Source organism: Labrus bergylta, chromosome 13 (assembly GCF_963930695.1).
Source record: "Labrus bergylta chromosome 13, fLabBer1.1, whole genome shotgun sequence".
In the NCBI taxonomy this organism is placed as follows: Eukaryota; Metazoa; Chordata; class Actinopteri; order Labriformes; family Labridae; genus Labrus; species Labrus bergylta.
The window spans coordinates 17575062-17719240 of NC_089207.1; the positions used below are offsets into that span (position 1 = coordinate 17575062).

At 40.9% G+C, this 144179-nt stretch overlaps 4 protein-coding genes across 10 annotated transcripts; 2 read left to right on the forward strand and 2 right to left on the reverse strand.

The window, feature by feature from the left end:
* Window positions 1–642: 642 nt before the first annotated feature.
* On the forward strand, window positions 643–64504 carry LOC109986042 (anion exchange protein 3-like). 5 transcript variants are annotated; one of them, XM_065962036.1, is made up of 24 exons: window positions 643–774; window positions 8937–9326; window positions 19378–19555; window positions 21557–21810; window positions 22039–22226; window positions 24400–24629; window positions 34708–34853; window positions 36367–36547; window positions 36811–36946; window positions 42284–42343; window positions 44845–45031; window positions 45820–45925; window positions 47073–47257; window positions 48204–48423; window positions 49185–49400; window positions 49496–49644; window positions 49785–49979; window positions 50148–50339; window positions 51631–51720; window positions 51806–51972; window positions 52074–52327; window positions 54682–54851; window positions 57503–57676; window positions 58274–64504. In XM_065962036.1, exons 2-24 carry the CDS (start codon window positions 9273–9275, stop codon window positions 58349–58351), a joined length of 3810 nt encoding a protein of 1269 aa, XP_065818108.1. In that variant the 5' UTR covers window positions 643–774; window positions 8937–9272; the 3' UTR covers window positions 58352–64504. The 5 variants fall into 5 exon arrangements, with proteins under 5 accessions (XP_065818108.1, XP_020492214.1, XP_065818109.1 ...); XM_065962037.1 differs by lacking the exon at window positions 643–774 and adding an exon at window positions 4623–4734; XM_020636558.3 differs by lacking the exon at window positions 42284–42343.
* A 1028-nt stretch (window positions 64505–65532) lies between these two features.
* On the reverse strand, window positions 65533–75682 carry LOC136181255 (receptor activity-modifying protein 1-like). Of its 2 annotated transcripts, none has more exons than XM_065962040.1 (4): window positions 75485–75682; window positions 74497–74542; window positions 70394–70532; window positions 65533–67584 (listed from the first exon to the last, which is right to left on the reverse strand). In XM_065962040.1, exons 2-4 carry the CDS (start codon window positions 74540–74542, stop codon window positions 67332–67334), a joined length of 438 nt encoding a protein of 145 aa, XP_065818112.1. In that variant the 5' UTR covers window positions 75485–75682; the 3' UTR covers window positions 65533–67331. The 2 variants fall into 2 exon arrangements, with proteins under 2 accessions (XP_065818112.1, XP_065818113.1); XM_065962041.1 differs by having other exon boundaries at window positions 74497–74545.
* A 4662-nt stretch (window positions 75683–80344) lies between these two features.
* On the forward strand, window positions 80345–105385 carry LOC109986053 (insulin-like growth factor-binding protein 2-B). Of its 2 annotated transcripts, XM_065962495.1 has the most exons (5): window positions 80345–80790; window positions 93964–94115; window positions 94617–94667; window positions 97433–97573; window positions 103029–105385. In XM_065962495.1, the coding sequence occupies exons 1-5, from the start codon at window positions 80436–80438 to the stop codon at window positions 103185–103187; spliced, it is 858 nt and encodes a 285-aa protein (XP_065818567.1). In that variant the 5' UTR covers window positions 80345–80435; the 3' UTR covers window positions 103188–105385. The 2 variants fall into 2 exon arrangements, with proteins under 2 accessions (XP_065818567.1, XP_020492243.2); XM_020636587.3 differs by lacking the exon at window positions 94617–94667 and having other exon boundaries at window positions 80348–80790.
* Window positions 105386–112247: 6862 nt separating this feature from the next.
* igfbp5b (insulin-like growth factor binding protein 5b) lies at window positions 112248–126707 on the reverse strand. The gene is made up of 4 exons (XM_020636551.3): window positions 126000–126707; window positions 116582–116796; window positions 116336–116455; window positions 112248–115616 (listed from the first exon to the last, which is right to left on the reverse strand). Exons 1-4 carry the CDS (start codon window positions 126331–126333, stop codon window positions 115479–115481), a joined length of 807 nt encoding a protein of 268 aa, XP_020492207.1. The 5' UTR covers window positions 126334–126707; the 3' UTR covers window positions 112248–115478.
* Window positions 126708–144179: the final 17472 nt, after the last annotated feature.

Genomic DNA, 144179 nt, shown 5'->3' on the forward strand with positions numbered 1-144179 from the left:
TCACTTAGAGTACAAAAACAAGCTGGCAGTCTGTGTAGAGTGAGTCTACATATATAAGCTTACTCTGGTCTGAGTCATTGCAATTACACAGGCTTGTTTATTGTAAACGTTTAACTTGATTGCTTCATTTCCTAGGCTACAACCGCTAACACTGCATTTTATATAAATACACACTTATTATTACTCCATTCAGAGAAACGCATACGAGCTAGAAAGATCTTCAGGAGGAATTTATTTTGTTTTATTGATTTTGCAATTCAGTAAAAAAAAAGTAAAAGTGTTTAGAACTGAGACAAACTGAGTTTTAGAGGTACATTTTTAAAAAGTAGCAAGTATGTATTTGTTATGCCTTGCAGGTATTTAGGACTAAAAGTTAGACTTCATCATCAATATTTTGACTTATTAAAAAACATGTTTTTTTTTACTCCATTTGCCTGACCCAAAAACTGTTACGCACACTCAAATTAAATCAAATGTCGCGATGAAGCTTGTGAAAATGATAATAGCTTTATATTTTCGCTTCGCACCGTCCGTAAACAAAGCACTCACAGCATGTTGTTATTGTCCATCTTTTCAGTGACTTCAGATTGGCAGGTTTGTCCTCCAGAGTCACGTGGTCGTGCTGAGCATCCTTTGCAGATCCAGCAGGCTGCGTGGCGTGTCTTCACTAGGTTACGGTATGGACCATTACGCTGCTGCTGCTGCTGCCTTGTGGAGTCGCAACATTTCTTGCTCGTAGTTTTCTCCGTTCTGGACTGCTCTCTGAAATCACAGGTAGGGCGACAACATACGCACGTTGAAAGTGAGAATGTTCCAGCATTGACTTGACTGTGCGAAATCGCTCTGACATCCAGATGATGCTGAGTCGCTGTCTGGGTACTTGCTATTCAACAAAGATATGCATGTGCGTGCACGAGCAAAAGAAATGGCATGCTGACGATGTGGAATATATGATTTTGCACAAACCGAGATATGCAACATTTTAAATAAATGCCAAAGAGTCTGTCCTTGCAGGTTTAGTGTTGCCTTTCGGTGCAGGTCTTGCACAGTGAGGAAGAGACGTCTTCATCGTGAGTGCAGGTAAAGCAGCTCTGCTCCGGAGGCGGTGGCTTTACTGGTTACTCGTATTATTGTTATTAGTTGTTCTGCAGTGTTTTCACCCGTGCATTCAACATTGCATTGCCAAAGACCAGAAACATTAGTAGGTCATCTGTGCGCAGAGTAAATTAGCCTGCGATTCAAGTTCAAACAGAAGCAGGGGGTTGATAGGTCACATAGTAATGACTCAGCAACAATCATATGCTGAGAGATAACTAAATATAGCTAGAATTATTTCTAAAAAAAATAAAAAAAATGTGCTGTTTGTTCACTAGATGGCTGTGGTAACTTGACTCCTTTTAGCCTCAATGTTTTATAAATAAGGAATTTTAGAATTGAGTGCAAGTATTGATTATTGTACCACTTATGTCGAAGCAAGAGGAAGCAGAGAGCGAAAGATGCCAGCTACAGCTTGTACTCCATCAGTGTTATGTTCAGACAACGCAATCACATTTGGATAAGTAGGCCTGTAGGATAAACAAAATGCTTAATCTAATAAGAATACATTTTAGGATACATGATGCCATATGTGTTTCCCCATACAAGGAATTTCTAATCTAAAAGAAAAAATGTGCCCAGTTATCTAAGAGGCAAAACTTGATTGACTTAAGGTAAGAGTCAAGACACAAGATAACAGCCATGCTTTAAACTCTGTGTTGAACTTTATTCCACTGTTAACATATTACCATGCTCACAGATACAGTGCTGTCATGCTGCTATTGTGTGCAAAAAAAAATCATATTATTCAATAAATAAATTACTACTCCGCAACAGAAGAACTAGTTACATGACTCATTTATTTTCCTGACTGTGTGCAGTCTTCAGATAGGCTAGATGAATATCTATGATTTTTTGCACGTAGATTTTTTCGAGTAGAAAAAGAAAACATAGCCTATGGTTTAATTAACCTGTCATACAGTTTACAATATCAATAACTTGCGCAACGCAAAGAAGCTGCAAATGTAGGCTATCTGCTAGCATTTGCAAAACTGCTAAGAACTCAAGAGATATAACGTAGACATCTTTGCAAGTAAGCATTTGTTGTAGTTTTGCACCTTTGACCTCTGGCCACTTGGCTAAGCTAGCAAGAGCTGCTCCAGACAACACATTGGACACAAAACTGATGTCAGTCCTCCAAAAATCTTGGTAAAAACTCAACAATACAAGATGCAAAAGTTACAGAGCAACACAGGGGTTAGTTACTGTCATCCTATTTCTCAATTTCAAATGTTAAACCTTTGAAAAAAAGTACTCCTAGGGGAAGGCTACTGTCCAACACGTGTTAGCATGCTAACATTAGCCACAAACAGCAGTAGCCTAGCCTATTTGTTCATAAATTAAATAATAAATATATCAATAACAGAACTTCAAATAACTTGGGTTGACTAGTAAGAGACCATCAAGCACATAGAAGATAATATTGTAGACTTGTAACTCTTTTCTGTAGCCTATAGGATAAAATCTTTGACTGATTATAAATGTTGTTTGGTGATGTATTTGAGTAGAACAAGGTGAAGTAGAAACTTGAAAAAGCTTAGTCATTTGTAGTTCATTTCCTTCATACTTCTGCTTTGGCCTTGAAGCTTATTTTACTGTCGCACTTGTCCTTAGTATCACAGTGTTGAAGTGTGAAGCCTTCGTTGAACTGTCAGCCACCTTGTCTCTGAGTTTGCTGCCCACTTGCATCTAAATATAGCTTGATAGATGAAGAAATAGCTCATGGCTGTGTCTGGAGTGGATTGATGTGGTTGCAGAAGGGCAAAGACCTGTAAATATCCACTCTTCTGCTGGCTCCTGGTCAGTCTCTCTGGCCAACAGGAGAGCAGAATACTATGACAGTAGTTTGATTCAGACGACTGCAGCGGCCTGTCGCTAGGTTAGCTGTTAGCTGTTAAAAGCTGTTCATATTTGTAATACAAGTGCGTCTATGCAAAGCTACATCAAGGATAACACAGTGTTGGTACTGCAACATCCTTCACAGGGAAATTGTGAGCTGCTAGCTTTTTCTCACTCTTACACTCTCCCTTTGTGAGTGAGGTTGTGTCCATGTTGTCAGTGTGAACTGTGAAACTCTGCAAGATGTCCTTGTACTAATGCCAGCACACATTCTTGTTAAGTTTTTAATCAAACTTCATCACTCTCTGGTTTCTGCTGTGCTGTAATAGTTCCAAGATGAAGATAAAGAGAGTCAGACTTTTTGCAAAGTCACACGTGTTAGAGCCGTGTAGTAGATATCTTTGTGTTGTGTTCTTCAGTGTTTGATCTGCTCAGGTCAGGGCAGCATGCTTAATTGAAGGTAAGTAAGACTGCAGTCAATCCTGGCTGCTGATCGGTTGAAGCTCATAGCATTCTGCCAGTGCTGGCTTAATTCTTCTTTTGGAAGTGGTGGAGCTACTGGAGCACACAGGTCTTCAATCATGCCTAACATTTAGTCTATTTGTACTTTTGTATACATTTTCGATGTGTAATGACAATACAATATTTTAGTAAAGTATTGTATATAATGTATAATTGTGAAGTTTATAATGAAGAATCTGGAGTAGAGTTTTTTTATGGTCAGCCATGTGTTTCCAGCTCTGCAGTCTGTGTGTACATTTTTTGGAATACTTTGAAATCAAAGTATTTGTTGTTCCATCGCATGTGGAATAACTAAGTTCTACTTAAGAGTTTACAGCAGTAATATCTGTAAGTACACATAACGAGCCAGATATTTATTATACTTGTAAATATTTGTTATTTATTACTACTTTAGGCTGCGTGGAAGTCCTGTCTAAAGACGAGAGGCCTGATATGAGTTTCCTAATTTGTAAAGTGTTGCACTAAAGCACAGTGCCTTTAGGTAGAATAATTCATTCTGGTTAACTTCATGTAATGATGTGCAACAAACACCTGCTGCCAACCCTGTAAACATTTGTACCGTGCGCAGCAGTGTGTTTGAGAGGGTGGTGCAAATTTAACGTTCCCCCTCCTCTTCGTCTCATGTACACATTCCCTTTCTGTTTCTGTCTCGGGGGTCCGAGCTTTGTTTCCAGGATGTCTGGAAAAACAGCATCCAATTCCTAAAATGCATTTGAGAATCAGCCACAGTGCTATTAATTAGAAATGATGACTGGAAGTCATTTTGCCCAGTCGAGATTGTGAGATATAACTAATTTGAATCTAATCAGAAGCAACCTCATTAACCACCAAAGACGAAAATACAAATAGAGAGCTATAACTGAGTCTATTAACACCAAGCTCCAAGCTGGGATGGCTTGCCTTGCCCCCCTCAGTATTTATTTTCCTTAAAGACACATGACGTTGGTTATTTTAGGGGGTCATCCTCATCATTTGTACAGCCCTGTCATCCACCTGAGCTTCTTGTTTTCCTTTGTTTATGTCTGCTGGCATTCCTAAACTGCTCCTGTGCAGCCCCCCCCCATCAGTGTCTGTCACTTGTGTATGTCAGCGTCCCCTTCACACATTCAAAGGGTGAGCCATTCAGAGTTCTCCGATTACACAGCTGGTATGATGGGGGCGGGACACTTGATATTACTGCTGTTGTGGTGAGTTAGCCTGTGGTGGTGGACCGGCCAGCTACTCACTCCACTGGTGGCCCATCAGGATGACACAGTGGCCCTTCAGACACAATAAAAGGTAAGAAGCAACATGCAAGAGCTGTTTTCAAATAGCACATTTATATTACTGTTGCTATTGAAAAGGTGTGGGATGGATGGAGTGAACCTGTGTCTCAGTTGGTAGAGCTGGCCATCTCTCACCTGGATGGTTGGAGGTTCGATCCCCAGCTCCAGCAGTAACATTTCTGATGTTTCCTTAGGAAGGAAACTTAACCCCAAATTGCTCTCGCTTTTTCGTCAGCTGTGTATGCATGTGTATGAATGGGATCAGTTACTTCTAATGGACACTTTACAGAGCAGCCTGTGCCACCAGTGTGTGAATGTGTAGGTTTGACCTGCGGTGTAAAAGCGCTTTGAGTAGTCAGAAGACTAGACAAGTGCTCTATGATGATCAAGTCTAGTCCATTTACCATGTCTGATCAAGGTTAAGTACATGTGCAGGCTCTTTATTGGGCTGTCAATGCACAGATCATTTGATTTATGATATTAATCATGACGCTATAGTCATTTTTCACTATTTTAATCTTCACATGCTGAATTTAAACTACAAATGAGATTTGGATGCACGGTGCATTGCAGAAGCTAAGGGCGATTCACTTTGGAACAGGTATGCCTTTGCATGCTATAGGTTAGACAATATGCAGAACGAAAGGTTTTAGATACCCTGGATTTTGCACAAGTTAACAGAATAAAGAACAAACCTGCTTATTTTTTAAAGAGTAGCCTATTAAAAAAAAGTTTGAGTGCTGTGATAATTAAATTTCCAGTGGAGGTTTTTCTTGCAGATGCATCACTGGGTAATAACGCCATACTGCGCACAAAAGCTCTCCAGAGATAAAGCCAAATTGTTCCGCACACTCAGCTCAACATCATACTCTTATTTGTGCAGCATCTTGTGCATAATGTGTGCTATGAGCCAGCTGTAACTGTCTCACAGGGAGAAAATGAGTCAGCGGAATAAAACAGAGGCAGATGTAGGGCGTCTTATTGTGACAGTGAGAAAACAGAATGGGCCCTCTGGGATTTATCTGCTATATTCCAGCAATTTCTGTGTTTTTTTTTCTTTGCCCACAGTATCTAATATTCACATAATGTGTCCTCAATACAGTCCTACTTTTTTGTATCCTTAATGCACTGTTCTTATCAGCCTTCTAAACACTTCTCAAAAAATCCAGAGCCTTGTTTGCCTCATTTTGACACACGTACTTCCAAAAATACCTTCCACACACTGAGCACTTGGCTTTGTGTTTTTAACCACAAGCTGTGTAATGAACAGACTAATACAACAATACTAATATTACTGCCCTTAATGCCTGCTCTTCAGACAGAAATCACATAAGCAGCACGTTTGAGTGTTTTTTCTGCTCATGTAGAAAAGAAAAACTGCATATTGACTAAAATCCACAAGACTAACACTGAGTGATCAGATCTATACTCCAGTAAAAGTCAATTGTCTGGCCTCGCCTTCTCCCACACGGCCCAAAAATAATTACAGACCAACAATCCCTGGCATGTTTACATGAGAGGATGAGAGGCACCTGTTTTCCTACACGTTAAAACCAAAATAATCAGCTGTGTCTATTTTGGCATCATCAGGATGATTAAGCGGTCCCAAGGTGCCTTCTCTTGTTCTCTTGTTTGTTTATGTGTGTGTGTCAGGCCGCTAAGTGAGGATTAAGACGAGTCAAGTGATGGGTTTAGAGGGATATGTTACTGGGAAACAAAAGGATATCTATCTTTATCATCAGGGAAACACCAGGAACAGCAATAAACCAGATAATCTGAAGCTAGTTAGTGTAGAAGGGTATGCATTCACTATAAATAGTGACAATAATGAGACAAGCTCTGATTTTCTGAATCATCCAGATAATTATCTCGGAATAAAGATTTACAGGATGCTAGCGTTTCTCGGCAAAACAGCTGATCCTGACCATTCAGAGTGGGGTTTGTGTCTGAACTACAAAAAGCTGACAGACCAATAACATTACCATCTATGTCACCCAAAGATAACAAGAACCTCCCCGTAGTGCTCTAAATAAAATATAAATGATCTAAATAAGAGCTGCTGTTGAGATTTTGTTAATTCAGTTATTATCATGTGAACGCAACACACTTCCATAAGTTGGTTGCTAATTGCCATCAAATTAATTTTTTGTTTAGTTTAAATTTACGCTTATTTGCGCAATTTCTGGTTCCGATTGGTCTTTTGACTGGACTGAAAATCAACAGGGTAACTTAACAAAAATAAAACCAACACCACATTTGTTTATTTGTTTCTATCCAGTTGTTGAGGCTATTTTTTTTTTGTTTTAGCTCATTTTGTAGTTCCAAAGCATCAAATCAGTGTTTTTGTTTTCACTTGAACGACTTGTTGACCTTGTTGTTCCACTTCAGAGAAAGCAGCTTCAGAGAAAAGGCTTCATTCATCAGTTTACCACTTTAAATGATCTGCTTAAAACACCCAGAAAGACACATTAAGCAACTGTAATGACCTTTTCCTGAAGAGTTGAAAAACACCAAAACAGAGCTAATATAGTGATTATTTGGCTAACATGTGACACTATAGTAGGTGTGCTAGGAATGCTAACATTGATTACTACACAGTACAAGCTGAGCTATGCTGTGCTAACATGCTTTTCATTACAACTAAATAATGTGAGAATACATCTTCTGTTTACATCTGGGTTTACCTGCTAGGTTGCTGCGAGTCAGCTCAAAATAATGATTCCATTCTCATATCTATATGGTTAATATGAAGCTGCCAACCAGCAGTATTTCATAGTCAGTAGTCTGGAAAAAAGGTGAAACCGCTAGCCTGATTTAACCGCTGTATCGAGGTAATTTGCCTACTGGTACCTATAATATGTAACTTCTTCAGTTACCAGACAAGAGGAGACTGAAAAGAGAAAGAGAAATCATTTTAACATCATAGTATTGTGGTGAATGACTTTTTATGTGACCCAGCTGAGGTCTACAGCTGACTCAGAAATGTGTCACTTGAATCAGATTTGGCAGATTTTCACGCCAGCGTCACATTTAAACACCTTCATAAGCCTGCATGATGAAGGTCATACTATACAAGGCCAGACGGTGTAACATTTCAATTGGACTTCTTTGCTAGTGTTTATGTAACATCACTGTTGTTTATCGCTTCATCATTTAACTAAAGAAGGACTTTTTTCAGTTTGTGAGCTGAAGTCGATGACAGCTCTTCTCACATGTCCTGCTTTTACTAGGTGAAATAACTGGCTCTGTTTGTTGTGAAGAGGAGAAGGCTCATTCTGCTCCTGGTAGAAACCTTGAGAACAGTAAACACTGAGGGGTTATTTTGAGACTCTGTTCAGTTTACAGTCTGCTATGATGTTGCTCCTGCAGTGTGTAGTGTACAACGCTGCTATAAATACTGATGTTGTTTAACAAAATGAAGGTCAGCTTCAGGGCTGAGAGATGTGTTTATCTAAATCGATCTAAGAAAGATATCGGCCTGTTGATCTGTATCATAATTTTAGTCTTCCTAATATTGATTTTGGGTTGTTGACGCAACAAAGACTGCGTCTATATAACAATATTGTCTTACACTATGTTTTGTTTGAAAATGTATCAATATATCTTAAAACTTGATTCAATGCCCATCGCTAGTCAGCTTGATATCTTCTCTACTGATCATTCAAATCATGTACAGTATAGCCCCGAACACTTGACCCTAATATAGGAAGTATCTGGGCTAAAGGTCACACAAGAGACCCAGCAGAAGAAGTGCAGTTCTGAGCAGAGAACAGAAAGCCCCATGAATTAGTTAATAAAGATAGCAGGGGTGACAGAGGTGTGACCACACCACCCTTGCTCTGACTCCAGACAGGGGCTCTCGTCGCTCGTCGACGCCCTCTCTGTCGCCATGGCAGCTGTTAAGACACCACTGAGAGCACAATGATGGCACGATAGCAAATGTGTTCATTAAAAACACCATCATGTGGAAGGAGAGCAGTAATTAATTGATGTGTTGGATCAGAGGTTGGTGTTAAAAAGTGTGAAATATATTATAGACATTTTAGAATTTGTTAAATAAATGAGATGACATTTGCTCGAAAATGCTTGTTTTCTATTTGTGAGTATGTGCGTATGGTGGTTTATATTACAGTGCTCTCATTACATTATCTGACTGTCCATCAGATGCCCATGTATTCCTCAGTTAAGTTCTTTCTCCTGTCGAATGTCTTGCAGGTTATGCCACCCCAAAGGCTTCCTGGATCCCCAGCCCTGAAAGAGAAAGGCTGATCGCCGTCCTCCCCCCCAGGTTCCTGCTGCTCTGCACCCAGTCTCTATCCCTGCCCCTCATCCAACTGTACATACATCACCCAACCCCGCCGCCCCCCGTCCGTCATCCTTTACCTCTGGGGCTGTTCACCCTGTCACATCCCTCTCCCACAGAACCTTCCTCACAGCCGCTCCATCTCCTCCAGTCTCTTTTTATTCCAGCCACACAAGCCTCCTTCCCTGCAGGCCCCCCTGTCCTCACCACAGAGCTATTCTTCACCCTCTGGCTGCACGCCGGGACCCATGGCTACAGGAGGTCATGCCCCAGAGATAGATGTGTTAGTCAATCTACAAGAGGTAAGAGTTATTTCAAGGGGTTAATTCCATTTGAAAATGTTTTACTGTATGAGGGAGATGGAACATGTGGAATATGTGAAGTGCCCCTGTAGAGCTCGGCCCAAGATTATTTCACCTCACATTTTGGAAGCAAAGACAAACCTGAGCTCTATTGTGAGATGGAGAACTGGTTGTTTGCACAGTGGGTAGATTCTGTTGCATTTTGGCCAGCAGCCTTTTCAGGAGGTTAACCATCCAGGGAAGTAGTTTGAGTGGCCCAATTACGTGAAAAACGCAAGCAGCTTTCAGGTTGATTTGAACTGACCCTATCAGAGCGTGGAGCCCTTTCAGGAAATTGTTGTACTTGTGTAGGTGCTGTTTTTCAAAATATTTATTTTAGGGTCTTAATAAAGAGACAGGACAGTAGATAGAGACAGCAGTCAGGGAGAGAGAGAGAGAGAGAGAGAGAGAGAGAGAGTGGGGAATGTCATTCAGGAAAAGAGCTGCAGGTAATATATCAAGTGGTTAATTACCTGTCAATAAGAGAGAACCAAGTTAAGTGTTATCCCTGCATTATGTCATAATTCTAATATGAGCTAATCCACTTAAAGGCAGGGCTGGTAATTTTTGAAAACTAGCATGATTTTGAAAGTAGCATTCCCCCAGTGCCATGTTCGCACCCCCTCCCCCTGCGCCCTCAAAAACCACGCCCCTCACTTACATGCACGAGCGCCATTGGTCCAGAAGCGGAGCTCAGCTCATGCTTTGAGTGTGGGCTAGTGCACAAAAGGGGTAGAGAACGAGCAGGGAGACAGGGGGGCGTGATTGGTTCATCAGATTGGTACCTCGTGGCAGATATTGGTCGACGTTTTTCCAGGATTAAAGCTGCTGCAGATGATGGATTTTCTTTGATCCTTTTTCAGAGCACGAGTTATTAATTTCTGTCAGGACCTAAAGACAATTTCAAATAAAAATCTTAAGAAGTGTATCTGGAGAAAATTACCAACCCTGTCTTTAAAGGGCTACTTCACCTGTTGAAACATGAATCTGTATTGACTTTGGGTCATATATGTAGTAGAAATGTGAAATACATTTTGAAGTTAGTGCCTTCTTGGCTGAGAAAAGGCCAAAAGTCTCTTTTTGGCTCATGTGGATGAGAGACACCAAATCCCAGAATGCACAGCACCGCAAGCCAATCCCACTAAGGTCAGGTTTACAGACATGTTTACTTTAACACATAAAGCCGTTTCCTCAACTGATTCCGAGATGTCTTCCAGAAGGAATTGGCATCTTGAGTTACTTCTAATTCCTGGAAAATTCCTGTCAGAAAACAGACTCTATGTCTGTGTCCATAGGCAAACAGTGAGAGCACAGACACTACCAGTCCGCCCCAGCTCGAGCCGGCCCGGGCTCCTCGTCCTCACAGCCGCGGACAGGCAGGCAGACAGCAATATAGCAATATAGCCCCGAGATGATTGCTGCCGACAGGCTGGTTTTGTTTCTCGGCTGCTGCGGATAGCGGCGGCCCTGGCGGCCAGCGGCTAAAGCAGCCAAAGCACAAGACCGGCCTCTTGCTATATTTATATTTTTCCGCCATTAGCAGCCTGTTAGCATATCAGGCCTTATGTCTCTGCTGCTGAGTTGGCAGCAGCCGGCGACGGCCAGCAATACAGCATTTTCGCCATTATCAGTTTTCTCCATAGAGCCTGTTAGCATAGCTTCCAAGCAATATGGTGGATGTTAAGTTTCGATTCTGGGAGTGAGTTCCCAACCACTGATCTGTGATTGGTCTGTAGCTTCAGTGGTCGAACATATGAGGAACTAGCGTTGTAGTTTCACCCCGCTAACCGCAACAGCTTCCAGTGATGCAAAAAACGTCATTTTGCGTCACTGGAAGCTCCTTTTCAGACTTAGAAATACAAAGATTTCCCATCTCAGGGGAAAATGAGGGCGGGATGCACGAAAATACTACCAGGTTTCTAATGATACAAAGCTAAATGCAAATGGGTGAATAATCCATTTAAGTTCCAGACGTAATGAAACTAAAATATGATTTATTACTTTTTCTGCTTGATGTGCATTGTTGCATTGTTAAAAACCAAGCGATCGCCTCCTTTGTTGAAAAATGATGCACATTCATAAGTGCAAAAATCTGCAGTCCCTCGTGTGTCCACTTGAGACTTGCTGCAAAAGCTCCAGAAGTCATATTAACTTCCAGATTAAAATGCCAATTTTGACAGCAGAAATAAATAACTCATGTCTTTATCTGTACACACTCTACAGGGGTGAGTTAAAAAAAAAAAATCATAATTCATGTGGCTCAGCGTTGTAGGTGTTAGCGAGGAGGATTAAGGCCCACCACTGGGTGTTGTCACATAGACGATGTACATGTTTTCTACAGTCCATGTTGAGAATGTTCAGGAGGTGAAGGAAACAGATGAGACGGGACAGTGAATACCATCAAGGACAGAAAAACTTCAAACGCAAATGCAGACTGCTGAGAAGGAGAGTTGAACTTTGCATGAGGTAACCAGTATGCAAAACACCTGCTGCACATTGATCATCAATGGAGAGTCCTTTATAGAAAGACAGATTTATACTTGGGGGGTTAATGTTGTCATTGTGGTTGAACGCTTGAGTGTGAGAAGGGGGAGTCAGAAAAAAAAAAATAGTTCAAGAGCTTGTTTGACGGACAGCCACAACAAAATGCTTTGTGTCTATGTGAACTCATTCCCAGCAGCTTCAAAACCACTGAGCTGCCAAGTAGCTGGTTCATATCAGACCAGGGAGCAATGTCAGTGGATGCACTTGAGATGTTTTATTCTGAAACAAAATATCTGTTGGATGTGGCATTTCCCATTTCTTAAATTGTGTATTTTCTCTGCTGGATCTGGGATTTCAGAAAGAAGAATTTGGCTTCATCCATTTTATTTTCCTTCCCCTCAGGCCAGAGCTGCCCTTTGAAACAGCTCTTGTATTAGAAATGTGAAGAACAAAAGGGCTTGTTATATTCTTTCAAATGGCACCTTCAGTATTACAGAATAAAGACGCTCAGGTTAATGTAAATGTGTTTTAGAAGAAGAAGATATCCTTTATTCATCCCGCGAGGGGAAATTCAATTTTACACTCTGATATTGTACATCCTTCACACACACAAACATGCACAAACAGGGTCAAAAGAGCAAAATATATTTTGCAGAGATTCAATTTCAAATGAAAATATGAAATGACCAGGAAAGATTTCCTAAACAAGGATACCATTTTAACTGTGCTTTGGCAACACTGATACATTTGTATTCATTTAAAGCCTGTTAAATAAACTGAAATCTACAAGGATAGTAATACAACACTAGAGTGCTGTAATGAAGCACATCATTCATTTGCAGACAGCCAGGTCAGCCTAGTGAAAGAGATCTTGATTGCAATGGTTTTTTAATTAACTGGTTTAACTTTTCTCTCTGATGTCCCAATAAAAGGATGAGTCACTCATCTGTCTGCAGAATATCTGTTGTTGAAGTGAAATACTGTAGAACAGGTTGTGCCAACTAGGTAGGTGATGTGTTATTATGCACAGTGGGGCACATGCCATCAACAGTGTGCAAAGCAGACTGTGACATGATTGATGGAAACAATAATGTCAATGTTAATCTTTGGCTATCTGAATAATACTCTGCCCTCAATAATAGATGCAATCTCTAGTAAACTCACACATACACAACGTTAGGATTAACGTTTGGGTACTTCACTTCAGTTTAAAAATCTGTGGTGTTTTCCTAATTACATCTTCATTATCAAAATGTTCTTTAGAGATGAATAATATGCTCAGAGTTGAGATTCAGATGTTCAGACGTTCACTCTGCTGCTTGATATTTGCGGATTAGAAATATAGAGCAAGTCACAGAAACACTGTTGCCATTTTATATTTTGCTCATGCATTCATTTAACAGAACAGAAGGAAAAGTTGCTCGGCTTTAATTTTAAACATAAAATGCGTTAATAATGCCAGCATTTTGAAGTAATTGCTCATAAACATCAGCTGTGCAGTGAAAAGCAAAGCTAAACAGTGCAGCTGATATTTATGTTAGTGGTGTTTGTTGGTCTGGGAAGTGGGCCAGCTGCCTCTATCAAAGGGGAGAGATGAAGCGAGTGGGAAGCAGCTTTTAAACACAGCGAAATAAAAAGAGCATGAGGCAACAGAAAGCAGCCTAATCAGAGGCAGAGGCAAACAAACATATTGTATTTTCATCAGCCTCGATTGTAATAAGTGAGATAATTAGTGTAAGAATACGTTTCACATTTTAAATCGATTCTCTTTAGCACGGCCGAACAAACTGTAAGCTGCTCTCTGCCTGGCACTGGACTTTATAGTCTAAATGATAAATCTGCTGTGACATATTGTTACATGCTGTAACATAATGTAGCCTGAAGGCATCATCTCAGCTACAGGGCTCAGCACAGAGACAGGGACAGCTCTGTGATTTAAAGGGAGCATTCATCAAGTCATTTATCGGGATGGCAGAGCATTTAGCTCTAATATCATCGGATAGTGTCCAGATTTATTTAGAATAAAGAGTATCTTTCTTACCTTTATAAAGATAATGTTGTTCCGCTTTATATCCATTGCATATTGGCATGACTATATCTACCGGGGCCGACAGGTGCAAATACTCGGCAAAAGCTGAAACAACTCATATTAAGAGAAGAAAATACAGAATCGTGGATTTAGAATAAGAAACTTCACAGACATGTTTTGGGGAGTTCTGTGACTTATTTAAACTGGTTGAAAAGATGAATAATATGTGACCTTTAACGTCAAATACAGTCGAAAAATATAAAGGATATAAAGTCAAACAGACATGTTCAGAAGAAAACTGCTTAACAAACGCTAAAATCAAAACTTTTTCTACACAAGTGCTCCAGGTCTGTAGGGGGCGCTCACTGTAGGACAGTTTACTATTGATAGGAGAGAGAGAGAGACACCAGGCACTGAATGTGTTTTTTCTAGATAGGAAAGTCGTGTTGTTGAACGACACAGAATAACATCAGTATTACAGCAGCAAGCCGGCCTGAATGAACTCGATATTAAAACAGTATTTCTAACCCTAACACCCTGTCTACTCCAAATAAAACAGAAACACATTGAAGGTTGTCCTGATCACCAAGGGCATACCAGGCAAACACATGAAACACACACAGCCTCTTTCATATTAGTCAGCAGCTGATAAATATTTGAATGGCTCTCTCTGGCTCAGCATTCCGTCAGATATGAAATATTAATGTCGCAGTAGAAGTTGGGCAGATCACAGGAAAAGGTGAGGCAGCAGGGTTTTTTTTTTTCATCTGAACACTGACTCAGCTCAGGGGAAAAAAAAGGCTTATTAATGGTAGCTTTACTCTCCCGTAATTGATTGGAGGCTTTGAAGCAACCACATATTTGAAACAACATGAATCAAATATCACTGTGTTTGAGGTAAATGGACACCGCCACTTCAGTGCTCACTGTAAACAGACAAGCTTTCATCCTGCCTTCATTAAGGCGATATTTGTATTAGCAGATGAACATCCCAATGGCAGGACACAGTTGAGTGGAATTATTTCACTCCTTTGTGCCCGAGCTTTTACACAATACATCAAAGGTTCCACAACAGTGACTGCAGGTCATTTGTTTTTTTTTTACTTTCCTTCCCAAACAATCACAGAAAGTAGTGAAAAATGTCCGCACACTTAGCCCGAAGTTTCAAATGTGACATCATTAAAGTTGACCTATTATGCTGATATTCGATTTTAAAACTGGCATATAGTGTTACAATGCCTGATCGGATGACCATACTAAACATGGACAAAGTTTCAGATCATGAGGTAAACATATGTTGGTAGTAATCCCAGGATGAATCTGCTGAGTGCTTAATGACACAATTGTTTGCCGATATGAAACCAAAAAGAAGTTCACAAGACCACTTACGCTGTCTATGTAAGCCGTTGAAACCTCTTACAAAGGCTCTCCTCTCTATGCACTGGAGGGCAGCCCTGCCCTGGCAGCCCTACAGCGTTCTGACTGTTTGTCCTTTTTGGTGCTCGTAGTAGAGAACGCTATCTTTTCCTTTGAATGGTTTGTTGACATGTATTAAAAGATTGTTAGCCAGACTGTAAGGTGGCACATTCATTTATTCAATGTTGTCTGCTGTGGTAGTTTCAGAGGGTGGTATTAAAGGATTGACGCACAGAGGGACATGACCTTCTGTCTTTTAAATGAAGCTAACTCAAAGAGACAACTCAAACAATGGCAGTACTCACCTCTTCCTGGTTGTTTTCTCAGTAGGTGGGGGTGGGGTCTCAAGAGGGTGGGGGGGGGGGGGGGGGGGGCATAAGGACCTGTTTTAAAGCTTTTGGAGCAAACCATTAAGATGAGGGAGGTGGAAGAGGCACAAACAAAGCAGACTGAAGTGATTATATTATTCATATTTTAATCAGTGTTGTCATTTTAAATGTTCACTTGAGTATTTATGTCAATATTTATTTGTTGTATTCTATTTTTGAATTGTATTAGTTTTATATGAATATTCATTGTTTCATAGGGTCTTGTTTCCACCTTAGTGGTTTGTCTCACCTGAAGCAGTGAGAGTATATAAGGCAGCTGCTCTCTTTCAGTGTAAGCTTGGTGTTGGTGTCTAACGGTGTTTGTGTTGACTTTCTCTACATGAAATCTCGAGACATTATCCTGAGAAACAGATCCAGACTTGCTCTTTCATGCATGTAGCACAAAGCTGAGGATTTTCTGTATGAGACTTGTTCATAACTACCGGAAATACTCAGTTTGTGTAAGGCATGGGTGGCTCAAGGAGTAGAGCGTGCACGAGGAGGACTTTTCTGTAATGTCTGTTGCTGCGTTGATATCACTTCAACATGTATTTGTACAGATACTCAAGAAAAGAATTAAACATAATATACAGGTGAGCAAATAATCAATTTTTATCAACCAGTCTTTATTTGAATAGAGCCAATTGATACCAAATGTTATCTCAGGAAGCTTTACATAAAGAGCAGGTAGAGACTGTGCTCTTTGTGATATTATTCACTCAGAGCCAACATTAACCCTCCATTAGCATAGCATCTGACAACATTTAGCAAAGTTACAGTGGCTAAGAATTATCTTCCTTCAAACAGGCAGAAATCTTGAGCAGAACCAGACTCATGATGAACAGACATCTGCTGCAGCTGTTTTGAGTATGAAACAGATACAGTGCATATAGAGTCAACCTTGTCAGGTTCAGGTTTCTATATTTGTACCTGTAGGTAAATTTGGTTTCAGGGAGAGTCACATTAACGTAATAAAACACATACGATACATGGAACATACAAAGTCCAAATGCATGGTACATGGGTGAAAGTGTGGAAATGTAAAAAGTGTGCAGGTTCTAATTGACAATTGATAGACAAGCTGATCTTTTACAGACAGTAGAAAATTACAATAGAAAATAAAAAAAATAAATGTCTTCAATGAGGTCACCTGTTTGCTTTGTAGCCTTTTACCTGCTCTCTTCAAACTTCAGATAATTTAGACATTAAATGGAGTGGCCATGTTGAAGACCATCCAATGTCCAGTGAAAATGATTTAGAGTCTTGAGCTCTCACATACACAGAGCTGTAAAAAAAGGCTAATAGATTATGAATAATGCAGCACTTGAGCTTTGCATTCAACCTCTGCTTTGATTCTCTCTGCAGGACGGAAGTTTTAGCTGTCATTCAGATATATGAATTAGCTTCTTTGTTCACGACAGATTTTCAGGTGTGAATAATTTATGAAGTAATTATTGGGGTCTGTTCACAAAACAGCTACACTGGTGATTCTCAAGGTGTGGCCTGTGACCCCTTGGTAGGCCCCAGAGGACCTACAGATGGGCCACTCGAGGTTATCCCCAAAAATATGTATTCTTTGAAATTTCCATTTTACAATTTACTTTCTGCACAAAAAATGTTACACATATGTGGCTAGATCAGACATTTGCATTGCATTACCATAGGCCCACTTTACCATAGAATCTGCATGTTCTCCCCATCAGACATGAGCCTTTCTGTGTGTGTGTAGTTTGGCTGTTCTCCCTGTGCTTGAGTGGGTTCCCTCTAGATACTCCGGCTTCCTCCCACAATCCAAAGACATGCTCGTTAGGTTAATTGGTGACTCTAAATGATCTATAGGTGTGAATGTGAGTGTGGCTGTTTGTCTGTCTCTACATGTCAGCTCTGTGATTGACTAGCTAACAGTCCAGGGTGTTACTCTGCCTCTCGCCCAATGACAGCTGGGATCGGCTATTTGTATTCGTCAATAATTAAGAAAGCTATTGCTCTCAGTGAAACGTACGGTGGGTAAAACTGGAAATCCATGTCCTCCCCTTTCTGCTATCCAATTCCTGTTCACATCCTGGCTCCGCCACCTGGGCTGGGGTCGCCCTCCTCCTGTGTCCCTCCACCCAAACTGACTTCAAAGCTCACATGAAAGACTTTAGAGTCATTGGCACAAATGGAGCTGCAGCGAGGCATCACCAGGTTCAGCAGAAATCCCTTCATTGTAATATTTCTCTCAGCTCGCAGTATTATTCCCTCATGCATCACATTAGGAGTATTCAAGTCTGGGTCTTACACTGTGCTTACCAGAGCAAGGGGAGGCCAGGGAAGATGTAAGAGGTAGAAATTAAACTCGAGTTGGTTTGCAGGAATATAGGACACCTTAAATAATGAACAAAATTGAGCTGCTTTTTACTGCTCGCCCAATTTAAAACTCCTTTCATATTCTGTCTGGCTTTATCTGCCTCGGCTCTGTGTAGATAGGTAGCTGAGATCATTAAACCCATCCTGTCCCTTCATCCCACTGGTAATTAGGGAGTAATGGAGCCTTGGCACAGAGAAATCAGAGACCACAGAGCGGCGGCCAGAGTGCTTATCGTGCCAGCAGCATTCTGAGGTGGAAGAAGCGGCCTGTCGCGGTGATTTGACCTATCAGAGGCACCTAACAGCTCCAGCAGGACACTCCCATCAGCTCTGACTCCCCCCCAGGGCCGTCTAGTGCATTAGTTCTCTGCTGCTTAGCACTTTGTTGTATTGATTTCATGTCCTCTATACATAAGGTGGAGAATGTACAGACACCTGGTGCCTTTTGTACTCTATAGGAGGTATTCTAAAACTCATATTGTAGTTGTTCTATGAAGATACAAAGCGGAAACGGGGTTTGAAACCAGATTGAATTTGTTTTGGCTTAAAATGTTCCAAACGAATCAAATCCAGCTTTTTTTGGAGAGCATATTTTTAAAACCCCAGTGCTCACCATAGTGCTTTACAGTCCACAAAAACAATATTACAGTGAAATAAGTAAGGGACAATGCCAGATGAAGTGTTCAACATCAGGAATTAATAGACCATGTGGAGGCTTGAACCTTTTGACGTGTAGTTTATGGGATATAGCTGAAAAAACAAAGGTCTCCTCCTGTGGTCTTCAGCCTGTCTTTGGCTAAAAACAACGGGTCAAGATTTTCTTTTCCATGCACGTTTAATGCTTTTTTGAACTTCCTGCGTTAAAGATGTGTTAAAGAAGTTTCACAGTAACCTACTGTATATGTATATGAAGTTGGTGATGAAGCTCTTTCCATTTTTGCTCTTTTGTCACCCATGATTATTATTATTATGAAGTTCTTTTAACTTAGACTCAATCTGCCCCCCTGTGTGTCTCTTATTTCTGATGTCAAGCTGTGTCATGCTAACAGAAAGCCTTCTTGCATTTCCAACTATATAGCACTATATGCTAATGCTACAATAGAGCAATCAAACGAGCACAAGTCATGTAATCATCATGTCCACATTCAGCAGTAATGGCTGCTTTCTGCTTTTACAGATTTCCTCATTCAGCACGCATAGACGAGCTTAAAGATTGCTCAACACATTGAAGCCGTTCATTTTTCACTGATATTGGGAACATATACCCTCTCTTATATTTCCTTATTGCTCTCACTTAGTTGACTTTCTCTCCCTGTGCTTTTGAAAGTGTGGTGTAAAAGCTCTCTTGTTCTCTCCCTTCTTCCAGGTGAAGGTGGAGGATGATGATGAGGAAGGAGCAGTGGAGGAACATGAAGAGGAAGAGGAGGAGGAGGAGAACTGGGAGAAGGCCCTGTCTGTGGAGCGCTTTGGAGACATCATCAGTGACTCTGCTTGCAGCATTGGAGACAAGATGGGTCGCCACTACACCGAGAAAGACTTTGAGTGTGAGCAAAACCACCATGAACACATTTGACCTTCAATGACACAATAAGGGCTTCTAAAAAAAAATGTTTTCATGAAGTTTTTTTTATCTTTTATTACCAGAGTTTACCACCAAAGTGGTAAACTGACTGACTCTTGAGGAGCGTGTCCACAGTAAAACTACAGTGTTGCTCCGCCGTCACTCGACACAATACACTTCACTTCCTGTAACTTGATCATGACCACAAATCTTCAAAATAATATAGGAATAATCACATTTAATATTCAGCAATATTACCAAGCTAAACACAAATATATACTCTAGAAAATTATTGAATTCAAACAATAATAACCAAACTTATTACTGTAAAGTTGCGGTAACAACAGTGTTTACAGTCTTCAGTTAGCTTATTTATTTTAGCATGTAGCTCGTAGCACCACTGTGCCTCAATACAGCTGGCATCACCGTCAATGTTTTGGCTTGCTTTAAATGCATTCACATAGTTGTGTGTTTATATTGTACACAGTCTTATGTAATATCATAATCCAGTTGCAAATGTATGTCTTTATCTGTAGATAAACACAGCCCTATATCATCTTCTGACCTTCTCTGTCACACTTCTCTGACTTAGGCTGAGAATGGCACATCAGTGGATTAGTTTGAGGCAGATCAGGGGATGAAGACCACATGCTCTGGTAGGAGATAATAGAGGCTATTATTGGAGAGAGCCGCTTTCTATTTGATGTTTATTAAACAGTGCATCTCTCTATCATTGTATGTTAATTAAACTCTAAAGCCTTTGTTTGTGTTGTGTCTTTCAAGTATTTAATAGGGAATTAAGGGAGGGGGTAGGGGGGAGATTGCACATCTCCTCTGGGAATAGCCCCCTGTTTAGTTTAATGGAATCGAAAGGCTGCAGCCAAGAAAACTGTGTTTGTTCGCCTAAGTCAGTATTTGTGGAAAACTCTAGAAAAAATGTTATTTAACTGTTTAATATATGTTCGAATACTCATTAAGAGGTGGGTTTTGGTACTGGGACTTCACCCATTGGTTTAGGACTACCACTATAAGCCTTGAGATTTATAATTTAATAGTCAACATTTTGGATGAAAATATGAATACTAAGTTATAGGCTGTTGGTAATGCTATTTTCGGCTACGTCATTAGATAGGATAGCTGTGAGAGAAACAGGAAGTATTGGGAGGAGAGAGTGAGGTCAAAGGGCCGGGGTCGGAATTCGAACCAACGGGCACTGCAATGAGGACTACAGCCTCTGTACATGGCACACTCTACATAACCGCTAGTCTATCGGCGCCTCAGTAATGTTAGTTTTATAAGAATCTGAAGTTCACAGAGCTGACTGTGATAATAATTGGTATGCTCATGTTGGCTGTCAAAAGAAAAACAGACTTCCAACATTAATGTGCTCGTCCCCCAAAAAATCCTCAGCAGACTCCTAAAAGAATACTGAAAACACATGTTCTTATATATAAGAATATATATATATACTCTAAATCAGACAATAATCAACACAAGAGGCGTTTTCGGACCGCCGGAACTTCTTCACAGTTCTAAAAAATGTTGGAACCCTGCTCCTTTTTTACTGTTTCCACACCGCAGGATCTGTGAACTATTTAAGTTCCCAGAACCCCGTTTAGAGGAACCTTTTAAGCTCCTGCTTCAGAGTAGGTACCGTATGGCTGTGCGAATGTAGACAGAAAAAAAAGTCCCCATGGTGTGTAGTTCTCAGGAAAATCTGTAGTGGATAGCTCCTCTTCAAAAAGGTTCCCAGGACTGTTTGGTTTGAAAACACCTAAAGTCTGAGTCGACTTAAAGCTAGTGGTTAAGACCATGAAGTTGTTAGTGAATGGAGTGAGGGGTACGCTCATTTTCTGCAGACTTTTTGCAACCATGAAGTCGCCCTCTGCTGCTCAGTCCATCCTCTCATATACAGTCAATGCTCATGTGCTAACTCCAGCATTCCAGGTCATGGTGGTCTCTGATTGTATTCTTGTTTGTTTAGATCACCGACACACGTTTCATCATACGCACCACCCCTTATCCACCCACCTGCCCCTGCCCCAGCGTTTACGGAAACGGGTGCACAGCTCGGACAGAAGGCGGAAAAAGAAACGGAAGAAAAAAAAGACCTCCCTGCCCCCGTCTGATGTTACACCCACCATCCACGAGGTAGACGAGGAGGAGGCGGAGTCTGAGACCGACAGACAGGGGGCGGCAGCTGCGCGGAGCACGGAGCCACCTGACCTCCAACCGCAGGTAAAATCAGACAGGAAAACAGTCTGTGTTGAAAAGGTGGCGAGATAGAGTTGTGCAATTACCTCCGGCTTTCTTATATTGTTGTTGGCAACATGTGAGCATGTCTAACTGTGATGGTGCAAGATGGCAAGGCTAGCTATTACAACTAGCTCTGGTTTGGAAACCTTCCAGGTAGAACCACCTTAAAGCATATCCCTCCCCTCTCACTGCTTTTCCTCTTCCTCTCAGTTTAGTTTGGGGAGCCAAGAAGACTTGGAGGAACCCCTCCCGCTCTCTGCCTTCCACATGGAAAATGAAGAACATCCATTGTCAAAGGAAGGCACACCCACTGTGATAAATGGAGAGGCTTGTAATGGGGGAATTGCTGTTCTTGAGCAGGATGAGGAGGTGGATGGTGAGGAAGCCTCCTGCAGCAGGTAGGTTATTGTGGTTTCTCAGGTGGCTCTGTTTGCGAGCGTTGAATTACAATAGAAACAGTGCTGCACGAAGAAACCGACACTGATGCACTTAAAATGGATGATTTAGGACTTGATGCAACAATGTATCATCAATATTTTAATCAAAATGAATCAAATGCCCGATGTTTTTTTACGTGAAAGGTGTCACTTAGAGCCATGAACCTACAGCGATGTCTGTGTGACCTATAATGAGCGCTAAGCCTGCCAACCTGCCCTGCTGAGCATCCTTTAGCTAATTGCTTTGATTTCTAGCCAGCGAATGTAATATTAGGCCCCCTTTTCCCAGCAGCAGCAGTAGATTTCAGGGAGAAATACTGTAAGCTCTTATTAACTATGGTATGCTACAGGCCGAGGACCGAACAGCAGACTGTGCTGGGGCAGCAGTTGATCAGTCTGTGGGGACCTGGGATGAGAACCGGAGGGTCGCAGGTTCAAGTCCCGGTGCGGACGTCTGGAAGTTGGTCTTCTAGAGAACAACATTAAATCACAAGTTGGCTTAAAAAAACAGTGAATATTGTAATGTTCCTCCTCAGGTCACTAGAAACAGAAGTCAGGATGAATGCTAATGTTGCTGAAAGTTTCAAACAAATCAAACAAAAAGATACTATATAGTAACATGTTTGCCAAAACAACTTTATGAGACAATAATGGGGCAACATTTGTTTTTCTGCTGCCCCCATGAGGCTAGAGACAAAACTTGAATTTAATATGAGAACCTGTGTTTGTGCTGCAGAAGCAAGAAGAAATGTCTGCTGTGAATAAAGCCTTTGTCACAGGTGGATAAATGCACTGTTGACTGTTGACAAAAACAACATTGATACGTTATCATTCTATGAAATTGCAATATCTGTTCTGTGAGCAAACAGTTTGTTTCTTGTTTACTTCATTATTTGAAGTAGTTGGGAATATTTACTCTTTATTTCAGCCCCTTAAGGTTTGACCTCCATAAACTTTTGTAACTGTCAAACATCTGTCTCTTAAAAGTGCTCATTGGATCTCATCAGCTAGCTGCTAACTGTGTCTCTTTTCTGTCAGTTGATAAAGCAAAGCTGTGGTTCCATACAAGTAAAGACGATCAACCTGAAGATGCTTAAAATGCTCCGTAGAGCTGACAGAGTTGGGTGATAATTCTGGCAGAGTTCATCACAATGAGCAGCTCTCTTCACACCACCTTTGGTGCTCGGCTCAGGCCGATATTAAAAATATCGATCAAGCAGCTTTGCGTGTTGTTTGTGAACTGTTTTTTTTCCTCCTTTGTATTACTCTTAAGTCCTTTTTACCAAGGAGTGTTTACTGTTACTGTGAAGCTAGATAACACAGAAATTCGTTGCTATGGTTACGCCTTAAGAACTAATTTAATGTTTTATTTAATATGGTTACACTGACACAAGAACAATGTTTATGGTGTTTTTCAGCTGCATGCCAGACAGGGCTGAGTGTTTTAGTCAGATGTGTTATGATGGACTCGGGAGACGGACACCAAAGCTGGATTAGAAATGATTAAATTCATATTTAAAGGTTATTTTGCTTTCTAAATTTAGAGTTGACCCTCTGCGTCGAATGTATCTGTTAAATAACACTTAATGCATGCATATAATCACATACGATATGCAAGTTAGCGCTACATTAGCATCCTTAATTGTGTCATCAGGAATATGAACGTCAAGCAGATCCGCCCCAAAGACCCAAGTCCCGTGCATACAGTACAGCTCCTTAGGCTGTAATGATTCATCGATGGTTCCAGCTGCTGTATTTTACATAATTATGAAATTGAGCAAGGTTTTGAGGTTAGAGGCGCCACAATGATTCAGGTGTTTGTGTATGCAAATAACAGCACAAGAAACAGCATGTAGCCTGTGCCATGTCGGATTACGTCGCTGTGATTGACTGAACACAGCAGTGGATGACTCAGAGGGTTTATGAGGAGGTCCTGGTTTGGTGCTGTGTTGTGCTGTGAAGCCCTCTGCTGGTGAAGCGACAGCATGTCAACCAGAAGGGAAAGCACAGATTTTCCACCAGCAGCTTCAATTTAGTTCTTTTTTTAAACACTTTCTGGATTTCAGCAGGTAATGACACTTTTTTCTGAAAGGCGTGTACGCTCCCGTATAAGTGTCTGTTCTCTTGTTGTCAGTGCCAGTACAGAAGAATCAGATCCCTCAAGTTCAACTTCGACCCGCAGCTGGTTCCGCAAGAAGCCCGTCCACCATCGGCCTGCAGCCACCCAGCGGAGCAACTATGACCTACGAGAGCGAATCTGCATCGGCAGCATGACCGCTCATGAGACGGCCGTCTACCAACAGGTCCCCACCGACGAGGCCGAGGCCCAGATGTTGGCCAGCGCCGATCTGGATGACATGAAAAGTAAGGAACAAATGTATTTCAGGGCTTTTAGGTGATTGGAAGATTTTGTCGTTTGGGTGACAAAGGTCTTGTAATATTCCGAATTTTAATAATAATATTTAAGAAGCTGAAACTTAACTAATATGTCATTGGTTCTTTATGTTTGAGGGATTTTTAACTAAAGAATCTCTAATACAGAGTTATCTCTCCTGCAAACATGATTTGAAGTTGACAGGGAAGTTGTGTTTTGTGTGTAAACGGGGCAGTTGTCTCAATATTTTCACAAGCTATGATAAAATATCCAGACTCCAAAGGTGCACAGCTGTGATATTCATGAACTGACTTATGTAAGCTTGTGCATCTGCATTAATGTCACCATCCTTCTGTCATTATAATGTCTGCATGTGGCACAAGAAGGGGATCATCTGCGTTCTCAGTTTTGACCTCTATACCTCGGCTGGCTCAGCCTTTTTTTTTCCATCAAGGGAGCATTAGTTATAAGCAAAGCCCAAGATTTTTATAAACACTGAAAGAAGCCTTCATGTAGTCTGCCCAAGCCCTCTCTAACCTTAATGTATACTGCTCCTGCACCACATGTTGCTGTTTCCTTGGGCAAGACACTCCAAGTACACATTGCAGCGTAAAAAATGTGTATGAATGGACTAGTTAACACTGATGGACACTTTACATAGCAGCCTATGTCATTAGTGTGTGAATGTGTAGTTGTGACCTGCGGTGGTAAAGCACTTTGAATGGTCACAAGACTAGAAAATAAATATACAAGCTCAAATCCATTTACCATTTTAAAGGCTGATATACTTGTCAAGCTACAGTATCATCCAGTGAAGTGAAAGTAAAGCTGCTTTGCTGTGCTCGGACAAAATGATCCATATTGGCAGCAACAACGTCTGACAAGATAACACGACACATTACAGCCAATCTGTGGGAAATTTGAGGCCGATATCGATATCCAAAATATCAGATAACTAATATGGCAGCTGATAAGAGTGGAATAGTATATGAACCTTAATCAAATGGATGAAAATAGACCATGATTTAGTTTCTACGTTCTGTTGTATTTTGACCCTAAAGTGACGACATCTCTGGACCCCTTCACTGACTGAATAACATTTATATGTCCTCACTGCTACTGAGAAATAAAAGCTGTAGAGCAGGGTGATAGGAGATGATTTCATCTGTTGCTAAAAGTACCTTCACAGATGACTCAGGTTTACTTTTCACCCACGCTACAACGCAGTAGAGGGATCATTGTGAGGTGTCTTTTTTCCAGCGCGGTTGGACTGCTATACTAGAACTCCTTTACAGCAATCTGAAAGCATTGCTGTTGCTCTGGTATTTATGATAAGAGTGAAAACAGCAGGTCTATTAAAAAGACTCTGTGGGGGGAACAAGAAAAAGGCAGAAAGTGCATCAGCTCTCTGATGTGAACATGATTTCAGACTCTTAAGCTCTGAGCATCATCAGGATCCATTGCCAGAGAGGAGCACACTGTTCTGTTGGTTGTTTTGTTGACAGCTTGTCAGTGTTATTCTTATTTTCTTTCTCAATGGCAGATTTCTCTGTCAATGTAAAACCACCTGGAAGTCTCTGGATGTCTAAAAAAAAAAAATCAATTTAAACTGCAAATTGTACCTTGGGTTGATTTTTGTTTGTAAAAACAACAGCTGTAAATTGTGTCTAGAAAAAAACATGTTGTCATCAGAGGCTTCATTTTGGTTTCAGCAGCCTCTAGTGGCAGTTTAAAGTAATACAACTCAGTCATTAGAGGTGGCCAGACAACATGTTAGTAACACAAATAAATGATGGCGATTTAAAATGTTATAATTGAATTGTTATCTGTTTCTTCAGAATTTCTAGAGTGTAACGCAACATTTTTTTTCTGTCTCACATGAACCCTTCAAAAGAAAATCAATGGCTTTTTGTATGAATTAAGAAGCACTTATCATTTCCCTGAAACGAGTGTGAGTCAGCATCAACTCTTAACGTTAAATATAGAAACTGGCTTTAACTGTCACTCACTTTTTTTGCATTGTGTTTAAAATCTGCTAATCTGACAGAACAAGAATAATATTACTGTTTGATGTTTGCAGAGTAAGAAACAATGGTTGTCAAACAACACGTACTGACTTACTCCTGCACTATCAGAACACCTCCCATAGAAATATATGCAACAGTAAAAATCATAAAGGTAATGCAACAGATCTGAAGTAGAGCAGATTCATGATTTTTATTTAAGTATTTCCCTGATATGTCAGATTCAAATGAAAGCAATCACCTGTTGTTTATAAATCATCCTTCAAATGTTCAATTATCAGAAACATCATTTGTTGCTTCATTTGTACCTCGATAAAAGAAACATCAGAAATTCTGTTTTACTGAATGTACTTGTTTAAAAGATCTGTAAACGTTGTAAACTTTTAGGCTGTTACAGTGTTCATTGTCAGTCTGGCGGCTCTGATGTTGACACTTGACAAGCTTTCTTATTGCTGCTGAACAGTTGGCTCCACTGTGGGCGTCCAACATTGTGTCTCATGAAACGAGCCTACACAGCTCCTGGCCCACTCAAACACACAAACCCACACACACACACACACACACACACACACACACACACACACACATTAAAAATAAGCTCCTAACACAATAGCTGGAAGGATGAGGACCTGCAGTATCTACACACCGTTTCTTTGATGTCACATTGACAGAATACTTTTGTGATGAGCTCGAACGCATCAACACTATGTAATACTACTGTTTTCAATGCTGGGCTTGTTGGTGTATTTACATGAATGGGTGAATTAGTTGTACTATCATGGTGATATTTAACATTATAATCGGAAAGATGCAATAGTTCTACCAACATCAGGCCTTAGACTTAAAGCTTAAAGCTAAATGTTTGGAAAGAAGGCAATAATTAAAAAAGCATTTCTTTGAGAAGCGCTGTAAAGGCTTCAGCCCCCTCTGCTGGCCAGAATGAAACATGTAAAATATTGAAAAATTGAATTCATCAGGTTCTGTTCAGTTCATTTTTTTCTGTTGGAAAGTTAAAAACATGTTAAATGTGGAGAATAAGATAGAAATAGTTTCCTAGTTAAGGCAGTTAAAGCCTTTATTTGATAGGGCACTGGATAGAGTGGTTAATCGGGAGAGAGAGTAGGGAATCACACGCAGGAAAGGAGCCACAGGTTGGATTTTTTATTTTTTTTACCTGGGCTGCCTGCTTGGAGGAGGATAACCTCCCTACATGGGGTGCACCTAACTGCTAGGCCATCTGCGGCCCCACCTTAACTAAAAGTAAAGGTGTTTAATAACACTGATCAAAGCAAATGGATGGAAAATCATACAATTACATCAATCATCACCTCAAATAATCCAAAGAACTACAAAACTGTAAAAAAGATTTTATGGAAATATTGGGCACAACAAGAGGAAACAGCAACCTTTGCAGAGAGATTACTGACACGAGTTGCTATGAACATCTGGAAATCCCGGACAGGGATCATGATTCATCAAGACACATCATAACACATCATGAAGTTAGTGGCTTTCAGTGTTAACATGTTAATCCTGTATGTTTTGGCAAAGTCAACAGCAGCTGAGATTGTTTCGGCTGTCCTTTATCTTATGAGGTCATGTTTTTCTTCCTCCCATTCATGTTTAAAAATCAGGTATAGATTCTTTATTAAACAGCCTACATATATCTTTGTCAGAAGAATACAAATCTAAGATAGAAAAAAAGGACAAACAAGTGAAGATGAGGCAGACAGAGGGAGGTGAGCCCTCATGGTAACAGAGAAAAAAGTCTCTCACAGGCTCCAGAGGCTTTAATTAACAGGGGCTGCAGTCGATTCCCCTTTAGCAGCGACCCTGCCTCTGGCTTTTCCTGATTCACCAGAGCAGAGTAATCATTGACTGTTTGGGAACCACAGGGCACCTACAGTCCATCACATCAAGCTATCGGATTTGTAGGAGGTGATGGGTGAAATTGACGGGCTACATACAGTAAATCCCCACAGTAGATCCCTCTGTTTCACTTTAGTCAACGGACTTCATAGACTCAGAATTCTGCCCAATTTCAAAATCAAATAAGCTGCCAATTAAAGCCAAGTTTTAGCCGCTGAACTCTACAGAGTGACATGTTAACAGCCAAAGAAAACTGAAATTCTTCACTTTCAAGCTCTATGAAAATAAACGGACTTTGTGCTGAGTCTCTCAATCTCTCATCTATCTCAGTCACACATGATTCCTGTTTAGAGAAAGTATACTCAGAGTGATTTAACGTTAAAGCCAATGCTTATATTCCTTCTTAGACTGAAAAGAAATACAGGATTTCCTTGAACACACCAACACAATATTCAAGCATGTCGAAAGCAGTCCTTTGAGTGTCTAAGAGTGGCACACTTGATCTAGACAAGTCAGACCATTACACCTCAGGGGTTTCCATGGTGACCAAGGGACAGAAATTGTGAAGCATGCTCTGATAATTATCAGCAGCATGATATCTCACTAAGATTAGTCCCGTCAGTTACTGTTGGTTTCTCTGGTGTAGTTTACATACTAAAGGTTCTCAGTTTTTATCTGTGCTCGAGTCTTTTTGTTCAGTGCTTCTTTTAGTTGAATGTAATTCAGGGATGACTGCAACCATCAGAACTTGACTTTTACCCTTCTTCAAATCACATGATGGGGATGTGATAGTGGACTCTATGGAAATGAGGGGCATGAACTCCTCTTGCCTGATTCACTTAGTGTTGGATTTCCAACGGCCACAAAGATCAATTGGCTGGGGACATCGTTAGAAAAGGGCGGAACAACCATTCAGCTGACAGGCAGGTCTCACAAAGTAGACCATTCCTGTCAATACCCGTTTTTGAAGTTGTGGATAAAGTGTTATTTGCTACCATTTTGCAGCTCCCTGATTGTGGATCTAGCAGGGTGTGGCATCAACGTTTGGATTTTGTTTGGATTTTGTTTGGATTTAAGGCTTATTTTGCATCATATAACTATTTCACTTATTGGACTCCTACAACACAAGAAGTGTCTTTGGATACCAGAGGCACAAGACTTTTTAAAGGTCGGATGTTGACTCTTGTTTTTGAGGTTTTGACAACGGTTTTTTTTGCCAAGATCCAGTCTCATTAGAACAGTGATCCAGGAGAACTATCGTTCATGAGTTGGAGCCCTGGATGAGCAGTGTGTCCACTTGGAGGAGGATAGGAGGAAGTACCAGCAGCGGAGATGACAGACGTTGAGGGACAGGAAAACCAGGGACAGGGCACCTCTGATAAGAGGCTCAGCATTGAACATCATGGACAAGAACGTCGGTGCAGTACCCAGAAAGGAACCCCCAAGAAGCACCAACATGAGCCCCACAGCTCATCGTCCAATGCTGAGGGATTGGAGGATTTTGAAGAGTTTGTTTTGGATTTTGACGACTATGACTTGCTTGAGTCAATCCAAACTCAAGTGGAGTCATCGATCGAGCCTATCCGTAAGTGTTATAAAGTTGTGCTTCTGTTTTTGAAGGGTAGAATTCCAATGTTGTCCATTCAGTGAAGAGCTTAAACCATGGACATTTGACAGTAGTAAATGTTATGTCAAGCTGTTGATGACTAAGGTTGTTATGTAATCAAAAAGCACCCAGAACTCCAAATGGACGTGCATTATATTCAGGTTTTACATGGATAATCAATAATGGGGGGCTGCTAGCTTAATTAACCGCAATACAACTCATTCATGGCCACACACAGAACAAGTTGGTCAAAAGTATTGAGTGAATTGACATGATGCCCAACTGCTGCTATTTCCTGCTTTCCTATTGATCCAGTTGCCCTCATTTGGCAGGTCCATTTGTGATCAGCCACTGTTTGAGTGGAAAGACATTTCATTGACCAGCTAAGTGTGGTTTGACATATTTAAAATAAATTAAGTTAATCAACCTACAATACTAATGAGTACTTTTAGAGTGTAGTTGAAAGTCTGTCAAGAAACATGAGCATTTATTCCTTTTAATAACTATGTCTGCTAAACCTCAATAATGACATCACTTTGTATGATATGGTTTGATATCCTTGTCTGGGTGAAACTGAATTCTGATTGGCTGCAAGAAATACATTGATTCCCAACAAAGGACATCCAAACTTTTAAAAAACCTGCGACGGCTACCAATCGACATCTACATAAGTCTTAATTGGTCTTGAAATGTGGTCATCAGAATTCTGACTAGTATTTGTCGTTCCTCTGATCACTGTGTCTGTTAAGCCCCATTAACAGTTATTATACCATGGCCTGGGTGAATCCTCATTTCTCATTAGCTGCAGGGTGTCCATCTGGTCCTGAAAAGGGAACCCTACTTATCAATTTCACTTAAACTTACAGTTCCCTGTTTTTATTATTGCAATAAATACATAGTATCAGCCACTATCGAAACATTATAGGAAAACAGTCACCAGTAAAAGCCTCAATACATGATGTATTTCATCTGGTTAATTCTTTAATCCACATGGCATTGCATCATTTGTTTTTGATCATTCTTAACATAAATTGGAAAAATGATTTGGCTTGATAGCTTGCTAGTTTTGTTTTACCGAACACCTAAATTATGTTTAGTGTGTGTGAAATGTATGCAACGTGGCTGACGTTGATACTTGCTTGTATCCCTTGAAGTGTCCAGTTGATAGCTGAGCCAAAGTGCTATATGAGCTGAGGGGAATCTCCCATTGTCCCCTGCCTCAGATCAGTTCAATGTAAGAGCAATAAACTGTGGTTAACATTAGCTTTGCTAGCTCTTGAATCTGATTTTGAGACTTGAAGTACTCGTCTTAATTTTTTACTTTTTTGCAAGTGACAATGATGAAAGTAACTAACACATTGTTCTTTGCGGTGTCCTTGATAAAGGCATGGAGCCAGCACTTTACCCTATACTGAGAGTAGAAGGGTTACCTCAAGGGGGTCCACCTATTCCCAATGCTGGACAACTTATAATTTGCCTTTTAATTTGAATGGTGCAAAGAGCTTGTTTCATCCTGTCTTTGACTTGCTCAGAGCTTTTAACAACCATACAATATCAGGTCCCCTGCTGGTCTCATATTATATGTCAAGAACTTTTTGATAGATTACCAAAAATTGATGACATCTGACCTTTAGGCCCAATCTTAAGGCCAACCCCTGAGCCCTAACCTTAGTTTTGAGGTCCCTTGATCTGGTAGCAGTCCTTTAGAAGAGACATTTAAGGCATTGGAGTTGAATCCTTATTCTTCAAAATCCCTGGTCATTTGGATCCCAAATGACCCAAATTACACCATTTAGAGCTTGAAGACCACTACCCCTCGAACTTCAAAAGAGACGGGACAAACAAGCCTCCCAAGAGCATAAAAGGGTTAGGGCCTAATTGAAAGCCAAGTGAGATGTAACCCTGGTGGCCAAAGCTAATAGCAGATCCCATGAAAGTAAACCATTTTGGACCAGGTCAGTTAGCACAGCAGGAAATAAGCATTAGCCTGTTTTAAAGAGGTGACACAATTTGAATCGTACAAACTACTTACTAGGAAATAAACATTTTAGAGGCAGATTGGCATAGACAAAATTAATTCACAGCTGTTTCTCAAGAGCTTTAGTGTCATTACGATTAACATTGTTACTCGTGTTCCATATGCTATGTGACTTATGAGATATTTAACATAAATTCACGTCTAATACATGCTGCCATTCCTGTCATGCATTTCCCTTTAAACTCAGGGGTAACTCACAGGTCTTCACTCTGTGTCTATGTCTCTTTGTCTTTTTAAGTTGCCAGAATCCTTTTTATTTGGTTAACATACCAAGTTTTTTTTACATCAGATTCTTTGTATTACAAATGACCATGAGTTTAGTATTGCAGTAACAGAAACTTTTGTTTTCTCCTCAAATTTAATTAGCAAATGAAACTTGTACAATGATTGGATTTGACTCTGATAAAGAGCCAAAAGAAACAGAATTTGTGGACAACATGATACCTGGCACACAAATACATGTCCTTGTGGGACTTTAATTATGGAATGATTTTTTTTTTTAGTGTGGGGGTCATTGTTGGGATATATTTAACTTCTCAAATCCACATAAATCAGTGTTATTAAAATGGGATGGTTGGTTACACAGGGATTGTTTAGTTCTTCTAGAGTGTAATTATTCTAAAGAAAACAAGTGGCTTGTCATTGACCCAGTTTAACTATCAACTTGCCCAATTATGTCCCATCACAGAGAAGCAAAAGGATGTGTTGTCCGGTTTGCTGTCCAGAAATAATTAACGTTCCACCAATGTCCCAATTAATGCCTGGAAACCTTGAGCTGGTGATCAAATGAATGTTATTTTTTAAATTTGTTTTTGGGCTTTTATGCCTTGATTTCAGAGGGCAGTGGATAGAGTAGGACTTGAAATGTATAATCAAAGGTCAAAGAACAGTTCAATGGGAGAAAAGGGAGTACAATTGAGTCCCTTTCAGCTACATTTTATTTACCTAGTTCATGCCCTTTCTCTGTGGTGAGAAAAATGTGCTCATCAGATCAGCTGGAGCAGTTCACCAAAGGACAGCTTTTAGAGTTTTCCCCTTGGGAGGGTCTGCAAACTGAAATACAGCCTAACTTCATCTTGATTTCCATTTCTCTCTGTTTCCCTGAGGAAGGCATGACGCAGCAGGACGGAACACTTTCTGCAGCTATTGCGCACACACACACACACACACACACACACACACACACACACACACACACACACACACACACACACACACACACACACACACACACACACACAACACACACACACACACACACACACACACACACAGAGACACACACACACACACACACACACACACACACACTTACTCACTCTGTCACCTCCTGTAGGCCCGGCCGCTCATGTAGAAGATTAAAAAAGACAGTGTTTATTTAGTCAGAAAATTAATTCAGCGTTTGGCTGCTCTGCTGGGTCAAGGGCAGTTCTTTCAGTTCAGAGTGAAATGTCAGTTTCAAAACCTGCCAACAGATCGTTTACAGTGACCTTAAACACACCAACCCAAAACTACAACTTAACCTCACATAACCTTTTACATACCCTGACTTCTAACCTGAAGTCTTAACACTTGTTCCAGGGATTTCATTCATTACAATTCAATAAGCAGACATAGAACAATTATCTGCATGTGATGACTTCAGTCATGCTCTTTATAGATCTGACAAAACGAATAAAAGCAACACGATGGTTACTACATTGGTTAATCATTCATGTAAATGCAAGAAAATCTAAGATTAAATCAGATTAGAATACTTCAAATGCTGCCTAGAAAGTGGAGAGTCAATCAAAACACTCAGGAGAATCTTTGAAAAGTAGCCGACAGGAATGTAAACACACCTGAGATGCATTTAAAAAGAAGCCCATTGACAGGTGTTTACTGCCCTTCAATGTTGCCTGAGCTACAACGGATTGCCTAAAATCTTCCACTTGACCAACTCTGAATGAAAACACACCGGCTCTCAAAGTGGTTTGTAACAATTTGACTAAATTATAACCATTTCCTCAAATCATATAAAACATCCTTTGCCACCCCTGAAACACATTTCCACACAGGTGGTTAACCTTTTCTCCGTTTCCTGGTTAATTTATCTAAATCAAACGACTTCCTGAGCTACCCACACTTAAACAGCAGAAATGGCGAGGTACTTTCTGTAATTTAGAGACCTCCTCGTTACGCTAAACTCAATAAAATATGATTTGTGGTAAAGGAAATTGAAAATGAAATTACTCTTTTTGAACTGACAAATGTCTGCGAGAAAAAGCAGCTCTTCTGTAACAGTTTCCCATGGCGAACCTACGGCAGACTCTCACTCACCCGTGGAGCTTTCACCTTCGGTTAGTGGATATTCCTCTTGTCAGCTGGAAATTAGATTCCTGATTTTCCAGTATGGAGCACATATCCTGAGTTAGAAAGCATGTTTATTATCTGGTTTATTTACTAAGAAGTTCCTTTTATTTTTTTTCCGGTCACACTGACCCAGCAGTGTTGACCTTTTGATTTTGACTTAAATACCTCTTGTTTTTCAGGTCACAGATTTGAGGACAACCCCGGGTTGAGACGCCACCTGGTGAAGAAGTCATCCCGGTGTCAGATGAACCGTAGTAGCAACAGTTCTACACCACTTTGCAGCCTGAAGAGGAAGAAGAGGGCAGCAGATAAGAAAACTCATGAGGTTTGCTGCACTCTTTTGTTCCCCCAAAATAAATGAATCAGCATCTAGACGGCTAGGTGAACCATCACTTAGCAGACAACATAACAACATACAATTTCCACAGTTTAGGACATAAATCTTATCATCTTTAAAGCAGTATTATGGGCAAATTATCAACGATTAACACATTGAGGTTAAAGATCCCGTATTCTCCCCACCTTCACCTTTCATGTTGTCAATGTGTAAAACCTTCAGAGTATCTTTGCATGATTTCCAGCTCAAACAAACTCCTTATTTATCTTCCACTGGTGTCAGTAAAAAGCCTAATTTTAGCCTCTGCCTGAAAAAGGTTTGTACAGCTACTCAGGCCTCCCCTCACCTCGTGCCCACTGTCTTCTGATTGGCCAGCTACTAGGAGAGGGCTGCTCTCCAGCTGGTAGAATAAAGAGGTTTCAACGGCTTACGTAGAGGCTTGAAGCAGTCTGCTAAAATTTTGGTTTCATATCAGGGAATTATCCCGTGATTTGCAGAACAAGCCGTTTAGCGCCCTCCGCAGACTTATCCTGGGATTACTCCAACATACATTTACCTCATGATTTAAAACTATCAGAAAAATAGGTCAACTTTAAAAGCCTTTGATTTCAGTTGTATTTATGTTTACCCAACAAATATAAGCCCAATGATTGTTCTTCTCAAAGCTCTTGGCCTTCTCCTGAAGGGAAGTATTTTTGTCTTTAGCAGCAAACGTGCTTACTTGCTGTTTTGCTAATTTTATCAGCTGTTTTGTTGCTAGGCACTTTATACAGTGATCTCAATAGTTTTAAGATTTAAAACAAAAAAGCTTCTTCGCCCACGGGCTTGCTAAAAACAAGAGTGAGCAGAGTCTTGACAGTTAATCATAAAGATGCAAGCAGAACAACCAAAAAAAGGGCTAAAAGAGGCTAAAAAAAACTCTGGAGAGCTGATACTGAGTTGATGATTATTCTGCTGTGTTAAACACTTGAGGTAAACACAGTTGACATCATTTCTGGAACATTAATAGCTTCAAAAATAATGATCAGTCCATACTTGTGAATAAATTAAAATTCATTAGTCTTATAAAACACAATTCTCCTTTAGTGTAGTCTATTTTAGAAACATTCTTCTCTGTTGATCTGAAGAAAATAAAACCTAAAAATCCTTCCTCATGTTTGAACCAACGACACAAATCACATTACGCTTTGTTGCTCTTCGGACACTTTGCTGGACATGAGTTAAATGTTGAACGTCGACAAATGTCTCTCCAGACCATTCTCTTATCCTGCGAGTCCACACCACTTTATACTGGATCCAAACCACTTAGTTTAGTCAGTCCCCATAAACATGTGTGGACTGTGTCATTGGATTAGCTTCCTTTGAACTCGATTTGCCATCAGTTAAAGATCGTGTTCTGCTTGTTACAGTTATTTTTCTTAACTACGGATTGATGCAGTTTTCCTGTTTTATTTCAACAAGCTGTATTTTTAAAAAATACCCTGTTCCTCTTCATCCTCAGTTGTTTGTGGAGCTGAACGAGCTGATTGTGGAGAAGGACCATGAAATGCGTTGGAAGGAGCGCGCTCGCTGGATCAAGTTTGAAGAGGATGTGGAGGAGGAGACGGACCGCTGGGGAAAACCTCATGTGGCCTCACTCTCTTTTCGCAGCTTGTTGGAGCTTCGGCGCACCATCACACATGGTAAAAAGCTCCAGAATGCACGCAGAGGGAAACTAAAACTCACAACAACATTGTTTAATAGCTCTATTTCCATTTGAAGCTGAAATATAATCTACAATAATAAACATGGCATCAAACAGACATTGTAAACTAACAAACCAGTGTGTTTTTGGCTGAATTTCTCAAATATCTGTACTGTGTAGATTGAAATCTTTCTCTCCCTGATTGCATCTGGTATAAGCAGTGAGGTTAGCCCTTTATCTTCCTCTGTCTTCTTTCATTAGGTGCCATCCTTCTTGACCTGGAGCAGAACTCACTGCCAGGCATCGCCCATCTGGTGGTGGAGACAATGATCATCTCTGATCAGATCAGGGCTGAGGACAGACCCAGTGTTCTCCGGGCGCTGCTTCTCAAACACAGGTCAGGACCTGGCTAACTATCACTTTAATATTCTAAAATCAAATTTGATGTACCCACCTCACAGAGAGCATTTTTATCATCCGTTTTGAGTGGAAAGTTATCAAGTTATGCTACTAAGAAAACTAGGGGGAGAATTGAAGGCCTCATATGTCAATTTTGGACAAAAATGTTTATGAATATTTACTCAGAGTACATCAAAATGGAAAATCAAAACATACTAACAAATCAGATAACCCCTTGTACGACTCAAGTCCAAAAGCAAACGGTTTAAAGGTCATATATTATCCTCCTTTTAAGCCAGTTTAAATACCGTAAAATCCGGTGTATAAGACACACTTTTAATACCTAGTTTTTCGTCTTAAAAGTTGGCTGCGTCTGATACACCGGTGTGACCAATATACCAGTATAAAATACTGAAACATCATTACAGCGGGTGCAGCAGCCCCTATCACTGCGACCTGACGTCATTAAAAAGCCATCCCCATTCATTGTGTATTGAAAGCTGAGTGCACGCTGTGCTGGGAAAGACGGCGACACAGACCAGTCTGACTGCGCGACTTTTTTCACATCTTTTCTCCCTCACAAGGTGATAATCATGTATTTACAGAAAACAGTAGTATATTTTTTCCGTAAATAAACCTTGTGGAGTGCTTTTTTGATTTAAAGAGTCCTATATTAAAGTTAAAGAGTGACCAGCGGAGTCGGGCAGCGCGACTCGCAAGCTAGGAGTCTGTACCTCACAACTTTCACTGCAGGCTGAGAGCTCAACTACCGTACTGTAGCTAGTAGGAGTGCAAACTCCCGAACGTGAAAACAGACGGGACTTTTAAGAGCGACACAGCTGCATAGAAACTGCACGTTGTAGACATCGCTGAACACAATATAAATTGTCACGCAGGAAAACAGTTTAAACTTTTTTTCAAAACAGGGTGCGTCTTATATACCGGTGTGACTTATATTCCAGATTTTGCAGTAAGTCTCAGAGCTCCTCAAAACATGTGTGTGAAGTTTCTTTTTCTAAATCCGCTCTGATCCTGTATTTGATCATGTCTATAAACCCCTCTATTTCAGCCCTGCCCAGAACAGGCTGTTTCTGTGTCTGTACCTTTAAATGTAAATGAGCGGTATCTGACCACGCCCCCTCTATGGAAGGGCTTTGGTGGCTCAGGCTTTCTTGCTCCATGCCCTATTGTTTACGGTGAGAAGGCAGACTGAGAGGGCAGAACAAACACCTAGCTGTGGGAGTGTCACCCACCTGGGGGAGGAGTTACTGCCCTTCGTGATGTCATGAAAGGAAAATCTCCAAACTTCCTGTTTGAGCATTCACATCTTCTGAAAAGTGGAGCAGGCAAAAGACGGAGAGGATGGACTTTTCTAATAATTGGGGGGTTTGTAGACAGACTAGAGACACATGTTAGTGTCAGGAAAATATGGTGAAGAGTATTTTGTTTATGTTTATTTATGTGACCTTTAAGAAGTACTGCAGAGGTATGAAATGTATTGATAGAGTCACAGAGGAGATGGACGTGTTTCAGGAATCACTCCAAAAAGGTACATTCATGTAAAATGAGCATTTCAAAGAAGCCTAACTGATCCTGTTACTGACAGAACTGCTGTGAAGGAATTTGATTTACTGCTTATACTGGCAACTTTATCTGCCATTAAAGTCCATTAAATTAGATTATGCAGACTATTCTATCCTGCAGCCGCCCGTGGGAGAAGCTTTTTCATTGGTTTTGTGCGTGCCAAGGTTGATTTTCAGGACATTATTCTTAAATGATATGTTTGGTGGAGGAACTCCTTGTGGTTTCGGTCTGTGGGATTGTAACCATGTGAGCAGATCTTGATTAATCCACAAAAAATCCCAATCCCATTTAATACCAACGTTAGAGACATGTCCCTGAAAACATTTTCATCTTCGATTCAGCTTGTTTCTGTTTCATGTATTAACAAACCAGTCAGTGTATTGTATTAGGGATGCAGCCTTGTTTACATTACGCACATAGATTTCAGGTATTGAAGCATGAAGAAAAATTACCACATCTCTCCTCTTCCTCCGCATTAATCATTGTTCTGCTGTGGAGTTTGTTACAAACGGCAAACTCTGGGGAACTGAGAGGGGAATTTCCAAATTGTGACATTTAACAACACTTGGCTCTTCATGTGGTGTACTTCCCCGGGGTTGACTAAGATTCAGATGGCAAGACCGTGTTAAAGCTGCACTGGGTCCTAAATCCTACACCTTTTGATTTAGAGTTTGTTGACATGAAATTGTGTAAACCACCTCGTAAGTTTGATCTCTGTCTGTCGGTCTGATTCTCATAACTACAGAAGAAGAATGAGATACGATGTTTGAGGCTCTATGAAGATATCCTTTATTAATCCCATGAGGGGGAAATTACTTTTACACTCTGTAACTGAAACATGCCACACACACACAGGCTGAAATACACACACATGCACAGACAGGATCCGATTGACATGCATTAATGGAGAGATGTCAGAGTGAGGGGGTGCAAATGAAATTGCCGAGCAGTTAAGGGTTCAGTGCCTTGCTTAAGGGCACCTCGTCAGTGCTCAAGAAGGGAAGTGGTTTCTCTCGAGCTACCAGACCATCTTCCAGACTTGGTCCACACCGAGACGTAAACTGGCGACACTCCAGTTCCCAACTCGAGCTCCTACAGACTGAGTTACTGCCACCCCACATTAATGTATAATCTTTCTATGTTAAGCTATTTTTTTTTTTTTAATTCTAAATCCAGATTCATTGTATTTCAAATGTTTTCAAAGAAGATGAAAGAAGAGTGACTAAACATCCAACTATAGTGTATATTTATTCAGAAGGTTTATTGCTGCAGGCTCACAAGGACAGTTGTTCTTGTAGAGTTTTTGGTTCTTTAAGGTTTTAGCATAAGCCGACTCTTTCCAGTCGATGCAATGTTTGTAAACCAGCGAAGCGGATAGTTATCAATGGATACCACCACTAACTCACAGGTGTCTGGATCTCCCATCAGGCAATTGTCTACTACAGAACATTAAAAGATTTAAATCTGTCATCCATGCTCTCAAAACCCCAGAGGGCATGGTTACATCAGATCCTGCACACTCGGCTACTCTGTAATCAAATAAAGCATGTGGATGTAAAACATGTGACATGGCATCCCCCCTCTCTCTACGCCTGTCCCCTCTTATTGATTGGCAGCTGCATTGACATGCCAGCTAAACTGACCCAACCCACACAGCCAATGGAATAGTGTGCTCCATGTAGTGCATTATAGATCTGTCAGTGTTATATAAGGAAGAAAAAGGTGAACTAAATGTCGACTGTCAAGTTGAATTACCAAAAGGAAAGATAAGTCATGCCTGCCAGACGCAGATGTTGTCACCATGCTCACTCGTTCTCCAGCTTGTTTTATACGACATTACTGTTAAATGGATTGAGAAAACATTTAAGGTCACTGGTTGACGACTTCTGACTTAAATGCAAACCAAGTTTTGCTTGATAGTTAAACCTCTATTGGTTATTTCTTTGAAAAAGTGGTGGTTACAGTCACTGTGTCCAGCAGATATCATAATAATTTTGCACAAACACAGGTACCCTTTTCTAGCACCACCAGATTTTTGAAGGTGGTGGATTGTTGTTATAATTGGTTAGTGACTTATATGTATATGAATGTAAGGTTGAATTGTAGCAGGTGGTTGCTTTACATCCTGCCCCACGATGAGCTCATAGTTTTGAGATGTCGAGTACTAAGGGGGGGGTTGTGGCTCAGTTGGTAGAGTCGATCGTCTAGTTCGATCCCCAGCTCCTGCAGCCACATGTCTGGTGTGTTGGCCAAGACACTTAACAGCTGCTTTGGCGGTGGCGTATGAATGTGTATGAATGGAATAAGTTAATACTGATGGACACTTTACATGGCAACATCCACCATCAGTGTGTGAATGTGTAGGTGTGACCTGCGCTGTAAAAGCACTTTGAGTAGTCAGAAGACTAGAAAAAGCGCTTTACAAGCTCAAGTCCATTTACCATCTATTATAGCCTCTGATGAACCTTCCAATCTAATGTCCCAATGTCAGAATGCAAAAACGCAACAAGTCAATGACTTTACTCGTTATAATACCTGCTAAGTGTCAAATTGTTCCTCTTTGAACACACTTAAAGAGTTACTAAAGTCAGCACACTGATATTAGCTTTTACAACTTAGCGTAATGAGTAGAGCTGTAGACCAGGGTTTCTCAACTTATAGCTCGATGGGTAGCAACATGATAACATTCAATAAACTGGCTCATTGTTTTTAAGCAACATAAGTAACATAATTGAAGTTCAAGATGGTCAAAAAATGAAAATACATGCAGCAAAGATCGGAAAGACCCTCCCTACTCCGCCCAGTGGTTAGCTAATGCTATCCAATGTTGAAAATAAGTCAAACCTCTTGTTATTGGGTTAACTTAATACAGAAGTAGACGAGGCTCAGACACAATTCTCTTCTGACCAAGACATAATCTGATAACTCAGTTGGAGTGGAAAGTGGTGCTTCACCAGTTGATTATTAAGAGTACTAAGCGTAAATTTTAAAAAATGTTCCGAACATATAAAAAGGCAGCACATCTCAAATTCCAAGTTAAGGAAGACAAAACAGGAATATTCCCCCAGTTTACTCCACTCACATCACAATAAATTGAATGTAAAATAAACTAGTGGAGTGTTTCGTCCTCCTTAACTTGGAATTTGAGATGTGCTGATAACTATTTTTGATTACAGAAATTCTCTACCAAACCTCAAACATGCCAATGGCATGCAAAAGGATTCCTACAAATGACCCCGAGCTGCGCTGTATGTTTAATGTCACTAACAGTCTATACATCAATGGAAGTCTATTGACAATAGGACCATATTTTACCTACTCTGTTCAGAACGAAAGGTGTTGGCTGAGTCTAGATTAGCTTGCCTTTTGGTCCAGGTGTGGACTGATGTTTTTCCTTTGAGTTGAGAGTTAGTGTCACTGGAGGACATTATGTTTAAACCACAATTATTGATTAAAGGTCTCTTTATTGAGTTGAGTTCAGGAGCTTTTGATTATTCAACACTCTCTGAAGGTTTAAGTTGTCACAGTTGACAAACAATTGTTCCAATTGAACACTTTCGGGGCTTCTTCATTAATCTTGGCTTTACATTTTTTAAAGTGTTGTAATTTGATTTAATCAAGACAACTCCTGAATGGACCCAGCAGTAAAACTGTGTCGACTTTGTCAAAGTCAATAATAAATGTTCACTCACACATGTAGAAGTTTAATTTTTTAGAAACATTCATTTTATCCTCATGTCTGTGTGTTCAGCTCTCCTGTGCTACTGGTGCAGCATTCTCTGCCTGGCTCTCCCTCTGTTAGACCAGAATGGTACAGCTCGATCAGTGACAGTAATGAATAAATGCATGGATGATACTTTTGGTGTGATGATACTTGGTAATTTTTTTCACGGATGAACTTTGCAGTGTCACTAATGTGCATGGGATGGATTCTGCACACTCAAAGCGACACAACAGATGAGCGTAAAATAATCCAGCCATCAGACGTTCTTAGTTGCAGGCCTTTATGAATTAGTACCAGCTCTAACAGCCTTTTCACATAAAATTCCCAGCATGTCACTGGCTGCTTCCAAAGGGGGAAAAAAACCCTCTCTCTGTCATCATCGGAGTCATCACCAGTGTGAGATATCCGATTTACGACGTGGAAAGAAACACACTGAGGCGCTGCTCAAATTTAGCTCATCGCTTACTCGGAACACTTTAAAGATCCTTTGGAAACGTCTCGAACACAATTCATTTCAGAGTCACACCTCGTTCTTTTGTCTCGAGCACTGTCACGTCCAATTTCGGGCGCTGTCTTATTGGACCATGTGGGCCTAATGAGGGAGGTGATGTCACCATTGGCCTAAAGAGGAATAAAGCAGTGTTAAAAAGAAGAGAAACTTGGCTACAGTGACACAATAAATACTTCTCTTGGAGTGGAAATGTGCTTACTCTTAAAGTCACATGCATAAAGTAGAGAAAATAAGCCTTCACAGATTAGTGTCTGGCTGTTTTATTGCTGCTCTGATGCAAATATCCCATTAGGAAAAATTAGCGTTTTCACTCAGGCTTTGTCGTAAGTGCTTTATAATGAGCTTGTTTTGAAAAGTGGATTAATTTAACAGGCATTTTGCTGATAACTTCCCGAAATGTATGACTTGCATTACAAGTACATGAGGTAAAGCTCGGAAACATGTAGAATTAATGGAAGGTAGATTATAGGAACAAGACGCACAGCTGTGCTTGTCAACAACTCTGTAGTCCAGATTTCTTGCAGCCACATTAATTCAAATGATTTTAATAGGAACTTTGCCTTTATTTGAAAAGACAGTGGACAGAGTAGGAAATCTGAAGAGAGAGAGAGAGAGAGGGAGAGTGGGGAATGACATGCAAGAAAGGAGCCGCAGGTCGGACTTGAATCAGGGCTGCCTGATTGGAGGACTATAGGCTCAGTACATGTGGCACAGCCTAACTACTGGGCCATCAGCACCCCAACTTTTTCTATTTTTACTGATGAAAGTAAAAGGCTGGAGTGATAATTATTTGATATGCATTTATCTTAAGGTTTCTGAAAAAGAGAAAATAGTATAGTAGCTGATCTCCATGACATCTAAACCAACTAAACAGTTATTGCCGAAGGCTGTGAGTGGACCTACTGTATCCCCATTGGAGTTCTTCAGAAGCGCTTTACACGGTGCGATTCCATAACAGAGTTCTACTGCCACTACACCTTGCATTTGTAATGGTGTAACGTTGGTGTCCAAGTGCGCGTTTTCACATTACCTCACAGCGTCCGAAAGCACACAGCAGGAACTCCACATACACATACACACTCAGACATGCACACATTGCTGCACTGTTCCACCCCTGCTGTCCCCCCCCCCACCCTTCTGTTTCTCTTTCTACCTCCCATGTCAGATTAGGGCTAGAACAACGTTTTCCCACCATTCAGCCTCCATGTGTTACATAATGCAGGTGAGGCGTAACAGGGTCGTAATACGTTAGCACCAATAGTCCCCACTGTACTGTGATGTGATAAGCTAGTCTACTGCCATTTGATTCTATTGAGAAACCAATGAGTCAAGGGCGTGATTCTCACTGCTGTCAGTGTCCCATGTAAGAACATGTTCGAGGTTTAAGCAGTAACACTTCATAATAAGTTTAGGCCCCCCCCCAAAAAAAACAACAAGAACATTGATGTTTTACACGAGACACATAATCCACTCTCCTGAGTAAAACATGTTCCCTGAAAAAAGTCCTAAAAGCAAACTCAGAGTCAAACAGAACCAGACGATCCAGGGTGGAGTTAAGCAGAACTCTGTTAGAAAAACATGATGCGTGTAAGATGTGATTCAGATCAATGGAAAAGCCTAACAAGTGGAATATATTTCAGTAAGACTTTATCAAACACATTGGATTGGGACTGTGTTGATGTTTGTAGAAGATAAAATGCAATATTGTTCTGCTTTTCTTTGTTATTCAATTATAGAAACACCCACATTTAGGCCTTTCCATTACTTTAATATTCTTCTGATTGTTCACACGGCGCTATGTGTTTGTTTGTTTGTTTCATTACTAACAGGGTTGATTGGAGTTTAATACTTTGACTTTATCTATTACTATCAAATGCTACAGATATGACCTAATCTTTATTTTGTTTATGATTCCCATCAGCCTCAGCTTGAACGCCAATGTGGTCACTGTCAGCGTCGTAGCATGTTGTTGTTTGCACGTAGCTCAGAGCTCCGCTGTGTCAAAGAGACAGCCTCACAGTGTTGCTTACTTGGCTGAAGAATTGTGCTTTATGTCTTTACTTTTTGTCTTCCAAAGCCATCCGAGTGATCTGAAACATCGCTTTCACCGCCACCACTCATCCAGCAGCCTCGGTCACGGCAGCTACAACCACAACCACGTCCAGGACACCAACCTGCCGCTGGTGACAGAGGAGCACGACGAGCACCAGGACGGCAAAGGGCCCGTATACGACCCCAAACAAGACGTGTTTGTCAGCCTGTTTGTAAGATTTCCTTTAAATCTGACGTTATTTTCACCTTCACCTCTGTAGCATTTCTTACACACATCTTTTATTCTTCATGTCCGTTAGAGAAGCTGTTTAGCAGAGATCTGAGGGTGATATGAGAGCTGGAGGGTGATAAATTGCGACACAGTAGAAACAGCACAGGCGGACAGAGCAGTGCACACGATTTGCCAAAAGCCAGAGTAACAAGTTTTGACAGGAATCCACAAGGATAATTGAACTCAGCTATCTAAATGGACGGAGATAAAAGCGATCTGGAGGTGTCTCGTTCAAGTTTATGGTTTGAATTAAGTTCTAAGAATCAGCAGTAAGCGGAGATTTAAGCATGATTACACTCGAGTCCTGATGTGAGGCCTGTGGCTCTCACATTGTTCTTTGAAACACCCTACATGAGGTCAGAAGTCGTGTAGGTAGTTCTTGAAGTCGGAGAAAGTAAGCCTCCCTGCGCCACATGTGTTGAATTATGTTCTTAGTCAGCTTACAGGTGCTCCTAGTTAAAGCTTCTTGATGCATTAACTGTGAAATCTTAATGTTCCCCACGGCTTCAAATGTTGGCAAATTTAAAACAGCCTATTAAAATAATTCTGTTCAGACTTAAAGGACCAGTCATGCACTTACTTGAAAATAACTGTTTCGGGCCATTAGATGATTATTGTTCTAACATATATTGCTCTTCTCACATTATTGCTCCCATGCTATATAATGGTGTCACATCACGTTGGTCAGAACAATAACGCAGATAATCCCACTTCTGTTCCTTTTCCAAGAAATCGCTCCACCCTCTGCCTCCTGAGAGTCATCCGGCCGCAGCCAGATCCATGAAACTGCTCGCCAAGATTCCCAAAGATGCTGAAGCTGTCATTGTTTTAGCTGGTAAGCTCTGTTAGCTTTGACAAAGTCCAGTAGTCGGAGGGGTATGTCTTTTATTCTCTTCTTTATTTTAGACATGTCCAGGGGATAAATCTGTTTGTTGTAAATGTTTCTTTCTGCTTTGCCTCAAATTCAAAATAAAATAGTATTGCACGACAGTATGAAACTAAAATGTCATGACATCCTCACCATTGGTGGTTCGTACTTTCACGTAGACTCTGACTATCTGTTGCCTTAACTGAAGTGTGTAGTGTTAATGACGTCCACAACGCTGCAGCTGCTCTGCTCTGCGCCTTAAAGCAACATTATGTAGGAATTCAGTTTGGTGCGCTTTGGCGCCCCCGAAGGTTTCTGAGTGCAACTGCACTGTCATGAGACACAGCTGTGTAATGGCTCACAGACAATATGCATCTGTTGACAAGCAGAGTGATGATGTTGTCAGAAACCAAAGAACCATGTCGACTGACAAGGTTCAGTAATGTTAGCCGTTTTTTGCTCTCGAGAGGGTCTACAGCTCGTTGTAGAGATGACTTATTAGTGTAAGATGGATTTTTTTATTTATTTGTTTGTATGCAAACCTGAGACATAATAACTTGGGTTAAATGACTTTCTGCTGCCGGTAAAGCTGCTAAACATGAGACAACGATGACACCGATAATGATACAGCCAAAGGTGGTTAGATTGCTGGTTGCTCAGGCACTCTCTCTTTTTCTCTGCTTAGCTTCATTCATCACTGTTCTCTTCCATCTCTTAACCTCAGCCATGGTATTAAATAGTATCTAGATGGGCTGACTGGCTAGCACTGTTAAACCCTACACCCTTCTAACGAGAGAGCCTCAGCCCGCTGCCAAACTTAAACAGAACTATAAGCAGGTGACCAGGGCGATCTGTGGACATAGGAGAGATACTCCCCCTGTTAAAAGTTGTTACATATTGTTTCTTTAAGGATGTGAAAAAGTTTCTCTCTAAGCCTACAGGTTTGTACATTGTAGAACAGTTTCTGTGGTGATAGTAACAGAATTGAAGAAACAATCAGCAGAATCGTTTTCAAATATTTTGTTGACAAAAAGAAAACAGCCCGTCTGCAGGCAGAAGTGAAAATTCTGAATTCGTTCAACTTACTGTGGTGTGTCTTGGTATTCCTTCTCAGGCTGTGTTGAGTTCCTGGAGCAGCCAGCGATGGCCTTTGTCAGGCTGAACGAGGCCGTCCTTCTGGAGTCAGTCCTGGAGGTCCCTGTCCCTGTTCGCTTTCTGTTCGTCCTGCTTGGTCCGAGTCAGTCCAACATGGACTATCATGAGATCGGACGATCCTTCTCTACTCTCATGTCTGACAAGGTAGATAAGAAGCTTCACTGATGTCACATCACATTTCAGCCACAGGTCACAAAAGGCATAGACACAAACTTTATAGTTTATTCACTCTCAAACCTTTGATTAGATCTCAAAATGACGCCAATTGAAAAAAGATGAAAATGAATTTAAATCGTGAGCTGATTCTGTCCTGTCAAGCCGCAGGTCAGAAGGTAATGTTGTTTAGTTGTGTGGTACAAATCTAAACCTCGCCACTTTTTGTTTTTCACACATTTTCCTTGAAACTAAAAACGGCTCTCAAAGTGATCAGCACCGAAAATTAATCTGGTAACAGAATGTAAAGAGGAGCTGCCAAATAAAACCGCAGTAGCTCAGTCTGGAGGGTTGGGAACCGAAGGGTTTGACGGTCCAAGACCAAGGTGCGGACAAAGTATGGAAATTGGTCTGTTAGCTGGAGAGCACTGTCAAGTTGGCCTTGAGCAAGGCATTGAACCCCTCCACAAGCTAAAGAGCCCCCTTACTCTGACATCCCTCCATTAGTTAGTCCTGTTTGTGCATGGGTGTGTATTACAGCCTATGAATGTGTAGCTGTGTTTCAACAACAGAGTCTAAAGTTGAATTTCCCCTCCCGGGATTAATAAAGTATCTCTTCTTCTTTTTCTTAAAATAACTTGTGAAACAGCACTTTTCATATCTTCATCTTTCATAGAAGTGACAACAATGACTCAGGAGTGAATCAGAGAGCTACATATTCTTCTACTGCTTACACAGCCTTTTAAAAGACACCTGAGAAGTTCAACTAATAGGAGTACTTTCCATCCACTGCTGACACACAGTCAATCGGCTCTTACTTCCAGCAGATACTTAAAATGTGCACAGTTGTTGCAGTTATAAATAATAAAGGCGCTCCATACAGATTCACTTGCCTTTAAAGCCTTCTAATGATGATGTCTAATGTACCATGTTGTAGAGTTTCCACGAGGTGGCCTACTTCGCTGACGACAGACAGGACCTCCTGAACGGTATCAATGAGTTCTTGGACTGCAGCATCGTCATTCCACCCTCAGACGTGGAGGGCAAAGACCTCCTGAAGACGGTGGCAGACTTCCAGAAGCAGATGCTGCGCAAGAGGAAAGAAAGAGAGCTGAAGAAGCAACAATCATCAGTTGGAATCGAACTGAACAACAAAGGTAGTCTGTTAGGTCTTTGAAGGGCCCCGTTTTCCAGCCAAGGTTTCAATTACTTAGTAAAGTTCATGGAGGCGACTCTGATTCTTTGAAAAAAACAGGGCTAGCTATGCAAACACTGATCCCTGAAGTCTGACTGCTTTAAAATTGTTTTAGGACCATTCCCTGTGTTTGTGTGAGACAGCTTTAAATAATATTATTTGTGCTTTTTAAGCCGCTGTTAAATTAATAAAGATATCATGTTTGATTTCACCATATACCGGTTTTGGCTATAAACATACTTCACTTCTTTGTTGATTGACTTTAGAAAATGTGTATTTTGTATTTCTGAAGAACCTCGTTTTTGAACTACTTGGCAGCAAATCCCAAAATAATGAGGCCAACGCAGTGAGGAAGGCTTTTTGTATTTCTCTTTATAAACTCAGATATGAAAAATGACTTTGACACTCACTCCTTTTTTTAGTGTCACTCAGCCCTAAACACACCAACCACAAAGAAAATATAAGAAATCAGGTCACAAATCAGTTTATATTTTTGTTAAACGCTCCTTAATCACTCTTCAAAAATCCGCCGCTCTGCAGTGTTTCAAAGTGTTGCTCAAACAGCGGCAGGTTGTGTAGATGTTTAGAGGCTATCTGTAGTCGCTCAGCTCTTTGATACTCAGACAATACCTAGTTTTACATTTGCATGACAGCGTGCCTTTGATACATGATATGGAGCCATTGTGGCCGTTTCTTAATGTGACGACTGTACCAACCCCTCAGAGGTGAGTCCGGAGGAGGAGGAGGAGGGGGACCAGGAGGTGGATCCATTAAAGCGCTCAGGGATCCCATTCGGAGGCCTCATCCATGACATCCGCCATCGCTACCCGCAGTATGTCAGCGACCTCAAAGATGCCGTGGACATGCAGTGCCTCGCCGCCGTCATCTTCATCTACTTTGCCGCCCTGTCACCAACTATTACCTTTGGAGGCCTGCTGGGTAATCTGACTACAGGACGAAAACATCAACATGTCGTGTCATTCTCAGACCTGTGCTCTGAACAGGTTTTTTTTTCTTTCTGTTTTGACATGCAGGAGAAAAAACAGAGGGCATGATGGGAGTGACGGAGCTCATTGTGTCCACTGCTACCCTTGGAGTTATCTTCTCGCTGCTTGCTGGTCAGCCCCTCCTCATCATCGGCTTCTCGGGTCCTTTACTGGTGTTTGAAGAAGCCTACTATAAGGTACTCTCATCTTAAATCATGGAAGTTCTAAAATGTCATTAAGACCTACAGCAACGTGTGTAACATACTCCAGCTCTGTGCAACAGAATTCTCATTTTGGTGATTTTCTTTTTTTTAACCGCATGGGTCTTCTCGCTCAGTTCTGTCAGGCCCACGACTTTGAGTACCTGACCGGTCGGGTGTGGATCGGTTTCTGGCTCATCTTCATCGTTCTGGTGATTGTGGCGGCAGAGGGGAGCTTCCTTGTCCGCTACATCTCACCCTTCACCCAGGAGATCTTTGCTTTCCTCATCTCCCTGATCTTCATCTATGAGACTTTCTCTAAGCTCTTCAAGGTACCACATGTGCATAGCCATGTATTCATTATGAAGTCGCAGTACAGAGCCTGTCACAGAAACCAGTAACATTCAAGAAGTACTTTTAATACTTTGAGTCACATCTACAAAAAAAGCCGGTACAGCGTATGAACACTGGATGAACTGAGATGCTCTGCTTGTTTCCAGGTGTTCCATGAACATCCACTGATGGCCATATATCCTACTGACTCCACCCCAGCCACGGGGCTCAGGGACTACGAAAGCCCCGTCTTCAACCAGCCCAACACTGCTCTCCTCTCTCTGGTCCTCATGATGGGCACTTTCTTTGTCGCTTTCTTCCTCAGGAAATTCAGAAACAGTCGCTTTTTGGGTGGCAAGGTAACACACTTTACTGAGTCTCTTTTACTACCTGGATTAAGAATTACATGCTTGTTGTGGGCATTTGAGGGCGCCTTGTGTCCTGAATTGACGTGCATAGTTTGCATCCTTAATGTTACACAGACATGTTTAATGTGCATTTTCTTCTACAAAAAACGTACAACTGGTTTTCGGAACATTTGAAAACCTGCGTTGTTCACAGCACATCCCACTTCTTGGCACATTTAAGGCAGAGTCTGCAGAAGAAATAAAAGTGGAGCCCAAGTTAAAAAGTGGTTAGCGCTGTTGCCTCACAGCGAGGAGGTTCCTGGTTCAAATCCCAGTCGGACAGGAGCCTCTCCGTGTGGAGTTTGCATGCTATTTCCTTGCTTGTGTGGGTTCCTCCGACAGTCCAAAGACGGACCAGTTAGGTTAACTGGTGACTCTGAATTGCCCGTAGGTGTGAATGTGAGTGTAGCTGGATGTCTGTCTCTATATGTCAACCCTGTGATTGATTGGCCTACAGTCCAGGGAGTAGCCCCGCCTCTCGCCCAATGACAGCTGGGATCGGCTCCAGCCCACCACGACCCGAACGGGAAGAGCGGTAAAAAAAATATAATGGAAGTTAAAAAAAAGATTGTTTCAGAGCTCAAAACTCAGAAGTTTTTATTTTTTTAACTAACATAATTCAGAGAAACATTTTTATGTTTTTCCTGTGACCAGTACAGCCTTCTTCTTCCTTTTTTTTTTGTTAAATCTATTTGAGGGCTTTTATGCCTTTAGGGCAGTGGATAGAGGTGGAAACCAGGGGGAGAGTGGGGAATGACATGTTGTAAAAGAGCAGCAGGTCTGATTTGAACCCGGGCCGTCAGCTTGGAGAATGGTAGTTTCCGTGCAGTGTGCACGACCTAACCGCAAAGCCATCGGCCCCCCTCCCAGCACAACTTTCTGAACATCCACTTTGATTGTCAGTTTTTGCTGTCACATTAGGGCCTTTCATCGGACAATGAAAACAAATATCTCATGTTTTTATGCTTTAACTCTTACTGAAGTCAGTTTTGGATTTGAAACGATCCTGCTCTCTGTAAATATCAGTTCTGTACATCCTCTTAATGTCTTTTATTGAACTAGATTCACAGTTTGTGTTTAAACACTGGTACCAAGAAGATATGACAGCATTATGTTCCCTCTGAGAGCAGAGACAGCTCCTTCTCTGCTGGTAGTAGGAGCCCCTGCAGCTTCAAATGAACTTCTATGTGACAAGACGCACGCTGACTTAACACTCCTGTGGTTGTTTTCTTAAAACCTCCAGGCCAGAAGAATCATCGGCGACTTCGGCATCCCCATCTCTATTTTATTCTCAGTACTGGTAGATTATGCCATTACAGACACTTACACTCAGGTAACTTCAATATCAAATATACAGCTTCAACGAATCAGAACCTTTTTTTTTCACTTTGATAACATTATTTCTCTTTACGTTTTAGAAACTCGATGTGCCGTCGGGCTTCTCCGTCACCTCTCCTGATAAACGCAACTGGTTCATCAGTCCCTTCGGTGACAAGCAGCCGTTTCCCACCTGGATGATGGGAGCGTCTGTTGTTCCTGCACTTCTCGTCTTCATCCTCATTTTCATGGAGACTCAGATCACTTCGTACGTACACCAGGTTTTCTGAAGAGTTGATGCAACACTGAGGTATATTTCTGTTTGATTATATAAAGTAACATGTCCCCCCCCCCCCCCACATCTATCAGACTCATAGTCAGTAAGAAGGAGCGCCGCCTGGTTAAAGGCTCCGGCTTCCACCTGGATCTCCTGCTCATCGTCATCCTCGGGGCCTTCTGCCCTCTCTTCGGCCTGCCGTGGCTCACGGCGGCCACCGTGCGCTCCGTCACTCACGTAAACGCCCTCACCGTCATGAGCAAAGCCACGGCGCCCGGCGAGAAGCCCATGATCCAGGAGGTGAAAGAGCAGCGGCTGACCGGTCTCTTTGTGGCTGTTCTTGTTGGTAAGCTGACAGGGAGAAATGGAAATGTTGGAGGCTAAAAACTGAGCATGATAATGAAAAAGGGAAGCCTATTTTTAAGTCTATTTTTAAAAACAATAATGAAATATGTCCCAATCAAGGAGCGTATTATTAGCAACTATACATTTTGCTGGGTTACAACTCATGAAAATCATTCACACTGTAGAAACCAAAATGCTGAGAGTTTATATTTTATTTAAAGAGAGATAAAATAGTTTGTGGAAACTTTAAAGTCCCCATATGACAGAGCTTTGAGAGTATCTGACTGCCGTGTCATGATGTACTTCTTTACTTTGTTCTGAAACGGGATAGATAGGAGAGAACCAATCACAAGATAGAAGGCGGGACATAACGTTGGGATGAATTTGATTGGATCATTAGCGTCGACAAAGCTTGATAATTAGTAGTAAACTCTCCTGAGTGCAGGAGGAGTCATCAGACATTTGAAAGTCCAGAGATGTGGACACGCTACAAAGACACACACACACACACACACACACACACACACACACACACACACACACACACACACACACACACACGCAGAAGTCACCCCTGGACTACTATAATGGACTCTGTGCAATAACTGTGGTGTGTCAACTCCCTATATTTTAATTTATAGAGTATTTATTACATTCTTTTTACAAATGTTTACGAGTATGAATGTGAATGTGGGTGAGATGTGCTTGGATTGTGTTTTTTTTGTTTTTTTTCTGGTGTATATGAACATATTTTATATTTTTTTATTTTATATGCTGCAAACAGGATTGCTTTGTTGCATAACATGCAATGACAACAACCATATATCTATCTATCTTTACAGGAAGATAAACTACAGTTATTTAGAGGTAAAAAAAATACTCAGATAATGCTTTATTTTAAATCAAATTGACCGATGAATGTTCAACACTGGAGTGCTGGATTAAAACAGGGACAATGTATTTCTCATTTTATGGGGACTTTAACAACAACTCTGAAAAAATATTAACTTTTTTTTTTCTCCATATTCCATCAGTTAGTGCGTCATATATTTTGTTTAAGGAAAGTATTCTATTTTGATTGAACGCTCCATCTGAGTACTTAATGAAGTCTCACTACAATTAAGAAATAAATCAAACGTGACACACTGAAAATGACTTTACTGCCACTTGATTGTGAGCAAACAACGCGTTTCTCCTGTAGCTTCCTCAGGTTCGCCAAGCATTAATACAAATGAATACAATGAATTGTTATACAGGGCTGCACAGTGGTTAGCGCTGTTGCCTCACAGCGAGAAGGTTCCTGGTTCAAACCAGACAGGAGCCTCTCTGTGTGGAGTTTGTATATTCTCCCTGTGCATGCGTGGGTTACTCCGGCTTCCTCTCGCAGTCTTAAGACGTGCTCCTTAGGTTAATCTGTAACTCTAAAAATGTTCCCATAGGTGTGAATGTGAGTGTGGCTGTTTGTCTGTCTCTATACGTCAGCTCTCTGATTGACTGATGAACAGTCCAGGGTGTACCCCAACTCTCACCCAATGACAGCTCCAGCCCCCTGCAAAAAGCGGCAAAAAAAATGAATGGATGGATACAATTGCACATCCGTACTGGACTATACAAAAAGATAACCAAGTGCTTTTGAGACAGTGCTACAGCGCTTGAAAAGACATTTTAACAAGTGCATTCAATAATATGTCCGTGTGTTATACTTCTCTACAACATTATGACAATGCTGGAATTAGAGGCAGCACTTTGTCTGACGGAAACAGGAGTTCAAAGGTACATCACGGCGCCTCTGCAGCTCCGGCATGTCTGGGCATTCATGGAGCATGAATCTGCTACATTTTTAGATTTTAGATTGTGTTTATGAATTCTCATCAAAATGAACCAACATCAACGGTTCATTTTCCAAATCAGAATAGTCAAAGTGAGACGGCTCTGTCCGACATTCCCACATTGTTTCTTTCTCTCTTCTGGCTTGCGCTGTTTTTCCAGCAGAATATCTTGTTTCAATTAAGGTGGTTCCCAAAGTCGTCGTTAAGCACAGTTTGATCCTGTTCGGGTACACAGGCGTAATGACTCATCGTGATTGTTGAGCTGCTGTTTGATTGAAACGCTGTTCGGATCAGGGGTAAGACCGTTTGGATTAGCTCGAGCAGTGTTTCAAGCGAGGCAGCTGAACAGTGGATAGATTTCAAATAAACAGCAATTACAGCCTGTTTATCAAGAGGGCTGTTCACATCTTGAAGGAATAACGCTCCCCACACTTGTATATTATTGTACATTTTTGTATCATCTGAAAAAATAATATCTGTTGTCATTCAACAAAAACCTCATTTTTAACCACATCCCATCCGTCAGGTATGTCCATCGTGATGACAGACGTGCTCCGCCTCATCCCGCTGGCTGTGCTCTTTGGGATTTTCCTCTACATGGGGGTCACCTCTCTGACCGGCATCCAGCTGTATGAACGCATCACGCTGATGGTCACGCCCGCCAAGCATCACCCCGACCACATCTACGTCACTAAGGTAACGTAAGCAATACGACTGTTTACATACCCCTCGTCTTCTTGTTATTAGTGGTGAGGTGGGGAAGCCAAACCCATCAGAGCGGTGACTGCAGCTAAGTTCAGGCAGCGTTTGGTTTGGAGCGTTGATTTTGAGCTCGGTTTGATAAACCAAACCAATTATTCAGGCTCTCTTGTTCATTATACATCATCTTCACTCAGGTTTCTATGGCGACGTGAGTCGTTGTGCTCTTTACGTGCAGCAAATGTCAATTCTTAACCACCAGAGAAAAACAAGCAGAGTAGGGCCGACGCCTGGCATGGAGAGAGTGAGATCTCTGAGCTTCTCCATCTGAACGTCAGTGATGGAGGGATGTAGATTTAGAAAAGATACAGATGATTGTTGTTTTATATAATCTTTATTTTCTGCTAACTGTTTTGTACACGTTCTTAATGAATCCATCAGTCAAACTTTATTTAAAAAGCAGCTTTCAGACAAATTCACATGGAGTTCAGAAAACTTCACAGGAGAGAGAAGAAGAGGTTGACTAAAGGTAGTTTTGAAAATGATTTAGAAAATAAGAATAGTCATAAACTGGCTCAAAGTAAGTGACAAAGAATGGTATCACAAATGAAACAAGGTTTAAAGGAAGTGAAGTTAGTGTTAAACTAAACTTCATCATGAGTATGTAAATCTGACAAATCAGTCATGAATGTAATGTGTGGATGAGTGGAGTGTTGTGAAGTGCAAACAGAAGCAAACCAGCTGGTGGAGGCCTGACAGGAAGAGAGAGAGAGAGGAGAGAGAGGCCAATTAAAGCCGAGTCCTGATGGACTACTAGGTGTACCCAGGTCACTAATGGCCTTCCTGACTCCGCCTACTTTCTGCTGAACCAGGAAGCCGAACAAACCAAACACATGCAGACAGACGGCAGGACGTCACAGAATACAACAAAGATGGATGATAAACACGATAAGAGACAAGAAATAAAGACCAAGCAATAAAATAATAAAAAATAATACAGGTAACACTTTAAATCAAAGTCACAATATTCACCATTATATGGTGGTTTATTAGCATGCTAATTAGTAGCAAACTGGCTGCCTATCAGTCATTATTAAGAGCGTATTGGTACCTTATTCTACATGATGATCGCTAACAGGTCATTAACTAACAGTTAAGAGTTTGCCCTCCGTCAATATTCCCATGCAGCAAAATGCCCGACGTCGGATTTGAACCCACGGCCGCTGTGACGAGGACTCTTACCTCTGATGACTTACATAGTTTTAATACTGGTTAGTATGTAACCAGTATTACCAGTAACATTCTTTGAATGTATGTTAGTATTCAACCAGATAATGTAGAAAAGATGTAAAAATGTAAAGGTAGGTATGCACTTCTCCTAATACTGTCAAACATAAGTGAGATGTATAAAAAGGTCCCTGAGGAAGGTTTTGCTTCTCTTCATAGTTCCTTAAAGAGTTCAGTTCCTAATGAGCTCTTAGTGTAAGGACTTATAGTTTCAGTGTAAAAAGTATCCCTGAGTTTATCTGAAGTCAGACAGATGATGTGGTTTATCCACAGTTAGTGATTTTATTATAAAGTTCCCTCCTTGTTGTTGTCCTTTGACTTTTACAGCTCAGCCAAGAAACACTTTCTTTGGGAACATGAGGAGGGAACTGAAAAAGATTCAAAACATTATCTTCAAATAAACGGATGAATACATTTTTCCACTGCTCAAGAACTGAGCCGTTCTTTCCTGATCACTCCCATTGGACGCCTGTTCAAAAAGGAGATGTTTGTGTTGTTTATACTGACCGTTAAAGACGAGTCTGTCGTTTGAAGATAATACAGAGTGCAGAGGAAGGTTTATAATCAAAAGATGAAACTTTGAAAGGGAATCGATATTCAGTCGAAAAAGTCCACAATGTTTGGACTTCAATCGGGCCGAAATTACATGATAAATCTAAACAGATAATAATTTTAATTTGATATTGAGCGAGCAAAATATAACTACCAATGAATTGAACTTATTTTTTTGTTTTAGGCATTTTCCTCCTAAACACAGATGATGACGTGGAACACTAGCCAATCAGTGGTGGTCTTGTTTTAAAATCTGGATGCTTTTCCAAATGCTTTCGATTCCGATACGAGACAGAGACCTTTGAAAAGGGTCTTGAGACCGGCAATATTACTAGATTTGGTTTTGAACGTTGTAACTCGAGTGAATAGAATCAGTACAGCTGCTGTTTTTATTCCTAGTGTTGATTAGGAAAGTTCACACATCTAACGTTGATAATGAAATCCAGCCTTTTGCTGTAACCTGCATTTGATTAAGCAGTGAGCAGAAGATAATCAGAAGGAAAAACATGTTGATGAATATCCTGTAAATGCTGTCAGAATGTTAATCAATGTGAATCTGTATCATTAGACCACATTTTAGTTAATGCTGTAAAAATCAGGAGCACTTTAAAGAAAATTCTACATATCCTGCATATTTAAGAATAACCCTGCAATACAAGGATTGACCACTAGATGGAGCCAAAAACATGCAAGATTTTCGCCCTGCAGGAGGGAAACTTTGGGACTCCATTCACTTTCATGTGTCTCTTTATAATTCGGCGGAATATCATTTTTCTTCTCTTTAACTGGCATTGACTGTGTTTCTTCAGGTGAAGACATGGCGTATGAACATGTTCACCATCGTGCAGCTGGCTTGCATCGTGGCCCTCTGGGTAGTGAAGTCCACCGAGGCGTCGCTGGCGTTCCCCTTCGTCCTCATCATGACGGTGCCGCTGCGTCGCCTCGTCCTCTCCAGGATTTTCGAGGAGCGTGAGCTGCAGGCGGTAGGTTTGGAAGCAGAGACTGTCCAGGAAATGTTTGAATCTCTGCCACCACTATCTGATCCCACATAGCCTCAAGATGCTTACTTTACAGCAAATTTAACATTAGATGGATGCTGGCATGTTTTCTGCCCAACACTAACAATCCATAAAGAAATGCTACAAATGATTTCGTCCCTTGTGATCATGGACAGCTTTCTCATCCAAATATTTTCACACGATATGAAAATATTTTCCTTTTTTCTTTCTCTTGAGTTTTAACCAGAGAAAGCTTCACAGTCCATCCTGAGGCAGTGCTTCTTGTTTTCTTGGTTAGATCTCCCAAACCCATACATGTCATCACTGTGACATTGAAACCTTCCCGTTCCAAAATGTCAATTTATTCAGGAGCTAGGATAAACAGCCTGCTCCTGACCCGACCACCATTCATGGTGTGTTCATCCAAAGGTCTCATGAACCCAGAGCACCGTACAGTTGCCTTACACGACCATTTCATACCTGGAAATCTATCCCGCTTTACAAGCCCGACTCAGTTTTAGTGTTCCTGGTAGATAAATGTATGCTAAGCTACCTGCCTGATGATGATTTGTCTTTCCACAGCTGGATTGCGACGAGGACTCTCCCAACTTTGATGAAGATGGACGGGACGAGTACAACGAGATCCACATGCTTGTGTAAATTTAAAATTGGACCTTGCCAGTAGGACTTCCTCCTCCATCCTCCACTCCTGACCAATCAGAGTGAGCCTTTTTTTTGGAAACCTCAGCGTCTCTGGGTAGCAGTGACACAGATGGAGGAGCTACTGAAATGATGTTTATAAAATACTTCAAATGTTCTGGATATATCTATCTGGATAATCACTTTCTACCCCCTGTATAGTCCAGTTTTCCAAAGAGCACACCTGCTGTTAGATCTCTGTGATGTTGTGCAAAACTCCCTGAAGATTTTATCGTGTCAGAGGCCATAAAAAGACTAACCCTGAGCACCTAACTAAAACCTGAAGTGGACGATGCAAATATAGCAAAAAAAGCTTACCTTATGAGAATATTTAGAAATCTTTTTATCCTGTCTATCCCTTTAAATACTCTGCAGGTTGTGGGCATAAGTGCAATGTTGATGGGGACTACATGGAGGGGATCATTTTGCCCTTCCTTTTGCCTGAAGGTGGGAAATAAGGGTCAATTTGCTCTCATTTAAGCAGATTTTCTTGAAAAGTTATACATTTTCTGGCTAATTGACCCTAAATCTCAAAGTCCAGAATTCCACTGCCCATGCAGAGAAGCTGCCAGATTTCCTATATAACACTGCCGTTGCCTGTAGGTTGCAATGATGTGCAAACAAGGAGTTAAACGGTCCTTTTCCTTTCTGTACAGACTTCAAGTAATGAGCACTTTGACTGGGCAAAAGTTCACCTTTGTCGCTGCCAACAGAGCTCCCTGGCACAAAGCCTCCTCCCTAAATGTAGTCTCCCCTCCAAGCCAAAATCTCCACAGAGACTGTGCAAGCCTCTTCACGGGGGTGTTACTGTACTTTGTTCGGTGTTTCATGCCCAACATACCAGTACTCTGACCTTATTATTGTGACCTTGGATGTATACTGTAAGTAGATAGCTAACATGGTCTAAACCTTATTTTTCTACTTTGTCGTACGTATTTATTTTGTGACCTTTGGACTCGATGCCGGACTCTTAGTGGTGTTTAGACTCCCAAGTACCCATAGCTATACAAGTATACAATAAAAAGAACATTGTGTAGGTTGACACATTGAAAAACAGAAGATGTCATTATTCAGCTGTTCTTTCATCTCTCTGCAGTGTTTCCATGGCGAGGTGCATTTTTCACACATGTCATGAATAATATAAGAACACACTGGAGTGGAAAAGCATAGAAACCAGGCAAACACACACGAGCACTGAAAACGCCGGGGAACAGTTGAGCGTTGGCAGAATGTATGAATGATGCATTGTACGGTTCGACTGTGAGCTTTGGAATTATAATGTACCATCTGTGTTCAGAGTTGTTTGGAAATGCCCAGAGATTGAGTTTTCACCTCCTATATTTTTGAGCCCACTATAGAATTTTAATAACCATTCAGCTGTGACACTCCAACTTTTTCAGAAACTCGACTTCTGCTACACAGAAACACCAGTTGTGAGAGCTTGTGTACATAAACGTTTATCAAATCTAGTTATTCATGAATATGTTGAGTCTAGGTTTGAACAGGTCTATGTATTAGATACGCAGACAAACTTTCTCCTGTAGACTGTATATAAAAAGTGGACTTAGCCTCTTGGTTTCAGAAGTGAAGTCATTGCTGAAGTGCCTTAAACCTATATTCTTTCTAACTGCCACCAGGGGGAGACTCCACCGGTTGCAAAAAAAAGAAAAGAAGTCTGGCTGTATTGAAGCAGACAAGATAAGGATCCTTCTTCAGGTTTCATTTATTACCTCAGTGCAAAGTCTCATAAATCACGGTTCATGATCTATTTTTAAGTATTCTAAACAAAGCATGACCATAGATTTTTTAAATTACAGTCCGATTTGGTGGAAAAAAATCAACTATAGAGCAGGATATGATTAAAGGCGTGGCTACATCTGATTGACAAGCCACTTTGAAAGCAACCAGTAAACTACGATGGAGTCGTAACAAAGTGTTTTCAATCTCTTGTTCAAATATGATTCTTTATGGTTAAAGGCAGGGTTGGTCATTTTCTCCAGATAGACTTTTTAAGATCTTGGTTGAAATTGTCTTTAGGTCCTGAGTTGTAAAACAGTTTTTTAACATATATTATGATAAAGTTTAGAGTTTACTTACCGCTGAATGAGTCATGAGACGACGTAGTTTCTACATAATGCAAGTGATGAGCTGAGGTCCGCTTCTGGACCAACAGCGCTCGTGCATGTTAGTGAGGGGGCGTGGCTTTTGAGGGAGCACTGAGGGGAGGGGCTGGGTGTAGACAGAGCACTGAGGGAATGCTACTTTCTAAATCATGCTCGTTTTCGGAAATAACCCTGCCTTTAAGAAAAAAACATGTTTATGGCCAATATACTGGTACATTGGCTTTAAGAATAAAGAGGGGTTCGCAAACAAATGGTTGAAATCATGGTGTCTATGTGCACCTCTTTTATACAGTTTATGAATGAAGCAAAGTTCAATCCTGAGGACAGGAAACAGTGAGAGGAGGCCTGAATGAAACAACACTGGGGCGTTCTGTGTTCACTTCTTCAAACATAACGCTAATAAAGTTTTGTCAAATGAAAAAAAAAATTAAAAGGAATTGCGTGCACTTGAACAGAATTAAACGGTGACGTGAAATACCTGGAAGTGCAAAAAGATCACTGAGCTTTCAGATCACTGTAAGAGCAATGGAGAGGACGGTAGTTCCTCGGAAAGCTGCTGGATTTGAAGGATGAAACTATTTAAAAATGGAGGAATGTTCCTGCACAAATGTAAATTGAATGCAGTAAATATTCTACCTTTTATGCTTACAGTATTTATTTTTTTCTCTGTGTCTCATCTGCACTGTATCTGCTGTAAAGCAAGAAACATTTGGTGCAGAGTGAGTCAGCTGAGTAGAATTTTGTAAATAGCTATAAAATATGACAAAGATAAAAACTGATATAGTCATATATATTTGTATCTGCCTGATAACCATGATTACACCTGCAGACATACAATCAGAGAAAAATAAATGAAGTGCTAAAAAGCAAATTACAGATTACGATGTTACAAAAGTCTAATTACACAAAAGCTCTTTCAATGGTCAGCGGTGTAGCAGCGTTTTTGTATTCAAACCACAAAGATTACAATATCTCATCTCATGTAACCATGCCCTACATTACGAGCCATCCAAGAATTCTGTCTCAGGGGAAACTGACCTTTGATCTGTACATATTGATTCCCAGCCTTTCAGTTTGTTGCCTCTTTTGTGTACATAAAGCGTTCAAGGCAATCCAACACTTGCAATGTAAAAATATATGTGGCTTACAGTCCGGGCTTTTGTGTTAGACAAAGGGAGGGGAAAAAAGGAGGTCAAGTGAAGAGAATAATGTGTTTACTCGAGTGCAGTCACATGGAATTCAAACTGTAAATTAAAACCTTTATTTTCCCTCCATTGTTCTCTGTAAGCCTACGTTTGAGGCTCTACTTTGATGTGAAGCATGCACCTGCTGCAGTCTGTATTTCACTCTGCAGCTCTCCCAGTTAATGAGTTACTGAATGTGCTTTATATTAGCACTGTATAGCAGTTTCATTAAAAAAAATAGGCTGCACCGGTAATGGACCTTTTCAGCCACATGTTTATGTTGCAGGGCGTAAAAAGACTGGAGTTTTCTCTATTATACGTACATGACCACACTGTGTTCATGACATGAATGAATGTAAATGTTCAGGTGTCTGTATTTGTAGACACATTAAGCCATGCTGAGTGTAATTCATGGAGCTCTATTAAGGACTACAGCTACTGAGTGATAGTTGACTGTGAGCCATGATTTGAGCGCACAGCACAGATTATGTGTTAGATGTCTGTCCACAGTTGTAACTAAATTTATTTTGAAATATGATGTTGAGCCAACCCTTAAGCCGAACAAATAACTTTTAAGAAATCGAGGGAAAAAAATGTAAAATTGTTCACCTATTTTATTGTCTTGCATCTGTATTTATTTTTATTATAAGTCACAGAGTATCCTTACATGAGTGTCTGGAATTATTGACTTGAGGAATTAAACAATAGTCAGGAAGATAATGTTTTCATGTTTATATTTGTTTTATTTCTGGTAAGATAATCAAATTTAACAGAAGTTCTTAAAGGTGTAATTACAGTAGTAAAGGTCTTGTAGGTGTCGGTGATTTGATTCTTAGTTCATGGAAGTATGTTAGAATAACCTGAGGCCTAGTCAACAGGTAAGCGGGTATTTTTGAAAAGCGGAGGTTTTTCTGTGCGTTTTTGGACTTTAGTACACAAACGGCATTTTAGGTCACTGAAAGACACGTTTTGGAAGACTCCTTCAGAAACTCCATTTAATGTGTTAGTGTGTAGACGGGGAAACAGAGTTTTGGGCTTGTAATGTCACACTATGCACCGGTTTCTCCTCATTTAGATGCTGTCACTTTTGTTTACATGAGATTAGTGCGATAACAGACGTAACCAAACTAGTACTCCCGCTACTGTATGTTCACGAGCAGAGGCGCCTGAATGGAAAACTTTGTAAATGAAATGGTGATTGCAGAGGAATGGCGAGGACATTTTAGCATGTCGTGGACATCGTTTTTGACTGAAATGCTCATGACAGCCGTAAGAGTGCATTTTGTGTTTTCATGACGAAGCTGTTTTGTGAGAACTAAGCGTGTGTGGACAGGATTATTGTCTTTTTTCGGTTCCTGTTGGTTTACTCTTACGATAAAACTTCACCATTATGCCTCCACAAACAGCATCCCTGAGTGGGCGGGGCCATCTCGTTTACCCTGTGTTAGTGGCAGTTTTACAGAAGAGGTTCAAAACATGTAGCCTATGAAACATGTTTAAAGCCTGATTTACACTTCTGTAACTTCAAACCATAACCAGCCTAATGCCTGTTATCAGTTAGTGTAACATACTAGTCTTACAATACAATACAATCTTATAAAAACAGTCAAGATTAAATGGAAATCAACTGTGATGGGTCAAAACCTTTGTGACTAGAACAGAGCAAGCACATGTTGTTGGTACTACAAGGATTGGTACATCTGAAACCATTGGAACTATGTATTAGCGTGGCTGGCTGACCCTCAGTGGTTAGAAAGACTCACAGGGGTCAACGTCCTTTGTTTTCGGAGAATACAAGTCTGTTAAACTGTTCAACACATCCACGTGCTCCTGTTATGACAAGAACTGGTGTGTCTGTGTGGAGCTCCGCAGTCCAGAGCCCAAGACAGAGCCAGTGAACGTGTCCTTAGCAAAACATCCTCTTATTGTTTACATGAGGGGAAAAAGTGGAATTGTGGGTATTATTTAAGATAATAAGAGGTATGGTGCTGCCACTCTGTCCTGTCTCGGCCCTGGATGTAAAACAAGCAAGATGAAGAGAAAAATACTTCTTTTCTTTTTTCTTTTTTTTTTTTACCCTGTGTCAATGGTCTGAGTTTCCCACAGTTCGTCACCTTACACCACCAGGGCAGCAGCGCGGACCACCCAGCCAATTCTAACACTGGGCTCTGTTGTTTTCTAACCTCTTTTAATTGAACGTCACTGGTTTGAGTGAAGTTGTCTGGTGATCCTGGAGTTCTCGCCCATGACATTTAGTGTTCGCTTTACCCATTACACAACTCTACAGTAAATCACATATGTGAAACCACATCATCCATTATGGAGAAGGCTGCTCACGCTGATATTCTCTTAAAGGCAGAATGTGTGACATTTTACACAGAAATACAGCTGAAAATGCAGTATGCTCTGTAAATGTCTCTCTGAGTCATGACTGTGAGTGAGAAGTGCAAGTCCCGCTGTCTGTGTTGTTGTCAGTGCTGTGTTTACATGGACATTGCGAATAGATGCTGTTTAGGTGAGGGACTAGAGCAAGGGTCTACAACAGGAAGCTTGGGGGCAGGTTTTAAGTAACTCGCCTATAGGTTGACTGAATAATCTGACGACAGTAAATGCACTTTTTCCCACAATTCATATGTTTGGCCCATAAAAACAAGTGTAAAGTAGTAATGTTTTCTTGGACCTTGATGTGAATTTAAGATAAGTGATAAACATTGGCTTATTGCAATTTCACACGTGTACAAACAGTAGCTTAATTCAGCTGATGTGTGCTATGTAAATAAATAAATGCAAGCGATTTGACGCAAGTAGCTCTTGGCCACTTTCATTTTTTCAAAGTAGCTCTCAGATGAAGAAAGGTTGGAGACCCCTTGGGCTAGAGAAGGGTTATTCCGTGTAAATGTACATGCAATGTGCAGCTACGAGCTAACTAAAGAGCACTACTATTAGCATGCTAACACAACAATGCAGCTCGAGCTGAGGACACATTTGCTGCTTGCGCTCAGTACAACTCCTTTGTGCAAACGCGAGGGGAGAAGGGGTTGGAGTTGTGTCGCTGGAGGAGAGCGGAGGATTCAGTGTAGCGGAGATGTCGCCAAACAGCAGTCTTAGACTTTTGGTCTGTTTAGGTTTCATCCTGGTGCTCAATGGCGACATCTACTGGATCAAAAAGTTGCACATTCTTCCTTTAAACTAACAGAGTTAAGGCAGATGGTATCTTTTTGATATTAACAGGATACCAATTTTTAAAAAGGAACAGCACATCAAATGATGACTGATAATTTTTAAGCATGATTTTTTTTGTTGTTGTCATATTTAGTTGATTCCCTTTGTTGTAAATTGAAACAAATCTTTAGAGCATAGTCGTTTTTTTTTATTTAGTGATAAGACCATTAAACATAGAAGGTGTAATTTGAGTAGTGACAGGTGTGATTTGCAGGAACACCTGAACCATGTGACACTCTAAGAAAGCCAGGATTCTCTTGAAATGACACAATTTATTACAAAGATACTTTGTGCTATTTTAAAGTCATTTTTCAAGTTTCATTTCTCGAGCGAAGAAAACAACTCAGTCGAGGTCCACAATTGTACAATTAGTCTTGAGAAAACAGTATACCCCTCCTTGGTTTGGTGCTCAACTCTTTTCAATGCCCTCTTGTGTACTTGATCTCTTTTCAATATGCAGGTAGAGTAGAGTCAATATTTGCAGATTTGGGTGTTGATTTCCAGTCGGTTTGGCCGTGCTTTTATCAGCTCTTGTAGGTAGTCATTAGTTTCAAACTGCACACATAGCTTAATGGAGCTTTGTATTGTTTGGGTTATACATAGCAGGTCTCCGTTAAGTCTGCCCAATAATCCATTGGTGTTTAATAATCTGATGATTGAAAACAAAATGAAATGCAGTGTGTTTGCATTTGAGACACAGACTGACTATGAGGTCAAGTGGACACTTGTGAAGCAGCTCCATCTTGCTGTTCTTGTAAATAAAATAAAAAATAAAAAATGTTTAAACCAACTGTAAAACATTATTTTTTTTGTCTGAAATAAATATTTATTATGTGTTTCAAATACAAACAGAATTGTTCTTTTTTGGGTCAATAATGGCGGTACAATACAGACAGTGGTGTAGTGCAGGAGTATACGCAGATTAACGGAGTATACCTGCTTAGTTTTCAGTCTCCATAGGGTAAACCCTCTTCTAAATCCTCTCTGATTCACATCATTGATTGATTGATAATATTCAGGAGGATGCTGCAATGTTTTTCCTTGGGCAGTTAAAGGATGACCCTCCCTACTCCCCTGTCTCTAATTGGCTGGTAAACACTGACTAAATATGCAAGAGCAGTCGTCACAGAGGCTGTTTATCCTCTGCTGAACGGGACACTTAAAAAAACATTTGGGGTAAAAAATAAGAATATACCCACTTCTTCAGGCCCCACTACACCACTGAATACAGATCATTTACGTGTGAAACAGTGCAGTAAATCATTAATAGGGTTTGTTTTCCACTGCTTATTGAAGGGCTTCAACATATACTGTACGTCAAAATAATGAGTTCCAGAAAGTTGAGTAAATTCACAGTAAAGAATGAATTTTCAGAATGTGTCCAGAATGTTTCATCTGCTGAATGCATGCTGATTCGACAAAGAAAAGAAAGTGATACGACACCAATATATCATTAAGCAGGTTCTTTGAAAGAAATAAAAACCTGTCCTGTGGTGCACCCTTGGGGGTCATGCAACTCAATATTTAATGTTGAAAATGTAAACTTAAAACATATTTATTATTAGAAAATCAAGTAATCTGTTCTTGAGAACTTTCAGGATTTATAAGAATTCAAGGTTTGTTTGTTACTATGACAGACTGCTAAATGGCTGATTATATTCTATACCGTTATTATCAAAACCTAAAACCATTGTTGCTGACAACTTGAGTAACAGCTCACTACAGAAACAGCCTTTTTGTCTTTTTTGACATTTTTTCACAGCAAAGACTCTGGATGAATGATCAATTTGACTGTTGAAATGAATTAGATTCAATATTTTTTTTTTTAAACACTACTAACAGATGCAAATGATAATCATCAAAGAGATACGATGTAAGATAAGATGGCCACAGGGAGAACAACAACTGCCTTAAAATTAAACTACATCACACTTTTTTAAAATCTTTTTTATATTAATTTATGGTTTTTATGGTTTAAAGTGACATTACTGATAACCATCATCTTGATAATGTCCCACTGGGTAAAAAGCCTTTCCATTAATCTTTCCTGAATCCTCTAGCAGCTGGCACTAGCTCAGTCTGTAGGGACTTGGTTTAGGAACTGGACCAAGTCTGGAAGTTGGGCTGGTAGCTGGAGAGGTGCCAGTTCACTTCTTAAGCACTGCAGATGTGCCCTTCAGCAAGGCACCAGACCCCCCCACCAGCCCAGGAGCGCTCGCTATGGGCCCCCACACTCTGACATCTCTCCATTAATGCATATACATAGGATCCTGTCTGTGCATGTGTGTGTAGCATGTTCAACAACAGAGTGTAAAATTGAATTTCCCCTAGCAGGAACCACCAACCTCACAGAATGACAACTTTAAAAAAAAAAAAAAAAAAAATACTGCTGTCTCCCAACACCACAGCAGCTCACATCCCCAGAGAGCTGTCTGTGTTCCAGGTGGTGAGTATAACACAGAGGATCGGCATGAGGAGCGTGATAATGATGACAGGTGCTATTAACATAATGAGAGTGAAAAGCGGGGGGTCTTGAACCTGTCCACATTGCCAAAAGTATTTGTAATGAACCTCCAAGAAGGCCTTGTCTAACAGAAATCCTTGACCTCTGCACGAGGAGGCTTTGGCACCTTCATCCAAGCACAGCTTCAGTTTGTTGTAGATGCTGCAGAAGAAGAGAGAGAGAAAAAAAGGACAGAAGTTAAGATGACAAAACATACTCCCTGCAGTCCAAAGGACGTTTGAAGCTTTTGTGTTGAAAGGGTTAAAAAGCAGAACAGGCTTGGTGAATTGTTTTGACTTGCAATACATTACTCCCCATGAAACAGAGAGTTAGGTCATTATTAGAGACTAGAGATGCTAAAATACTCAGAAAGGTCTGCACATACTACACAGATGATAAAGCTTTGTCATGACATGGTTATCAGGGTTGGCAGAAATGTTCCATAGTGGCCCTTCAACATTTCAACAAAGTAGCCCCAACTTTCATTACATGTAAATGTACTTTCTTTGGAAGGCATATGCAAAGGCAACTTGAACAAACCTATGAGACAGGTAGCACAGAAAAAAAGACGTTATGCACTGTCCAAAGGAGTGGCCGCGGCTGCACACTGATTGTCTCGCTTTTAAGTTTTTAAAACGTAATCATACTGCAGAAACGGAAAGTTTTTACAAATGGAGACAAATCTTTGATACTTGTATATAAAACAATTGCATGATTAAGTTATGCAAACCCGTCACAAAAGGACCTATAGCAAACAGCATCGCACTGCAAAATCTAATTGGACAAAGTACAAGAAATGTGGGGCGCAGGTAGCGTAGTGGTTAGTGTGCGAGCCCCATGTATGGAGGCTATAGTCCTCCAAGCCGGCAGCCGAGGTTCGAATCCGACCTGTGGCTCCTTTCCCGCATGTCATTCCCTACTATCTATCTCTCCCTGATTTCCGACTCTATCCACTGTCCTGTCTCTACAATAAAGGTAAGCCCAAAAAAAGCCCCCCCACAAAATATAGAAATGCAAGTGCATTGTTCTGTAATGCTAATCTCCAATGGGTTTTAAGCATCTACACATTAACTAACCCTGTACAATATTTAACTGCATGTGTTCTTTATGCATTATAGTTCCAGTAATGGGTAAGCAGTGTTGCTTGCTGTGTGAAGTGAATGCCTATTTTGCATGAAACAATCTCTATGGAGAGTCATAGAATCAATAAGTTTGAAACCAGTGACCTAAAGTATGATATGGAAATTGGTTATTAATGTATAAACACGATATTAAGTTAATGAAAAAATATGACCACTGGTGTGGTCCTTCAAAGCGAAGACTTTTAATGCATGAGCATTTGGATAAAATGCTAAATAAGCCAAACTCATCCAGCCTCGGCGCCTCCAAGCTTTTTTTTTTATTAATGGAGAAATCACCCACCGATGTTGTGAAGGCGACTTAAATTTCACTGTAAAGTTTTGACATGTCACGTCGTCTGAGTGGAGAAGCCACCAAAGCCTCTCTAAAGCAGCATAAATCACCTGAGTGGTTGTCACTACAAGGTTTTTAGTGCGGAAAACATCCACCAAGAGTCAACGGAGCCTGACAGCCAGAAGTCGAATCAACATGCTGGTCTCCTCGCGATGATGGACACTCCACCCTTACACACCATTTGATCCGTGAGGAAAGTCAGCCCAAAACCATATTAACAGTAAAATATGGATTATTACAGCCATAATTAATAACTACTGCTGTCTACTGTAGGTATAGCACAGCAAGAGCAAAAGTCTCCACAAACAACTCCTGTCTGGAAATTTAAGCCCAGGAGCAAATGTGAAGCCCGTTTTCATCATGAGTTGAGTAATTAGCACTAAATGAAGCCAGGAAACATGAAAGTAAGTGACTTTCCCATGACGATAGGTCATATATCTTAAATGGAAAGCCTGAAAAGAGTGCGTAATGTGCAACTCTATCCAGCCTTATTCATGTGATTTATGTCACTGCGCTCAACAATATTAAGCTCTGTGAATATTTGTTGGCTTATCACAAACAATTTATCATTGAAAAGGAGATGTCCTTATCAACATGAATAATAAGTACAAAAAGGCTTGGAAATACGCCTGTCGGTCCCTTAATCCACTTAATCCATCAAGACAGTGATGTGATCTCTCTCTGTTCAATCTTAACCTGTTATCACGGACAGGCTCGGATTGTCATTGAAAGAGTCTCAAAATATATCAGAAAGAATCCCTACAGATATACAGCCTTTTGCTTTAGTGAGATACCTTTTTTTAGCATTAGCTGTTAGCTACACAGCTATCGTCAAGGCCATCAGACTCCATTGACAAGAACAGTAATTCAGCATTACTGTATTTTGACAACAGGAATTGCTGGTCAGCACAGAGTACCATTTGATGTTGTCTTGTTAATGTGTTGTTTTGGATTTTACTGCAGCAGAAACAGTGCAACAACCTGCAGTTCATTGAGTGTCCACTTAACTGGCTGCAGAAGCCCCAGAAGTCACATTCACACCCTACTCAAAAAACCCAATTCTTACTGCAGATATGACCATCTTTACAGCCTGGTTCAAAACACCAAATAGGTCTGATAAGCTTGTGTCTTTATCAGCGCACAGCACGGCAGGTGAAGAGAGTTTGTATCCGGTTGCCTTTAATTTGTGGCAGCCATTACGGCCCACAAGCTGTCGCAGGCTGGAGTAATTCCCAAACTCTTCCCAAATGTTTGTATCTATGAGTCCTTTAGACACCATAATATGTAAGAGCAGTGCTGAGTTTTCAAAATTCTGGAAGTGTCTAAAACCAGAACTATTGTGATACTTAGATTTCCCAAATTGTTCATGAAATACATATGACAAAACTTTATCCAAATACTTTAGGTTCTGGTTCAAACATATTGAATTTCTTAGTCAAAATTATCAACATCAATAAAAGTTAAACTAGAAGAATGTTAACAACTGATAGCAGGTTACCCTTTTGCAGCAGGCCAGGGACATCCGTCCTGAAAGCCTCCTGTCTCCATGCTCCTGTTGAAGTCCGACACACAGTGGTCCACATCACTATCAAACATGTGTTTGTCACATGGTGGAACAACTAGTTTAGCAGCTATTCCTGGAGAAGAGAGACAGTGAGAGTAACAGTCTGGATTATTATTAAAATCAAGAGAAACAACTGTCTTAGACACAGACATACAGACTGAGCTGAAGCTCTCTGGTGTCTGATGTTATAATCAACAAATAACCAAAAAGACGGAGCTCGTGGTCACTCAATTTAAATCCTATCCATAAAATGTCCTTCCTTTTTCAAGATTTTCTTTATAATATTTGACCAGGACTATCACCATTGAGATACAACAATTTTTTTTTTATACAGGGACTCTTGGCCAAGATAGCAGCACAAAAAATGCCACATAAATAACACACAACAACAGATATATCAGTTAATATCAGTTGCGTTCAGCGAGAAAGACATGTGCATCCACTGGTCAAATGATCCCTGATCCTGGTTTTAAAACCTTCCAGACTTATACAACGCTAGAGTTTAAGGTGACCCTGCAGCATACCCCGTGTCTACCTAGCGTATTTTTCCGGGCAGAAAAGCACGGGCTGTGTGCTCGGGTGTGTTTGCATGAAGCTTTTGTACGCTGAGCAGAAAAGCGCTGCATGTCCGTCTTGTCTCGATGACAACAGTCTGGTGACAACGGCCGCTGCATGACCGACACACTGCTCCGTTACTTTTTACTGCATGTTTTATACAGTATTTGAGATAGTTTTTTTACCCGATCAGACACGGAGCAAAGAGGACAAGACACAACCTGTAGGCGGCAAAAATACAAGGAATATCTTTAATTTGGAAAAGAGTGCCAGTGATGTCAACAGCGCCTTCATTAAAAGTTGAAAGATTTTCTACTTCAGCGCTCGGAGCGGCTGCAAAAACGGCAGAGTGCTTGAAAGAAAATGCGCTGGGCGCTGCATTTTTTCTCCAGGTGGCCGCTTCGAACGCTCTCTACTCGTTGAAAACAACTGAAAAATGACTTTAGGTGGAAACGGGGCCTAAGGGAGTAAAAACCATTAAAAGTATGTGGAACTACATGATGTGCCCATGAGACTGAAGACACAGCTGGTGAAAGGGATAGGAGTCAGTAATCAACATAACCAGTTTGACAACCCAACTATTGCATCTAGTGTCTGCCCCCCCCAGTACCTCTCTTCACACCCCCACCTCCCCTGACAACACCACCCATACTGCCACCAGGACAAAGATAACACCTCCCCCTCCCTCCATACCCAGGGACTGTTCAACCCCTTTAACCCCCTCCCTCTCCACGGACAATTCAACCCCCCCCCCCCCCCCCCCTTCCACCATTACCAAGGAGTAGGTGAGCAGAGAGCTGAAAGACTCCGTCCCAGCAAGGCAGCAGACCCGGACAGGGTGTGTCCAAGGATGCTTAAGGCTTGTTCTGCCGAACTGGGGGAGCCACTTCAGCATGTCTTCAACATGAGCTTGCGGCATGGGAAGGTCCCTGTGCTCTGGAAGACTTTGTGCTTCACCCCAGTCCCCATGAAAAAAAAAACCCAGTGAGCCAGGCGACTTCAAGCCAATTGCACTGACATCCCACGTCATGAAGACCTTTGAGCGGCTGCTGCTCCATCTCCTCAGACCCCAGGTCCACCACGCCCAGGATCCACTGCAGTTTGCTTACCAGGCGAAGGTAGGCGTGGACGATGCCATCCTCTATCTACTACACAGGGCTTACTCTCATCTGGACAAAGGGAGCAGCGTGATGAGAATCATGTTCTTTGATTCCTCAAGCGCCTTTAATACCATCCACCCCCTCCTACTGAGAGACAAGCTGACCGAGATGAGGGTGGACTCGCACCTGGTGAGATGGATCACAGACTACCTCACAGAGAGACCACAGTACTTAAGTCTGAAGGACTGCACATCTGACACTGTGGTCATCAGCATCGGAGCACCACAGGGAATTTCCCACGGGATCAATAAAGTATCTATCTATCTATAAGAAAGATGATGAAGAATGGCCTTTTAATGAAAATCGTTATTCCCTCCTGCCTCTTGTTTCCTCAGCTTGGTTTTCTGTTTATGTTAGAAGACACATGCAGAACTTTCCAGATTTCGTACTTTCTGAAGAGCTCACTTTTTCTGGTATAGACAATGGAAAGAAGAAAATGCATTTAACATTTGTAGTGTGAATGGAGCTGTTCCTATTTGTATTAGGTGTAAGTTTCCAGTAGGGCTATGCACGTTCAGAGGTCTCACAGTTTGATTCAATGACGTGTCATGATTTGGTCTGTTTAAGTTTTGTATTTCAAAGTTTAGATCTTCTTGTTTTAGTTTTCTTATTCTTCCCCAGTGTTGCTTGTGTCCCTTGTGTTTATTTTAATGTTTCCTAGTTTAGTCTTTAGTGTTTCCTGTTTTATTTTGTTATCCTAGTCTCTATCTCTCCTTTCTAGTGTGTATGGTTAAATTATTGAGTTCTCTGTGTCTTCATTGTTTTAGATTGTAGTTCTTGTCTCCAGTGTTTCTTGTCTTGTCTTTAGTCCTGCCTCAGTGTGTTTACCTCCAGTGTTGATTGCCCTCATTGTCTCCACCTGTGTCATTAGTCTCACCTGTGTCTGATTACCCCATGACTATTTAGCCTCTGCGTTTCTTCCCTTCTGTGTCAGATTGTTCTGTCACAATTGACTTGAAAAAAACAAACCAACCAACCAACCAACAAGATGGACCCTAGTGCAGAATAAAGAAAAATATTTTATTGTTGAACAAGACAAACAAAAACTTACTTAAAATCAAATCCAAAATGTCCAACTAAAAAAAACCACAAAGGGTAAAGAACACAGGTAACCACGTTGAATCACTAGGATGCTGACATAAGACAAAGAATGATCTGACACAGAAGAAACACAAACGACTTAAAGGTCCCATATTCTGCTTTTTCTGGTTTTATATGCTCTTTAGTGTGTTTTCAAAGTGTCCTGTGCATGTTTAGGCACATCTATGGGCAAAAATTTAAACTCTGCAGAAACGTGACTTCTCCTACCTCATCCTGTTAGCTGTAGCATTAGCCAAATGTAACGGTCGGTTCTAGCCCCCCTCGATAAAAATTTGTCAGTCCGACGTCATTGTCAGCGTGATATCACTGATCTAAGCCCATTGGCTCGTTGTGAGAAGCCCAGCAGCTGAAGTTGCACACCCGTTAACTTCTGTAGCACGCTAACGATATGCCGTAGCCTGCGGTAGCACAGTAGTGCTAAGGTGCTAATGTTTATGCTAGCCTCGGACGGAGCCAGTGGCTGCATTCCCAATATGGTAAAAGAGGCGGGACATTTCCGAGAACTGTGCTGAGCAACTGACCAATAACGACATAGCGGCTCGGCAGACCAATCAGAGCAGACTTGGCCCACGTGGGGCTCTGCAGTGGGAGCTCAGCAGAGTGCAGCTGACAGACTCAGAGCAAGGAGGAGCAGTACATGAAAACAGACACTTTTTCCAGACTTCAGCTATTGTGAACGTACAAAAGTAGGTACATAGATTAAATATACCAACCCCAAAAAGGGCATAATATGGACTTTAATAAACACAGTGGTAATCAGACACAGGTGAGACTAATGACACAGGTGAAGACAATGAGGGCAATCAACACTGGAGGTAAACACACAGAGGCAGGAATAAAGAGAAGAAATCAATGTCAATGTTAAATTGTACACCAAAATAAATACATTATATAGGTCCAGCCACAGCCAGAAAATCTACAAGCAACGTCTGTACCCAATAATCGATTGGGTCTGTAATTGCATCGATGCAGAATCATCCAGTCAGCAACGCAATGCATCATAGAAACAATTCATTTCAACACCCCTTGTTTCCAGTGTAAAAAAATTACAAATATATTTTAGCTCTACTGTCTTTTATTTCATATTGATATTTATATTACAGCACACTGACTTTACTCTTGACCTTACAATATTTGAATGACCATAAGACTTCAAATGAAACATTTGACTACACATTGATGATATGCAATGACTGACCTTCAAGCTCTGAATCCTCTTACCTGTCCAGATGAAGATAAGGGCCGGCAAGCATGCAGTCGAAACCATCTGCTGTCAAACAACAACATCACAAAAGACTTTATGATCATACCATATGAAACTGAGTCCGGTTGGGATGTTTTAGTGTATCAGTCATTGAGGAACAACAACCACCTACATGAGCTGATTGACATTCACATGATGTCTTATATCAGATGAATGAGTATGGTGAAAATGTTGGAGTCAGTGTAAGTGCTCAGCTTAGCAATAAAACCAAATTTTCTAAATGTTTGTCATCTCATCCTGTAATGTCTTGTCTTGTCCATATACACACAACCACTCTCATCTCTTTAAAAATCCATTTGTATTTGATTACATGCCTAACTCAATCAGAGAGGCATTACAGGACCTCAAACAAAAACATTGTCTTCAATGACGGGTACATAATTAAATCAACTTTGTTACTTGCACCGATTATTAAAATCTATCATAAACATTTACCAAACTTTACTTCTACCATGCAGGATTTTGAACATGTTGAACATCTTTGAAAAAGAGAAAGATATTTAGCTCTGTGCAAAACAGAAGTGATGACCATCTGTGTCCTGGACATTCCCTCAAATTAATGACTTTATCTCGTGGGAGACTCTGAAAACAGATGTTACCGGGGGGGAAGCCAGAGGAGGACTCTTTATGGAAATATGCACAAATGTCATGTCTGTGGATTAAGACAGAAATACAGTACAGTCTGCGGCTAAGAAAGAAATACTGTACTGTAAATTCTATGAAATCTAAAAATGGGCCACTTATCTATATATCAAAAATGCATGTACCATTGCATTAACAGATTGTATCTTTAAAATATATTTTAGCTAATATAAAAAAAAGTTTAACTTCAACAAACATATGTTAAAACATAGGTTAAAAATCTCTTATATATATATATAAGAGATTTTTAACCCTCTGCAACCAAACTGATAAGCAAAGAGAAAATGATCCGTAAGCACATACCCCAGCTTTCACTATACTGTTCGACAAAGTGTTTCCGTGTATATCCCTGGAGAAAGACCCGATCAGATCAGAACCTGTGCTGTAGATGCTTCAAATCATAAACCAGCCGACCAACAGATGCACGACTGGTCACCAAAAAGTCCTCTGTGTGATCTGGTCTAGTTTTCCTATCGGTGCAACTCCAAGCTAATTTGATTGTGCAACAGAAATGGACAGCCTGCTTCCTTTCCCAGGCAACACAGAGCTGTTCCCATGCTACCCAGAGAGTACAGACAACCCCCCCAGAGACACTCAAACTGAGAGGCCTCAATGTCACAAAGCCGCATGGCAGAATGTTACAGTTATTTAAAGCTCTACAGTTCATTTCATGTGATGGGTTTTATTACTATCAAAGTTCAGTTGGGTCAAGAGATCAGGGGGTCGACTATTTATTGTTAGATGCTACATAAACTGAACAAAAGGTGGAGAAAAAAAATCTCAAACTGTGACTGCAGGGCTAGCAGACTAACAAACAGATAAGAAAGCAGCGCACAGCGTGACGTTACAAGCCCAAAACCCTGTTTTCCCCGTCTACACAAAGACTTTAAACAGAGTTTTGGAAAATCTTCACCCCGGAAGGAGTTTTCCAAAAGGTGCGCTTTCATTGACCTAAAACATATTGTGTACGAAAGGCCAAAATGCACAGAAAACCCCAAACTGTAAATAATTGTTAAAATAAATGTGAGAGAAAGAATCTCTTGTTCTCCTCTTCCTCTTTTAGAAGAAATGATTTGGTCCTTTTTTGATGCTCTTAATCCTACAGCCTCATTAGTCTGTTGTTCACTGCTGGATATCACAATCCTTCCAAATAAAGGCCTCCTTTTCACTCCTCTCCTTTAAATTACACCCATGACTGAGGAAAATGAGTGAGTGTGGAAAATGTGACCACCTTTCTGTGGTATTCCATTTGACTCGACTAAATGACTCTTTGAAAGACGGATCTTTCAGGAGCCCAGTTAAAATATCTCTCAGCACTGCACTATCAGGTCGTTCCGCTTTCGAGTTAAAATTAAACGTTCCAACATTGTTCAGCTATTGCCCATTCATTTGGAGTTGCTACGGCAACGCGTACACATAATATAATCCTAATGGGTTTGTGAATGGAGGATTGGTCATAAGAAAACATTTCCATTTTCTTAAATTAGAGGCATAACGGTGTAAGCGACAGAGCAAACAAGAGAACACAGCCGATAGACATGGCTCAGTAAACACTGTGTCTGACAGAAAGTCAAAGCACGTGCTGTTTGGACAGCGTCTGTCTTTAGAGTAATGGAAAATATTTCTCAGGTAGGAACAAGAGAAGAAGAGGCGCCGTATTACAGCTGGATGTTTGGAGGAGAAAGATGAGTGAAAGATGGTGTTAGCGTTGAACCACTTTCAGGCAAGACTTCCTTTTTCCGTGCAGCGTTAAAGTCTGCAATGTGAACGCCTTTATTTTGTGGTCTATAACATCCCAGAGTAACGCCTGTTTTTCTGTTGAGTCTTGTATCATCAGTAGAATATTCGTTATACAGCACCAAATATCCATAACTAATGACCTTCTCTGTTTCTCTGTGTATGTCCATTGAATGCAGCTACTGGAAAATGAATGGCTAGAAAAGTCTCAATTCAAGCAGATTTGTTGCTCAAGTCAAAATGTTTGATCTGTAATTGATTGTGAGCTGCACTTTTATGCAGATATCTGTTTATAGAGATACATAAATCATCATCAGAATGCTGCTTTATAGGAGCTGTTCTGTCTTAAGCACTGATAATGTTTCACCTGTTTTTTTTTGCTGTTCATACAGACTGGTTTTCCTGCACACACCAAAGCCTGCTGAGACGTGATTGGTCATTACTGCCCGGACTACAAATGTACTGCTCTTGGAAACCAGACCACTTTTCATACTGAAAATCCAGACCCCTGTGTACAGATTCTACATGTAGAAGATCAGGACCCCTATAAGACCATAAAATGTCACCATACAGAGTGTCAGTGGTTCTCCTGCATTATGTCCCTCTCACTACATTCAGATTCTGTGACATGTAACTGACAGAAAAAAACAGTAAGATGGCTCAGTTAAACAGTGATTTAAGAAATGCATCCTTTGAAAAGAATGCCTTACTAGCCTTTAGAGGCTTAAGGATGAAATTTCTTGCAGAGTGCCAGCAGTACAACAGAACAAGAATCTCCCATCACCATGCAGCTGCAAGCATGGGTGGGGAGGAAGTTGCACGTGCCTTACAATGTCAGTGGGTTGGAATTTTTGTCTGAAATGAAGTTTGGACGAGAAAGTCAAATATCCTAGTCCAAAGAAATGCATAACCAATGATAGTGTTTCTTATGTCACCTGCAAAAGTAAGAAGATCGAGCTAAAGTAAACAGATCTTTAAGCTCTAAATGCTCATGAAGTGCAACCATTTTTTCACACAGTCTTAAATGATTTATTTAATTTGTCAATAACGTATCTTATAAATTTGAAACTGAGAATTAAAAATCTATTCAGAAAGCTTTTATATTCCCACTGGTCCTGCAGAAATCCTGTTTTTTTCAGCCTTGAAACCTTATGCAAGTGGCAAAGTGAGGATAGACAGACCTGACAGACATTACTTCATACTCAGACCAGCTAAATTTAAGCATGTTATACGGTGAGCTACACTGACATCACACTGGAGCAACTCTGCAAGGCTGGAAAACCCAAACGTGCATCCTGGGGTCAGTCAAACATGAGGAAATATCTGCCTCGTGTAATGGGAATGAGTAGCTTCCTGTTAGTGCACCGTCTCCAAGAGGTGCACTTCATCATATGACTGAGTGTTAATCCATCATTACATCATGTCACTACGTCATCTGCACTCATGCTCCACAGCTCCTCATTCATACTGACAGACAAATCCTATAATCCAAACCTTTCTGTTTCAATTAATGAGAGCTAACTTCATTATGTTATATCCATTTCACCTTTCATTATACTTTATTGTAATGCAAAATTCTTAAGACGTTATGATATAATTGAGTATTTAAGGATAGAAAAATAATGTTTTTATAATGTTCGGCCAATGATAATGGGGACTGTGGTAGAAGTTACAGGAGGGAAGTCAACATCCACATAGCTACTGAGTATATATGAGAGTTACTGAATCCAGAAAATGTTGTAAACCTTGTTTAATTGTATGCACTTTATGTGATTGGCTACTTTGAGAAAGAGCAAGCAAGTTTAAATAAATAACTAGTCTGATGTCATGTCCTGAATTCAAAGCAGCTATAAGGAACTTTGTTTTGTGTTGATTTTGGCGCCCCCTGTGGAAAACAGCAGTACTCATTGTTTTGTTAAAGGAGATCCATTATATTCAATTTCACCATTAACTATGTCAGTCTTGTACACCTATTGAGTAGCGTTGCAAGATTGTAGCTCAAAAATTTATTTGTGCTTGTTTTCTAATTCTATATTTTTTTTCTGTATACAGGGGGAAAAAAACATTTTTGCATGACAAAATCAGTCACACAAAGTTAAAGGAAGAATTTTCGACTTTTTGATCCAGTAGATGTGGACACCTTCGCTATTCTGAAGCCTCCGCTCTCCTCCATCGGCTCACCTCCAACCACCCTCTACTTGAATTGCACAAAAGAGTTATGAACTAGAACGCACCATAAACAACAAAATTATACTTCTCTTTAGCTGCAGTTGCCTGTGACCTGTATTGTTGTGTAAGCATGCTAATGTTAGCACACTTTGGTTAACTCATAACTTCACATTGCACATAACTTGACATGGAATGACCGAGATCTAAACACTTACTTGACATCCAAATAATCAGTGAGTATTATTCTTCTTTTCTCTAGTCCTTGACTAAAACAGCTTTATATACAAGGCCTTCCCGTCCATGTAAACACAGCTCAGACAACAACACAGCAAGCAGGACTCATGCTTCTCATTCATTGTAGACAGTCATGACTCAGAGAGACATTTACAGAGGATATACTTCTGTTGTATTTATGTGTAAAATATTCTTCCATTAAAGTAATGAAGTGGATAAAAGAAACCAGACAATAAGGTCAACCCCATGTCACAACTGTCCAATATGCAAAAGGCACAAAGTCAATAGCCACTTATTCCAGGCTCAGCACCAGCCGGGCAGCAATCACTTGGGTTTTTCTCCTGCAAATGACAACACAGCACATTATGTTGACCACCACGACTTGGCAAAATAAATGGGCTTCATAGACATGGAGAGTGAAATGCCCCCCAACCCCACCCCTCACCTTTTCACTGAGTGCCAGCTGACACGCAACAAATGAAGGGGCCACATCACAAACACTCAGCACTCGTTTTAATATTCCCCGTGTCGGATCTGCTATGTTTTTCTTAAGTTGAACTTTCTTTTAAAAGTGAGTGTGCATGCTGCTGAGTCAGTTGCATGTGTTTGTATTTTAGCTTGGCACTACAAAGACTTGAACTAAAACAGACACACACACAAAAGAAAAGCAATCCACCTTCCTGCCCTCTGTATATTATTACACTGAAATAAAAGAATTGTAGCATGATTGGAATAATAATCAAAAACTACAAATGTTTACTTTAATAATGTGCTACTACTTATAATGGCATATATCTGCACACGCAAGTCAGACATGTCTGCCTTTGCATGCAAAACTGGACAATGTATTTCAATATTTCAATTCTATTCATTGTTATTTTGCCTGAAACAACACCAATAAACAAACTAAAAGTCTACAGTGTATATGTATTATGTAATGGAGAGACTATGTGGCTCCCTGATTTCATTGGTAACATATGAGAGCAGATAGGACCCTGTCAGTTGCATCACCGTGTTTACTCACACAGTTTACTGTGAGTATTCTGAGGCTCGGACTGTTCATTCCTTCCAAGGGTCATTTTTAGCTGTCAGTCGTGCACTTAACACAGTTAGGATGGTCATATATTTAAACTACGCTCTGCTGTTTGCATACTTGACTTTGCCTGGAATGTTACTTGGAGATTTGGCTTTCAGATGTCCGAGCTGCACCGCTGAGCGTCAAGCAGCTTGCCCCAAAGTCACAGCACTATGTACAGAGATCGTGAGGGAGCCGGTCTGCGGCTGCTGCCCGGTGTGCGCCAGGCAAGAAGGCGAGCTCTGCGGGGTCTACTCCCCGAGGTGCTCAGGCGGCCTGAGGTGCTACCCGAGTGTGGAGAATGACTTTCCTTTGCAGCAGCTCATACATGGTTTAGGACGATGTGGACAGAAAGTGGATTTGGATGTCACAACTGTTCTGGATGCTACAAATGGTGAGTTCTTTAAGAAAACGCACTGACAAGGATGTAAATAATAATGGATCCCATGCATGTCTATGTGTTTTGTGAATGGGGGAGTCGGGTATGAACCCACATAGAATGTTGCCATTTTCAGGAGGACAAAAAAAAAAACACTCAGACAAAGCAACCAGAAAAAAAGGTAACAAATCTGTGGTTTCACTTAAGAGCACCATTATGTACGAATTTGGTTTGGTGCACTTTGGTGCCCATCGAAGATCTCTAAATCCAACTGCACTAAAACAGTGCTGTTATCGCTTCCCATCGAAAACAGTGTTCATTTGTTGACAAGCAGAGGGGTGATGTTGAAACCAAATACCAAATGACATGGCACAGTAATATTACAGGACTCTGTAAGCATCTACAGCTTGTTGTTGCGACAACTTTTTGTCGCGAGATGGATTCACTTATTTATTTGTAAGTCTGAGCAATAACTTGGTTTAGATGACTTTCTCCGGGTAAAGCAACTAAGCGTACTGTAAGACAACAATAATACAGCCTAATGTTAAGCTGCAATATCTTAAGAATAATATCGGCATGGATGTCGGCTTCCTGGCTACATCCGTCACCGTCCTCTTCCATCTCTTAACCTCAGCCTTCGTATCAAACAGAACAGAGACGGACAAACTGGCTAGTGCCATCAAGACACGAATGCACTTCTTGCGAGAGAATCACGGCCCGCTGCCAAACTGTCATAGAGCTATAAGCAGGAGAACAGGGCGCTATGTGGACTGGGGAAATATACTATTGTCAATATGTCAATACTATCGTTGAAAGTTTTAGTAATATTATATTGACTTTGAAACTCCTAATTTAAGGTTGAAAAGTGACTTATTGTGTCTTTAACTGATTAGTGATATTGACTAAAGCGTTGGAAAAGTCCCACCAGAGTTCATGGATGCCAAAAGGCTTTGGTGTTCTGAACATTTCCAGGAAGTTTAGTTATTTTACTTTTGAAACACTCAATAGACCCTGCACTCCCATTACTCAGGAGGCCAGACACAACACACAAATGAAAGCTAAACATGAAACATGAGATTAGCATGACTCCTAAACATGTCACCTGATTGCTAGATCTTTAATTTGACCACTGTTAGCAAACATGTTCTAAAATACAACACTATAAGTTGATACAGTACTTTGGCAAACTTGATGTTAAAGGTTAATGTAAAAAAACTTGTGGGACACCGGTGGACTAGTGGTTAGTTTGAGTGCCCCATGTTAAGAGGCTAAAGTCCTAAACCCAAGTTTTGGCTCCAACCTGTGGCGTCTTTGCTGCATGTCATTCCCCAGTCTCTCTCACTGATTTCTCACACTATTCCCTTTCTTTTCCATGTAACGAAGGCATAAAAAGTCAATTCAAGTAAATTTGGATTTAAGCTCGAGGTCTTGACTAGTATTGGTTAAAAATATAAGTCCAGGCACACTAAAAGGTATTTTACTCACTCACAAGGGTTTTCAGTCCCATTAAAATGGTTTTGAAACTTTTTGTTACATGACTCACAATCATGGGATGCAGTGTCAAAGTACTGCTTTGACCCTTCCCTCTGTTTTTGACAGTAACAAGAAAAGAGTCCAGCTTTTTCCCAGTAATCTACTAAATATTTGCAAATTGTCCCAGGAACAAACATGTATTGTCAGGGACTAGCTGTTGTTTTCTGGTTGTTTCTTAGAGGTACAGTGTTAGTCTACAGTAAAGAACCAGCTTTAATGTACTGTATATCATTATTTATAGAGTTGGTCCTCTGCCAATGATATATAACTTTAATTTAACAGTATTCATCACAAATGACACATTTAGATTCCTATTCTGCAAGTGTGCCAGCATCCCCCAGCCTGCTAGTTTTGACCTGCCATCATATCAAGGCACGATACTTGAAATAAATACCTTAAAGAGTTCATGGAAAAGCTGCGCACTTAGTCAAAACAACTTTTTTTTTTACTGCAGGACTCTTTCTATGTCATCAAATCCACTTCAACATCAAACATTTTCTGTCAAAATAACTACCAGAAAGATATATCCCAGAAATCCTGGAGGGACATACAAACGTCAGCCTCTCTTCTCCCACATTATGGTTATTAGGGACAAACGGTCACTATTGATTCCTGAAAATGAATGTTGACATATGCAATGTGTTTGGCAGGCAGTGGCAGTCCCACATCTGTGAGCGCAAACAAGCAGGATCCCCTCAACGAACCCGTAACATGTCTGTAACCTGCGTATCCTCAAAGCTCTCCTATTGGGAGCGTCTTATTTTGATAGGCTATTTTTATGGTGCTTAAGGGAAGTGGTTTAGTACACATATACAAAACAAAAACGTAATTCAACGTAGCAACTCAAAGGAGCTGTAAAAATGAAAGATGCACGTCACAGACAGCCTTCAGAAGGGTGTCGTAAATCTCCATTAAATTAAGGACATCCTAATTCTCTATCAAGTAGTATTATACAATAGTATTATGCAACTTGAGTGAACTTTCAGAAAAACGTATTTAAGTAGTTCTTGACTGAAATATTACCATATAGAAATATTATAATAGAAGCTGCAGATATCGTCTTGTGCTGTGAAGTCTTGGAGGTTTTGTTGATATCTTTCAGTAAAGAACAAACCCAGCTCCAGTTCTTCTGCTTTAGCTGAGCATGATGGACTTTTCTGCACTCTCTGCTGTGATTTACTCGTCTCTAGTGTTCAAACCACTTAGACCCCATGAAGGAAAAATCTGAAAATGAGCATCAGATCAGTCTGCGGTTTGCCCCGAGTTCACTGTGTTATGCTTGGCTTTCTAAGCATGAGCGACTGCTGGCTATCAGATGTCAACATCTGTCTCCTTCTTACCCATTAAAATTCACATTTCGGGGGCTTTTTTCTGTAGCTGGTGGAGATTATATTTTCACTCCTAAATAGCCACACTGTGGTGCACATGAAAGAGGACAGAGGGTTGCATTTTAAGGTCATTTGTTATGGCTATTTGGTGTAAGCCAGAGTTCAAGTGGTTCGTTCTCACCTGCAGAACCAAACTGCATGGCCGAATAAACAGTTTAAAGTTTGAATAATCCACTCCAGGTTTCTGTGAGCACACATCTCCTGACAATTTACAAGCTTTTATACTGCTTGTTTCAATAATGCTCTAATAGGCCTTCTATACAAAGCAGAATCTTATCAGGTAGAAAGTCTCTAAAAAGTTGTAATAATCAGTGCCAAGAAAATAAGTAATTTACCATTTACGATTGTGTGAACTTGTATCAGGCGACGCTTGTGAGCTGGTTCAGGCAGTCAACTCGAGCCTACTGACTGCTTATTTGGATGTCACATAAGTGTCTTTAGATCACGGTCTTTCCATGTAAATTTATGTTCAATATGAAGCTATGAGTTAACCAAAGTGTGCTAACATTAGCCTGCTAACACAACAATGCAGGACAAAGGCAATTGCAGCTCGAGCAAAGGACAATTTTGTCCTCTGCTTGTACTTAATAGTGCTTAATATGGAGTGTTAATACTTCACATCAGCTTTGCCATCAATTAATGTATTTAACTTTATAATCAACTTTTCCAGATGTCTTAAATCCAAAATTTAGAAAATAAATTGCAAACCTTCCTTTGTTAACTCAGTTAACCTATTTTTACTCTAGAAGTTGAATGTCTTGTATGAAAAGGTCTCAATGCAGCAGTGAAGCTGTTAACATGTATGGGAATAATACAACATTTTATGTACACATGTAACAAAAGAAAAGAACCCTGTCATGGTTTACTCTGTTAGTTGGTTTGATCCTTGTTTTGTTAGTTATCTTTTCTAGTGTTAATGTTTCCTAGTTTGGTCTTTAGTGTTTCCTGTTTATTTTGTAATTTCTTATCCTTGTGTTTCTTTGTTTTAGTGGTTATTGTTATATTCTTGAGATATCTGTCCTCAGTGTTTCGTGTCCTGCCTCTGTGTGTTTTACCTCCAGTGTTGATTGCCCTCATTGTCTTCACCTGTGTCATTAGTCTCACCTGTGTCTGATTACCACTGTGTCTATTTAGTCTCGGGGTTTCTTCCCTTCTGTGTCAGATCAATGAGCCTCATTCACCAACAGTGCGTATGCACAAATATATGCTTAAACTGTGTGTACGAACGTTTGAAGCACAAATCTGGGATTCTTCAATATATTCTTAATATACTTACTTCCACTTGGGACATGGGGAAGTCATAAAGTAGGAAGGGCCACTGCAGCCGGGGTATGATGCCATACTGAAAGCACAAGACTTTAAACCTCCCGAGCAGTTGGCTGTGCTCGATTGCCTTGAGCCATGTGTTCAGCTGGGCTTTGGTGTTAGTGAGATTGCCACTGTCCTTTAAGGAGCTGTCATACTGCTTTCCGAGATCCCTTGATCTTGGATTGTTGGGATCACAGAGCCTTGGATGCTGAAGATGTTTCCTGTTAGCTTCCCCTTCAAGATACTGAGGCTCCTTGACTTTTCCGGTTTAAACTGCAGGCGTGACCATGTCGCCATCTTTTCCAGTGCGCTCAGGATCCACTGTGTCCCCTGCATAGATGGAGTCATCACCGTCACGTTGTCCATGAAACCTCGACAAGCTGGGTGTCTCGTGTCGTTGTCTGCTTTTGGGCCTCTGCACTGCATTCCTCCTGCCTTTAGCAACAGATTCATCGGCCCTGCCGAACAGGGCCACGGAAACCATGCATCCTGCCATGATGCCCTTCTCGAACCTTTGCCATTTGGTGGTGACGCTTCCCACTGTGAACCTCATCCGCAGCGCATCCATGTGTGCCATTACCAGCGCTACCTCTGATGGAACTCGGTAGTGATCCAGTGCCTTTCGGATCAGCTGGTGTGGGACGCTTGGGTAGGCTTTGGCGAGGTCCAGCCAAACGACAGAAAGTGTGTTGTTGTTACTCTTGGTTTCATTGATGAGCTGGCTAATCACTGCTGTATGCTCCAGGCAGCTGGAATATCCTGGTACTCCTCCTTTTTGGACACTGGGATCGATGAACTCATTGGCAAGCAGGTATGTTGTTAGCCTTTTGGTGATGATGGACCAGAAGATTTTCCCCTCTACGTCCAGAAGGGAAATCTCCCGGAACTGGTCGAGTCTTGTGGAATTTACCTCTTTTGGCACAAAGTAGCCCTCAGTGAGAGTCCAGAGCCCAGGTTCCAGCTTCCTCTTCCACAGTGTCTGTAGGAGCTTTGAGAGCCTCTTCAGCAGCAGTGGGCAGCATTTGTACATTTATAGGTGGTGCCTGATGGTCCTGGGGCTGATCCCACCAGTGCTTTTGTCACCACTGCCCTCACTTCATCCATGGTGAAGTCAGCCATGTTAAGAGGTGTGTAGTGTAAGATTCGGTAGTTGGAAAGGACATTCACCCAGAGGAATACCTCTGGAGGAGTCTCTGTGTGCAGCCGCCACACTGTTTTCTATTTCCTCCTTTGCACATGACAGGGTCCCACCCTTGGGCTTTCCTAGTCGGTCTGCTGTGAATTGGAAAGGGTTGTTAAAGAAGGCTTTCCTCTTTTGGCGCTTCTTCCTCTGCTTCTCCCGTGTGGTCTCAGCTCTCTGCAGCTGGATCAGCCTTTTCCGCGTCTCTGTGCTGATCTCATCCAGGGCAGCTCTTTCCTCGTCACTTGCTTCCCGCCACCTTCTCTTGAGTGTCTTTAATTCTTCTCGCAGCTCTTTGATCTGCCGCTGTCTCCTGCTTGGCCCTGCTGGTGGCCCTGGAAGTCTTGCCTTCTTTCGCGCCAAAGGTGTCGTGGCACGCCTTGTACACAACTTCAACCATGGTCTTGAATATATTCTAAGAGTAGGTAAGACCATCAAGTGCGGCAGAAAGTGGAAGCCCCAGCAAGCCGTGACAGAAGCAGAATCCCACTGGAATCAAAAACAGGAAATTGTGGGCGTGGTATGCCAGGGACACCTGGGCCTTGGACACTACAGCGAGAAGAGGTAGAGCAGGGCTGATGCCAGAGCTAGAAGAGGCCTCATGGTGTAAAGAATCCGTGAAGAAGCAGAAGAGGAGCGCCAGGTGAAAGCGATCGGACTTGCCTCTCAGGGTCGATGGACGCAATGGGACCAGGCACAGGAGCGACCGCTCTCTTGGAAGGAACTGTGGCAGACCGACCAAGGGAAGTTGAGCTTTCTCCTGCGCTCTGTGGCTGACCTGCTGCCAACCCCAAGAAACCTGAAGATCTGGGACAGAGAGGAAGCCTCATCTTGCAACCAATGTGGAGCAGCGTCCTGTACACTGAACCACATCCTGACTGGTTGTCCAAAGGCATTGGCAGGGCGGTACAGATGGAGGCACGACAAGGTCCTCACGGAAATCGCCAAATGGGTGGAACAGCAGCGAGTCAAAGCCAACAACAAGCAACTGCCCAAAGCCATAACTTTTGTGAGGAAAGGAGACAAGGCCAAGACCAACACGGTGGCCAAGAACCCACCCTCTACCTTGCAACGAGCCTCCGACTTGGAGTTGAGAGTGGACCTGAAGAGGAAGCTTGTCTTCCCACAGGACATGGCAGTGACCTCCCTCCGACCAGATATGGTCCTGCTATCCAGGAGAATGAAAACCATCATAGTTGCTGAGCTCACGGTGCCCTGGGAAGAGAGGCTAGCCACGTCCCACCATCTGAAAAAAGCCAAATACCAAGACCTGGTCGACGAAGCTGTTTTAAAGGGGTGGCATGCAACCAGCTACCCCATTGAAGTTGACTGCCGCGGGTTCCCAGCAAAATCGGTGCGCTACTTCCTCCAGAGGGTGGGCCTGGAGCCCAAACAGCTGAAGAAAGCCACCAGGGACATAGCTCCAGCAGCCGAGTCCAGCTCAAGATGGCTGTGGGTGAAGAGAGCCCACAGTTGGAACCCTTCTGCAGGTGAAGGCTAGTCAGTCTTCGCTGCCCCACTCAGGCGAGGTGTTCAGGTTAAGGGGCGAAACACCTGAGACCCCTGCTGAAGATGCGGAAGGGTTACAGGTTACAACAATGTGGATGCTCCATCCAAGAAATGCCATCTCGGAAGAAGCTCTGTATCACCATAGTTAAGAGTGTAGTTCCTACAGTTGCCGCTTGTGGCAAAGCATCTCTGATGTTTACTTCACCTTACTTGAATTTGTTCTTACTGTGCGAACAAAAATAGAACTTCCTCAGAGCATGCGTACAAACAAATGATTGACCAGCTTTCTCAGAAAATGTTAACATACACTCTTTAACTAAATGCATGACATACTAAAAATACATTCTGTAAAAAAAAAAAAAGTTATATAAATATATATATTTAATTTTTTTTTTAAAAGACAAGCATTAAAAATGTTAATTAACATTGACTAAATGTATTAAATAACCATGAAATGTTCGCCTTATCATCATTTTAATTTAAAATATTAAATCTAATTATCGATCTCTCCCACTAATATTGCCATGAAAGATCGTATCTGTCAACAAAACCATCTGATTAATCTGAGAATATTTAAGAGCATGCAGGGAACATACATGATTATGATTTACGTCTAAGAAAGTGTAAAGATCAAGCCTTGCTGAAAGAAATAGCAGCCGGTGCCTTCAGAAGAGAGCGCATCAGACCGTCAAAACATGTTTGAAGAGTGTGACGAACATGACCGATCAGCTGATTACGACTCCCAATGCACATACTGCTGCAACGGCATCTAAGCCCCCAGACTCTTTTTAGCCTTTTGGGGCCATCTCCTAAAAACTTCTACGTGTCTCCACCTCACCACTCTCATCCTGATACACCAATCGGATGTCCTTTTATATGGAGAGATGGGGGTGTGGTAGTGTGCTGATTGCTGATTGCAGGCTGCGGGCACGCGCCTGACGATTTAGAGTGATTCTGATTCACGAACATACGCAAGTTAGTGAAAACAAAATTGGCTGGTACGAACGTGTCATGAATCTGACGGTGATTTTGCGTATGCACTTATTTTATGTGCAGAGTAAGAACATTTCTATGCATTTATTAGTGAATGAGGCCCAATGTTGTTTGTTAGATGTCTTCATATGTTTGAGTTTCTTCCTGTGATTCCTTGTGATTTTTTTTACCCTTTGTGGTTTTTTCAGTTAGACATTTTGTATTTGGTTTTAATTCATTTTTTGTTTGCCTTTACATTTAAAATAAATTGTTTTCTTTCCCTGCAATTGGGTCCAGCTTCCTGTATTTCACGCATGACAAACCCCTTTTCAGAACATTGTTGCACCTTACTTGTTCTTCTCAGTCTGTCTTCTTTTTCTCATGTTGGCGAGGTCCAAGACTGGCCGTGTAGCCCTGCAGGTGATCTCCCTGCTGAGACATGCTCCTGCTCCTACTCCCTCACTTGCTCTCTCAGCTCTTTAATTTATTTCTGTAGATGTGTTTGCAGGAAAAGGTGAAGCCTTGAGAGATCACTTTGGGTGGGAGCTGCATGTTGGTGCCTGCTATTCTGAGAAATCTCCTCCTGAGGTGTTAATAGGAAGCCTGCCTCTGCCTTTATGATCTCAGAACAGGTCATGTTGAGATGTTACATTTTGTATTTTAAGATTTCAACAATAATGAGACAGAAGTTATTACCCAAACAGGCTAAGTACATTTACTAAGTTCAATACATGACTACAATTTGAAGTACTTGTACATTAAATCGACGTGCAAAATTGGATTTTAGCCACACTACTCAACAAATAACATTTAAAAATATGTATTTAAAATTGTATTTATAACCAACACAGTGTGGCTCAAATACTATAGTGTCCCTGGGTGAGACACTTAACCCCAAATTGATCCTGCTGCTTTGTCCGTGGTGTATGAATGGGATTAGTTAATACTGATGGAAACTTTACATAACAACCTCTGCCATCAGTGTGTGATTGTGTAGGAGTGACCTGTGGTGTAAAAGGGCTTTGAGTAGTCAGAAGACTGGAAAAGTGCTCTACAAGCTCAAGTCCATTTACCATTACATATAGTAATCACATTCAGAGAAAACACCAATTAAAACAAATCGAACTGGGAACCGAGTGTGCCCTAAGAAAAAAGCATTTCTTAAAGTATGATGAATGAAAAGTATATTTTGGTAGACATCTCTGTAGGGAAACACTGATAATTCAAATATGTTCCATCTACTCCACATTGGTAATGCATTACTTTTACAGATTTACATTTACAATAAAAAACAGTCGATTGATTATAATACTCGGGTCAGTCCACCAACTTGTACTGTTACAACTTGGCACACATTGCAAACTTGTTATGAAGTTTTTATGAAGTCAGCTCAGTTGAAGTTAATTGCTAGAGCTAAATAGAAAAGAAAACTGAGGGAAAGGACTTTGTTGACTTGTTGCAGGTCAGATAAATATGTAGTCATTTGTTATAGACTAGTCAAGGAATCACATACGAGAAGAAAAAAAACGTTATGATCACACAAAGAATAACGCAGACGTTTGTTTTCTGCACTACAACACCGGAGGGCCACTTGAAATGATGTATCAGCGAGCATCGTGGTTATAGTGTTATAAGATCAAATTCAACTTGACCTTAAAGTGCACTATTGTCTTTTAAGTCTGACAAACAGTCTCAGAGCGCCAATTGGAAACAGTTTTCTCTTTAAAGTACAAAGGCAGCGTCATTTGGTTAGGATGACACACTCGGCCACATGAAGCAGAGCAGCACCAAGAGTTGAAAGAGAGAACTAACCGTAAAAGGTTTGAAGAGGACCTCTGGCTACGCAAAACCTTCTTCATTATTCAATTCCTTTTTGTCCGTTTGCCAGCTGTAAAGTGTTTGAAGTGGCCGAGCCTTGAGAGGAACCATTTACAGTGACAATGGTTTTGAAGTACTGTTGGGCCACTCTGGCCTGTGGAGGCACACACAGCCTCACTGTATATGATAACAGAGCAAATATATGAACTCCAAGCAACTCTGGAAAGACATTACTCACTCTGTGCCATGAGAGAGTTGTGAAAGCATTGCTCAAAGGCAATACTCAAAGCCAACACTCCCAACAGCTCGAGACAGGTAGTTTCTATGGCACTGAAGACAGAATCAACAACACAGTATTTAGATGACAGCTGTTGGCTAACGATGTGTTGTTTTTTCTCCCTGGAACATGCTGTCATGAGTTCCTATAAGTGTCTATAGAAACAAGTCCTTCACACAACTGTAGAAATAAATTAGAACATAAATAAAGGCATCTTTATACCTTTATAGCATGCCTATGGTTGCCACTCGGTTAACTGTCCTGCTGCATTTAGAAAATATACTGTTACCTCTCTCTTCACTGTTACCTGTTGTCTCTATCAGTGTGTTTGCATGGACTATTGTATGCTGGTTAAGAGCCTTACCCCGGTTTTGATATTATTTGGGATATCTTTTACATGCACGCAGACTAACCTGGTTATTCATATCCCTGTATACATGATAATTACTTGTATCCCCGTTTCCAATTTCTGCTTCTTATTTTGGCAGTAAGATTCTATGTGTCTCCCTGTAGGCTCAGCATCCCGTTGCACTTGAGAAGCCGACCACCATCCGCTGCAGTGTCCAGCGGACAGTGGCCAAGTATCACGTCCAAGATTTTGTAAAATTTGAAAGTTGCCGGATCAGAGACACTTCTTTTGTTCGTATTTTTGACCATAGTCATGTTTCTTCAGTCCAGAAGTAAGATGCCCTTGGTGCCCCCGCCATGTTTGTTTTGTTTACAAGTCACTTGGCTGAGGCCGTGCCTGTGCAGGTAGTTGGCAACTGTCAGAAACTGGGGTAAGAAGTATAAATGCCACAGTGTACCGTTTTCTTTAATGTCCTGCAGGTAGCAAAATCAGTTATCTCATAAGGACTTATCCCTGTTTCTGATCGGGATATGATGTTTACATGCACAAACACAATGAATGACTCTTCAAGGGATCCAAATGCTAAATAGTTGGTGCTAAAGCACCCAGCTTAGAGGCTCATTTGCCTTTAAAAAATCACATTTTCATATTTTCCTTTATTATTATTTTTTGTTCAAGGTATTTTTATTGGTATTTTAACATAAAAAAAAAAAAAGCCCAATGGTTTTCTCCATTCTGTCATGAGTGGTGCGGCAAGCGAGGAGTCTTTGGATCAACCGTTGCCCAGCACACCACATGTTTGCCTGTTGGAGACAAATCCATTCTCCCAGCTGGACTCACAAAGGGAGAATTTGGGTTAGCACACTTTAGCACACAAGAAGAACTGGAAAAAACAAGCACACCAAGCTACAAGCACTGTATTGAATATATGACTGTTACATCTTCATATGAACTGATGTTTGCCAAACTGAAAGACTCTTTGTACAAATATAATGACATGTTTGGAGGCTTCCTTAGATCTGTGGTCGAGACCAGTGGATAGAAATGTACTTTTGAAAGTCTTACATATCAAATGGTGTGCTGAGGGGAGGGACAGGTGATGTGTCCTGTTTCTGCCTTTTTGTTTTTTGTATTGTGTAGTTTGTTACTGGGAGACCAGCCAAAAAAAAGCTTTGTATGTAACTGTACCAAAATGATAATGGAAAACAACAACACAAATGCGTAAATCACAAATTACAACTATGACCAATGGTCAAAATTCACATCATTTTAAAGAAGTGCTAATGTTAAAGTTAATTTAAAAATGTAGTGTTGGCTGGTCACCCTAAGTACTCCAACATAATGTTTGCTTGGCTCACTTCTCTCTCTTTTCTGACTCTTTCTTGAGGGCATGTTTGTTTTCTGCAAAATCTACAAACCAGGACTTTTCCCAATCTCTATTATGATCCAGTGTCCCCATGCACAACCCTAAATGAAAAACAAGTAAAACAAGGTTAAAGATGAGGACATCAACAAATCAAACTTTCTCAAATAATTGGTAAAAATGTACACCTGGCAAAGTATGCACAGAAATGCACACACACACACACACACACACACACACACACACACACACACACACACACACACACACACACACACACACACACACACACACACACAGAAACATTTCAGACATGTGTAAGGAGCTTGCAGGATTCACAGGGGGGCCTTTCCCTCTCAGGTGTGATTTACAACCTCAGTGTAAGGCTGCTGTTTTTACAGCGCTAATTACAGACACACACACTCTCTCACTTAGAAACACACACACACACACACACACATACAAGCAGCCTCAGGCAGGCTGGTAAGCTACCAATGAAAAGTCCTTACTCAGCATAAAAACGCCTTATCAAGAAGAACTTCACAAGTCTGGACTCAGCAGCAATGACTAGCTAGTCGAGCTCAGGTCTTTAACTCAGTCACTGTTTTTGTCTCAAACTGCTCCATATAGTTGTGTTTCAGTAATTAGTTGCACAAAAGATTGTTTGCTTTTATTACTGACTTTCTGTATTAATTTGTTCTCATACTTTGTCGGTATCTGTTCTGAATTAACTGGTTAGCCTGTTTGTGTTTTGTCTCTCCTGTCTTGCACAAATGATGACCATACTTTTGGTGTAACAAGCAGCAGGAAGCACACTTGGAGTGACCTCGCTGCTCAGAGGAGACCTGTGTGTAAACTGTGTGCTGAGCCCAGCATGACGGCTGGATGCAGCACTTACAGCTATTTCACAGAGAAAGATCTTAGCGGCTCTCTTCACACTGTCGCCGTGGTAATTACAGCCATTGCAACGGCTGACTGTCCAGCATAGAATTAGTGACATGAAGGTAGGAGGGACAAAGGATGCCCTGAGGACCTAGCATGACTTGATCTTCTAATTCCAGGATTACGATGACTTGTACAAGAGCCTGTTATTAGACAAAATGTTGGCTTTTAATAGCAGCTTTGTGATTAAAGAATAGATAAATGTAGATGAACGTGTGTGTGATTATATTAGAAAGCAGCGGAGATGTTAGACAGTCTTGTGTGTGCGTGTAACATCTGTCCATTAACCACATACCTAAAAGACACGACACAGATTACTTTCAAGCTCAAAGAACTGACTCAAGCACTTCAGAGAACCTCCACAGTATTGAATGTTACACTTGTGATTAAAACCAGAGAGTAAACCAAAAGGTTGAATGATCTTTGAGTAGGTTTCTTTGATCACTAAGTCTGTTTTCAAGTAGATGAAGACGCCACATTTAAAGCACAGATGCTGCAGATCAACAGTATTTCTAAGCAGGTTTGTGTGTTTGTGTTTTTTGGTTGTAGAGGTGCACGGGACCGAGAATCCGCTCACCAAAAGACCTGCCATAGATGCTTGGTTTTGGCATGAGTCGGCCAGGAAACAACACCAGAACGAGCGCAACGCTAAGATGAAGATAAATCAACCCGAGGTTTTACGGATCCCGAAAGCGCCTCAGGTCAGAACTCAAGAAATCCAACTATTATTGAGTAACGATTTAAGGCTTACTGCCATCCAATTACTTATTCTAACTACTAGCTATGACACTACACAAAGTTGTAAAACAGATGTTCTTTACGTTGTATTTATTTTCACTTCCTTGTGGCCTGTTGTTGAGCATTTCAAGAGTAAAAACAGAGATGTAAGCCAGTGAATTGAGTTGAATATTTCTTAAATAAGAAATGACTTATTCTGAGAAATAAGTACCTGACCTGGTTTTCTTTGTATGGACCCAATACTGTCCCTTCTGAAATCATGTGTGTAACTGAGTCTACATTGGCAATGTTTCACCTGCATAAAATAAGCCACAGTCTCCCGCCGTGAGGTGCTTGTGTAAACACCCAGATCAGGATGATTTTTAGGAGCAGTCTTCCTCTTATTATGAAAAAAATTTGAAGAGTGTGAAAAATGCTCTTACCCTCGTTTAACCCTTAATTAACACTAATCCTGTTACCTACAGGTGATGCGCACCCCATGTATGAAGGCTGTGGTTCTCCAAGCGGTCACCCGGGTTAGAATCCAACCTGTTGCTCCTTTCCTGCGTGTCATTCCCCACTCTCTCTTCCCCCAGTTTCAATCAATCATTATCAATCAATCGTTTGTATTCATCCAATTCATAACAAGTGTTATGAGTTTCTAACTCTATCCACTGTCCTATCTCTAAATAAAGACATAAAAAGCCCAAAACTAGTTAGGGAGTTTTAAGCTGTGAAATATACTAAAATAATGATGTCTTTCTACTTTTAGGACATTCAAGCACTTTCTCTTAGATTGTTTGGTGCATATTAAATTATGAATGTCGTACAAACAGCTTGAGCTGCATTCACACTGAGTTATCTTAGCTACAATAATTGTGCATAATGAGCGTCTTGATGATGTGAAGATTGTTTTGCAATTCACAGTGGAATGCGTGTTGGCAGTTTCAATGCAGTCTATAGATTGAAACCCTCCCGCTTCCCATTCATTAACACTCATTTCACAGATTCAAACACAAGATGTACAAAATAAAAACAGTTCCTAGTAAAGACTCAATGGGGTGACGTACAAACACAGATATTCCTTCTGTTTCATGCAAATGAGCTTGGGTCTTGGGGTGGGGGGGCTTCACATGCAGAGGCCCATATACGACTCAACCTGGCAAACAATCCTATGTGCATTTGCTAATTTTCTCCCTCACTTAACTCGCTCGCTTGCAGCAAAACAAAACAAAAATAAAACAAAACCAAAACATAAGCGGGAAAGGACAAAACAATAGTCAGGATCATTATAAGTAACAAAAGAAGGAATTCACTAAAAGGGAGTCATGCAGCTGCAGGGGGAGAACGTCAGACAGCTGGTGTCAAGCATGGATGCACCTCGTTGTGGGTGGGCATGTGAGGTCAAAAACTGTACACAAAGTGTACGTTTCTCTGTCACAGCTGAGGTCATGTCACTTTGTTAACTACCTTGATTTTGCATATATTTAGTTTTTCTTAAATTACAAATGTCCGCACGGTAATCTAGCTGAATGAAGACAATATGTCTAAATCTGTAGTAGAATAAAAGGAGGGGATTTTCATGACAGCTGTTGTAGCAGGAAACCTTGAAGAAGATCCTCAGAGTTTAAACATCTCGGTCTGTTTACTGGTCCCTGTTATTAGGTTTAAAAATAGATAATGAATCTTGAAACAACAAAGGAGTAACGTATTCAACATTGATTTTATGTAACTGCCCATCGCCAGATATACATATAAATGTCAACCTTCAAACGTACCACTATAGAATCCTTGTGGTTTCAGCGCAAAAAGAAATATGTAAGCCATATGAACTTTTATATAATATCTGCTTACTGAATCACTTCTGCTCTCCATATTCATGGTGAAGGAATCCTTTCCTTATGTTGCACACAGACCAACTATAAACCTCCATCAGGAACAGGACTACATGTACTTTTCCATCACCTTGAGGTTTGTCTGATTGGACTTTGGATTTTAGCTATTGAAACATTTTTGTTACCTCGGCGTAAAGTATCCAAAGAGAGACAGTGAATGTTGGGAAGAGAGAGAGGGAGGTGACATGCAGCAAAGGGCCGAGATCGGATTCGAACCCACGGGTTCTGTTAAGCCTCCATACATGGGGCATGCCAAATAACCGACTAGCTATCCGGCGCCACTACCTCAGCTTTTAAACTGATGCTTATGTCACAAAAGACATTTATACATCTGAAAAAGTTGAATGTTAAAAATATTACTAAAAGGAAACTGAGCATAGAAATAAAAATATATTGCATTTTCACCTGTGACAATTAACAATTGACAATTAACCGATTTAGTTCCCCTTTTCTCCAGCTTAGTTACAAAATAAAGAAATCTCTTCAAAACAAGTATGAATAAAGAAGAATTGATACAGCAACAAATAACTTTAATTTACATGTTCTGACAGAAACAATCCCGTACCTAAAATATGAGAGCAGGGAGACATCAGTTCAACTTAAGGTTGTTTGTACTTATGTGTAGGTTAATATGTTTGTTCGTTATAAAAGACTGTGTCAAAGAAATAAAGACTGAACCAGTAAGAAAGAAAGAAAGAACCAGAAAGAAAGAAAGAAAGAAAGGGTACTTTCATCCATATGTTCAGATGTCTGATAAGGTTCATGGCAGACTTCACCTCCTCCTGCCCTTCTCTCTCATCCTCATCCAACTAATCATAAGACTGGACCCCTTTGATCCCACTGGCAGCCTGATACACTCTGTGTGTGTGTGTATTAGTGTTCACTCATGTGAGCGTATACACCTGGATATATGGTCAGTGTTTGTTCACACAAAACCAGCAGGAACAATGTGCACAGTATTCTACTGTAACAACATGTGTCTGCCCAGGTCTGTGTGTTGGTGTGGGTGTGCATGTGTGTGTGGCAACGGCCACCTGCTGAGTCCAGCAGTCTATCCACTCATGTTCCACTGCAGCCAACTCACATCAATAATATTGGCTGAACTTTCTGCTTGCCTAACCACACCTCATTAAAGGTTAGCTATAAATGTGTGTATTTGTGACAGTTTTACAAGTAAAACAGAAGTATTTTATTCCTCCATTCTTTTTCTTGGGCCGAGTTTAGATTTGCCTTCAAACACAAGTCACACTTATTCATACTGTGTTTCCTGCCTCCTGATAATTTTGATAAGTTAATTGGAAAAACAGTTTTGTGGTTATGTATTTATACATCTGATTAGATAAGTTCTTAATTGTCTCTTCTTTTATCATACTGGTATAACTGTTGTTTCCCTTTCGTCCTTTCAGAGCGCCTGTCAGCAGGAGCTGGACGAAGTCTTAGAGGAGATCTCCAAAATGACCTCAGAGGATAACAGAGGCCCGCTGGAGAACCTGTACGAGCTCAAATTTCCAAACTGTGACAAACATGGACTGTACAACCTCAAACAGGTGAGCCACGGATACTGGACTTATTCATTTTACCTTTCTACCATGAACACTTCGTGATGCTGTTGGGTCCGTTCTCGATCTCTAATCATTCAAATATGGCTGCTCGATCAGTGGTCCATCTCAGTAAAACATGACAATGAAGGTTTCCCAATGGGGACATTCCTGGATGCAATGCTGCTATTGTTATTTTTAAGTAGCATTGAACTCAGGAACTGTACAAAGGAGTGTTAGCTCCACACTAAAGGGGGAAAAGTCATAGATTTACATAACAAGCTAATCTTGTCAGGTTTCCTGACCTGTTCTCACTTTCGGCTCAGTGGGTCATGGTTCCACCTAAATGGCCAAAAGCGGCTGGTGTTCAACACAGCACATCTTGGTATACCTTGTGGAGAAACCCATCGTCTATACTAAAGAAGAACTAAAGGCATCCAAACCTTTTGACGCATACAATTATGTACTCAGCGGTTATGTCTTTGGAAGATTTGTCAGATAGTTTTTTGTGTATTAATGAGACACATGCTGCCTAGCCAGCAGCAAGGACATCCAACGCAGCTACACAAGAAACGTTCTATCATTAACAAGTCAAACAACTACATACTTACAGTCAACTGCATGCCCAGACTAGTATTAACTCTTTGTTAATTATTGAATCAATTGTTTAATGTATGTAAAGAAATATCCTCAAAGGTACAGCTTCTCTGTGCTACTCTCCACTTGCTTTTGTTGTGTTTACTGTCACCAAAATGCGCACGCAACTGCTGTGATGTATATCGTAACGTCGACTCCAAATGGGTCCATACAGTGGGCGTGTGTTATGTAACCTAAGTACATAAAAATTAAGCTAAATCTTTTGCCTAAACCTAATCAAGTACATGTGGGCCTTAAACTAATCAAACTGAGACCGCTTCTTGACGTAAACCACCTGTTAATGATTGGTGTTTGTAACGCTTTCCAACAAGTTTCAATGGCTCAAATGCACAACTGTTACTGGCATGCTTTATTATCAATCTTACCACATGATTCTTGTTTTATATCAGGAGCTTGATTGAAACAATTTCATTAGAAAAGTAAATACAAGTAGGGGCAAAGTGTAAAGGCACCAAATATAAAGAAATTACAGACAATTTACAAACTTTTGGAGGGATGACTTACAAGAGGAGAGGTTAAAATACATATGGAGACCACCAGGAGAAAATGTCTTGAGGAAATAAATCCACAAGAATTCATGTTGAAGAAGCCAGTTTGCACAGTTGTAACCAACCAACCCTCTTTATGATAATCAGTGTTAATGCTCTGAGATTATGTTGTGCAATCTTACAATAAACACCAAACAAGACAGGTCCACATGATGACATCATGCCTTTAGCAATTTGTATGATGAAAAGTTGCATGAAAGCTTTCCAAATAACTCCAGTGGCCTCATTTATCAACAGTGTGTAGAAAGTGTTCTAAATTCTGTCTTTCGAATGAAATTTAGAATGTTTCTAAGTACAAAAAAATCCGTATTTATCAAACATGCGGACGGCGATCGTACAAACATCGGTAGGTAATCAGCGTTGATAAATCCCACATGTTCTTCACCAGCAGGCTCATGCATGTTCGGGGACATTTACATTCAGAAACGCCTCCACTAATCCATTTATGCTAACAACACACCTCTTTATAAACCTGAACATATTTACCTCGGCGGAATAATGCGAGAGCAAAGAAAAGAAGCTTTATAACAGAAATGGAAGTGGATGAGGTTGAATAAAAAATGGTAATAAATAAATAAAATAAGGTTAGTAACTATCGCGCTAAGTGACCCAATTAATGATTAGTCTTTTCACTTAGTCGAAGTTACTAACAAAAGAACAAATGCTGCATGAGACAAGGTGACAGGTCAGAGGAGAAAATACTTAAGATGAAGTTTGAGATTAAGCTCAGTGCAAAAAAATAAAACGCATCGCGGCACAAAAGCGAGAAGCATTTGCAGCTGAAGGATAACAGAATACTCCACAATTTCACCCAAGAATGGTGCAGTTACAGCGTCATCGGGGGCACAGCTCTCTCTGGGGAAAAATCAAACAGTGACGCTCTCACAAGAGGACAGGCTGGACCAAACAGATCAGTGCGCTCTTTTGAAAAGCCCTTACTGCGGAGCGCACGGTTCTCCAAATCATCTAATAAGGCAAAACAAGCCATAATGTAACATTTCTCCTCGTTTGAATTTCCCTCGGGATCAATAAAGTATCTATCTATCTATCTATCTATCTATCTATTTCAAACGCCTGCCACGTCGGCCTTTTTAAGGTTTTGGAACAAATTAAGTCAACACATCTGTTTCAAACTAGACAAAATCACTTATTTGGGGTTTTTAATTAAAGAAAACTCGGAACATGCATATATGTTGAGATTGATTCTGGCGTGCCGTGACACTCGTAGTTCTTTCAATGTTCTACCTCTAGATTCTGTGCGTAAGTATGCTCAGAGCTGTGCTTATATTTTCACACATTTCTCAGTAAAAGTTGATGAATCCCACTCTTTGCGAGGGAATGTTCTTATGCACACATTACGCACTGTTGATCAATGAGCCCCCAGGGGTCCTAACAGCTCCTCACTGATGTTTATGATCCTGTCCTGGGCCCCTGTCTTAAAGAGTCCCTGTGTTTAAATCTGTGTTTTTTTTTCGTCGGAGGAGCCCATGTCTAAAGATCCTGAGTAGCTCATGTGTGCCCCAGGCGCTTCCTTTGTTTAATCCTGACAGTTTTTATGTTTAAATCAATGTCTGTTTATGATTTATTATTCTTTATAAATCATGGTGAGAATGTGGCCAACATAACAATAAGATCCATAGTGCTTTGTGTAAAAAGGGGGAGGGTTTTCTTTAAGCACTGCTCCTGCTATATATTTTGTTTTGAAACAACTGGATACCATTTTAGAAAAAAGAACACTGGTCTTTTCTGTGGTCTTGTGTTTTGAGGATCTGTCCAAAATATAGGTTCAAGTTTGAGATGCAATAAAGAAAAGGGGCCATTTTGGGTGGATTAGTAGGGCCCGACCTATACGAGATTTTTGGGGCCGATACCAATATCGATGTTGGAGAGAGAAAGAAATTACACCGTGGAGAGTGATGATGCATGTTTTAATCCATATAGCGCCCTCTGCTGGTGAAAGAGAACTGCGAGTGTAATACAATGACACTTGAATGAAATGCTATTTGACTGGTGACTAAATCTAGTATTATCGACGTATATCTGCGATTTAAAGTCACTGGATATGCAGATATTATTGGCTAGCTGATAAATCAGTCGAGCTCTAGAAAATTTAAGAATTTGTCAACTTTCGCTTGCCATTACCCATAACAGATTAGCTTGGATTAGGTTGGCTTTTGATAATGTATTGTGTGCCACTGAAAATAATACATTGCTGTTTATTTATAAGTGGTCTCTATGGCAAAACCAGTGATATCAACCTTAATCAGTGATATCAGTAATGTCTGCTGTCAGTGGCAGAACACCCACTGTGACATCACTCATTAGGGTTATAGCCAACGTTTGGACACATAAGATGATCCAACCATAAAGAGTAATTCAGTGGTAGTTTTTTTATGTTTAGAATAGAAGAGAGACACTGACCACATGACCAGAAATTTAAAATAAATACAATTTGAAAGAAGCCTAATCTAAAAGCTGACGCTATAAAATGATGGAACATGTCACAGTTTTGTCATTTAAATACCTGTGTGTGAAGGTACATTTTTAATGTTGGGAATAAGTGTTTTATTTGAAACAACAACAACAACACAATAACATGTCCTTTGCACTGACATGTCGGCACTCAAACATGTGAAAGAGTACTCTGGAGTGTTTACACAGATAAGACAACTTGGGTGCATGTCAGAATCTTCTTAAAGGCTGTGTAAGTGGGTTTTAAGAACAAATTTCGTTATTTGGTGAATGACACCAATTGAGTACCTATTTCACACAGAACTGAAACACTGTTAGCCCTAACCCTGAATGAAGTTTCTGCTTGATTGGCCAATCAAATGCCTCCAAACACCATCCAAACTGTTCTTTCTTCAGACGACCTTAGACCTTAGAGAAAAGATTCCAGAAATGATACAAGAGGGACACCATATTTTTAATCATCGGGCAACTGACGTAAATCATGTGTTTGACGAGCTGTGAGTGAGAACAGGGTGAATTTGTCTTTCACACACGCTCATGCATAGTGTATCATTTTGTTCAATTCCCCTTGGATTTCCCCTCTCTTCTCTTTCACACAAACATGCGCACACACACACACACACACACACACACACACACAAATCTGTTGTATCAGCCTGGAAAAATCACCCTGAAAAAAATATATAACCTCCCCCTCACTCCCACCTGCCACCCTTTCCACAAAACTACCCCTCCTCCTTTTTATAAACTTGCACACACCCTCCTTTCCCTTAACACTTTGCCTTAGACACACATACACACACACACACAAACACACACACACAGTCAAGCACACGAGAACACACAAATGTGTGGGGAGATGTTGTCATCATGAATGAGGCAACAGCTTCTGAGCTCAAGGTTACAAGGCAATAAAACTGTTTGGCGTACTTCATGGGAAGACTTTTGTTAAGCCGAGGAACGAACCGTGGTTCCGACCGGGGGCTTGAATTTGAATCTCTGCTCATCCAAAGAAATCAGAAAGAGGAGGACAAACAAGGTCACATATCCAGTGTTTTCTTACGAGGATAGTAGAGCAGAAAAGAAGATTTGAATAGGCGCCACGGTTTCCTAAAGCAGGGCTCTCAACCACTCAGCCAATTTTCATCACTGGTCACAAACAACAGCATTGTTTCGGACTGGAGTCCTCAGTTCCCAGGGAGGAACACTGTACCTCCTCAACACTCGGCTCCCTTTTAGAGTTGTCCCTCCTTGTCGCGGGGTAATTACTGTAACTGTCACTTTTTTTGTTCTTTCTCATCGAAGGAAGAAAATGGAAAGTCTTTTCTTTCCCCCCAGCTCTTCATTCTTTTCGCTGTCCCCACCGCTGCTGCCCCGCGTGCGCGGCGTAAACTGTGTCCACTTCAATTACGACCTCATTTCTGAGTAGAGGGGGGCTCTGCGGGGGGGCTGGTCTGCTGGCATGCCTCTGTTTGTGTATGTGTGTGTGAGTGTCTGTGATGGCATGTGTGCTTGTGGGTTGTGAGTTGGGGGCATGACCTGAGGATTGGCTGTTATTGGGTGAGTGTTGTCCCACCCAAACCATGGCCCACACTCTCATCCAATGGCCCCCCGCCACCAGAAGATCCAAAAGTACAAACACACACACAGCTCAAGCTGTACGCCATGCTTCATTAATGCCCCCCCCTCCCCCTCCCCCTCCCCCCATTTCCCACTGCATCTTTACCTCTCCGTCTTTTTCCAATGTTTTCCAACTTCTAGTTTGTGTTTTTCTTCCCTCTCCCTAGTGCAACATGTCCACCCATGGCCAGCGGGGCGAGTGCTGGTGTGTTAACCCCTTGACCGGGGTCCAGATTCCAGCAACGCCCAAAGTCAGAGGGGACCCCAACTGTAACCAGTTTCACGAGGAGCTCAGGGTGATGCCCACCACAGCAACGTCAGAATAACACAGTCCAGCACATGTGACAGGATTGTGTTTCCCTCCAAACTCTGGGGAGGCTTTTCCCCTTTATATGTTTATTCTCGCAACATGAAAATAAGTCAGCGTTTTGTAAAGCATCATCTCTTTTGAATTTGCATGACTGTTAAGGTTAAAGCACAAACTAAAGTAACAAAAGAAAGATGTGGGCATTATTCACTTTTTCTTAGCTGTCAATAAATCCCATAAAAAGACAAAAAAAAAAGGGTAAAAGTATGTCTCTTAAGGCTTCCCTTTCTTTTCTATGGGACTCATAACAAAGCTAATTTCTTCTTCCTAGGATGTAAATCTTAAAAAAATAGTCTTAACATATGTTGTTTTTTATTTGGCAAAATTGCAGTGTTGTTGTTTTTTAAGCTACAATGACCATGTTTGGACAAAAAGGTTGAGCTTTAAAGAAGTCAGGGGAAAGTAAAAGCTAAAGTATCCGCTAAAGCTAGCATTAGCTTAGTGAGGCGCAATCCTAATAAGTGTTTACCTTGATATAAATGGGATGCCAATCTTAGCTGGGAAAAAGAAACTATATATATATATATTTTATAAGTTGGAAAATAAAAAGTGAACTCATTCAAATGTCTTTTCAATTACAACACACTGAAAAAAGCCCTTTTAGTTAGCTTTGCAAATTGTTATATACAAAGCTACATATACTGTACTAGCCTTCCTGCTTTTTGGTTTATTGAGATTGAGCCCTGATGCTCTCAAGTAGTTCCATAAAATCTGATTATTTGGACCAGTTTAGTCTTCCTGTTCCCACCATCAGAAAGAATGCAGGTTAACGGGAGTGTTGCTTTTACTTCACTTTTCGACCCTTTTTGCAAAAAAAAAAAGAAAAGAACAATGATTCAACAACATGGGTCATTTTTCTTACTTTACTCAAACACCCATCCCTGAGCATCACTGTGGGAAGAAATTGTACTAGTTTTTCTTGTTTTGTTACAGACACATAGGCTACTCAAGATTTAAATCCCCTTTTATTTTTATGGACTCTGTTGACAAAAATAAACAGTAAAACCTTGTGTCTCATTGAAAACCCACAATGATGGGACAAATTCAGCAAGATTAGCATTCCTTTATGTTTAGACCCCCTGACTAAAAAGTGCAAAATCCTAAATTCACTTGACTGTTTTGATCTCCACCAGCTCCTGTAAAAAAATAAAATCAAGGCCTTCAACTGTGTATTGAAGGTTTTTCACCTTTGAATGACAAACAGTGTTCAATACTCAGTGTTGAATCAAATCTGGATACTCATCCCAGATTTGGTTCTATAAATGCCAACATTAGGGTGGGGCAGAATCTCACTATGCTTAAGTCAGACAGGTCTCTAGTTGTTTTAAGCTGAGGTGTAAAACTCATAGGTGCTTCTTTATATCCTCTTTACATATCACATGTTTTTTCAGTCTAATTCCAATGTCAGTGTCATACACATTGTGTCACCTTGTTTTTATAAGTCAAACATGACAAGCAGGTAATTAGAAGTTTAATCACTGTCATACTTTTGGTTGATTACATCTTGTAGAATTCCTTGTTGCTGCATCAACTCTGCTTCCTACATTGTGAATTAATTAAATTATCTTTTGCTCTGACATTCACTGTAACAGGCTCTGGTGTTGTTTGCTGTTTTCTTTTTTGATTGACATTTTTATGACATGTCACAGTAAAAGCAAATCGTCAATTTAGCTTCAATCAGCTCCGTCAGCGCTGTTGGCTGTTGTTGTTGTTTGTCAGCAGTTTTCCCATCAGCGCTTGTCAGCTCCAAATCAGTGTCGCCAAAGAAAAATGGCACTTACGGTAACAATGGTAGAAACTGCTGCGTGGATGACTTTTCCTATTACTGCTGTGTTTGCAGACATGCATGTGTATGCGTGAGAGTGGATGTGTGTGTTTGCGTGTTTGTGAGCGTATTGCTGGGGTAACTAATGAAGTGTTGACATAAGGAGGGATCGGTTGGGGGGCTGACTTTGACAAATGTGATACTAAGTGGGTAAATGTGTCTATGAATAAACCTTACCAAGTAAGCAAATGCACGCAATTGCACAGACACACCCACAAACACGTAATTGCATGCAGGTCGTGGTTTTTAAAGCGGTACCCCCACAGATGGATCTAGGTGTATTATTCATGACGATGAATTTCCACAATAAAATGCATATTGGAAGTATTGTGGCAATGTGTTCAAGTTTGTGCTTTTATTAGCTTCGTTGGAGCAATTCTTTCATTCCTGGGCTGTAAGCAATTCACTGTTATTGTCCCTTAGACAGGCAAGCCCATCAAAAAGAGTTATGGATGACATGGAATGTTTTTGTCATATTTGAAAAATGTATCTGTAATCCATTGCAGCCACTGTAAAAAAAAAAAACCACACACACAGTGAGTTCATCATGATCAGATGCAGCCTAAACAAAGTTGTGTTGTATATCTTTATTCCTGCTTCAGTTATTCAAATACTTTGAATGGCTCACATGTGACTGAGAAAAAATAAGTTTTGTAACCTGCTGGCAGGTCCCTCAGGTTCTTGATAAGTTCTCAGAAAATCCAAGCGATTTGAATTGATTCTGGGAATTTCTTTGCATCATGATCCTTCTCTAACCCTCAAAGGGATTTTGACACGGTGCTTAGCTCGAGAAATAAGCTTTCATGGATATATTTTTTAATACTGGTTCTTGCATAAGTAGAGAAAGATCCCAAAAGGTGCACATTAGCATATGAAAGAAATACACAGGCATGAAAAAAAAAACATCTGTCAAACTGAGCAACAAAGGTTAAAAGGTCGGATTTTTCTCAAAATGAATTAAGATGCTGTACTCTCATGTGATATGTTTGTCTAAATAAGTATTGTTACCTCCTGTCTTTCTGCCTTTCTTGCAAAGCAAAACAATTGGTTTCATGAAAACATTTTCAGAAATTCAAACTTAACTTAATTCAATTAATGTGGATGCTGATTGTTCTTAATGTACGGTCTTTTTAGAGCTATAGCCGCTCTGTGTTTCCATGGGCTTCCTCAACAACTTTTTGTAGATTGATGATATTATTTCAAAGTTTTAGCTGCAAAGAGGAGCACAAAAGAAGCCTACATACCTGATGTTTGGACACACATGTTGCACATAATTGGATTCATCACACTGCTGAATTTGGGATGGATTGTTTCTCACAGGGAAAAACAAACCATTCTTTAAACGTACATGTGGCATGTGAGCATCGTCAGACTTTAAATTAAAAAGTCAGATCATTCACTTAAACACTCCCAGTCAATAAAGTAAACAGTGTGTCTGCTAGATTTTTCCACTAACTAATAAAGACTTCTGATTCTTCAGGCGGCACATGTCATGTTGTTTTTTAATGTTATAAAGCCTGAGTATGTTAAATTCATGGCTGAAATTGCAAACACTCGCAAAAGTCACCATTCATTTGCAATCAAAATGATTCAAGACGAGGGTGTAAAGAAACACCTCTTTGAAGTTCTGGCCAGACGTGTATCATATGAGACCACTCCTGACTGACTTTGGCCTTGCAACATTATACATGTGCCAGTGAGCTGAGCACCAACCACAGCTCTCCAGCTTTATTCACTTTTTTGTGACACTCTGTTTTCTCTTTTAAACTCTTCTTATTTTGTCGTATTAATGCTGGGTTCTTGGCAGGGAGGTTACTTTTAAAAAATTTGACAGCTTGGCTTGGTGTCACACATGGATCTCAGGCGTCCCTGGGCACTTTTAATGCGAGTTTGATGCTGGCCTTTTCTGAAAACAAATCAAAACAAGTGTCTTTTGTTTTGGGTTTGATAGATCAGGCACAATGGGCTGAGGAGGGTAGTTTCGCAGTGGGAATAAGAGTGGGGGTGAGTATGTGTGTGTTTGCGTGATTGTGCCTCTTTGTGTGTGTATGTGCAAAAGCACATGTGCGTGTGCTGGCCTAAAGAGCCCAAGATCTGCCCTACTTTCAGGCAAGTATTTCTTTTGTTAGCATTCAACAACTTCCCTTGATATGTTGATGGTGGGTCTAAGACTCGCGGAAGCTGCACTGTGTTGAATGTTAACAAAATAATTGTTGTTTTATCTTTGTTCAAATGACAAGGTGCTCCAGTGTTAACAGGAAGTACACCAGCAGAGACATTTAGCTTTGAATACGGACAAAGGAGCATAATATTACGTTTCAGCATAGGAAGACTGATAAACAGAAAGTTCATGCAAAACATATTGTGTAACTCACTGGTTCCCAAACGTCATCTGCCGCGCCTCCTCTTGGCAGATTAAGTTTTTTTTCAAAGCCCCCCCCCCCCCACACACACACACACCTCATACCCTAAACCCCTCACCATACACATCAACAAAGAAATACATATTGATGTATACGTACAAACCATCAGACGCACTCTTTGCTTACAAATTCTCATGATTTTAGAATTTATCTGAAAAATTGTCTGCAAAAAGTTAAAAAATAGCAATTTAAAATGACAACAGAAAAGACTGACAACCACTTTTAAAGAGGAAGCATTTAAAAGTGGAACTATAGCAAAACTTCCACAGTCAGATTGTTTTCAGACCTGAATTTCTGAAGATGAACAACACCCTAAAAGTAGTGAAAAGCAGAAAATCTTCCCTCAGATTCACATTTTCAGTCCTGCAATAATTCCAGTGACTCGTGTGGGCTTGTTTTGTGCTGCAAATCTTGGGGGCAGCTCTGAGACAATCACCCTTTTTTCATTTTCAAGTCCAGCTTTGAACTGTATTTTGTGTTGATTAAGACAACTGCTCACACAGTTGGCATGTAGCAAAAGAAAGGAGGGGGAACTATCCTTACCTTTACCTGGAAGTCCTCCCACAGTCACTCATCACCTCTTTGCTGGCAGTGCAAAACGGGCCTCCTCGGGGCCATGCATGGACCCCACTATGTCAGTCACTGGTGGAACTGGGGTTTGTGGAACACAAGGTAAGGCAAGACTTCGGCTCCTAAAGTCGAAGAGTAACATCTGAGAGTTATGTAGTTATGTATTTTCAATATGCAAAATTGGCAAGAAAAGATAAGAAATTGGATATTTTTTTTATAATATCGTTAAGCTAATAAACTGTTGATCCAGCCTAGATTCATAACATACTATACTTGATTTTGAACCTAAAAACTTTACCTTCTTTGTTGCTTCTTGGGTAGTAACTTCGGTCTTCTTTTCTTGCAGTTTACCTCGCTTTGTACTGAACAAATGACTTTCTGAGATCCCAGAAACACTGGAACATCCCTGAAACTGTGCTGGACAGTCAAACAATCACAAGAGCTGAAAGGCAAAGCAGGAGTCGATTTCAAGGTTCCCCTACATCTATAATAATAGGTGTCATTTTTCCCATATGTTCAGCATTACTTCTCACCTTCTCACATGGTCTACGAAAGCCCTAAAAGGTCATGCACGCATACATTTTATTACACTCAGTTTTCCTGTGATAACAGGTAACCTTGGGTTAATTTCTCGAGATCATTGAGATTATGATAATTTAAATATCTCATTATCTTGGCATGTCAATGCTAGTTTATTCGTGTTAATAAGTTAAGTTCAGTTGTTTTCTTGGGATCTAGAGAAATGAAAGGAACTATGTGCTTATTGTTTTAGTTACAGATCAGTCATCATAATTGGCAAATGCGAATGCCAAAATAAAATTCCATGAATAGCCCCCTCTTTTTGGAAAGGAAACAAGTAAACACTACGGATCAATAACACTCAGCTACTCCATGGGAACTTTGAAAGTAGATCCAGAAAGTTGAACTATAATCTGTGAAGGATCTTTATACTGGACAGTTTTCTTTCTTTCTAGACTCTATTGATTTGCTCTAAAAAGAGGTTTGTTTACAACTTCTTTGTGTGCTTCCATCATAGCAAGACTTCATTGTGGTAATGTACTGAGGTTGCATTAAGAGATCGCAGCACTTACTTTTACGCTTACAAAGTTAGTGCCGCCAAAGGCTGGAACTACAAGCTAGCAAAATACCTCCATTTTCTTTTTCAGATCAGTGCAGTGGCGAAACACAGTGGTACAAAGTTTTTCATAAACAATTGCAACACTTGGTTAACCGAAACATTATCTGTTCCTTCAACTGCTCTTTTTATTGTTTGTAGGATGTCAAATCATAATCTCAACGTTTGTTTACCTAACGTGCAGTTGTGGTTCTCACAGTCACATCCGATCCGTGCCGAAGAACCCTCCATTTGGGATTCCAGGTCTAAGTCCATGTTTGATGAAAGGGTTTGGATGAAAACTAGCAGACACTTGTCTGCTGTCTGCTACCACCGGCATCGGAGGATTCTGCCACTAAGTCAAGTGATTTACTCTCAACCGCTGTAAATTCTTTCAAATCTCCTTTCATCTTCATCCTGGTGATGAAAAGAACCACCATTACCTCTTTAAAAGATAGCATTATACACAGCCAGTGCAAGCAGTGATTTGCAAAGATCCCAATTATGCAGTGTAAACATCTGCATGCCATTTGTACACTAAATGCCCCATCATCGGTTCTAAAAGTCACATTTAATGATAAGAGCCATAGGCAAATCGATGCGCAAGCAAGTGAAACATCTCCAAAGCTATTGCATAGGATTTTACCGAGCCACTTTATTGCATAAATGAAAATTAAGATGGGATGAGGAGGTAATCTTTTTAGAAGTCTGATTGGCTGATCAGAACAACAGTTTGACTGGGATTGGGATGGATAGAGGTGCGTGAGTTGATGTCAGATGGAGCCATACAATGCTGTTGGCCTCATTATGTAATAAAAGGAGCATAAATGCTTTGATGTCCTAAGTGCAGTTGTCAGTTTCTTTGAAGGCAAATAGTAATTGTCATGTTCACTGCCTCACAAATCAAATCTTCTACACATGTTCCCTCCTCCCTTTTCCTCGATGTTAGTGCCCTCCCAACTACATGCGCGCATGCACATACACACCACAACAATCTTTACGGCGGCCTTGATCTGCTTGCTGTACAGGAACTGCAGGGCCCTCCACTCTTTCATGCCCTGCATCAGTCACCCACATCTGGAGTTGGTCAAAGTCCTAAAGTCCCCGGGGAAAGATTTTGGTGGCCCCCCAAAAAGAAAAGTCCCATTCTGTCACTTCCTGGAATCTGTGAAAGAATAAAAATGGCCAGACACCCCTCTGTGGCGATGCATGTCAGACCCTTAGATAGCTTCCATATTTTGTCCTTATTAGCCTCTGAGCCTGCTGCAGAAATGAAAGACAAACTGTTGATCCAAAGCTGATTTTTGTTTTTGTTAACTCGATTTAAGCATTGAAGCTTTGTTCAGCCAGGTTGTGCTTCATTAATATGAGCCAGATATGAGCATGTGAGTATCAAAATTGCTTTTTATTGGGGTTAGGGTTGTTCCGATATCAATGATATTTCTTTAAGGAAGCATTGTAGGCAGTATTAGTGAATTGTGCAGCATTCTGACACAATGATTTGTTGGTGTCACCAAATATCAAATGGTTTTATTATTTGCCTAAACAGCTGACAACATAGCAATAATATAGTACAGCCACCACTAGCTACTATTACTATTACTATTACAGTGGCAATTAAAAACTGATTTCAGAGACATTTTCATGTGATAGTAAACAACAGCAGCTACTACTAGCCTGAGTCTGTAACATTAGAAAAAGATAGAAAACTGTCACCAAGCATTTTCCTGTCAAACATGTTATTATTGTATTTAAACCTTTTAAAAAAATGAAATTATGTAATATAGTTTCTTGTTGAAAACCAGATATTTGGCAGAAACAAGACATTAGGAGAGGTCACTAGCTGAACTGCTGCTAAAAATTGGCCTTAGCCAAGTAAATTAAAAACAACATAAGCTAACATTTCTTCATTGAACTTAAGTTGTAAATATGCTAGAAATCCAATTCATACTGGGTCTGTAGAATACAGCTATTTAAAAATAACATGCAATCGTATCGGATGGGTTCTCCATTTTGGAAATACTCAGACCAGGGAATAAGAATTGTTAATAGTAATGTATAAAACATCTCTTCTCGCTGTAGCAACAATAGCAAGTTGTTGCAACATTGACTATACCATGTGAACCAATCGTAGCTCAATTTCGCCACAGCTTGTGTGTCTGTACACTGCAAAACTGAAATATTGGCAAGTGTTTATCTTATTGCTTGTCAACAATATCTCAATGCACTTTTTATAAGCTGGATATTTAAAGCAAAACATAAGGCCTAAGTTGCACGTAATAAGCAACAACAAAGAAATCTGCCGATGAGATAAGACAATTTAACTTGTTGAGTGTCTTAAAATGAGATATATCTAAATTAAGATATATACAGCTTATTTCAAGACCCTCATCAAGTAAAATGGTCTTGTCCCATTGGCAGATTTTTTGCTAATCACAAACAATGTAGGCCTCATTTTTTGCTCTTACATCTTATCTTTGATGTAAGACGTTTGTTTGGACTTGTCAGATATAAATGTATTGAGATATTTTTCACGAGACATTAGACAACAACATTTGCTAAGATTCAAGGTTTTTGCAGTGTATGCACTGCAAAAATTAGCAGCCTGTGTATGCCTTTGTGATAAGTCATGTCTCATGGGAGACCATTCTGCCTTTAAGTACTAATAAAGGTAGGGTTTCCATAACATGATGAAGCCTCCTCCAGGCTATAAATCTCTTCTTCCCAGTCATTTGAATAGTGAGCTGGTCCTGCTAGATGTTATCCCCCCCTTGAAGTTCAAACTCATGGTAAATGACTTCCTTGTTCCTGTGCAATCTTTTTTGACTATGGTGTTGAAAACCAGGTGACTTGCCCTCGGGCGAGGCTTTATAAAGTCACATCCTGCATGCTGCATGAGATCCTTGTGGGCTAGCCTGGGTGTCTCAGACTTATGCCTAAGAGGTTTATCAGCTCGTGCCTCGGAGATTAGTCAGCGCTTACTATCAGGATGATTCCGCTTCAAACTGTTCTTTTCAAGCCAATTCAGTGGCTACTCACCTCCTTTTTCAAAATGCCATGCCAGAAATGAAAACCTTGCCAGAGTGCTTAAATGAATACATAACTTTATTTAAATAAATGCTTTGTCATAACAAAAAAAAAGACAAAGGTTAAAAGAGTACATAAATTACAAGTTGAATAAATATTACACAGTGATATTCACTTTAATAATTTGAGATTTTTTGTCTTTTTTCTTATTTGTTTTATGTTGTTCCAAATACTGACCATTTTGTTTCCCACTATCCTCCTGCCACCGATGGGTATATTTCACAAGCCAGTGAACACCAAATTATGCGAACCAATTGTATTGTCTCATTACATCCAGAAAGTGTTATGTACTCAGAAAGATAGCTGTACTGTCGTAACTGTGCTACTCTATTATGTAATGTGAATATGAGTTTTAAACCAAGTAGGAGATGTGAAACCTGAGGAAGACACTGCCTTTCAGTAGGTGTGGGGAACAGAAAGTCACTGAAATGACTTTGTTAGAGCCTGAACCTCAACCTGTTATCCAGACAAAAGAAACAAATACCTGGAACAGTGAAGTATTCACATATACTATGTATGAATGGTTCCGGATATTCCATGTTTCATTGCTTTTTGGCTCAAAAGAGTATCAAATCAAAGTGAAACTTGATACTCTGCTGCTGGTACTAGTGTTACATTCCCCAGATTTCCATGACTCCTGGTAACTGTCTTGCTAACTGTTTCTAATGTCATGCAATTGGTGACCCCGTTGAGGGGAAGTGGCTAGGCCCTGATTATGACCGCTGCCCATGGCGCTTGCGTTTCCTCTTTTCCTCTCTCCTCTATCCATTTTTCCCCCCTTACTACCTTTACTCTCATCTCTGTGCAATTGGCCATAAGAACTTCTCTAGCTGTGTTACTTTTGATCTATTTTTTTCCCTAAAAGATGTTGCTGTAAAGGAGGTCCCAGGCATGGGCTGCAAAGCCCCTGTCGACAAATATTACCTCAAAGCACCACCTTTGAATGGTAAGCACAAGATAACACAACATTTAGCTTTTGTGGCTGTTTTTTTTTTTTTTTGTAATCTTTTTTGTTCCACTAACTTCATGATACCACATCGTAGGACGTCGTTGTGTGTCAATATCAAAAGTGAGTAACTGAAATAAGTGCAAGCTGCTTTTTTTTTTTTTTTCGAAAGTGGTAGTGGGGATTTCGGTGTTGGACGTGGGGCAAGGAGAATTGATAATATATATTCACAACTAGAGGCCATTTAGGATGTGATTTCTCTTTTGTTGCAGCAAAGGAAAATGCTTGATAAACCTCCAACCATCCGTTAGGCCTCCCCTCTCTGGCAATCATATACATTGGCATTCACATGAAAAAAGCAAGAGTCTTAGCTTATTGGTTTTCAAAGAAAAAAGAGGGAGTCCCTCACACACCATTCTTGTCCAGGAATTGCCCCGAGGTACAGGCAGAGATAATAAATGCTTTTGCAATTTGTTGCTGATACCATTTACAGGATCTACCACATTCAATGTTCTTCTTTCAATAAGAACTAAACCGACACCCCTTGATCGATGTATCAAGTATCAGCTCCAGCAAAGGGCTGTCTGAGAAAGGAAATCGCCCCATAGGATATCCATGTCACTTTCACGTCACTATTTAAATGTATTTGCATGTAGGAAGGCACTGTGACTTGCACACAGAGAGAACAACTCTAGTTAAATGACCCTGTTATAACCTGTAACCTTTTTGTTCTGATCATGCCCCCCTTTAGATGTAGGAAGATAACCTTTGCAATGGGGGCACGAAGCAAGAAGGGTTCAGAGGGTTAGCTTCTTTGACTGCCCTGACATCAAATGACTCAGGGTCATTCTCCCGACAGGCTACAAGGACCTATTCAAATTCTTTACAGGCTAAAATCTTCTTTTTTTTATGTTCCAAGCACAATTACATTGTTGTCATACTATGTTTCTACAGGAAAACAACATTCAATAACTATATTTAAAAGTAATGTAATACACCATGGTTACACTGTAGTAGCAGTACTGAGGGGAAACCACTTGATCAAGGAACATGGCTCAAAAGTGGGCGGTCTTTACTTCACTGAAGGCAAAGAAAACAGCACAAACAAAACCATACAAAACTACACTTCACACAACTGAATCAGAGAAGCAACTGGCCTGACTGGCAAGTTTCGATTATGCACTCAACTCGAAAAAGATCGAAGTCCAACTTGAGTCCCGTCAGTTAAGCTGAAAACACTTTATTTCACCGGTAGAGTCAGCGCTCTCTAAGCTCTGTGTCGCCCTGCATGGCAGTGTCTGTTTAAATAGGCACAGTTGGCATATCAGGCTAGCTTCATTGTCGAAGAGCCACTTACATAGGTTCATCTGTGACGATCTGCTTACTCTTTTGTTTCCAAACACTCTGTGTCCCGAGACATACTTTACATCGGTTATAGAGAAGGCCAGCCCCAAGACCACTTCAAGCGCTGGCAATACTTGTTGTGACAAAATCAAACAAAAGAGAAAGAAAAAAAAAAAGGACATTCTTTTTGTAATAGGCTCACTCCGTCGTACACCAACACCGGCTGATACATAACACACACAAACTGTATACATACACACATTCATGCACGCGTCATTTTGTGAAGATACACATTTCTAAACAGGATCCCCTATTAATAAGTGCTCTGACAGAACCACATATCCAGATAGAGTCAACTGTTACAGCATTTCCCTATCGATTGTTTCTTTTTTTTTCTTTTGGAAAACAGACAAAAAACCAAATTACTCTGCCAATCGTCAGTTCCACAGTGGCATCATGTTCTGATCTGTTTTCAACCAATGTGCCTGATTATTTTTTGTTTCCTCACAATTACTTTTTGTTTTTCTTAACCTGACATCAAACAAAGTGTTGTGTTGAAACCCCTCGGCTTCTATAAAAATATATCCATTGTGTGCATATATTTTCATGGATCTGCAGCCAGCGATCCCGCCTCATACAAGGGGTCCCATGAGCGACAGTCAAGGGATCTAGCAAAATCTTCTGGGACTTTTACCCTCATTCTGAGATGAGTGCTTGGTCAACAACAGAAAAGAGAAGAAGAAAAAGTTACAGGTGTCTTTTTTTCAGCCTGTCCTTTCGTTCGTATTTTTTTCGTCCTTTTTTTTCAATTTGAAAAAACAAAACTCTTGAAGTGTACAGAGGGCGGAGCATTCAGGTGTGGTTCAGAGAGGAGGCGTAGGCCCTGGGTCACGTGGTGATTTGGGGTGGGGGGGTAGGGGTCGATGGTGGTCCTCCCCCATTCACTCGTTGTTGCTGCTGCTGCTCTCAAGGTCTTTACACTGAATGTCCCCTCCGCTGTAGTCCGTGCCAGGGAGCTGAACACCATACTTGTCCACACACCAGCAGATGCCTCGTTTGCGTCCGCGGGATGGCTTGCACTGTGGGCAAGAAACCAAGATATTAGCGTTCATGACAACAGCGACTACTAAAGTGGGGAGTTGTTAAACTGTAGTAACTGGCAAGCTAAAGTCCAATACATAAAGAAGAAACATGCTATCATTAGTTGGTCACAGTTGTGACAACAAATTAGTAAGCACATTTATAGAGCCTTTAGATAGCTAAATGGTTAGCTTGAGATTTAACAAGTTAGCTCACTTTCGAGTCAACCTAGTAACAGACAAAGGTGGAGCTGGCTACCTGTCAATCAACTCAGCCACATCCCTTACGCAAATGTATGAATAACTCTTGAGCTAACCCTAATACAATCAAAATGGATGAGTTATTTAAAAAAATCTTCCTCTGTAAATGTGTACCAATAGAGAAATGAGCTATGCAGATCAAATTCGATTTTTGAACCAGGTTGTAAACATGCTTTATTTTGCATTACTGTAATGGTTTCATTTATGAGCAATGGAGGTCGCTACTTGCATCATAGTCAACAGTGATGCAAGCGGCTATGGGCCAATGATACACATTTACATGTCAGAGTCCACAAGTATGCTAACAGTTTTATTTTTCCACATTAAATAAATCCACTAGTCAAACATTTCTCTCTTCAAATACTTGGTTGACAGAACCTTGCAGTAACCATTTGAGAATCAAATCATCATTTCAACAGGTTCATCAGGGTCATTTTGGCCTTTTGAATCTACCTCACCTGCTTGCGCTTGAAGAATCCTTTCCTGTCACAGTTGGGAAGGTACAAAGACAGAGGCATGACACGAGAAGTATCCTTCATTCCCTGAATGATCCCATCCAGTTTCCTCCTGCATGGTCCCTATAGGGAAAGAGAGCACAGGGTCACGATCCATCATCAGGTCTTTAGAAGTCATCATTTGTTGTGTTCTAACATTTAATGAAACGTCTATGAAGGTTTGGCTTCTTACGAACAGCATGTACTTACAAACTCAGGCTCATGCTTGTCGATGGGCAGGGGGGAATAGTCCATGGAGGAGCCCATGAGGCGCTGCTTGCTCAGCTTCCTCTTCTGCTCCTTGCGAAGGGCGTGGACTTTTTTACTGTTCACAATGTCTTTGGGAAGGAGTGGCACTTTGGCCGGCTGCAGCTCCTCTGTAATCTCTGTGGTTATGGTGTCCTCGTGTTCTCGAGACTCATGATCTGCAGCGGGGAAAATAAAACACAGTTTGTTAATGTCAAATTTGGAACCAATAATGCAGCACCTGCCTCCTATTAATGCTTTATCCAATAGTTGTGTATAGTGAATTATTGACAGGTTCTTTATAATAGACTAATAGAAAATGTATTTTGGCGCAGGATGGAAAGTTGTCCCTGCCCTCTACTGGAAACTAAGAGAAGTGTGAGTAGATTATTTTATTTTAAGTTCTCACTGTATAACAAGCTGTTTACACAACGGTGACACATTTCCACGACATACAGTACTGTAGCAAAAAAATCCCTTTAGACAAACCTAAGAAACATTTGAATTTATTTGAGTTGTGATTCTTTCAATACAGGAAATGTGAAATAATTTTTACTATTTTTTTGTCTTCACTATTTCCTGAGAGAAACATCAGCCTCTTTTGCTGCTTAAGGGGTTAGGATATGTGAAGGCGGTTAGGGGTTAGTTAGGGATTTGGGATTCTGTAAGGGGAAGGCATAGTTCTGGACAGAACGCTACGAGGGGCTCGGGCACTCAGGGGACAATGGGTATTAAAAAATACTTAAAACCTCTTTAAAAAACACAAAAATATGTTCATAAAAGCCCTCTAAACTTATATTGTTGATATAATGTTGATTAAATGAAGGGAAACCAGCCCTCTGTGCAGGGGACACAGACAGAGATCTAGTGTTCATTAAAATCTTCCTGTCTTCTAGGGTCTCTGAAACCATAGGGTTAGGGTTAGGGGGTTAGGGTTGGGGTTAGGGTTAGGCATAAAATTGGCATCTCCATTATTTCATATTTGTTTGATAGCAGTTTAATGCTTAGCAGGAAGCATACAGCAGAAGAGAAAATGTTTGCTATAACCAGCTGGCTGCCACAGCTTGAAGCAAGATTGATGAGGGCTATGTTTGACTGAAACAAAACAGAGTTAAACCAAAACAAGAATGGAAAAGATGCTAAAATGAAGCTAAGAATTTGAAAAGTTCATATGTTGTATTTTTGTTTTTATGTTGCCATGTTGTAACTGATGACACCAACTGACCATTGGTTACATATGGAATGATTATATCAAACTTAGCTACATGTAAGAGGCTTTAAAATGTAGTTTATTGGTGTAAACAGTGACTTAAATTCTCTTTTGCGTTGCTCGTTTCAAGTCTATTTACAAGGTTTGATGATTCAACATTCAGTTATTTCATAATGCAACTAGTTGTGAAACTTTATTTGGACGAGAAGTGAAGTCAGGAATGTAAAATGTCTCTGTAAAAGGGTAAACAGTGTCTTTATTACAATAATTAAATATTAAATATTCACATTCTGCATAAATCAAGTTCTACAGCTTGTTGCTGTTTTTCGTGGTTTCTCACTAAAGTACAATAGCAGGTGCTTTTCCCAGGGCTTGTGTCACCAACTGTTGCTTTCCTTTTGTTTATAGACGAGATCTGATGACAGCTGATGAACTCTTAGCACCAACACGGGAGTTTGAACAAAGCTTTTCCCACACAGCCAAACATTCCGCTCACTTCTTCTCTACATGTAAGAGTAACGTAATAACTTAACATCCAGTCATGTAAGACACGTTTGAGCTTATTTGGATTGAAAGAAAGAGGTGACAACAGTCTACAACCAACAACTTCTCCAGTGTCTTTTAATGTCCTTAATGAAAGGCGAGAAATGTCACAGAAACACCAGGAAGCTCTCAGAGCTCTACAACTTGGGAAAACTACATCACATGTTGCCTACGCCGTGCCTGGAAAATTTGCTAACACGTTATCTGGACTGCTAAACTTGAACAGGGACTGAAGGCCTCCGAGCGTTGTTAACTTTACTGCGATGTGTCCCACATTAAACTGATTCAAATGTCAGACTGAGGAAAATCCAGTGGCTCTGCGGGCTCGTATAAATGCTTGTACATATCTGTCACATCTTATGCACTTATCAACACGGTTCCAGCTCCCCCAGGGGGCACTGCAGTCTCAGAGACCTGAAAGTCCCCTCAAGATAGGAAGTTCACAGGTTGAGGTCTTTTATCCTTAACCTAGCCCCCTCCTCCCACCCCTGGTCCCCTCCTATCTTTGGGGCTCAGCCTCTTAAGCCCGGACCCCCAGCCAGAGGTTCTTTGAGGCCACAGAAAGAAGCCCTCAGCTCCCCCCTTGGCTTAGCAGTACCATAAGTACAGAGTTATTGTGGGGACTTTGCCAGGCCCCAACTGGCCGGAGCGACGGTGCCAGTGGATGACCCTGGTTATATTTATCTGACAAGGAAACCCGCCATGGTGCTCAGGGCCAGACTCACTGAACCAGAGAGGAATGTTGGCTCCTGACTGCAGGCCAACTGCTGCTGAAAGTCAAATCAACTTCCTTACTTGTAAAGTGGCATGAGAGAATAAGTTGGAAAATATGATTTTTAACAAGTCGCCATAACTTCCTCGACTGGCCTGTTAGTACACAGCCACCGCAGAGAAAGGCAGTGAGACGTTACAAGGACACAAGCTCTGAGAAACTGATGTTCAAAGAGCCTGACACAGCATGAGCGTCTGGAGTCTCTGGGAGGGGAAGGCGGAAGGGTGAAGGGGAGGGGGAGAGGGCGATGGGGTAGGGTGATTACCAGAATTGGGTCTTTGGCTTCTGCGCTGCACTACCGTCTCTTTGAAATTAATCTCACAACTCATGACTTGGCAGGCCTTGGTTTGTGTTTAGATATGTCCTTGTGTCTCCCCCGCTCAGACTACGAGGCTATGACTCGCTATAAATAAATATGTCAAACAAGCATTCCTATGTACACCATGCATGTGACCACTGTGGAAAAACTCTTTATTTCTGCTGTACAGACCAATAGTTTCTCAGGGCATTTGATTAAAATGCCACATATTTGGCAATGAAATATGCCCTCGAAAATAAGGACTGTGTTTTTTAACGTGCATTCTTGTTTCATGTGTAATCGCATTTGAGCATATAAATGGCCAGATTAAGATTGGTCTAAGCCATGAGACAATTATATTCTCCTTAAAAGTCAGTCACTTTGCAAAATATGTCTCTTCAGAGTATTTTGAGGAGAAACATGGGATAGAAAAGGTTATTCATCAGCATTGTAGCTTTTATTGAGACAGCTTCTTTGCTCCTGCAGTCACAAAATCACAAGATTCATCTTTTCTGAAGTGGGCTCTTCGCTTCAGCCACAATACTCAGTTTTTCCATGCTCAGGGTATCCAGCTTGTAAAGGAGGCTTAGAGGGTCTGTGTTTAACTCCTGAAACGTAGCCAAGATGCTGGCAACGAGCCAAGTGAGCCAAGTCATGTGCAGCTCTTCCATTCAGCCGAGCCCAAAGCTCTGCTGCCATCTCTCTCTCTTTTTCTCTCTCTCTCTCTTTCTGCTCAAGCTTAAGATTTCATTAGGACGAGAGGAGTGGAGTAGCCAAAGGAGGTGCACCTGATACTTCTCTGTTTAAAAATTAACATCTGCACACAATTATGCTTCATGAATATCCCAAGTTTCTTACAGGCAACAGTCCAAGCATGAAAGATAAGCTACCTCTTCAGATTTCTTCCCTCCTCTGCATCTTTAAGACCATAATAATAGCGTTTAGACTGCAAAAAAGGCAGAACAATAGATCCCCCCACCTTTCATTTGATTTCCCAGCATCACAACCACATATGTTATGTCCTGCCTTTGACTAAGTCTGAAATTACACCTTTACAAAATGTAAGAGAGTGGTGAATAGAGGTGCTGTTTAATCTCAAGGGGGGGGGGGGGGGGGGGAGGACAAGATAATGTAGGGATAACTGGGCCTGAGGGACTGTGTCATATAAAGCACAACATAAGTAAACCATCCGTCAGGCTCAGGCTGCCTCTGCTACTTAATATTTGAAAGCAAGGCCATGGCCTGATAACCCTGCAGTTTCTGGAGCAGAAAAGGAGGTATGAACTAACCTGCAGAGTCATGCAAACCCTGGGTATATGTGTGTAGAAGCACAAACAATAGTTCGAAATGAACACTTAAATATTGGTTAAATAAAAACACTTTTCAAACTTGCAGCACTGTTAGGATTTTGGTGTTTGAGAGAATTTGCAGATAAAAGGTACAAGGTATCAGTGGAGACACAAGCTTTGCACATGACTTGGCAATGCACAAAGGCTGGTTACATGAGAAGACTGAGTCTGATGACTGAATAATGTTCCCTTCAAACGCAGTTTAGAGAAGGAAGAAAATATGAACGTGTCCATGAGTTGGTTTGAGCACCCCCAAGTGTAAGGGATTTATGTTTTGACCCCAATGTCCTGTAGTTTGGCTGGAATTTGTTGTTCTAAAAATGCAGGAAATAACTCTTCCCATGGTATTGTGCACACAGAATATGTTCAATGCAATCAAAAAGTTTCCTGCTTTTCTGAATGCATGGTATAAATAGCAACAAGAACAATTCAAGGATTGTAAATCGCAAAACAGAGACTTTTGAGAGGATGCAATATCCATCCAAGACGGAAATGCTGCTGTAGGTAAGCAAACCGTCTGAACTGTTTACAGCTTCCGCACTGTAAATAAATTCTCCATTCACACTGAAACTGGACATGAAAAAGGACATTAGCAGATCAAGCACTTCTACTGTACATTCCTAGTTCTGGTCTGAGGTTCAATCCTACATCTGGGTGTGGGTTTGCAACAAGCCACATGGACGGATGAAACCTCTCTTTGGGTCATCATCACCACAACACAATTGCTGGGTGTGACGATGTTCTAGCTCCCCAGAGGCACCAGCAGCAGTTATTTAGGCGAGTGTGTCCCGGGATGTAGTGTTAAAGTTGATCTTCAAGCAACATAAAAAGAAACATCACCGTGGTTGAACTTCAACATTATTGTGGTTTGAGCACATTGTTAAATTATCTGTAAAAACCGCCTCAATCACGGCACACCCAAGAATGAGCAAATGGGAAGTCTTTGTAACTCAATGCATGAACTGTTCGGTTCAGCATAAATTTTACGACAAAAAAATGTCTTCATTGTGCTTCTGAGTGATCAAAACTACGCGTCAACAAGTAAGTATTCAAGAAGAGCCATTTTTAATTGCCAAAGATGGCCTTATGTAATTGGACAGGGAACAATAAAAGGTTCATGTGTCTCACGTGTCTCACATTCTCATAAACACCAACATTTCAGAGAAGTCACTGAAGCTTCTATTGTTCTCAAATCTCTAACAAACCTTTATTATTTTACGAGCTTTCGAATGGAATACATTTTTTTTTTTTTACATGTACGCACAAAGAGATGATTCTGCTTCTTTCCGGCACCATGCTAACATGTAACCAGGTGTTTCAGGACAGCTTACAGTTCACAGGTCAAGTGTCAACACATGTGACATCATTTTCCAGCATGTGGCCATCGCTGCCCTGTTTTTTTCAATCCCACGCTCCGAGCTTAGAAAGACTACAGTGAGTGCTGATTTCTTTCACAGCTGTCGCCACCAGCAGGCTAGGTGTCAGTGACCAATAAGCTGTACAAATACCACTGTAAAGTTTTATAGGGAGAAATCAGGCAAGTGTGCCAAAGAGGTTATGTGCTTCCCACTGACAGCCTCGGTACTGGGACTGTCCCTGTGATCGTACTATAGCTCCAAAATGCTATGCAAAGACAAAATCACATCAATCCGTATCAATGTAGCATTGAAATAATCTAGCTCTACATCACATTTTCCATGATTTGCACTCTTTTTCTCTCAAACCTCATGCAGTATCTTAACTAAATGACCTTTCTTATAAATTCTCCCTCCCCAGCACCTGCAACAGATCAGTTGCAGCATGCTAAGCTTTCATTGCACTGTCTCAGATGTTCAAGGTGAGACGGATGGAAAACCACATACAGTCTTTCCTTTCGCATGAGGCCGTCATGAAGCTGTCAAGCAGCTGGGGCGGGCACACGTGACCGGAGCTATATCAAACGTGGCATGTCTGTATGAGCATGAAACATCCAAAGAAGAAGCTGTTTTGTCATTAGCCTGAGTCTATGGTTGATGAGAATCAGCGTTTTTGCAGCAGTTTCTCAGCTTTGACCTGGTAACCAGCTGTGTCACTGACGCTGGAAAGCAGCAGATGGCGGTTCTCCAAGTTGAGTGGTTCTCTAAAAGTATGTGATGACAAGCGATTCTGTACGGTGCTTAGAAATGCAACAGTGTGACCGTACATATGCGGAGTTCTCTGGCAAACATTAAGCATCAGAGGCCTGCAGTTGCTTGACTTACTCATGACTGTCATCAATGACAGAGACATGTGACGTGTGAGAAATCACCAACTCTTCAAATAACTGCTGTGGCTCAAATAACTCTGCATCTACACTCATGCAAAGAGCCAACATGAATCTATTAAAGATGTCAGTAAAGGCACCCGGTTTTCTGTTGCTATGCTAATAAGGGGCATAGTATTTCTGTCCATGTGTGTGAGGAGTATTCTGGTTTTTGGAACCACTCCCCAATCATCTTTTGTTTCTTGGCAAAGACCAATCTGCTAAAACATAAGGCCCTTTCAGGAGCTTGAAGGACGAGGGGCCTGTTGCCATGAAGTCATATCTGTTGGCAAGCTTTCCAGGCTCTGATTCACTGGACGAGGGGGGGGGGGGCAACAAATTCTGAGTGCCCCTAAAGCACACACCAACTCCTGTGGCTTACAATTCGAGCTACTACTGGGATCACAGCGCAGGAGCAAAATGTGAATTAATGCACCGCTGGGACCAGGATGCAGAGCTAGGATGGCCAGCAACATGAGCAGTGAAGGGGAGTGGAAGGGAGGGAGGAGAGGGATGGGGGGTGTGGGGTGGGTGGGAGTGACTGTAGGATAGCAAAGATTCCTCTCCCCCATTGTTTGGCTGCCCCAGTCAATATTTAGTAGAGCTGCAGCTCTCATGGCCTCTTGAGTGTTGCAGACACTTGAGCTCCTCCTCCTCCTGTGTGTTTGCCTTGCTCAGCTGGTACAGCACACAGACAGCTGCAACCCCACACCGCAGGAAACCAGAGGCTCACCTCACCAGTACACCCATCCACAGAGCTGTTTGACACAAGGGCCTTCAGAGGGGTGGAGAGAGACACACACACATAGGGAGAGAGAGAGAGAGAGAGAGAGAGAGAGAGAGAGAGAGAGAGAGAGAGAGAGAGAGAGAGAGAGAGAGAGAGAGAGAGAGAGAAAGCCGGGGGCATTCTGCTGAATCACTGCCTTGTGACTGAGCGCCCATGCAATGAATGCAGCGCCAGAGGCAGGAAAAGATGCTCTGATTACCTCTGTGGGCCAACAAAGAAGTCAGGTTCTGTGTGTGTGTGTGTGTATGTGTGTGTGTGTGTGTGTGTGTGTGTGTTTGTGTGTGTGTTAAGCCCCAAGTGAGGCAAAACTGCCCAAGGTGTCATCACTCACAACAATCACACACAATGCACACCCAGACACCCACACAGCCCCGCCCAAGCAAACACACATGCTCTCACACACACACACACACACACAGACACACACACATACACACACACACACACACACACACACACACACACAAACACAGACCCTACCTTTACTTTGTTCACTTCTCTTCGCAGAACACAGAGTATGCTGGATATTTTTAGTACAAAAACACTCAACGGAAACCACATTCTCCTGTAATATCATTAAAAGCAGAGGTGAGGGCTGCTCTCTGTGTTCAAACACCCTAATGACGCTGTCAACAGCCTAAATGAGCCCAGTGGTAGCCCTGCTTTATAGAATGAGGCTTGTAGCCAAAACCTCTGTGGTTCCCACCTACTTATCTAGTTGTTGACAAGCTGCTAAAACTCCTGAGTGACAGCGGACTGCTCTCTGCAACACTAAGAAATGTCTTAAATCATTCAGGGCTGCTGGCTCCACTCTCTTTCTCTCTGTGTCTGCCTGTCTCTGTGTCTTTCTCTCTTTTCTCTGTGTCTCTCTCACGCACAGGCTGCAGATTTAGTGGTAATCCGACTCTGAACACAGAGCTAGGGTGAGCCTGCAGACCTAAATCTGTCTCAATTCTGATCTATCAGGACCCAAAGTTTGCAAAGTGGCACCTCTTTGCACTTTTTCTCCGAATGTCTGGGAAGATTTAATGACATTTGAATGCAAAACAGAGAAAAAAAAACAAACATTTTTGCGCTCTGCCATGAGGATGGAAAATAGTGGGTATGACAGACACTTGTTACAGGAGTGGATGTTAAAGGCAGTCATTTGCAGAATAAGCTCCACTTAAAGGGGTTCCCACATTTTCCCTCCATACATTTCTCAACCGAAGTTTGGAGTCTTCCACTGTTTGTGTTTTTTATGCGTAAAGATAAGAGCAGAGAGGTTCAAACCATTAAGCGAAATGCATTAAATAACTGGCGCTACCTTAGAAATGTACACGTGAAAATATAGACTCTCTAGATCCTTGTCAGCCTCTTCTGGCTCTGCCTGGACCGCAGTTTGACAGCCCCGCACTAGACGCTCAAATCAGCCGGGAAATGGCATGTGCGTAACCGCAGCGGAGCGTCCAGCCAGCCCGCAACAGCTTAAGAGGGACCGGGGCGCACAACCACAAAGAATCGCTGGTTCACCTTACATTATATTATATTGGTTTTGAGAATCTTAATGATGTAGCACAACGCAACAGTGTCATGACAGCTGGATGCTGAGCACAAGGCAATCAAGGTGCGTATCTGTCCCAACATAAAGACCTGCGTTGAGAAGGAGAATAAGCTCCTGTAGCCAGTTTAATCAAGGCAGTGGATAAAAGTTAATGAGATGGCACCTCATACCATCTGTCAAACAAACGGTCTGTCAGAAAGCAGTGGTGGCGGCTTTTCATGCTCCAAAGGAGTCTGAGGAGAGGGAACCACCTGGGCTCCCTGCGAGGTGGCGAAAAAGGATGAAAACAATCGAAATGATAAAAACAGTGAACAGAAAAGACTGTTTTTTTTTTTATTTGTTTTTTTTTTTTTTTTTACAAAAAAAACCAACAAAACAATCCACTAAGGTTTGATATGTTGTAATTTAGGCATGTTAAAAACACAGCACATAAGCACATCCCCGCATGGGAAACGACCTGATCAGACACAGGGGACAGGGAAGACCCTTCTCTCCTCTAGCTCTGATAACTGCAGCCGCACATTTTTCACAATTTGGTTCCATGCATGCATTGAGTCAGTCAGGCAGGCAGGCAGGCAGGCAGCCTATGCGCGTCTTACCTATGGGTGGGTGGGCAGGTTTGTATCCTTTCTCGTTGGTGCACACTCCCCTGCCGTGGAGAAGGGCATGCAGAGGTTTCTCCTCCCCGCTCCTTGGCAGGCAGCGGAGGCCCTGGACGCACGTCCCGGTGTAAACGCCGCACGCCTGTCCCTCGGACAGCGCGCATGTTAGGCAGCAGCCGCAGCCCGGCTCCTTGACCAGCTGGCAGGCGACCGGGACCGGAGGGCACATGGACAGCGCCTTCTGGTCACAAGGCTCGCACGGCACGTATGAGCCCAAGCACCCGGACAGCCCCAAGATAAATGTCACCAAGAGGCAAAAACTCAGAAACATTGTTGGTGTTCTCTTCAGTTAGTATGGTATAAACCTCAAATGCGAAGAAGAGGGGGGGAAAAGTAGACTGGTCTAATGAGCACAATGCCTCAGTCAGATAATCCGATTTTTAAAGCTAAAGCCAAGAGTCTTTATCCAGGAGTGTTGCTATCTATTTTGAAAAATAGAATAACATTAATAACAGACTTTGCGCCGTGCACCGCGCAAAAACTGCTCAAATGTACAATTTAAAATATATATGCGCTATTTTCCCGGAGATGATGTCTTCAAGGAACAAGGCAAGTCTTTGCACAAAATCTCAACTTCTCTCCCCTTCAGTAAGGACTCCAATACTTTCTCCAGCAGAAGTTTCCTGAGCAGACTGATCAACTTGAGAGCTGCCTTGCCTTTTTAAAAACAGCCGAGCCCAAACCCCTAACTATGAATACGCTAAACACCAGGGAAGGGAGGCGCACTTGTTCCACGGCTTGGCAGGCGGCCAAACATTTTTTTTTTTTTTTCAGCAGCAGGAGGATCGCTCTTTCACCCTGAAGGCTGAACTGATGCCGAGGTGCAGGAGAGCAACGCAGCCCTCATCAAAACATTTCAGCAGACAAATCCTCAAGAAAAAAAAGAACAAAACCTGCAGGCTGTCACTGTCTGCACATCTGTAGATTCAAATTCTCCCCAAAAGATATTTAAAGTGCCCCACACTGCAAAAAAAAAAAAAGACCTTCCCAACAAGTCATTTATGCACAGCAGTTAAGTTTCACTCGTGTGTCATGCTGTTTTTACAGTGTGTTAAAGAATTCTCCTGGAGATTCATGGAAACAAAATTGTCCAGGATTAGAGAGCGTCTTTCCAAAAGGCACTTTATTCACACACATACACAAATCTTGAACAATGTCTCCCACTTCAGTTCGCTGGATCACTGTGTGAAATCAAGTGCAAAATATGATGTACATTTCAGATGAGTTGCTTTGAAAACCTCAGAACTTTTACTCAAACCTGAAGGAAAAAAACATTTCTTACATCATAATTCTTCCGCAGCCGTGTATAAAGAAATAAATCATTGGTGACCCTCTGCTTGAGTCATAAGTGCCTCATTGTCATGGCTTGAATGGAATATACTTAGTAAGAAAAAGTAGGACGGACGGGGCTGTATTTGCTCCTTTGCATTCATGGCTGGAGCAAGAAAAAAGCGTGTCTCACCCTTCACCACACCGGAATGACCATATGTGTGTTCATTATTGAATCATTTACTTATATAAGTGCTGGAACAGAAGAGTGGATGTTAAATTATTATTCTTGTAAAGTCCAATTCACAGCTTTCCCAGACTTTTTTTTATTTTGGGTCACTCTGACAGGGGTACCTGCTCTGGTCTTAAAGTCACCTATAAATGCTGCACCTGTTGCTTCCACTGAATACCATTTGTGTCACAAATGGAGCCAGAAGGGAAATCCAACCACATGCCCCCTTTTTTTCAGTGACACACAATCACAGAGACACACTCACACACATACAGACACAGAGGTAGAGTCATGTGCACAGAAGAAAAAGAGAAACATAGAGAACAGGAGGGGTGGCTGTCACGCACTTGAGGCAACATCCTGACAACTTAAGTGCAACTGGGCTCTATTATTTTATAGCTTGTGTGCAGAATAATGCCTGATTGCTTCAGCGTGTGCTCTGCTTTCACCACATATGCACTCTAAATCAGCCCGGCAGGGACTGTTATTCCCATCTTTGCAGTTTTTGGGGCAGATCTTTCTACCCTAAGTAATAGCGTATAGTGTCAGGAAGCTATATCTGCTGTCTGTCTCATATCCACTCACTGGTTGATAAACGGCCACTGTCTGTTTCTTTAACGTGGCTATCGTTTTACATACCCATGCATACACAGGCTGGAGATCCATAGAGAAGTGATTTACAAGTGTTGGTGTAGCAGATGACCACTAGAAGGCACTGTTAACAATGATAAACTCCATAGAGAAGGCACGTTTTCTGTATAGAAATCACCAGAATGACTACACTGACTGATTAATAGGCTATCACAGATGTAACAGGACAGTGCTACAGTCTCTGTGGTATCCTTTGGATTTATCTTATTGCAAAGTGCTGCTGGGTGCATTTGTTCTAGAGCAAACATTTCCCCCAAGATTTGAGTGACTGGATTATTACATAATCTCACTTAAAGATTTGAAAGACAATATCTAATTTGGTATACCTTTCATACAGTACATGTGACTTTTTCAGAAGTATTAAAGCACATTTAGTTTTTTTCTAAACTGGAATTCATCCATAAGTGTATTAGATTTGGTTTACATAGGGTGTAAAAATGATGTCAAAGCTCTTTACCTCTGTTTTGATATCGTGGCTGCTTTTCCTTTAATGTTTTACTTCTGCTTCCATTCATGCCATCACTCCCTGTCTTTACATTTAAAGTCTGACATTAGACAAAAAGGAACAAGTCCTAAAAAAAAAAGAAAAAAAGAAAAAAAAAAGGAGATGACTTGTAGAGTGACAAATTAACCCAGCAGCCGCAGAAACTGCTCAGAGTAAACCGTGCTGGTTGCACTTCTCACCATCCAGCTCAGAGTTCAGAGGACTGTGGTGAGTCAGTGTTCCCTCCAAAACCAACAGGACCAGCAAAAAGCCAGCAGGAGCAAAGTGAGACATAAATCTGAGCTACTTTGGCCAAACCCGGAGCGGCGATAATGAACGGGATTAAGACAGTAAAGCAGAGTGGATTAATGCAGCATCCACCAAATCTCTTTGCTGGGAATGGGCACGATGGATGAAGATAGAGGCTGACAAATTACAAAGGAGAACATCCTCCTGGTTCAAGCTGCAGTTAAGGATGTAGATATTAAACATGTAATCATCACTGAGGAGACACACTGTTCTTGTTCCTTTTCCTCTGTTCTCATTCATTTACTAAATGTGAATACTGACTCCCCAAAGACCCATTCCCCGAGATGCATCGGTCCACCTCCTTTTGTCTCGTTCTCCTTCCACCCATGCATCATTCTGACTTTCAGGAACAATAATTAAGTTTGATGCCAAAGTACAAACTCTTCCTCATAAGACATTAAGACCTCATTATTACATTATCTATGATGTAGCTGTAGCTGTAGTCCAAGAGATTTTGTGTCATTCATTTATTTTATTCATCATGGGACAGTGTCCAATGACATTGATCATTTTTACAACGAGAAATGAAAAGACGGTTGCACCAGATTTAGTGAGTTGCTAAATTCAATCTGAAGTCATAGGAGAGACGCAAGACAAACCCCACTCAACTGAGGACAGTGAAGAAAATATAGATAAAAAACTGACAGCACATATTACACAAGCTACATGACAGTCACTACAGAAAACAATGTGTACATCCTGCTCAGTACAAAGTATAAAAAAACATGTAAAAATACAATAAAGACATTTTTAAGATGATCAGTAACGGGTCAAAAGGCCTTACCTACTTTTGTTCTGCTCTGTGGAACAGCTAAAAGAGAAGAAGCAGAGGATCTGAGGGGCCTTCCTGGTTCATAAACTAAAATCCTGCCTCAAAGGTAGTCAGGTGCCAAGGCCATGTAGTGCTTTATAAACTAATATAATCATTTTAAAATGAACTAACAGAGTCAAGACTTAAAAATAGGTGTAACGTGTGCTCACCTTCTGGTCTTTGTCGGAGCTCAAGTATCAAAACGTTGCATTAACTGCAGCTGATTTATAGTATGTCTATGGACCAGAAAGGACAGGGTTACAGTTTAGACTGTTAGTTATAAAAATGTGTGTTAGTCTCTCTGATTGGCTTCAGCAGCTCTCTGATACAAGCAGCTGCTTGAACTGTCATGTCCAGCTTTGTGTTGTATGTTTTAAGTCCCACTTATATTATTTCCTGTTTTATTTTGAGTTACTCACCTCTCCTCTTGTTTCAGATCCTCCACTTCCTGCCCTCATATGTGATTGTCTGCCCCGCCCTGATTGTGTCCAGCTGAGTCTCATTGTCTCCCCCTCACCTGGATATAAAGTCAGTGGGTGCGTTCGAATTGTCCCTCCTATCTCCTTTCACTATCCACTTTACCTTAACCCCCGCGAAAACGTCATGAGGTCAAGGAAAGATGTTAGGAGAATTCATGAAGGACTTAGGGAAAGGCGATCTCGTTGCTCTGACAATCCGACCGCATTTTCCACTAGGCGACGTCATTAAATGCGACTGGCCGGCGGAGGTTAATGACGTGGGTCTGCCGTGTTGAAACTACAATGTTCAGAAAATGGACTACAAAAATAGCATCTAAAAAACTTTCCCCTGTGCTTCTTACCGGTGAAATAATCCTAATTACCACAAGGTTGGGATTGAAATAAAAGAAATATAGACTACCAGAATACAAGTAAGAAAAGTGAAACCATCAGCTTCCTGTCCACTCAGAAATCAACATCAAGATAAATATGATTGTATGAAATTAATTGTTACATTTCTGCAAGATATAACCTACAACCTATAACCTATAACAATGTTTGAAGTATACAAATGTACAACTGCACAGCATTCTTAAGTGAATGAAATATGTTGAATAAAACATCATCTGAAAAGAATGTCTCTTATCTTTTTATCTCTTACATCATCTGTGTCACTTTACGATCATCGTTAATGTTCGTGAACGGTCGGATGCGCGAGTCGCTTAAAATGTTGCGGCCGCAAGGAATTGTGGGGCGTCATATCTCATCTCCTTTCGTAAAGGATGGTCCAGTGTATCCTATGCTAAAGGAGGTTATAAAGGAAGCATTGACCCACCTTTCCTTAACTTTTAGAGAATTCGAACGGCTCTTATCATGGCCGCCACTTAAATGCTTCCGGGGTTAAGGTAAAGTGGATAGTGAAAGGAGATAGGAGGGACAATTCGAACGCACCCAGTGCCTTACCTTACTTTTTTTCCAGTTTGTCTTTGTCAAGTGTACAAGACTTTGTTTCTAGTGAATGACTTTTTTGGGTATCGATCTCTGCTGTGGTTTATTGACTACAACTTTGTCTGTTTGTCCTTACCCAGATTGTGCTGAAGAGTCGGGCTCCTGAATCCTCCTACCAGCTGTGGTTTTGTGTTGTTACATGAAACACTCGAAAGACCATCACAAGAATCTTATATTGAATTCTGATTTGAATTTAAAGCCAATGCAAAAACATGACGAGGGTTTTTACATGAATCATAAACTTACATTTTTTTTCCCCAATTATTTTATTTGAAACTGTTTGAGCGTCACAGGCCCTCCCAGCTGTTTTTTTCCCCAAGATATGTTTCTGAAGCGGCTGCGCCCAGGGCGACGTGTCTCTGTGTGATAGGGCCCTTTAAGAAATAAAGAAAACTCATTAGGTGAAAGAATGGGTACACATACTCTTCAGTACACTAATATGAATGTAGTATTCTTTTTAATCTAAGTTACCCTTACCAGAGTTCAGGTCTTCACTTGGTTCTTGAATCCTGATCGTTCAGTTTCAGTAACATAGGAGTGTGTATATGTTTGTGTGTCCTCATGTGTGGGTTTTTTATGTGGGCAGACTTTTTTTGTGTTTTTCGTCCTTGTATTCTCCATAAATGGAAAATAAGTATCAGCAGAGAATGCAGCTTGTAATTTGTCACGTTCCACTTCATCAAGTCGTCTCTTTACATACACACTAGAGGAATGCGTGATACACAAACACTCTCGGGCACACAAACAGTCCCTTTTCCAAGGACGTAGACAGAAAGGTGTTGTTTTGTGGAGAAGCTGAGAGCAGACAACACGGTTCCAGGAATGAACCTGTTGGCAGTCTGAATTCTGTCACAAATGTTGAATAAACCTCCGTCTACTGTGCAGTTGCAGATCTCTGCAAGGAGCAACTTCTCCTAAAATCATATCATCAATATCTTATTTTGGTTTGAATGCTGTCCTAGTCTTGTATTCTGTTTCAAGAGTTGGGTTTTTGTAAATATCACTTTTCAGAAACAAAGTTACAAAGTACTCTACAATTAAAACAGAGCAAAATAGTGCGACACAAAGAGACAAATAGTTTAGTCTTCAGTGTTTCCTCTTTTATTTTGTAATTTCGTATCCTTTTGTATCATGTCTTGTCTTATGCTGCATTCATGTGTTGCCCGGGTGTTTCTGAAATTTCAGAGTTGGGAAGTCATTCTTCTTCCGTGTGTTCATGTGATTTTAGTTCGGAAAGTCTGAATGTTGTAACAAAAGCAACAAAAAGCGGTGATGGTATGAAGAAGATCAGTGAAGATCTGTTAAAAGTGATGTTTGAGAAAAAAAGTTGATGTGCAATAAGTGAATAAAAAAAGAGGATGTTAACATCAACAAAGCATATATTTTGCCCCCCATTTGATGAAGATTCTGACGTCAAGTCGGGAAGTCGGGCACCTCATTCTTTTCTGAGTTTCCGAGTTGTTGTTCAGACTTGAGCAGGTGTTCATGTGAATTTTACAACTCGGAAACTCGTTTTTCCGATTTGTCCGACACCACATGAATGCAGCATTACATCCTTCCTCTGCGTGTTTCCCTCCAGTTTTGATTGCCCTCATTGTCCTCACCTGTGTCTCGTTGGTATCACCTGTGTTTGATTACCCTGTCCTGGGTGCTTCAGAATTGCAACGTGCCTCTGGCAGCAGACAGCAGACAGTATTTGACAGTATGAATTGCAGTCTCTGGATGTTACGCTTGCTGCCCCATGTATGGAGGCTAACATCCTCTGAGAGGGCGGCCCTGCATGGTTCAAATACAACATGCAGCTCCTTTCGGGTTAGTCATTCCCCACACTCTCCCTGGTTTCCTACTCTATCCACTGTCCGTTAAAATAAAGGTAAAAAATAAATCTTATGAAAGAAAATTACCCAATTGTTGCATGCCTCTTTGCTTTATAAGAGGACATTGATAATAGGGCCCTCTCTGGTAAAATATTATTGAACTGTCTTAAGCTCTGAAACATTTAAAATCTGCATGACTAGACAAAACTGTTTCATAATTGACTGGGAAGAAAAGTTAGTGGTTTTAGCTGTACATGTGCCGTGACTAAAAGAAAGTAATCCTCAGTCATTTGTCAGAGGTAAAAAAAAAATTAATCTTCAGGCTATTTGGAAGTGTGCACAAAGCTTTTAATTCACTACATAGTGAGAAATATTCAGCCTGCTCCTGCTTGGATTGCATCCCCCGACAGTTGATATTGTTGCTATAGTGGCATTGTCAACAGCACGGTGAACTTTGTGGTGATGGGCACCCTGCGGGTTTCCATTAGCGTCGAATCGCCTCAATGTGACCATGAGAAGACCTGCATGACATGGTAACGTGAGCCGGTGCGAAGGCTTATCTGAGCGCTGTGATGGAAACTCTGCAGATCGAGATAAGCTGGCTGTTAAGTGTAAAACCTGACACGAGTGGTAGTCTTTTTATAGTCTATTAATGTATGGTTGGCCTAAAGCATTTCCAAAACAAAGTCCATAAAAGAAGGAGCCTGAGATGGAGAGTGTGTGAGCACCAAGGGGATGGTTTTGCTTTGTGGCCTGGTCTCTGGCCAAACTTTTAGCTTTGAATGGCTAACGCCGGGTTTTGTTAAAAGGTGATGTATTTGTGGTTTCTCCTCTCGCTGTTTCTGTCCTTCAACCCCAGGGATGATTAACGCGGGGAGACATTTATTTTTGCCTCCTTATGCAAGGTTTATGCAATCAACCTTACAAAATCATTTTATTGTTGTCTAATTGTTCAACGTGCATATTGTGTTTCCCCTGAGTCTACCGGCCAGGTCAAAAGGGACAAGTCACAACAAGTATTTCAATTTCTTAATCAGCTACTTGTTCATTTCTTTTTTTTTTTTTTTTTAAATCCGAATAATTTTTAATTTCTCATTTAAATGCCCAGTATGTAAATCCTTCCACTAGGGGGCTCTCAATCAAACAATAACAAATGGTGCTGGTAGCTAATTACATTTTACATATTGTACCTTTAAGGTAGTAAAATAATGCTCTCCTCCACATATTAGTTAGTGTTACACTAACATCAACATTTGAATTCCTCTGTTATAAATTACACAAAATCCCAAAACTGGCAGCATTTCTGAAAATCATAGATTATAAACCCAGCTTCAAAGGTGAATTAACGTCAGCATTTAAGCAGTGAGAAACTAAAATCAGAAGATACACAAAAATACCATACTTGATTGCATGTTCAGTTTCTGCAGAAAATATTAGGGCTGAACTTGAATTTATCAGTCCAATGGATTTATGCTTTTACATAAAAATGTCAGTCCAGTTAATTGAACCAAATTAATAGTTCAGGGGAAAAGAAAATTTAGTTCCTGTCATTCCATATTTGAGCTGAAGCTGGATTGCTCTACTTCAGTCTGGGGTATGCCAACATGCCCTTGTCCGTGCCAGCTGCTACATGGTACGCTAACAGCCCGGAGCAAAAGACTTTGATACCAGGCAGCTCAGGTATGTGCCAACCTCTGGGTATGAATGACAGGCTGGCAGAGACCTCAGTACCAGGACTCTGCAGGAGAATACATCCAACACATTAACATACAAGCATGATATGCCAGACTCTGTGTGAGTGTGTTTGTCTGTATGTGTGTGTGTGTGTGTGTGTGTGTGTGTGTACACATTTGCTTAGCAGATCAACAGTGGATATTAGCGTCATTGCATGATAACCTACAGAGGACCTCAAAGCCAGTAGGGGTAACTGATTGAGTTTCCCCCCGCTGGAAAGGTAATAAAGAACATTTATTAGTTATAACAACACCTACAGACAGTTACACAGTATTTTAAGGTTCCCTGAGTAAAATATTGCTTTCTGACATACAAAAACATTTTGTACGTACACATTTTTTTCTTTACGTTGCATTCATATAAAGGCAAGAATAATCATCATAGAGCTTTACACTTGTACAAAATGCACAACATTTCAGCGTGAGCTGCATGTGTGAAAGCAAACCCAACCGCACGCTTTCACGTTGGGAAGTGTGTCACTTAAACGGCAGCTTTTTAAAAGACAACCAAATGTGGATTTGACTTCATACAAAGCTGCAAATAATCTGCAGACTTCGAATGTATTGGCTGATTTTCAGTTCTGTTAAGGGCGCAGCAATTGTTTTGTTTAGCAATATTACTTATTTTTGCGTCTGATTGACAGATATTTCTTTGTGCTCTGAAATCATACATTGCCATTAACAAATTATTATACTGCCAACATAAAAGATGAGATATGGGGATGACAGGGCAGTCAACTCAATCAATCAATCAATTTTTATTTGGATAGCGTCAACTCAACAAGTGTTTTTGTTCAGGCAAGCCATCCATCAACAAGCCGGTGGGGAAGGGAGGGGGGGGTTGTTCTGGCAGGCCGTCAACCGACCAGCTCGAGGAGCCTAAGAGAGATCAAGAGCTCCCAGGAAAGTAGGTGGTTAATGACTGAGATTTACAGATAGATACATGCAGTAATATGATGTATTGTATATGCACAGAGAGAGAGAGCGAGAGAGAGAGGAGCTCAAGGTGCCAGTTCCCCTGGTAGTCTAAGCCTATAGCAGCATAACTAAGCGCTGGTCTACACCAGCACCAGCCCTAACTATAAGATTTATCAAAAAGGAAAGTTTTAAGTCTATTCTTAAAAATACAGACTGTGTCTGCCTCCGGGACCCCGGCTGGAAGATGATTTCAGTGGAGAGGAGCCTGATAACTGAAGGCTTTACCTCCCATAGTACATTTAGAGCTAAGCTCTCAGACATTCCTTGAGCTAGTTTTTCCTGTTATTTCTCCTTAGGTATTTAACTTTGTCTTTTAAATCATCACATTGTGTCTAAGGGAATCGTATAATTGCTGTATTAACTTGGTCCATCTCTTCCACTAAATGGAAGCTTTCAACCCGAGATGACTGCACCCCATTCTGTCAAATGGAAAGATTTTAGATGTAATCTGCATTGGTTTATTTACATTTTCCCATATCTATGGAAACATGGGATATTCACCAGAGCTTAAAATAAGGCTTTGCGGGTTCAAACACAGTTTTACTGCTCAGCATGAGCTTGTAATCATTGACACACCAGCAGGTCAGTGGGGTTTAAGAGGTTACAGCTGCCAAGTTTTATCTAAACCACCTATCTGCTGGAGAACGTTTGGTGAATATATAACCGTATGGTCCTGTATGCCCTAAAACTGTGCTGGAAATCATGCATCTGTCAGACAGTCAGTCAAATCAGTCAGTGTAATCAGAAAATAGCTTCTCAAAAAGCAACACTTTGGTTTATAATTTCAACATTGACTATTTTCGGCCTTTGGGAGGAGGAATAAGACCAGGAAGCTGGGTTACAGTTGCTCAGATCTTTGCTTGGACTGAAGGGTAAAGAGGGTCAGTAGTGAAGAACTTTTTCACTTCTCAATGATAACCCTCTTGTTGTGCTAACTTACAGAAACCCGAAGTGAACATGCATCAATACATTGTATGTAGTCTGTGATAAGAAGTTATTTCTGAATTTTTTCTCTTGAGATCTAGACTTATTAATCTTGTACTCCCAGGGTTGCAAAAAGCACAAAACAAAAGCAGAAAAAGGCCAAACTTGTGTCATTAATGTGAGCAATGGCAGAATGCCATGTGGTGGTCCGATGTAAGACAGTGACCATCTTGATGTTTTGTTTGCCAGATTGCCAGACATTTAACCAGTTATCACATGACAACAAGCTTTGTTCTCTCACAATAATTAGATAAACTGATCAGTTATAATAGAATAACCAGCTTTGTCATTGTGATAAGTAGATAAATAAGTTTAGATCTCGAGAAAACAACTGGTAAAGACTTGTTTTCACCAAGCAGCAACATCCAGTGTGTCGAAATGAAGCCAATGTGGAAGTGCAAAAGACTGAAGTTCCTCGAGTGTCCACTTGAGGCAAGCTATAAAAAACAATAACCGATAGGTGACATCACTGACACTACATCTATGTTGATACAGTCTGTGGTTGGACACAGGATGCACTTTTGCCAAGACCTTCTTTACAAACAAACAAGTATTTGACTTTATCTTTTCTTCACCTTCAGGACTGTAAGAGCTATTGTACATGTTGAAAGTTGATTCAGGTTTTACCGCATAGAGTTGAATTAAAGAAAAAAGAAGGTGCAAGAAAATGTAACACTAGTACAGAAGTGATCATATGGTGCTGGCAATACTTGTATAGAGCAGTACCAGGGTTAAATGACTTAATGAATCTTTTAATAAACAATGGGTAAAACATTTGTATTATTCTCTGTAACACATTATGGACCAACCCACTGTCAGCACTGTTTTAAACCTGGGGGAGATCACATAGGTGCACTGTTGTTGAAAAATCTATATCGTTTTTTGATTGTTTTTTTTTCTATAAAAACTCCCAACGAATGAGCCCCAGATAACCCCACAATCTGTTGCGTATAAAATCACTGCCCACATGTGTTAATCAACAACAGTAACACTGGTATTTTTGTGCTCCACATTACATGTGCAGAAGAGATGGTATGAGTTAAACCGTCCTGCGTTTTACGAGGTATTGCAGATCTGTGCATGGCACACAATGGATGCAGAATGCATGAAACTTCTTAAGTTGTTCCAGTTGTGTTTGGGACTCAACTCTGAAATTCACGAAAATGTTCCTAATTCTTTCTTGCAGAAGGAGAAGTAGACATGGAGTGATGTTGGCTGTCCCCTGACCAATAATCATGAATGTTGATTCTGCCTGGTCTCTGTGACTATGAGCATGGTTTCACCTGTTTTTTTTTTCATTGATAGAAAGTGGTTGCCTAGCATCAACAGCAGTGATAACTTCGCTGCAGCGTATTGTAATCTCTCTCAGCCAACCCCTTGCCAAGGTGAATGATGGGACTTGTTTTGCTAAAGCTCTGCAAAGACTGCAGCGTCTCAGCTGTGTGCTGTTTTGCAGTAGCTTGAATAAGAGAAGAAACATTTTTTGGCTAAGCTGCAAATCAGAAATTACAACCCAATTGTTGGTGTAAGGGTATTTAGCAAACTGCAGACATAAAACTTTGCCTGTGGATGTGCGTTTTCCATTCTTTTGATTAGAGAGTGGGTTTGAGTTTTGATTTGGTCAAGGCTCTGGTTGTGACTGCAATGCAACAGAGAATCCCAAATGGGCCCGAGTGGACACAGAGGCTTTTGCAGAGTATGTAATTACATAGTAAATTATTCAGTGGGTCCAAACCAAAACATAAAGGCATTCATTTTCAAAACCAGCTTACAAGGAAGCCTCTGGCAGTGCAGCGCCATACTGTTTGAAAAAAAAAAAAAAAAACAGTCGTCGACGTATGCTGGAACCACGTACCTGGATGTGGTTTATTGTTTTTGTAAAGAAAGATGAAGTTTTGCAGAAGGGAACAGTGAGCCTTGTACTGCATTGGCTTGAGAAGTCAAAATGTTGGTGTAAATTCGGTCCTCATGCAGCATGATGCACACCATAAAAGTGACAGCAGAAGCTCAGTGATGACAGAAAGAGAGCGAGAGGAAGAGGGAGATATATTACGTGACTCTGATGGGATTGGCCATGATTTGGATTCTGTGTAAGCAGATCCAACCACTGTGTTTGTACAGGCAGCGAGTATCCGTTGGATCCTGTTTTTTTTCTGAAAGACTTAAGCACAAAAGCATTCCGCTTCATCGGAACATCTTCTACCTCACAAAGTCTTGCTGGATTATTGCCTTTAATTAGATTAGATATGATGAACCTCTGCTGCTCCATTTAATTAATCCTCAGTGTCTAATCTCTCTTGTTTTTGTTTTATTATTATTATAAGTAGCCACTAAAAAAAGCCCTACAATGATTAAAAAAAGTCAGTTTAAGTTTATTCTATATATTTTTTAAATATTTTTACAGCTAAACCTTGAAAGGTGGAAATCCATTTTTCATTAGGACTATGTTTTTTAACAGCACAACAGCCCTGTATCTTATTTTACATTAATTCATTAATCCCAGAGGAGAAATTTTTGTTTTACACTCTGTTATTGAGAGACATGCTTCTCACACACATAGGCCTGAAATACACACAAGAATGATCAAGACCTAGGAGATGCATTAAAGAGGTCATATTATGCCCTTTTTAGGGTTTGTATATTTAATCTATGTACCTACTAAAGTATGTTCACAATAGCTAAAGTTCGAAAAAAGTGTCTGTTTTCATGTACTGCCGCTCCATGCACCGGCTCGCTTCTGACTCTCTCTCTAAGGCTCTGAAGTGCCCACGTTCAGAGTCCCCATGTGTGCCAAGTCTGATCTGATTGGTCGGCCTGTCGGCTCTGCCATAATTGGTCAGTCGCTCAGCACAGTTCTCGGAAATGTCTTGCCCCTTTTACCATATTGGGAATGCAGCCACTTTGGCTCCGAGGAGGGGAGCAAAACCATTAGCACCTTAGCACTACTGTGCTACCGCAGACTACGGCATATCGTGGGTGTGCTACAGAAGTTAATGGGCCTGCAACATGAGCTGCTGAGCTTGCCACAACGAGCCAATGGGCTTAGATCAGTGATATCACACTGATGTTACACTGGCAAATTTTTTTCGAGGGGGGCTAGAACCGACCGTTACATGCAGCTAATGCTACAGCTAACAGGAGGACGTAGGAGAAGCTGCGTTTCCGCGGACTTGAATTTTTGCACATAGATGTGCCTAAACATGCACAGGACACATGGAAAACACACTAAAGAGCATATAAAACCAGAAAAAGCATAATATGACCCCTTTAATGGAGAGATGTCAAAGTGTGGCTGCTACACAGGGAGTGCACCAAAGCGCTTGGGCATTCAAGGGCTCCTCTGCAGTACTCAGGCAACCAGAACTATTCCAAACTTTGGTCAGCACAGGGACTCGAACTAGCAATCCTGAAGTTCCCAACCCAAGTCCCTTCAGACTGAGCTACTGCTGCCCAACGTTTACAAAGTATGGACATATTCTTTCACATATTGTATGCAGCACACCGTAGCAGATCAGATGTTCAGGTCAGGGAGGAACGTTTGTTTTAAATGGTGCATCTCATAAAACATTTCTTTCAAGTCATGCATCAAAGTTAACCCTGAAAGAGTTTCCCGTCCCTTCCTAGCTTGTCATCTCTTTATGGACATGTTTCAGCTCTGTGTGCATGAGCGTGCAGCTCTGCCTTTACAAAGACTTCGTGTTGCGAGCACACAATACTGTTTCAAATTAAAAACATTGCTCTGAAATTCATCCTGACTTCATTATCCAGGTCAGCTTGCAATGATCTTTCTCTGACATGGGCCACATGTCTCAGAAAATGTGTGTGAGGTACACACCTGTGTGTGGTTTTATTCGGTGTTGGAAAAGGAACTGTCCTTCACTAAAGCTCCAAAAGTATCATTTGCAAATCACAGCACAAGAAAATCAAAGTATTCCATTTTAGATTAATGCAGCATTGCATCAGGAGTTAGGTGGAGCTTTTATTTCCCTCTTTACATACAGATACCTCCAGAGTCGAGTCAATGCTTGTGTTTCCACTGCCTTCATTCATTTTTTAAGGTTTAGATTTATTTTTAAGGCCTTTATTTAGATATAGGTCAGTGGATAGGTCAGAAATCGGAGCGATGAGAGTGGCAAATGACATGCAGGAAAGGAAGCACAGGTTGGATTCGAACTCATGCCCTTTCCCCTTGGAGGAATATAACCTCTGTACATGGGGCTCACGCACTTACCATAATCTACTGCATCCTTTCTTGATGATTTATATCAGTCCCTCCCTGATCTTTGTGTACCTTAATATTTATTATTTCACATGTTTCCACTCAGAAAGAAAAGGAGAGAAGAAATAAATAAAAGGAGACTCACATGTTTGAAATTTATGCACTGTTCTCTGAGGTTGTTACCATGCATTTATGTGCTTTGTTACACAGAGCTTTGTGGCAACCCTGGCTTTGAAAGCACTTCATAAATTACAACATTGATTGGATCAGGCATCTCTCCCTTTGAGCGCTCTCTGCCATGTGTACGGCTGGAGATAAACTCAAGTAGGTGCAATCAGTCCAACAAATAAAGTGGCTCCATCTGGTTTTGTGAGGACTCTGGTGTTGACATTATTAAGTCAGAAAAGCCTCCAGTGTGGTGGAGGCTATTTTGGACTCTCCCTTGTGCATCTGCTCTGCTTCAGCTTTAAACTTACCCAATAGATTTGTCACAAGACACCAAACTTTTGCCATACGTCATCTCGGAGTCCCCAATTAGTGGTGAATATGATTCCATGGTAATGAATGCATATGTGCATTGGAGTTTAAACTCTCAACCAAACAACCAAAGGAACCAGCGATGGGAGCCAACAATCTAGTTCAAGCAAGTAATAAGTTGGAAGCTAAGTAGATGTCTCTTAAAACAATTATTAGGTATTGTCAGGAACCAGCCCAGGTCCTGCATAAAATGTGCACAAATCCAAGTTTCTCTGATCGTGGATGTAGAGCTCAACTGTTCCCTGATCTCATTTGTTGTAAAATTACGCCAATAAACTGAGATATGGATACATTTTGGTTCTGGATTAGTATCTTCTGTTATTACTAAAAGAAAAATGTAAGCACATTTAACTTCCATTGCAAATCAAATCAAATCAAATCAAAAGAGAAATAAAAACTCCTTGTTGAAAAAGCCTCCTCACAATTCTCATTCCAGGTTGGACCCAGGCTTTCTTAATTGGTTCCATTAATTACCCAGAAGCCTCAGGGGGGTTGTTTTCCCAGGAGAGTCTCAGTGGCCACACGTCATGTCCGTGGCAGGGGGGCTGGGTTAAGGCGTCAACATGTGGGCCTGCTTTCAGTATGTGACTGCTGACCCATGCATTGTATCACATTGCAGTCATTTAAAAGGTCAAGACTTGTGGGACCTGGTGCCTTCTGCCCAAACCCGACCCTCGACCTGCCGCGGACACTTGCTCCATTTCATTCCCCGACAATAGGTCCCATTCAGAGCGGGGAAACCTGTAGAACATCTGTTTCTGTGGTCTGGAGCAGACCATAGATCAATTGCTAAGGAGGGAGAGGAGGTTAGAGGTGCTGCTTTATCAGAAACATTTACCCTAACTTTAAGGACTCAAAGTCTAGAGGACTTAGAGATTTAGTTTTAAAAGTTGAGAAAAAACTGATCAGTTGTTTCATCATAGAGAAAAACTGTATAAAGAAAATATATCTGTATCTTATGAAACTTTACGAAATTACAGTTTTCTCGTCAGGATGCCAATTCTCATGATGCCGGCAAATTACCTTTATGTCAATCATGAGTCATGTGCAGTGTTGGGAAGTTACTGTAATAGCAGTGACAGTTTAAAATTAGTTACTTTCCAGATTTAATTACACCCTTACAATTCATGACATTTGAAAACACCCGATACTTGTTACTGTATGTGAAACAGCCGACAACAAGCGGGCGAGGTTACACCAACATCCTGGGAGGAAGAAGTTTGAGTGCGCTTCAAACAAACACAGGCAGGTTTCTGTCTCGGAAAAACCAACATTATGTTCCCTACTTGAGTTAAACGACAAGTAAGTCGTAGCCTCAGTAAGTTGTAGACTATGCGCAGAAGAGAAAACTTTTTCACAAGAATGAAGCACCAAGCTAAACAACAACATGCCTCTACTAAACTAGCTGTCAGAGAGCCCCGTGCTGCAGACACCAGAGACCCAGGGGCAGCTCATGTTAGCTCAGCAGACCAAGGAGGAGACACTCCATCCATACAGGGAGCTTGATTTAAAACACTGAAACACTGCCTGCTCCACGATCTGTAAGCTGGACTATAGACTTATAGACAGATGTGTTGACGGCGACGTGCTTCATATCAACTGTTGAGTCTGGTGCCTTCAGAGAACTAATCGGTAAAATACCTTCAAATTGAAAAAGACTACAGTGTTATTTGAAATGTGCGAGTTGTCACTGCACAATTCTGCTACAGCAGCACTAAATGATGTGAACATTAATATGAGGATTAAAGCAAATAAAGTAACACTGAAGTTCATTTCCCAAGTAACTATAAAGCAGTAACTCTTAACTGTAATTTTTCAGTAAAGTGGTCACTGGTCATGTGACATCACACACAAATGGAACTGCCCACCTGGTGTGGAAAAAGGCTTCCTCCTGCTCTATATGCTACAAAGAAGTTGCAGTCTACGTGTTTTTAACAAGTTTTATTTTTAATTATTTAAGCCAAAGACAGTTGTTGTTCAATTGGATGCACTAATAATCATACATATCAGAAACTTTTGAAATGTATGATATGGCAGGAGTGTGAGGACTATGAGGTTATCCTGCAGATAAATGAACACTATTGCACTCATTAACTGGTGGCAGTAACACAGCAAGATATACTACAATTAGAAAAAAAAAAGGGACAGATAGTTGTGCATATAAACACTGTTAGAATAAAAGAAAACGTACTGATTTAGATGAACACAATGCAGTTTGATAGATGGTGCATTCAGGACGTCTATGTCCACTAAATAAATCAGATCACAGCCTATGAGTGCCCAAAGCAGCTGTTAGAAGTGTTAAATACCAGGGGTAACCCAAGAAAAGTTTGTCATACCAGAATTTGACAGATAGCTCTCAGTTTTTAATGTTAGCAACAGTATGGCTATTTAGTGATTTACACGATGTCCAGACTTCTGGTGCAGCCTCTGTCTCATTATTTATCTCCTGTAGTGGCATTTTAATTGGCCCAGTTAATGTGATGTATCTACCAGTGACCGATGACCACCTATGCAAACACCTGCTATACTTTGCAGCATGATGTTTTCCCAACTTTATGAGACGGAGAGGACTGCCGGAAACACACCGTTAAAGCACCGTTTTGGGGAACAGAGGGACGAAAGAT

Bases quoted from the DNA above. Each gene is read 5' to 3' on its own strand.
- LOC136181255 (XM_065962040.1), bottom strand. From the start codon at position 74,542: ATGGTTTCGACTGCATGCTTGCCGGCCCTTATCTTCATCTGGACAG. The intron at 70,533-74,496 runs GTAAGAGGATTC...TCTCTTCTCCAG, and splicing joins CCTTATCTTCATCTGGACAG to GAATAGCTGCTAAACTAGTT. The intron at 67,585-70,393 runs GTAACCTGCTAT...CTTCTTCTGCAG, and splicing joins CCCTGGCCTGCTGCAAAAGG to CATCTACAACAAACTGAAGC.
- igfbp5b (XM_020636551.3), bottom strand. From the start codon at position 126,333: ATGTTTCTGAGTTTTTGCCTCTTGGTGACATTTATCTTGGGGCTGTCC. The intron at 116,797-125,999 runs GTAAGACGCGCA...TCCCCGCTGCAG, and splicing joins ACCTGCCCACCCACCCATAG to ATCATGAGTCTCGAGAACAC. The intron at 116,456-116,581 runs GTAAGTACATGC...CTTTCCCTATAG, and splicing joins ACAAGCATGAGCCTGAGTTT to GGACCATGCAGGAGGAAACT.
- LOC109986042 (XM_065962036.1), top strand. From the start codon at position 9,273: ATGGCTACAGGAGGTCATGCCCCAGAGATAGATGTGTTAGTCAATCTA. The intron at 19,556-21,556 runs GTGAGCAAAACC...TTGTTTGTTTAG, and splicing joins CACCGAGAAAGACTTTGAGT to ATCACCGACACACGTTTCAT. The intron at 57,677-58,273 runs GTAGGTTTGGAA...GTCTTTCCACAG, and splicing joins AGGAGCGTGAGCTGCAGGCG to CTGGATTGCGACGAGGACTC.
- LOC109986053 (XM_065962495.1), top strand. From the start codon at position 80,436: ATGGTCATATATTTAAACTACGCTCTGCTGTTTGCATACTTGACTTTG. The intron at 80,791-93,963 runs GTGAGTTCTTTA...TTTTGGTTGTAG, and splicing joins TGTTCTGGATGCTACAAATG to AGGTGCACGGGACCGAGAAT. The intron at 94,116-94,616 runs GTCAGAACTCAA...TGTTACCTACAG, and splicing joins GGATCCCGAAAGCGCCTCAG to GTGATGCGCACCCCATGTAT.